Source organism: Rattus norvegicus, chromosome 6 (genome assembly GCF_036323735.1).
Source record: "Rattus norvegicus strain BN/NHsdMcwi chromosome 6, GRCr8, whole genome shotgun sequence".
Classification (NCBI taxonomy): Eukaryota; Metazoa; Chordata; class Mammalia; order Rodentia; family Muridae; genus Rattus; species Rattus norvegicus.
Window position 1 is genome coordinate 14770290 of NC_086024.1, and position 143392 is coordinate 14913681.

Here is a 143392-nt window from a genome sequence, read left to right on the forward strand (position 1 = left end):
TGTTTGAGTGACCTTGACTTCCTGGTCTAATGTTTGTCCCCTGTTCTAACTACAAAGGCTCTCTAAAGAGAAGGCATTCATCTCTAAAGGCTGGGGCAATGGTTCTCCTCCAGCTGGCCAGGGATGTGATGGCCCTGCCTGCAAGTGAGGGGCAGATGAACTCAGTGTGCCCTCTGCCTTCACAGCCCCATCTCCTTATCCTACCTCATTCTCTCACTACAAGCTGGTACTCCAGTTCCCATGATGGAAATGCCCTCATCAGAGGGCAAGGTGCCACCAGCCTGGCTGCCAGCATCAGGACCAACATCAAGACAAGCATCAGGACCAGCATCAGGACCAACATCAGGACCAGCATCAGGACCAACATCAAGACAAGCATCAGGACCAACATCAAGACCAGCATCAGGACCAGCATCAGGACCAACATCAAGACCAGCATCAGGACCAACATCAAGACCAGCATCAGGACCAGCATCAGGACCAGCATCAGGACCAGCATCAGGAGTGTCCTCAGTTATTCTTCCGTTTGGTGCCAGAAATAGACTCAAGGCTTAAGAATCACCCACAGTGCCTCTGATCAGCGATTCGAGAATCCTGGGGCTTGAAGGCCCTGGAATCCCCTCTCCACATCCTTACCCTGGACATGAATCAAATTAAATCAAACAACTTCAAAGGGAGAAGTTGGAGTCTGCAGGGGACATTAGAGGATGCATTCACCATTCCGAGTTAGGGACACAGACAGAAGGGAAGGGGATTTCTGTGGTCCTGCAGTGCTCTGGCTTTTGGGACTCCACTCATGGAGTCTGTACTCAGAGGTCCCTAAGTCTTGAAAACAACCTGTTCCAGGACTCACACCCTTCTTCCCATAGTATAAATTCTCTCAGATCCTTAGAGACTGGGCCAAGATTCCTCGGGATCCATCAACCTTGCTTTGTTCCAGGAGAAACAAAAGTATGGCAAGCACATTTTTTTTCCCTTAACAGTCTTTACCTCGAGGTTTAACTCTTGGATATGGTCTGTTTTCTTCTAATGTTTGGGACTTGAATGCAAGGCCTCACACAAAGCCAGGCAAGCTCGTAATGGCGCATTCTACATCCGTGGACCCTTTGTAGTTTTATGACAGGGTCTTCCTTGAACTCTACAGCTCAGGCAGGCCTTGTATTGCTCACCGTCCCTTAACCCTGGGAAGAGCTGGAATGAGAAGCCTGAGCCATCATGCCTGGCTGCATCCCAGAGTCTCCTGCAGAGGGGAGAGTCAGTCTATAGGCACCAAGTCAGGCCGGTGCAGAGGGAACGGTCGAAGTGCCCCAACCCCAGAGAGGCAGCTCACACTGGGCGCTACTCCTTCAGTCTATGGCAAAGGCACACGTTAACACCGCCCACATCCAGAATCTTCGAGGGGCTACCACCTTCTGTCGTTCTACAGACAGGCCATCACCCGTGCGACATTCAAGTCCTTGGACTTTGCCCACAGGGTATGAATGCTAGGATCAAGTGAGAAGCAAGATGGAGGAGAAAGAAGGCTGGAGCTGAGGCCAAGCCAGTGGGTATCGCTGCCTCAGAGGCAGCTGGGGAGGAGGTATTCCATTTCCTGAGCTGCGCTTGTCCCATTTCAGTTTGAACAGATGGAAATATAGTTCAATGTTTCAACATCATTTGCCTTTCTCGTGCTAAAATATTGATAAGTGCTGCCCGCACTGATGCCCCCGCGGTTGCGAGCAGTAACTGGAGCATGATGTGTACTGAAGTGAGACACGGCAAAGCCTTTAACGAGTGTTTAAAATTCCTGGAATAATGCGCAACACTGGCTCCTGAAAACCTCCCTCCTGGGCGGCCTCCTAATCGGCAGGAGGAGGGTGAGCGCGGCACGGCCCCCCTGCTGGTGGCAATTAGCGCGGCAGCTGCTCGTCTTCAGGACGGAGCTATGCGGGAGGTGCTGCATCTGCCCTGGCGGAGGCCGCAGCACTCGCGGGGGTAGGACACCCAGTGCTGCCTTCTGCTCCCGCCAGGGGTCTGTCACTCTGTACTCAGGCCCTTGAAAAGGGGAACGCTGCGCCCGGACTCTTTAGAAAGGCCATCGGCAGACGGAAAGAAAGGGGAAAGGAGGAAAATTAAGAGGGTTGGGCGCAGAAGGAAAAGGGGGAAGAGAGGGAAGGGAAGGAGACAGGAAGTACTCAGAGCTTCCTGGAAAGAGCTTACCTCCGCCCCCACCCCACCCCCACCTCCTCATCAAGAAGAATTTAACTTGGGTTAAATTCGTCACTCTTTTGCAGGTGGCATCCCAGTCCTAAACCACTGTCCCTAGAATTGCAGCTGGGACAAAGGCTCCCGGACTTAGCTGTACGAAAACCTACAGTGTGGACCTGAATGTCACTGCGAAGATTTACAGCATCCCAGCTTGTCAAGGCAAGGCTGCATCCCCACATGGCTCGCAGGTGGAGAGTCCCCACCACAGTTCATTTCTCTCATACTTTACGCTTCTGGTTTTAGAGTCTTGATTTCTGAAGCGTCTTTTTATATCGTTGTGGAAGCATCCCTTGTTAGATCTTTGTGGAATCATTCCCAGGTCTATTCCCCAAGAGGCCCGTTCACATCAGATTACAGAAGACAAAGCCCGCCTTTTCCAGAGGTGACCTGGAAAAGTACTCGTGTAAGAAGAAACAGGGCGGCCTCCCAGAGAGCTGTGGGGTACCAATCTGGAAGGAATCCTGGACTGTGGTGTGTGAAACACATGCATACAATAGTTTAAGAATCAGGAACCAGAGACTAAGATTGGTTCAATGGACTGAAACAAGTTCTGGGCTGCTGCTCTTACAGAGGACCTGGGCTCAGTTCCCAGCCAGCACCCACAGGGCACTCACAACCGCTGTAACTTCAGTTCTAGGAAATACCATGCCTTCTGGGCTTGGAGAAAACTGTTCATGCATGGTATACATACATACATACATACATACATACATACATACATACATACAGGCAATACACACATACACACAAACTAAAAAGGAATAAACTGTTAGGACAGTCCTGGTGACACACACCTTTAATCCTAGCACTCAGGAGGCAGTCAGATCTGATCTCTCTGAGTTCAAGGTCAGCCTGGTCTACCTAGAGTTCTAGGCAAGCTAGGGATGTATGGGGAGATCCTGCCATCTGCATACTCCCTAATTATTTTTTTAAATCAAGAGGCTGGAGGTGTAGTTCTGTTAATAAAGTGTTCACCTGGCACGGAAAAGACCCACACCTGTAAGCCAAGCATCTGAGCGATGGGAGCAGGAACGTTTGAGCTTTCCCTTGGCGGTTTAGGAAGCTCAGGGTAGGTTGGACTACAGAATACTCTGTCTCAGAGAGAGAGAAGAGTGACCGAGAGCCCTTGCTGGCCATTGCTGCAGAGTGGATTGTAATTGGGAAGACAAGAGGAGGAATCTACGTCGTGCTGAGAAGAAAGGGCTGACCATCCTGCTCTTCTTGTGGCTCCCATAAATAAAACCCAGCCATTACACAAACACAATTGCTAGTGACGGGAGGGTGGAGGTGCCAGGTGAGTGTGCACACACAGCACCGGAGGGTAACTTGGGAGTAAATGGTGTGCAGTATAGAATTGGTGGGGCAAGCCAGCCTAGTCCGGAATGAGCGGCTGTCATAAGTCAGTGGCAGGGCAGTCCAAGAGGCTCCTGAGACTCCTGTGCAGAGTTCTTAGATGAGAAAGTGTATGAACCAAGAGATGCTGCTGCTTCTGGGAGGTTGTCAGGAACCCCATAGTATTCTCCATCCACAGTGAGGATGTCTCAGGGAATACCTTGTCTGATGGTACAACAATGCTCCCATTCACAAGAACCTCTCTCACCCCTGGGGTGCTCCTAGTGTGGCTCCAGTCATACTCAGCAGAGGGTCTGCCCCTCTGTCTGCCATTGCCCTCCGTATTTCCCAAAGAATCTGTCCACTAAGGGTTGCTCAGCCTAGTTTCCTTGACCAGAGGTGGAGGTGGAAAGAAAGAGCTGTGAGCATGACGAGGGTAAAGGCCTTCCTGATGTTAACCATCTCTGCCACCTTTGGAGCACAACCTGAGGAAGCCCATCTCAGGCCCTGAGGAGCCAACATGGGCACTGAGATACTCACAAGCAGAGTAGACAGACTGAGGCATCCTCAAGAAGTCAGAGAGAAAGAACAGCAGCGAAGGACAAAGACAAGCTTTTGAGCAGGGTCCCCCTCCAGCCTACTTTTAGGGATCACTGGGAGCCCCTGGAGATTTTTGACCACTAACTACTCTATAATGTAACTCAAAAGAGCTTCATGGGCCTCTCATGGTCAAGTGAGTTTGGGGGATGACAGCCTGGAAGTGTGAGGGAGACGTGGCCAGAACTGAGCTCCGTTCATCAAGGTCCCCTGTTTCCAGAAGGAAAAAACCAGCTCTGACCTTGCTTAGACATTTATTCTGCAGCAGGCTTCCCACCCCACCCTGCTGGGACACTCTCATTGGTCACCAGGGACCTGATATCTAAAGATCAGGGAAAGCAGCAGAGCTGATGAAGGGGGAACCTAGAAGAAGTGACTGTCGGTGCTGCCAGGGTCACCAAGGTAGTACCAGTCCCATAAGCACCAGGCAGACTAAACGGAATGGAAACCGACCTGGGAGGAGCTGGGGAGCTGCCATACCTATGCGGGAGCACGGAGTCAGAATTGAGAAGAGTGCCACAGAGTGCCACTTAACACCTTGTCCTCGCCCCTTGCCATTTAACAATGCAACCGAACAAAAGATGAAATCGGCCAAGGGAGTGGTCGGCTCGAAGGAACAGTGGTAAGAGGCCATTTCAAAGCGAGACCCAGATAGTGTCCGCGACAAGTCAGTCAGTTTCCAGAGCTAATCGGGGTGGAGAAACGAGGTTGGAGGGCGTGGCCAGAGCCAATCAGAGGGGAGAAAGGTGGCTGGAGGGCGTGGCCTAGTGGCTGGCCCTGGAATCAGGGCTCTGCTGACCCCAATGTCTAATACACTGCCGGGCAGGAGGAGCTGTAGGGTGGGGCCATGTTCCCCTAGCTCTACTCCAGTCCCAGACAACATCACATCACTTTAGAGCAGACACCGCCACATCTGGAGCCTCATTGCAGGCAGTTATTGTGCATTTACTGGAAGCTCACCTTTCCACATGAATGCTCTACCGGCTCTGGAAAGGTAAGTGCAGGAAACGGACTTCTAGCGCTGGGAACTGCAAAGCTCTAACTCTAAGCTCTGTGGGTCTACCTCTTTCTGGAAAGGGTGTTCACACATGCAGGGCAACCTCAAGTGAATCAAACACATACACCCTCTTCTCCTAAAACCAAATCGGAAGTATACTAGGGTTGAGCTTTCCGATTCATACCTGTAATCCAAGCCTTAGGAGACTGAGGCAGAAGGATGTCTGAGAGTTCGATGCCAGCCTAGGCCAACTGGAGCTGTGGACTGAGACTCTATCTCAAAAAACAAACAAACAAACAAACAAAACAAAACAAAACAAAAAGCAAAATATTTCTATGAGAATGATCATCATAGCAGAGTGCTGGGAACACTGTAAAGGAACATGTTGACTTAGAAAAAATGATTAGCTTGTGTGCTGGCACAATGGCACTTTAGGTAAAAGCACTTGCCACCAAGGCTGATATCATGAATTCAGTCTCTGGGGTCCACATGGTGGAAGGAGAGAATAGACTCCTCTGAGAGTTGTCCTCTGACTTCCACAAAGGCACTGTGGCTTGTCACACACACAAATTTAAATTTGAATCCACACCTTTAATACCAGCACTCTGGAGGTAGAGACAGGTAGGTCTCCATGAGGTCAAGTCTAGCAAGGACCCTGTCTCAAAACAAACAAACAAATGAAATTATTACTTCCAGTTCTCGGTGGATTTTCTGGAAATGGCGCTGCCCTCTACTGAAGTGGCTGAGCAAATGCTTTTGCCTTAATGCATACCGAGGCATTGTGAATTCTGTTTCCCTTTTCTCTTCATGGAGATCAACATCACTGCTATTCTAGGGCACAATCACTCATCAGAAACTACGCTACAAAACCAGCTCAGCCCACATGTCTGTGTGAGAAAATAGGAATGCAAGTTTAATCATACATCTTTTATAAAAAAAGATTTATTTATTTATTCATTTACTTATTTATAAATACACTGTAGCTGTCTTCAGACACACCAGAAGAGGGCATCAGAGCTCATTATCGACAGTTGTGAGCCACCATGTGGTTGCTGGGAATTGAACCCAGGACCTCTGGAGTAGCAGTTGATGCTCTTAACCGCTGAGCCACCTCTCCAGCCTGATTGTATACATCTTACCACATTCACAGAACACCAGTGGACCTGAACGCTTGCACGCAGCTGACTGACATTTATGCTCAACCACTTTTTGTGGTTCTGGGTTTGAAGCCAAAGCCTCCCACCTTCTGAGCAAGCGCTCTACCACTGAGTGACACGCCTTTCCATGCTGTGTATTCAAGTGCTTGTGCGTGTTTCAAATGGCCGGACTGTTTTAAAGCATTTATTTGTTTGTTTTTATTTATTGTTTGTTTTGAAGCGGGGAGCCCGGGGTGTCCTAGAACTCACACTGTAGACCAGGCTGGCTTCAGAGCTTCTCCTGCCTCTGCCTGGAGGCTGCTGGAATTGAAGGTGTGTGTCAGCCCAACTTATTCATTTACATGTATTTAATTTGTGTTTTGCCTGCGTGTATGTCCAGGCACCACATGTATGCAGTGCCTGTGGAGATCAGAAGAAGGCTTTAGATCCTCTGGAAAGGATCATGAGCTGCCCTGTGGGTGCTGGGAATCTAACCAGGGTCCTGTGCAAGAACAGCCAGCGCTCTCAACCTCTGAGCCACCTCCCCAGCCTCAGCGGCTGGATTTTAAATTCAGTAACCAGAGAGACCCATGACAGTTAAGTTAAAGATTGTCAAAATATGAAGGTTGGAGCTGGTATCAAAGAAGAACCTTTTACACTACAAATGGACCCCAAGAAAGAGAGCCTTCGATTCCAAGCTCTTTGGTCTGCCCCCTCCCCGAGACTGCTCTTCCCCCAGGGGGGGCCTCTATCACATTCACCAGAACTCCCGTAGCTTGCTTTCAAGGACGCCCATCCCTACAAAGTGTCTCCCAAAGGTCCGGGTGGCAAAGGCTTGGTCTCCAGAGACGCACTTCTGGAAGTTAGTGAGGCTCTACCAGAACTGGGTAGGGGCGTGGTCTCCAGGTCATGGAGTGTGTGCCTTGGAAGGGGATTGTGATGCTCCCCACTCCCCTGTCCCTCAGGTTCAATTCCTTGGCTGTGAGGTAGGTGGCTTTGCCCTGCCTTGAGACCCAGCCATAGTGGGTGAACTCACAACAGGCGTAAAGACTGCAACCCCCTATCATAGACCGTGCGCCCTAGCACTGGGATCCAAATACACTACTTCTCTTTACAAACTGACCATTTGTTGTGTCGAAGGAGAGTGAATGAGTCACGTTTACGCCCTGACCTGGCAGGGAGGTCCTTTCGCCTTGCAAGTCCACTGCTTCAGTCACATCTGATCCAGAGTCCTGTGGGTTCTGGATGGTCCCAATCATTCATGCCACCTCACCTGGTCTCCTTCTCGTGGTCCCCATGGCCCAAGTCCTGTTCCCTCTGGGTTCCAGACTGTGGGTATCTGCTGTAGCACGCTAGAGACACCTGGCTTCCTCACCATGGCTCTGGAACATTCGTTTACTCACTCATTAATCCAACAATGTGCACCCGGATTTGTAGTAGGTGCGGGGGGGGGGAGGGGCGAGGGGACGGAAGTGCATCCAATATGGCTCCACCTCCAACCCAGCAGGAGAAATAAGCCATGCACCCATATCCTATCTGGCCAAGCCAAAGTGGTCTGGATGAGGAGACCATGCTAGTCCAGTACCTTCACCCCTACACTGTGGCCTCTCTATAGTTGACACTGAGACCTTATTTCTGTTTGTTTGTTTGTTTGTTTGTTTGTTTGTTTGAAGATCCCAGCTCCTCCATGCCCGCCTGTGGGTTACCTGCTTCCTCTACTCTGGGTAGCCGGACTCAGGTAGTTCCTTGTTACCCTCCTCAGCTCCGGTTTCCCTCCCGACCCTGCCTCTAAGTGCGTTTGAAGTGACTCATGGGTCCAGATGTTCCAGGGCCGCGCACGTCCAGGCTCCCGACACACAGGTTTCTAGCGTTGTGATACTTTAAAGAAGCAGCAAAGACAGTACAGCTAAAGTTCTCCCAGAGGGGTGAGGGAGGATTTTACCCAGAAGGAAGAGGTGAACAGTTGTAGATGGCCCCTGATGGGCAGCCTTACTGAGGGACCAGGGGATGTTCCGTCGACATTCTAGTCTGTGTAGAGCCTCATAACAAGGAGTTTCCACAGGGTAATCCTTAGAGCAGGCCTGTCCAGCCCCTTCCGAAGCCACAGAGCCCCCAGCTACTCATCTATAACAGACTTCTGCCTTCCTCTCTGTCTCTGTCTCTGTCTCTGTCTCTGTCTCTGTCTCTGTCTCTCTGTCTCTCTCTGTGTCTCTCTCTGTTTTTCTGTCTCTCTCTGTCTGTCTCTCTCTCTCTCTCACACACACAGAGAGAGGGGGGAGAGAGAGAGAGAGAGAGAGAGAGAGAGAGAGAGAGAGAGAGAGATATCCAGCTTATTACCCCCTTTCTAAAAGATGGCAGAGAGGACATTCTGTGCTGGAAACCTTTCCTCTCGGTGATTCCAAGACAACAGAGATGGTGGGCAAGCACCTTCCCAGGCCATCACTTTTCCTCATTTGAAAAATGAGACAAAAATACCGTCCACCCAGGACAGCGTGAGGGATAAGATGGGCAGAGAAGCCGAAACCCAGCCGGATGCCTAGGAAGTGTCATAGCTGTCCAGTTTCTTCTCCCTTTGGGGACTGTATCTTCATGTCAGGTTTAAAGTCTTACACACTTACCTGAGGCTTCCTTATAGAGGATTCTCCAAGACATCTAGGGAGGTGGAGCATCCCTCGGCTGGACCCACAAGGCAAACTTGGAGAATGCATGGAGTCAAGTGATCTGGAGAAGGGGTGAGTTTTTGCCACAGAGGAAGAAAACCCATCCTAGGAAGAAGCAACCATGATGAATGGAAGCTGCCTCCAGCTAAGATTTGGCGGTGGGAGGTCTGGAAGCTGAGGGAAGCCCACTTTGTTTTGCCAACTCTGAAGTTTTTTGCACGAAACCCCTTCTTTCCATTGATAACCAAAGATGCATTCATTCATGAGTTCTGCAAAAAAGGGGAGAGGGGGCATCAGCCTGGGCAGAGGGTGACACCGAGAGAAGAGGACACTCTCTCCTGAATCATCTGGAGTCCTTCTCCCAGGCTTCTCTGGGCGTCCTCCTGTGCCTCCAGGTAGGTCTCTGTCGCCATCTCTGCCCCTGGCTCCAAGTGTCTTTTGGCTGCTTTGACATCTTGTCTCTTCCATCTGGGATCAAATATGCTATATGAGTATTTGTTGGGCATAACAGGGATGTGTCAGGAGAGCTGACAAAAGACTCCAACTGCCAACGGCCCTACATGTGTGGTCCAGCATGTTCTCCTCCACCTCCAGTCAACTCTTCGAGATGATGATGATGGTGGTGGTGGTGGTGATGATGGTGATGATGATGGTGGTGGTGATGATGATGGTGATGATGGTGGTGATGATGGTGGTGGTGATGATGGTGATGATGATATAATTTCATCAAGAAGTAAGTTAAGGGCTGGAGAGATGGCTCAGTGGTTAAGAGCACTGTCTGCTCTTCCAGAGGTCCTGAGTTCAATTCCCAGCAACCACATGGTGGCTCATAACCATCTGTAAAGAGATCTGATGCCCTTGTCTGTACCTCGTGTGTATCTGAAGACAGTTACAGTGGACTTATATATAATAAATGAATAAATAAAAAAAAGATAAGTTAATAGGGGGACTGGAGAGATGGCTCAGCCATTAAGAGCACTTTCTGCTCTTGCAGAGGTTTGGTTGTCACAGGACAAAACAGTCTGTACCTCCAGTTTCAGAGGGCCCAGTGCCCTCCTCTGACCTCAGCAGGCACTGCTTCACGCGGTGCACAGACATCCTTGAAAGAAAACACCGTTACACATGAAACAAAGATAGATAAATCCCTTTTTTAAACGATAAGCGATTAGTATGATCTGGAAGTATACATCCACGAGTCTGGGTGTTAAAGGGTTGGCTCCCAGGGAGGTGCTACTGAGAAATGCTTTGGGTCTTTAGGAGGTAACCTAGGGAGAGGTTCTTAGGCTTAGAGGGTAAATCCTTGAAGAGGATTATGGGACCCTACCTATTTACCCGTCCATCTTGTCCTCTGCATCGTAGTTTGCTCTGTGAGTACTTATTCTAACACAAATTCTTACTATGATTTTTTTAAAAAAGATTTTATTTATTTATTTATTATATACACTGTAGCTGTCTTCAGACACACCAGAAGAGGGCATCAGATCCCATTACAGATGGTTGTGAGCCACCGTGTAGTTGCTGGGAATTGAACTCAGGACCTCTGGAAGAATGGGCAGCGTTCTTAACCACTGAGCCATCTCCCCAGCACGGAGCCATTATTCTTTAGGAAGATGTATTGCTAAATCTTCTCCCTTGGAGAAATTCTGGGATCTGGGACTTCACCTGAAATGACACTGCACTGGTGGTGACAACACTTGGCACCTGAACTCACCATGAAATATCCAGTAGAAAGTGATTCTGGACTCCAGTCACGGTGGCACACACCTTTAATCTCAGCACTTGGGAGACAGAGGCAGGCAGACAGATCTCTGTGAGTTCAGGACTAGCCTGGGCTTTATAGAGTTCCAAGTCAGCCGGACACAATGAGACCTTGTTTCAAACTAAAACAAAAACAAACACAAGAAAATGACTCTGAGCTGGGAGAGTTAGTGAGAAAAAGGGCCTTTTAGAGACAGGAGTTTTCCTGGACAAATCCTCAGTGCCTGTGAGAGCAAAATTGATCGAAGAATGTGATTTAATGCTGAAAGCCAGGCTCTCTCTACCTTCCTTAGGTTGTATAGAAGTCAAACTCCTAACTTGGGGCATCTTCCACAGTGCCACCGGCTTTCCACAGCCTCTGTCACCCTGTCCCACAGCCAACCCGGCTTCTCTTCCTTGTGGACTTTACCCTTTGTGATTTAGCATCATGACTTAAATCCCAGATCCTTCGATTTTGGGTCCCACCACCAATCTCTCCATCCGTAGACAGCATAAGCTCAGTTCAGTAGCACACAGTCCCTTTGCTCAAAGCTCTGCAAATCCAAAAGCGTGATGGTTTCATAGAGGTTCCACTGTGGGTGGGGATAAAGCTCTGTTTTAGAGTGCTTAGCACGGGTGAGACCCTGGATTTGCTCTCAAGAGGGGAATGATGGAGAAAAAAAGAGGAAATGGCCTATACATTGCATATCATATTGGCGGCTCTGGGGCAGTAGCTGTCAGAGTACACTGATCCTTCTGCAGGGAAATATCTCATACCCATGCCGGGTGGTTAAATAGACTACGTAGCTTCACACAGTGTAGGTTCAACTCTGCTGCCAAATCAGACACACAATGGAAACCAAAGCCTCTGGAATTTTAGACGTGTAGAGAAGAGACGGGGGATCCGGATGTGTGTGGCATAAGAGGGAACCCAGCAAGCCAAGAACAAGAACAAGCAGAAGAGGAGGAGGGAGAAGAAGAAGAAGAAGAAGAAGAAGAAGAAGAAGAAGAAGAAGAAGAAGAAGAAGAAGAAGAAGAAGAAGAAGAAGAAGAAGAAGAAGAGGAGGAGAAGGAGGAGGAGGAGGAGGAGGAGGAGGAGGAGGAGGAGGAGGAGGAGGAGGAGGGGGAAGAAAGAAGGAGAAAGAGAAGAGTCCCGCCCTCCATGATACTCCCACTGCAAACCACCTTGGAGGCCTTCCCCTTGCAATGTTTTCTACTCTGTAGAGTTAAGGAACACCGAAGGCTGTGTCCTTAAGGACAGAGACTTCACCAATGGCACACGTAGTTCCCTTACCCGTTTAGACGGAGACCAGAGGGCTTCCAAAGGCCCCTTTGTCTCTAACATTTAATGAACCCACTCGGTTCACTAGCCAAAGGCTGGCTGTGTTTTGAGAGTGGGGCACTGACTTCACCATCAGACCATGTGGCATCCCTAAGAAGCAAGATTCCCACACAATACACAGTGCTCTTTACTTCAGAATCAGCTCTTCCCAACCCCCATGCTGCCTGAGTCTTCTCTCTAGCCTTGAAAACTCCCAGTCACAATCTACGCCCAACGCCCTCTTCTGGGCTCCCTCTTCCTTTACTGTTTGCTTCGGATAACTCCTGTGTTGCTTTTCTCTGCTTCCATGAAACTGTGACTGCAGGGCTAGGGTCTAAGTTGCCATCAACTGTCCCCTTGTGTACCATACAGTCCGGCACTCAGCAAGCAGTGATGGCTTCCCACCAGACAATCACTGAGGAAGAGAGCCACCTGCCGTATATATATGGAGTCCTGGAGACATGGACAGAAGTTAACAGTGTGGGAGAAGGAAGCCTCAGCATGAGGCTAGAAAGCGCTAGAAAGGGGGACCCAAGTTGCACACGCCAGGGTAGAAAGCCTTTTTAAAGCAAAGCTTAGTGTTTCACGGGGTTTTTACTCGCATTTAAAAAAAAACTGTCGGAAAATAAAACAGTCTACAAGATTCTGGGTGAGGAGAGATGCAGCAAAGTGCATCCCCCTCACCTCGGCAACCAGCTCAGATGCTGCGCGCCACGGCCGCGAGGTGGCAGCAAAAACCCGCTAATGTTCCCTGCACTCTGCTGTCTGCCTGGACTGTGTGTTTGGCCCGCAGAAAGCCAAATACCAACTCAGAAAGGCAAGCGTCCAGAACCGGAGAGGGACTGCGTGCACCGAGAACGTTTTTGGACGTTCCTTGAGATGTAGGGAAGACCAGTTTCTTCGGGTCTCCAAAAAATAAAAAATCAATTATTATCTCGAAACTTCTCGAGATAGAGTCTATCTTTCCTGACCTGCACCTTTCTGTGCTCTCCCTGCCTTCCCACCTCCAAGGAAAGTCATCCAGTCTCCTGTCTCCTCTGTTCCTTTTTTGGTGTCAAGCATTGGATTCTGGCGGCATCCAGGCCTGCCTCCACCCTGGAGCCTGGGCCTTCTATATAATTGCTCCTAAGATATCTCTCCCTCTTCCCCCCTCTCTCCCTCTCTCCCTCTCCTCTTTCTCTGGTCTTTCTCTCCCCTCTCCCTCTGCCCCCCAGCCCCCGCCACACACAGTGACTGTGTGACACTGGCGCTGGACAATTACAAGGAGTTAAGCTTTGGAAGATGCCAACTGAGTGTGGGGCCAGGAGATCCTGGAGTGCAGTGGAAATCTCAGTGTAAAAAACCCAGAAACTTGGGTTCGGTCCCCAGCTCCGAAAAAAAAAAAAAAAAAAGAACCAAAAAAAAAAAAAAAAAAAAAAAACCCAGAAACTTGGGTTCAACTTCTGTCCACTCTAGGATTCAAAGCCCACCCTTACTTCACAATATGTTCTCCAAGCCTACACTTCCAGTGAAGGGCTTCTGCCTTCTAGAAAGTCTTTCTGAAATTCTAGTGGTGACAAACCAGAAAGACTGGGCACTGGGCTGACTCCATCCAGTGTGCAGAAAGCTGCGTGCACAGAAGCTGGGCAGAGCTCAGACCCAGTCTGATAAGTTCTGAGCTTCCTGCCCCATCTCTGCCCCACCTCTGCCCCTCCAGCCCTTGGCAGGAGCCATACTTCCAATTACTTAGTGCACTAGCCTACCCAACCACTCCAGTGACTGAGGACGTCCCTCAGGGGTCCGCATCCTAGCACGCTCCTCCTGGATGCTTTTGCACAGTGGAATTAAGGCAGAATGAGTGTGCATGGAAATAGATCAATGAAGAGTGTTACTCTGAGTAGGGGGTGGCTTGTCCAACAACACTCAGAGTTTGACAGGTTGACAAAACTCCTGTAAGGCCGACCGACTTAGGAATGGGAAGCTGTCGTTCTCCATTTCTTGAAGTCACAGGGAGTAGAGATCCAAGACTATTAAGTCGTAAGTCCACAAACCGGTGACAACCTCTGAGGATGGTCCTTTGAGCTGTGTTGGCTGCCCTGTGGGTATGGAGTAAAGCCTATATAGCTTGCTGGAACCTTGAATCTAACCTCATATGTTCTTTCCCAATGACTCAACTGTCAGCTTCTCCACACCCCATGGGCAACACCCTACAGTCACCAGGAACCAGTCCTACCACCCTGCTCCTCCTGGAGCCATGAGTCCCTCCACACCCTGGGTCTGCTCTGCCTGCCTGGAATCCCCTTCACTGAATGCAATCTGTTCCTCTGATCAATGGGATCCTCTCCCCTCTCCATCCCCATGCAGCCTGTGAGCACCTATTTCCAGTTCATGGTCTCAACTGTCCCTTCCAATTGACCGTAAGCAACTTGAAGGTGAGCCTGAATCACTTGACCCTCTTCTCTCAGTTCTTATAGGATGTGGGTGATATTTCTAGACTGAGCCGGATGCCCAGCCTACATGCCATTGAATAACATCCTAGGCACGTCCGTACGTGGGTGTAACCCCTGACTAAAGTGCATGCTTGCCTTATTCACCCAACATGGATTGGGACCACCGATCGCTTCACACTAGAACCCAGCCCACTGGGACACTCTGACACATCAAGCCAAGACACACACACACACACACACACACACACACACACACACACACACACGAGTAAAGTGCCTGGGGCAAGCCACGCCCGACCATGCTTTCAAAAGTTGCTTGGGCTATTGGTAACCCTAGGAAGGAAGACTGGTGTTAGGACATTAAGTGTGTAAGGGTAGCTGTGTGACAGTAGCCAAGTCATTGTCCTTTCTGGGTTTCACTATGTCTTCTCGTCTAATCAAAGCCTCTTAGGTTCAGATGTATCCAGAAAGAGGTAGTTGTGGCTGTAACCTGCAGTTGCGATTTTTCATACCCTTGATCTCTCTCAGCTGGACCTGGCCAGGGTGCAGAGGAGATGAGGGCAGGCAGGGGGCAACGGCACTCTGTGTCTGCAGAGGCTAAGCATACACTCTGCCCATAATTAGCCGCGCTCACTCATTAAAAGGCCTCACGCAAATTATGATGGTAAGTACTCATCTCAGAATTCAACAAACTAAAACCTGTTCCGGCATGGAAATCTACCCTCAGGCACAGGCTGGACCATCGCCTGAGGCTTCAAGGGGCAAGACCACCGCATTCCCAGAAGTTGGGCCTGGAGTGGCCAGGGCTGGGCTACAGCGCCCCCAGCAGTCTGAAAGAAGAAAGGCAGTCTGAGCCAGAGATTGGGGACTGGGGGTGGGAGTGGGGTGGAACTAGAGAGAGCTCTGTGAAGACACCCCCCCACCCCACCCCCCGACTGACAACACATCAGATCCCAGGGGACTGATTGCCTCCCACACACCAGTTCTCACATACAGACCTCACCTCCTGCCTTATTTGTAGATTCCTGGACCTCCTCATCCTCCCCACCCCCCACCCCCCACCCCACCTCGCCAACCGGCCAGCAGTCCCCTTCACATCCAGGGATTTGAAAAGCCTCAGGGCACTGTCCCTGGCCCCAAGCCCCACTTTATCTTTAGATACCAATGCTCTCGATAGAACGAGCTTTCTCAGCCAGTGCCAGCGTGGGCCTGGCTCTTCTGCTCAGATAAGCCCATCTACCTACCTCTCCTCCCTGACCAGTCTTCTGGGGGTTGCGGGATGAACACAGATAGAGGAGATGTAAACACATGCGTACAGGCCAGGTCTGTAATTCAGGTCTGAATTAGCTTCCTTTGGGTTTAAGCTCCACCCCCTTTTCCTTAAAGACCATGTTTGTATAAATGCAATATGAAGGAGGGACAGGCTTATTTGCAAAATGTGGTTAGGTCAAACATGCTTCTGTGTGGTGCTGTTGGGCCGTTCATCCCTGAACAGAAGAGTGTGGAGCTCAACTGCCCATTATCGGAAACTCCTGTCTACTCACCGCTTGCAGGAGACAGTGGGTATGGTGAGCTCCGTGGTGAGGCTGCTACCAAGTGCAGGAAGGGGTTCCCAGGCTTCCCTGGGGGAGGCTTTCCGGGGCAGAGGAAGGTGTCTGAACTCCAACCAGCCCCAGGGGAATGGGCGCTTTGGGAGTCCAGGCTGTCTGGCACGCATGCAGCCAATATTCAGTTTAGTGTATCCCAAGTCAAGCTGGCCCTGAGTCAGGCTCTCCTTCAAACTCTCTGGGGAATACTAAACTGTTTTGTATCACAGCAACGCATTTCCTTTAACCCGGCTTGGTCCAGCTGGTTTTTCTAGAGTTTTCTACGCCTTTTCTTTCTTTCCTTTAGTAGCCTTACTTTTTTTTTTTTTTTTTTTTTTTTTTTTGGACAGTGCCACTATAACCAGGCTAGCCTTGAACTTGTGGCAATCCTCCTGCCTCTGCACGGAATATAGACATGTGTCCAGCTACTCTTTGTTGTTGTTGTTGTTGTTGTTTCAGTTCACCTCTCTTCTCTCTTCATTCAACCTTCTCACTGTAATATGTGATGTCTCTCCATCCTGCTGTCCCTTCTTGCTCTGCAGAATAGCATACTTAGGCACCTGGGGGGAGGGGAGTTTCTGCTCTACTCTCAAGAGGAGTCCTGTTCAGCTGATGGTGTTTATAGTGTGACCTGTCTTCACTAAATCTCTAGCTGCCTGCTGTGGTTTGCAGGGACCCCCGCTGGAAGTGGATAAGGCTAAGAGAAGCTGACTCCTCTGGGTGCCCAGACAGGCTGTATAGTAGGGGGCAAGTGACTGCACGGTGGAGTCTTTGGGTTGGCTCCTATGTCATTGGGTGTCTGAAGGTTCCTTCAGTAACCTCTGTCCTCATGACTGTGCCATGGCTGTGTTCTTCCAATAAATGGATCATGCTTCTGCAGCTTCTCTCTTGTATAAATGTTTGATGAGTCACAGAGCAGCCTGTGGACTGCCAGGGTGCAGTGCACGGGTGCTAATGATGTTTAACACAAGTGTGCAATTCTCTTATGGTCTGAGTCTGGAAAGCTCTGTGGAAGGAAGATTTTAAGATTGTACAGGTTTGTGTGCGCATCCATGTGGGTTTGGAGTAGGGTGATCCTGGAGAGAGTACGCGCAGGGAGGAGAGATGCTTGCATTTGTGTTGGAGAACTGGTGTACTCTATACGGAGTAGAGGAGAAAGACTGGCTGTGTGGTAGGTAGGAAAGATCTATGAGTGTTGGGAAATTGTTCTGGTGGCAGGTGCGTGTGTGTGTGAGTGTGTGAGTGTGTGTGTGTGTGTGTGTGCGTGCGCGCTGTATTTATACAGAAACGGCTGGGAGCAAGGTGTGCATACAACATGTGGCTAAGGTATATTTGTATCAGTGTGTGTGTGTGTGTGTGTGTGTGTGTAAGTGCGTGCGTGTGCCTGTGTGTGTGTGTGTGTGTGTGTGTGTGTGTAAGTGCGTGCGTGTGCCTGTGTGTGTGCGCGCTGTATTTATACAGAAACGGCTGGGAGCAAGGTGTGCATACAACATGTGGCTAAGGTGTATTTGTATCAGTGTGTGTGTGTGTGTGTCTGCGTGTCTGTCTGTGTGTGTGGTATGTGATGTAGCTTCTGTCAGCCTGGCTCTGCCTACCCCCTCCTGCCGAGTCCTGCCTGACACTGTGGAGCTCAATCAGCCGCTGCATGAATACACTCGAATGGAAAGTTGTGCTCAGCTGACCGGAGAAATTGGAGCGGGGCTAGTACTGCCACCCTCCTCCCAGACTCTCTCACACCCCACCCCCACCCCCACCCCTCAGGCCAGACAGCCATCCCAGCCCACTGGCTGGGACCAGGAAGGCTCAGTGCAGCTCAGCTGGGGCCCCTGAAAGAGACCAGGCAGTGGGAGGCAAGGGGCTCATGGCTTGAGGACCTGCAGCCCAACAGTTCTGTAAGGTACAGAGACTCAGTCTCAGCGTCCAGGGAGGATTTTGAAAAGCCTCAGAGGTGGCAGCCAGTACTCTGGGTGACGGCCACACAATGGTCTGGACAGTACAGAAAGGGCAGTAAGCAAAGGAAGACAAGGAGTAGAAGATGACTCTGAGCCACCCCTCGCCCTGGAGGAACCAGAGCATGCCTGATGGCCCACAGGTCTGATACTAGGCTACAGGTGTACTGATCCTTGCAAGACACTCGGTTCAAAATGTGCCAGGCGGTTCCAGTCCACTTTCGAAGAGGTGCATAGGTGTCCATGACAAACTAGTAGTGGGCTGGCAGAGGCTGGAGCCACTACTCTGCCTCCACAGTCCCTCCCACTTGACCTGCCTAGGCCCTGTGCTGGTCTTCCTGGCACTGCACTAGAACTTAGAACGAGCTGTAGAGCCGAAGTTGGGCCATTGGTCCCACTAGGCTCAATTCCAGTCTTACCCAACCAGGCACCCTTCCCCTCAGCTCCAACATCCATCAGCATCCCTGCCTGGAAGCCGGACAGCTTCTGGGCCATTTCTTTGAAATCAGTTGTGTATCTCACCAGGGATAATCTTCTGGGCACTGGGCAGCCAATTCAGCAGGATTCAGAGGGTGGGATGAAGGACTGAATGGGGGCTCTGGGATGGGGCTGGGAAGGGAGGTGGGTTGAGAGGTGAAGAGGCCAGAAGGAATGTGTTGGCCTGTCTTTCCTCTGGCAGGAGGGTTTTTAGGAGTGAGGTCTCGGATACAGGTTTTCACAGCTTCACAATCCAATCTTCTGTTTGGATTGCCGCCTTAAATTCTACACAACCATTGTTTGCCTCTGAGGGATGCAGAGAGGAAGAGAATTGGATGTTACTCCTGGAGCTGTACGTATACTTAGGTATATAAAAGCCTGGCACTGGGAAGGCTCCCAGCCAAATGCATTAGAAGGGGAGACCAGAAGCGCAGTCCACAGAGAGGTGGTCTCAACCCTCTGATGCTAAGAGGGGCCAGCCCATTAGTTGCTGTGCGGCCCAGAAACAGGGCCCTGTGACTAAAACAGTCCCAAAGAGGCCCTCACTCCCCCTCCCCCAGGAGCAGTTTGGTTTGCTTCCAGGAAGTTGTAGAGTTTCAACACAGCCTTCTCATCCAGCTCTGCCCAGCGGTCCCATGAGACCTTGACTGCTTTGGCCATAGTTTGGGGGGCTAGAAAGAAAGAGAATGGAGAGGCACTAGGTAAAAGAGAGATCTGGCCAAAAAAAATTGAAAGGATCCCCTTCCCTTCTGTTCTCTGTTTAAAAGGATGAGGGCCAAATCTCCTGTAATAACCCCAGTGTATCAAGGGAATAGGTAAATGGAGAAACCCAAAAGCCTGGCCAACTCATTCCAGCCAGTGAGTATCTGCTGTGAGTGTGCACATCATGTGTGCACATGCACAAGAGTGCATGTGTGCGCGCACACACACACACATACACCACTTCTTAGAAGGGCAAGAAGAGTCTTAGGGATGGGGACTGTGGCCATGACGATGTTTGTGGGTTGATTAGAATGACGGAGCATAGATGTCTCCAGGCAGACTGACCCTCACGAGACACATATTCCCTGCACACCCCAGCCTGCAGGTGTATTGGAGCCTCTGAAAGACACCCAGGGGACCCTCTCATGCTGTTCGTAGGAGCTGTACCTAAACTATGCAGCATAAAGGGAAGCCCACACCAGGCACATACCAATGACGTAGTCATGCGTTCCTATCAAACATGTGTGCATGTGTCCTTTTGTATGCAGAACTTGATGAAATCGTGACCGCCTAACTTTCAGAACTGTACACACACATACATATGCCAATCACAGCAAGCATACAGGAGGCCTTAGATAAAGTCAGAGAATGCAAAGAGGATCCCAGTCAGCATTGGTATTGGTGGCAGACCTGTGTAGAAATATAGGAGTGACTGACAGGGACCACAGGCTGTCAACAACCCCAAAAGGACCCCCAGCCCTCTCAGGCGAAGGTTGTTGAAGGGCTCCAGTGACTGTTTTCTTCAGTGAAGGAAGAGGCAATGGGTAGACCAAACTTGTTTTTGTTTTGTTTTGTTTTTTTTGTTTTTGTTTTTTTTTTTTTTTTGCAGGCCATAATGACAGAAAGACGTGTGACTCATGTTTTCCCCTTTGTTCTTACACAAAAAGGCCCCTGCTCCTGATGTCACTGGTCTAGTAAGCTCCAGAAGTCACCGCAGCAGCGATAACCCCTACCTTCCAAAACACCCCCCTCCCACAGTTTTCGGTTGTTCACTGCTCTGGGTCCATCACATTGTCTATCTCAAGGCAGCCATCTCTTTGGGTTGAAAGGACCAAGTTCTGGGTCAAGTATGTGAAGAACAGGTGACAGAACGGAGGTCCAAGCCTGGTGCCTTTAGATGGCCTCTTTCCATACTCCTGGCGTTCTCAGAAATGTCGCTGCACTGGGCTGTTCTACAGCAGTGGGCACACACAGAGATTCTGACACTGTGTGCCAGGCCAGCTGGGGAGGTCGGCTGGATGCCCTGATTCTAAGAAGAGACCCCCTAAGGAACCCTCTGCCTCACGTAAGCGCATGCGCTCTTGTGCACCTAGGGCACCTCCAAGCCAGACTGACCCACTGCCCAGGCCCGCCCGCGTAAACCTCCCTGGTGCTGTTGGGAATAAAGACAAAAGGAAAACGGAAGTCAAAATTAGTTTGGAAGCGGGCGCTAAATTTCAGACTGGTTTCTTTTTAATCCTCCTAGCTTTGAAATTGGACTTTTCAAGTGAAGGCAAGTTTTCTGAAATTACCTCTTTAGCCCCTCCTCGAGCGCTGGCCGCCCTGACTCAGAGCAGCAGAACCGTTTCCTCCCAGCCTGTTATCCTTGGGAATTGTGAGGCCACAGCCGGCCAGGGAAGCTTGGGGCCAGCAGAGGAACGTGGTCAGTTAGGGGTTTTGTTTTGTCTCTGGTTTTCTTTTAACCATGTGAACCAACCAAAATCCTTCAGAAACTAAGACTCCAGGTGATCTCTAAAGACAAGGACTTTTTTTTTTCAAACAGATAGACCCAGATTCTTTAGACAAGTGACTCAGTCGGACAAGGGTGGTAATGAAGGTGGGAGGGGAGAGGATCCGAATTTTAGGCCCTGAAGTCAGAAAACTGCGTCCTCCTACCCCAGCCAGGCCCTGTCTTCTCCGTCTGGGCCACTTGCACCTCCTCCAAAAGAAGGAGGGAGTTGTTTGTTTGTTTGTTTGTTTGTTTGTTTGTTTAATACAAGGAAGACAAACTTGCAGCTGTGCTCAGGCCGGTCACTTGGATTAGGGAGACTTAGTGTTTCTCCTTTTTAAAAAGCAGGACATCTAGAAGGCTCAAACCAAGGGCTCACAGGGGCCGCGAGACGCAGCAGTCCCAGGATAAAGAGCTGCAGGGAGGATACAGGCCTGGCATCTTGTCTTGGAAGAAACTAGTTGTAGCCCCCTTCTCTGGTGCCCTCTTCGCCTTTTCCCTCGGGATCCCGCTTGGGCTTTCTTTCTCCAAGCAAACGTTGTGTTCTCAGTTTTCCACTCAACTTCCAGAAAAATCTAGGACCCAGATTTGGCATCCTTCCCCCTCCCCGGCTCTGGCGGCTGCCGAGCTAGAGAGAGCAAGCGGGAGGCTGGGCTGCTGCACTCGGGAGCTGTAAACCAGGGCGGACACAAACAACAGTCTCTGGGAGTCATAAGAAAATGGAGAATACTGTATTTGCTTTAGAAAGTTTTTACATATAGATAAACACGCAGTTAAGATAACAGTAAAAGCGCCCTACGGGAGTGAAGGGGGCCTCCAAAGCGGCTAGGAAAACTTGAATAGCTTTTGCATAAGAATACTACGGTCTCACTCTCTGCTTTTGCTAGCGACAGGGTCCCTCTCTCGCTCTAACCCTGGCCACCTCGTCAAGCCTCGACTGCCAAGTCGACGCCGAGAATCCCCAAAGGAAAGAGGTGAGTGGGCAGGGAAGGAGGGAGGAGAGAGAGAGAGAAGGGAGAGGAGAAAAGCAGGTATCATATACAAGCAATTTCTACACATATATTACAAACTGGGAAAATGACCGATCATTAAGATATACATAATTCATATAAAATTTTGAAATAAAAATAAAAATCTGTTACAGTCATAACTATTCTTTTTCCACATTTATAACCAGTACCCACACAGGCAGTGACAGAGTGGAGAGAAAAAGGTGCTTACGAAGAAAATGATTGTCGGCTGAACAAAAACAGAGGATTGCATCTTGTTTGACCAATACTTGGACTTAAAAAACAGAGATAGATAGATAGATAGATAGATAGATAGATAGATAGATAGATAGATAGATGGATGGATAGGGCTAAAGGAGAAAAGAGCAACAGAAGGAAGAAACATTTGCTATTTCTCTCGAGGAGTTTTTTTTTTCCTTTCTTTCTTTCCTTTAAAAAAAAAAAACAAATTCAGAACGGAGATGTCAGATTTTTTTTCTTTTTGTCTGTTTGCTTTTGTCGTCTTGTCGCGGCGGCGATGGTGGCGTTTTTTTGTATAGTCGACTCTTTAAATCATTTTAAACTAGAGAGAATATTTTCCCAGATACAAATAAATCGTCATGCAGGTGGGGTGCCGGGTCCGTGGGAACCAAAAGGAGAAGCCGTGCTTGTCCTAGAAAGTATACAATTGTCACCTCTTTTATGCTTTCTGCCCGCAACATCAGCGTTTGTGACTGTCTGTTGGCGTCGCGGTCCTTTGGGGTGGCCGTGGTGGTGGTAGGTGGTGGGGGGTTGTTGATGATTTGAGGTTAATTTATTTTTCTTGTTTTTTTTAAATATATTTTTGGCTGGGGTGGGAGTGTGTATGGACTTGTGTGTGTGTGTGTGTGTGTGTGTGTGTGGCTGTGTATCCTGATTTCGGTTTGTTCTAGGGATGGAGTAGAAGAGGAGGAAGAGGAGCAGGGCTAGGAGGAGGAGGGGAAGGTGGAGGGGGAGGAGGGGAAGGAGGAGGAGGGCGGCCTTGGCTATCATACATCACATTCCGAGTCGCTGGAGGTTACCGAGAGGATAGAAGTGCCAGTGTCCGCGCGCTCCGTCAGGCTGGACACACTGGTGGTCGGACTGGCTGCCGTGGACGGTGACTCTGCTGAGCCGTGCGTGGGGCAGCCGGGCTCGGCCAGCGAGCGCATCCCGCTCGGCCCGATGGCCTGGTGCTGGAGCCTGCGGGGAACAAGAGAGCCATGCCCGCCCTCACTCGGTGGTCCGCCGCCGTGCTCCCCTCGCTGGCACCGCGGGGAACCTGGCCAGGCTGGGCCCACACTCCCCTACAACCGCGGCCTCCCGCGTAGCGTGCCCCTAGCCACCTCGATTGCACTTCGCGTTCTTCCAGGCACCCAGCTGTCCCCTGAGTCCCGCAGAGACTTCCCAACCCAATTCCGAGCTCCCGGTTCTCTAGCCCAGGGAAGCGTTCCAGATAGGGACGGCCTCAGAGGAAGAGTAGACTCCCAAGCCAGCCTCCTGCAGAGACCTGAGCAGGCAGCAAAGGACGCTGAGACCCGAGCCAGCAGACAGTGAGGAAGAGCTTCGCTTTTCCTTCGCAGCCTCCGAGGCTCATGTAACTGGACCCGCTGCCCAGAGAACCAGGGATTCCACAGAGCCTCCTGCCAGGGCCTTCCCAAACACACACCCAGAGCTGTAGGGGTTCTCCTTAGAGCACCCATTGCTTTCCTTTCTGAATCCCTATGTAGAAAGCGCAGGACACGGGGAAGGGAAAATAGAGTAGCTGGAAGTTAAAGATGGGAATGGGGGTGGGGGGAGGAAAAGAAAGAAGAGAGAAGAAAGAGAAGACACGAGAGAAGGACAGACGGTCTCTTTTCTGGGTGAAGAAGCAGTTGCCTGAACCTAGGAGCCTTTCACTGGCCGTGGGCTCTCCCCCTATCTGGCGAAAAGTGGCCGCCACAGGCAGAGATAAGATGAAAGTGAATTCAGGCCTGGGTCACCTAAACCCACACACACTCTAAGCCTCCAGCCACCAGCAGCTGTCAGCAGCCAGGGCCCCTGCTCCTTGCCCAGGCCTAGTGCCTTTCAAACTGAGCAAACCGAACTGTTGCCGGATTCCCCTACTTTTTCCTCCCTTCCCTTTGCACTAATTTTCTCTCTGCCCTCTCCTTTTTCTCTTTACGTTCTCTCGGTGGAGCTTTAAAGATCCACCAGAACCAAAACAATTTTGTGACTTTGTAACCAACTTGCCTGGGACAACTGCACCTGCGGCGGACCAAAGGAATAGATGCTCCATAACGGAGGATGTAGGGAGAACACACTAAACTCACCAGGCCTCTTCACTCCGGGCCTGCCTCTCCTGTTCAGGGTCAGGGAGGGAAGCTCGAGGGATAGTGGCCACTCGCCTTCTCTTCGTGGCAGGAACCTGGCCCACTTTCCCCTCTTTGATGCTTATGGACGCCTCTAAGCCACCCACCCCGTCCCTTTTGCGGTGCACGAAATAATCAGATAGCAAGTCCTGTTTTTCTTTCCTTCCAACCTTCTAACTGGGGACAGGCCTGAAGAGACCCGTGAGGGGCTAAGGCTCCCAGGGACAGGCACGGTGGGTTGAGGACACCAGAGGCATGCTCACACAGCGCTGGCCTGGATATAAAGCCCTTCCTGGGCAAAGCAATCTATAAACCCAGAGCTGGTTGATCCCTGTTCTAGAGCAATCCGAAACTTTCTCTAACTGTCCAGAGAGCACCGGCGTCTCCAGCGCTGGGTCAGCCGCCCCCTACCGTGTCCCGATCGCCTGCGTTCCAACCGGTTTCCCCTTCCCTAGTCCCGAAGGCTGTGGCCCAGCCGCGGACCCCGCCACTGACCTGTTCTTGGCCGCCGCTGCGCGGTCGCGCTGTCGCCGGTTCTTAAACCAGTTGCCTACTTGTGTGGGGGTGAGGCCGGTGGCCTGCGCCAGTTCTCGTTTCTTGCTGGGGTTGGGGTAGGGATCCTGCAGGTACCATTCCCGCAGCAGGCTCCGAGTCCGCTCCTTGAAGCAATGGGTCTTCTGCTCCCCATCCCAGATGGTGCGCGGCAGAGGGAACTTCTTGCGCACGCGGTACTTGTCCACCGGGCCGAGAGGGCGGCCGCGCAGCTTCTCGGCCTCCTGGTAGTGCGCCTCGAGCCACATGGCCTGCAGCTTGCCGTGAGACTCCTTGGTGAACTTGTGATTCTCCAGGATGTGGTACAGGTCTCGGAAGTTGCCGGTGTGGAAGGCGACGACGGCGCGCGCGCGCAGGATCGACTCGTGTTTGTTGATGGCCTCGCACGCCCCAGGGGCCACGGGCAGCGACCAGAGGAAGCGGCCCAGCCGCTCGATGTCGCCCGTCTCCTCCAGCGTCTCGCAGACGCTGGCCACCTGCTCCGGCGAGAAGTTGAGGGTGGGCAGCTGGAACATGGACAACTCTTCCGGGGGGGCCCTGGAGCCGCCGCCGCCGCCGCCGCCGCCGCCGCCTGCTCCGCCAGCACCGCCGCCTCCCGCACGGTTCCCGCCGCCGCCGCCGCCGCCTCCTCCCGCGCCGCCGCCGCCGCCCGCACCGCTCCCGCCGCCGCTACTCGCCAGAAGTAGGGAGCAGTGGTGAGAATCGGCGAAGTTTGGCAACAAGAAGTGGGAGGAATAGAGGTCTAGGGGGGAGCGGAATACCATGGACTGACCTGAGAGGAGAGGAGAAAATTCAGGGAGAGGAAGAGAGAGGGGAGGAAGAGGAGGAGAGGGGCGATGAGGACCAGGAGGAGGGAGAGAAGAGGGGGGAGGAGGAGATGGAAAGGAGGGGGGAGCAGAAGGAGAAGGAGGGGGAGGAGGAAGGACGTAAGGGACACCCACACCCCACACACATCCACATACACACACACCCGCGCAGCCACATAGAGAGGGAGGAAGGAGAGCGGCCCGGTGCGCGCGCGCAGAGAGAGAACCCGAGGCAGAGAGAGGGAGAGGGAGAGGGAGAGGGAGAGAGAGGAGAGCGAGAGCCAACCACCGCCGAGTCAAGATTCAGCGATTCCACAGCAATCGCCCTAATGACAACAGCCTCATAATATCTCCCCTAAATCCACAGTGAGTGCAGCATTGAAACATTTTGTTTCGCTTTTCTATTGGTCTGTGGCGTGTCGTTGTGGCGTTGCCACGGCAACCACTGCCAATCACTGTCAGCCCTGCCAATCAATACTGAGTACGTAAGGAAGGTTTTACCACTTAGCCGGAGGGGGGGGGGGTGGAGGGAGAAGAGGACGAAACAGAATTTTTTAAAAAAAATCTTTGCAACTCTTAATATCCCTCTCTCTCTCTCTCTCTCTCTCTCTCTCTCTCTCTCTCTCTCTCTCTCTCTCTCTCTCCCCTCTCCCTCTTCCTCCTCCTGCTCAAAGAAGTTTTGATCTAAAAATTTGAAAAGGAATAGGCATAGAGTAGTTGAATGCGATAAGCAATTAGTTAGCAGGAGTGTTTTGGGGGCAGGAAGAGGTTCCCAGCCTCGGGAGCACCAGGCAGCCTTAGAAGAGGCCAGGTGGCCCAGCAAGGTTTGCACATGGTGTCCCAGCCACCTCCTTCTGTCCATGTGACCACTGATAGTGGTCAGGAAGAAAGAGGAGAGGTGACAAGGCTCATTGCATAGTCACCGTGGCAAGCCGCTGGGGGAGCCTAGATTGGGGAGATGGGAGTAGATGGGAGCTGTTACCTAGGAGGGCCAAGACAACACAGACTATGAGGACTTTCCTGGCCAGTGCCCTTGGACTCCATTCCCAAGCCATCGCACAGTTCTGCTCCCAGCCAAGCATTGGTTGAATTCTCCATCACCGTGTATTTTAAAACAGTGGAAACACTACACTTTCTCTGTCTTCTAAAGCAACTCCACTCTTTGTTCCCCCACCCCACCCCCAGACTTCAACTGCCTCCCACAGTGGTAGACTAGCAACAGGAGGCCAGAAACCTAGGGACTCTGGACCATGGGCAGTCTGGAAGATGCCCACTTTTCCTACATCCATGAGGACACCCCTTGGCGTGCTCAACATTCCCCCAAAAGATACAGAAACTTCGGGGCTACCCTGAGTAAGACCCAAGGCCTGAAAGTTCAGTGTTTGCTCATAATGTAAACAACTATAATACACACTCCAAGCCGAAATTCTCCATTCAAACAGCAATACCATAACCCTGAAACAGACACCCCTCTTGTTCAAAGAACACAGAGGGTCTTTCCTGCCTGCAGCTACCACAGCCCTCAGGCCAGGCATGGGCATTTATTTATTCTTAGGTATGTTGCTTGTGAGAAGTTGTAATCTGCATCTTGAGGCCGGCCTCCCTTTGTGCGGCTTCTGTAACTATGGAAGTGTGATTTACGCAGATTTGTCCGGGTCAGAGACATCTTTCCCTACGCACTGTGTATATTTAGACAGGATTCGGTTTGGTGTTAAAAAGTGTATATGTTGAATGGATTCACACACAGTAGCCAACAATGCCCACATTGTCGGCCCATGTACAACGCGTATTGAAACGCAGCGCCCAGACTTCAACTAATCTGCCCTCAATAAAGCTGAAATAATTATCTTAAGCTGCCTTTCCAGAAGAAAAATCATTGAGGAATTCAAAACTTTTTTTTCTAAAAGATCTTTTCTACATTCCGATGCAGATCTGGGGGCGCGGCGCCGGGTACACACCACTCTGGAGATCTCAATGAGGGAGGAGTGGAAAAAAAAGAAGTTGTGGGAGAATTTAAACGTGAACCCAACTGGAGGCTGGAGCCAAAATGGTCGCAGGCCTTAAATCTCAAGCTCGGGTCTTTCTTAGGCCTTGATCCGGCAGTGCCAGGTTTTAAAGGGCCGAGGAGTGCAAACCCGATTTGAGGGTGACACCGAATGTTTGGGTTGGGCTAGGGAACTATACTGGCTTTTTACCAGGAGACAGGTGGGGGAACTTAAAGTCGCTGACCAGGGCAGAAGAATGTTTCCCCTAAAAGGTGGACCCGTCGAGCCCCACTTTGGCGGTCTCTCTCTCTCTCTCTCCAAACATCTTCATCTGGACCAGGAGTACTTTTCCGCTCAACTGCGAAGCACTGGGCGGTCGCTCATTGCGGGCCCAGAAAGAGCCCAAAGGTTGGGACACAAAAACAGACACTTCATCATTTCTTCCGGACCCCTTTCTCTTGTAGGGGGGAAGGATTATAGGCTGAAAGGTGGGAGGGAGAAGGGGCAGGAGGAGGAAGCGGGGGAGGGAGGAATGAAAAAGGGGAGGGGAGTGGGTATTGTGCCGTGTGTGGAGGGGGAGAATTCCTACGGGTGGGTTTCCGAATATTGTGTTCAACTTTTTGAAAGCAGCTCGTGACCCCGAAACTGCATCCCCCCCGGAGCCGGGGACCCAGGCGCCAGGCGGGCGGGTGAACCCGGCCAGTCCCTCCCAATCCCCGCAACCCCCCGCCTCCGTGTGTGGGGGGGGGACCCAGGCCTGGAGGAAGGCTGGGCAGGTGCCGAGGGCTGTGCCGAAAGCGCTGAAATCGAAAACCCTCGCCACTCAGGAAGAATTGAGGCACAAGGATTACAGATGCAGCTCGGGAACAGCCCTGTACTCCAGCCAGTGCCTGGTCGCCCGTGGGCCCACCGGGCTCCGCGGTTCGCTGGCGGCGCCGCCTTGTGAGCGCTAAAGCCGGGAGGAGGGCTCAGGCAAGGCGCGCAGCTCTGAGCGCGCCCCTACCCGCTTCGGCCCGCAGCAGCCGGGACTTGCCTCTCCGCAAGTAAGGCTCTGCGCCGCCCTCTGAGTCCACCTCCAGGCCACAACACTGCCAGCGCTTCTGCAGCTTAGACTGGAAACACTATGCTGCCTCCCGAAGCCGGTAAGTTGAGAGACCTAAGAGCTAAGCTGGGAGGCGGGGCGGGTGGTCCCTGATGCTTATTGTAGGACTGGATCCCACAGAGGCTCCGCAGGGTCTTGATCTAAAAGGTTTGCGTGTGTGCGTTTTTGGAGAGGGTGGCTGTGGACCTCTGAGTTTCCCCAAATTCCCATTGGCTGAGCATTGGGGAGAGGAGCTGGTGCAAAGGACCGGGCTGCTTTCCTCCCTGAACTAGAGTGGGTAACGCGAGGGCTCGGAATTGAGCCCGGGGCACTTCCAGAGTAGGTGGGACGCGGGAGATCGCCTGCACTCGGATAGTTTCAGAGCCACAAAACCCGAGGGGATTAGTTTGTAGGGCCTCTAGATCTCTCTTTCTCTCTGGCCTCTCAGACTCGAGGGCCGGGACTTGGTGGCATTGGTACCTACAGAGGTCATCTGCACAGACAAATTTGCCGCCACCCTTCAACCCTGGCCTACCGGGATCAGAGGACTGGAGTGCAGTTGCTACGGGGAGAAATGGATCATTTGAATTGGGGAGTGTTGTAGCCTGCTCTGCCGGGCATTTGCTTAGAAATATCAGCTCCAGCCCAGCAATGGGAAAGTCTCAATACAATCAGAGGAGTTTGCAGGAAGCACACTCCCTCCTTGTTTTGGATTACGGGGAAAGCTAAGGAGAGCAAGCCCCAAAAGGCGGGGGACAGCTACACCCAGGTCGCCTTGCTCAACCCGGAACAGCCGATCCAAATGGTCAGGAAGGTTGGTCCTGGGGACAACGCCTCTTCCGGGCTCTATCTAGGACGTCGGAAGACTGGGATTGCTGGGTAGCGGGTGGTCTGGGCCTCCCCGCAAGCTGCACATTCTACGGAGCTTGGCGCAGACCGCCAGGGAGGGCGCAGGGGAGCGCAGTTCTCTGGCGGGGAGGCCTCGAAACCCTTCAAGGACCCCGATTATTTTCCTTTGAACAACAACAACAACAACAACAACAACAACAACAACAACAACAACAACTGCTTCCTTCCCTTAGCTCCCCTCCCTTCCTTAGCCTCCGGGGACCAGGACTTCAAGCGATTGTCGTTCGGGACAGTAAACACAGCTCAGTTGCCTCAACTTTCCCGGTGCATAAAAGTTCCCGGCGAGAGGGGAAATTTGAATATTTGATCAGCCCCTTTGAGTGACCCTCATTAGCCTGGCGCCCTGCTAAGGCCCCACCATTGCAAGAAAGCTGCTGGGCCCGGCATTTGTACGCCTTGTTAGCGCTGCTTAATGAAGCCGCCCCGACGGCTCAAAGGCGGCCTCTGGGGCCGGCAGCGCGCACCTCTCGGCACCCCGCTCTGCCTAATGAGCCCCGCCGCCGCTAAAGGCCCTTCCACCCCCCACATCCTCAAACAAGAGGAGTTTGGCTCTGTCTAGGACCTGAACACCTCCCACCACCAGGCCCAGGAGGGTGGGCACAAACCCAGTCTAGCAGGCTACACAGTGATCTAGCCCCTAGAGAAAGGAGCCAGATACTTGAGGGATGCAAGCTAAAAACTAGTTGTGTGTATGGGGAAGTAGGGAGGTAGATTTTACAGGCCAGTAGGTCCAGCTCACCCGTGTGTACCATGGACTTTTCCCCACAGGGCCAGCTGTAAATCAGTGAAGCAGCCCAGCTCCTCAAAGGTGCGTCTGGACTACCGTTAGAGCGTCTGAAGGGCTGGTACACAGGGGAGGGTATTTCCCTTCCTCAAATTCCTTTGCTCTCATCTCCCCAGGAGGCCTCGCACTTCTTTCCGCCAACCTCCCGGACCACTGGAACTCTAGGCCTGTATTTGAGAAAGGGTGGGCAGGTTCAGCTCCCCAAACCACTCCTGCTCACACCCCCTAAGAGCCTGACTTTCAGGTTCACACTTGCCTTCACACAATCTAACCCCCTCCCCCTTCCATCTTGCCTTGGAGAGGTCTGCAGAAGTTACCCCAGGAAAGTCCAATCTCCTTGGGCGAGGCTGGGGCCCAAAACAAACCTGGAGGAGAGGCTAGGGAAAATGCTAGAAGAAAAGGAGTGGAGACAGCCACTCACTAGAACAAACATCTACTCCTCTCTTCTGGGGCCAAGGTACATAGTTAACTAGTTAATATAAGGAACCATTAGAAATTGCACTGCGCTCCTCAGAAAGCCTTGACATCTCCCATTGCCCTCTCGCCTCCATTGTCCTTTCTCCTGGACAATTGGAACTCAAGGTCCCTTCTTACTCCCTTCTTGTACACCCCTAGCACTTGCTGGTTTTGGGAGCAGGGAACTCTTGGTTCTCCGTTCAGGGCTTTCTGGAAACCTAACTCCACATGCTCACCACTCCACCCTCCTACGCTGGTCAGGGTAAGATTTCTAACTTCAAGACCCCATTCAATGCCAGTTTTCAACTACTGCTGAAGACCAACGTAGGTCCTGGGATAGAAGAGCTTCAGCGGCTAAGTCTATTTGACCGGCCCCTCCTCCCTTCCCTCCTTCCATTCTGCTCCACTCCCGTGCCCAGCCCCCTTTCCATTCCACGACCCCCTAAACCAAGTCCAGGTATAAACTCTAGGATCATCTCTGAGCTGGGCAACAGTAATGCCCAGGTCATGGTCCGTTCTAAAGGGCAAAGGCAGCGGCAGAAAAGTCAGGGGCGGGTGCCCTTGGAGAGAAAGGAGACCTGAAACGGAGGGTAGAATTCAGTTCGGGGCCCACAGGCTGCTCAGGGGAGGAGGCGAAAGGAGGGGGCTGGGAATCCACGGGCATTGGGTCGGGGCAGCAGGGACTTGAGGCGTCGGCGTGGGGGGCTAGATCCGGAGGAGAGGGGAGGGGTGGCGGGGGTCGGAGGAGCACGCAGGGCGGAGGGGTGTGGGGCTCTTTAAGAGCCACACGGCTAGCAGGAGAGGCGTGCGGCCCTGTGCTGGTAGCGCACTGACCCCGAAGGGGATTTAGCGGGAAGGGAGCGACCGGGTTCTGGGGGCTTTGTCCGGGGGCGCCCAGAAAGGCCGAGACACAAGAATAAGAAGCGACTGCAGCGTGAAAGGCTGCGAGGAGCGGCGGCGCTGCTGCTCTTGACTTCTGAGCAGGGCTTAGAAGGCCTGCCCCGGCTTAAGCTGAACTGAGGGTGCTGAGCCCTGAGTGCCGAGTTCACGAGCTCCGGAGTCCCTGGCCTTTAAGCTGAGGAGGCGTGGGATAGGGGCGGACCCTGGAGTAGTGGGTCTTCTGCAACAACCCCCTCTTGGATCTTACAGTCTTGCTACCCTAGCACAGAGTTGTTAGGCTAACCGGCCGCGTCTGGCATAGCCAAAGAAATTTATTTTCCCAGCTTGGCTTTTGTTTTTGTGTGTCCACCTCGAGCAGATCCGGAGCTGGCCGACCCCAGACTGATTCTCAACAGGTGGCTGGGTAAGTCTGTTTAAAGAATTCTGTGTAAATCATCAGCTCCTCCCCGACCCCTTCCATTTCCCCTCCCTCTTTCCCCCTAGGCGGGTCCGAGTTCGCTGGGCTCCTCCCGCCAGCGGTGGCTCGTGTTTGGGGGTGGGGTGGGGCGGGGTGGCAGGGTACTAGCGCCCTACTATGGGGGTTTTCTGGCCCTCGGTTCCAGGTTAGTAAACCCCTTGTGAAGCTCCACCCGGTACCCCGGAGTTCCAATCACCAGTGATTACTCTCAGCTCCTTGCACTGAGCCTCTGCGCCCCAAGAGGGGGAAGGAGGCAGAGCGCGCAGCAGAACCTCAAGATTTGAACCTGCCGGAAAAGGGTCGAGGGATCCCTGAACCAGCGATCTTGGTGTAGGGGTCACAGAGGAAAAAAAGCTCTCCATCCTCTTTGTGAGAGACACGAGAGCCTGCTTGGTGGGATGCGCGCCAGCGGCACAAAGCGGGGAAGAGGAGTGGTTCTGCAACCGAGGGTAGTGGTGGGGTGGGGGAGGAGGTAAAAGAGGCCAAAAGAGGGGGAGGAGAACCAAAGAAAGGCAAAGACAAGAGATCCAGGGCGTCCGAGAGAAAAGTCCAAAAATGTCCCTAATGTGCGCATAGAGCAGACGCGCGCTCGGGGGCGCACAATCTCTCTCCTCTCTCCTCTCTCTCTCTCTCTCTCTCTCTCTCTCTCTCTCTCTCTCTCTCTCTCTTTCTCGTTCTACATAGGTAGCCCCCCCCCAACACACACACACTCTGCGTTGGTCGTCCGGGGCCCAACGCGTACAGAGAAGCCACCTTACCCCACACCCCACACCTCACCCTGCCCGCCCAAAGACTGACCACCCGCGCCTGAGTCGGGGAGGGGGAAACCGGGATCACACACACACACACACACACACACACACACACACACACACACACACACACACACACACCAGGGTAGGAGGGCAGGGAGGATCTTACCTGCGGAAAGGTAAGAGAAGCCGGGAGCGTGTAGCAGCGGCGGATAAATATTCATTAGGAAGTGAAAGTCCTTTCAAAGGGCTCCGCGCGCGCGCTCTAGCTCCTATCTCTCTTTCTCTCCCTCCCTCTGTCCTCCAGGAAGGCTCTCCCCTCCTTTAGCTATCTCAACGCCGCTCCCCCCCCACCCCCTCCTGCGAAATACCGGGTGGATCCTAGGCTAGCTAACCTGTTGGGAAGCCTGAACTGCCGCAAGCCTCGACAGCTAGCAGTTTGCTTTCACTCCTGGAGCGCGCGTCCCCCCCACCCCCATCCTCTCCCCTCCTTCCTTTCGCCCAGCCCCTCACCCCTCCTAAATTACTACATTATTAGCTTGGGGGGGGGGCGAGTAACGGAGCAACCAGACGCACCTCTCCATAGAAGGGTGAATAGTTGGTGCCCTGCGATGCAACCCCAAGTCCATCTCCACCTCATTCTCAGCCATCTGCCCATCATCACCCAATCTTGCTTCTTTTTCTTCCCTCTTTCCACCTCCACCTCCATCCTGTGTCAACCTAACTCCCTCAGTAGCCCTCCCACCCCGCGCCGCCAATCCGGATCACAGATTGGGTTGGGAGTGAGATGGCAAGGCAGTTAGGTCCGAAGGTCCTGTGTGTGGAGGTTAGAACTCCTCCCTGTTGTGAGTATGGGATGGTTATCAAGATCTCCTTCTCCTTCCTGACCCCGCAAGGTTACCAAACAGCTTGGACCTTTGAATCAGATCTCTGGAGTGAGCACTAAGAACTTGAGCCATACAGATCTCAGGGCCTGGCCTTTTCACTCCGCCACGAAGGCTGCTTGAGGGAGGGGAAGAGGTGGCTTCACTCAGCGCCAAAGCACAGAAAAAGGCTGACAGTTAGACTAATATTCATCCTTTAAGAATATACTACCTGAAGTTAGTCGCAAGTCATCTTCAATCACGGAAAGGAAAAAAAAAACAAAAAAACAAAAAAACCAAACACCTCACATCTGGAAGATTCTCTGAAGCCACTTCCAACAGCACCAGAACGAGTGCACTCAGGCCCTGCTCTGTGCACGCCCCAGTGTCTGCTGTCTCGCGGGCAGGTGAAAATACTGGCTGCCAAGGCCAGAGGAGAGAAGACAGTGGAGGATTACTTACCGCTAGAGTTGTTTGGAAACTTGTGATAACTGTTTTCAATACTCTGCCTCTGCTATCCAGGTCCTAGGTCCCTCTAGGGACCCTGAAAAGTGGCTTTGCCCCAGGGTGCCTAGAGGGAGACAGTGATTCGAACTCTGGCTCTCTCCTACTGGGAGCTTAAAGTTGGGGTGAAGGCTTAAGGAGGAGACGAGGGGGCGGGCCCTGCTAGTTTGCAGTGGTAAGCGCATCTGTGCCTAGGTCGCCAAAAGGTTCCCTGAGGTTAACTATGGAGCCTCGGCTCTCTCCTGAGACCCAGGGCAACACAGATGATGGTGGTCGGTATGTCAGTCTAAATGTCACAAGACTTCACTGGTCTCTTATTTTGGCTGTTTGTAGCTACTCTCTGCCAGGGAGGTTCTAGAAGCTATTCACACCCGTCCTGAATCTATCCTGTGAGGTGGCAGAGGGTAGCTTGTTTTTGTAAAGGTTAGCATAATACTTAGTAGGAAGAATACACTAGAGGAAGGTGTGAAAAAAGCCTAGGACTCTCAAACTTACCAACCTTACAGCCCACCCAAAGCCCAGAACCTCCCCTTGCACACCTCCTCTCCCCAAGACAGATCCATCTGGTGTTCACGGAAGGTATTCACACTGCAAGTGTCTGGGAACACACTTAGGAAAATTATAGGAACTGGAGGAATAAAGTACTTTATTCCTCAGTACTGGAGGAATAAAGATATGTCCAAGGAATGGATCGAATGCATGGACACTCACCCTGTCGTCCAGGATGCAGACAAAAACTACTTTGTCCACATGGGTACTTTCTACAAGATATCCAGTGACCCTGGAGAAAGAAACTTCGTTGAATCTTCTGTATGGAATGTTTCAGGCCACGTTCTGAAGAAAGGGCCAAGGAATCCTCTATCCCAGAGGCTCCCTTTGGGTTCTCCTACCTGCTCTGTTGGAGACACCCAGAAGAGGGCAATACAGGAAGGTTCCTTTTTGCTTCAGTTATTTCTGTTGGTTGTCTTTTTCACCCTTTGCCTGGGAAATTGTGCTCTGGAATAGGGCTTGAGTAAACAGCACAGATGGCCTCCACTACATGACAAGAGATTCTCAATTTCCAGATAAGGGAAAGCCCTGTTTTGTCCCCTTTTCTCCTCTGTGGTCTGAAAAAACAAAAAACAAAAAACAACCCTATAGCCCAACCCCGTGTACATCAAACAAACCCACAAGGAATATGCTAGACCAAGATAGTTATATATTTTACTAATTTTCTTTTGTGAGATAGTGAGAAGTCTTCAACTTCCTCTATTCCAGGCAGGGATTGAGGCCCTAGCCTGAAAGAGACCTCACCAACCGGGTTTCCACAGTGATTCTGGGGCTCGGCTTAAGGTGTGTACTGACTTATTTTCTCTGTCTCCTCCTTTGGCGTTGAGACCTGGGGAACAGTCCCAAACAATGGCTGCCCTAGTTCCCTCTAGAAGAAGCAGGGGCTGCTCAGAGCACTGCTGCCCCTCCCAACCTCACCTCGTTTTCCAGTGAGCTCTCTTGAGCTCATTCTCCGAGCCTCTCCCTTTAAAAGTAGTAGGCGTGAGTCTTGGGACCATTTCTTTAAAAGAACGACTAGGAAAAGGGAGGGAGGGAGGGAGGGAGGGAGGGAGGAATGCTACTTCCTGGGCCAACAAGTCCAATAACCACTCTCCAAGGAGCAAAAGAGAGCATGTGTATTAAAGAAATGACCCTCGGAACACTGCTGCAGGGTACCTTGCAACAGATGTCACTGTCCACTGAAGAAGAGGCAGAGGGTGTGAATAGGGAGGAATTTTCCTCCCTTTTGTGAACAGCTCTTACTTTCCCAAGACACATTTAGTTCCTGGACATTTTAGTGAATTTGTTCTTGATTGTGTTTTGAACAATAAACTGTGAAAATCAACTTAGAGTCCATGCAGTCTTAATCTTCCTTGGGAGGGCAGTTTCTTTCAAAGCTATTTTTCTCCAGGTTGCTTTTCTCTCACCCCCGAATGGGGAGTCACCTGCTGATGCACGTCAGGAGAGCCTGAAGAAGTGAGGTGAACACAGACACAGCACCCTCAGAGCCAACTGTGACTTCGGTTGCTTCTAGCTAGGATTCGGAACAGGAAGGAACCGGTTGTCTTTGAACACCCTCTACTTCTGTAAGAAGTTTAGAGCCTTTCGCACAGCAAACCACAGCATCTTAGAACTGGAAACGTTTCCTCTGTCTTTCCAGTCTTAAGACAATTTTCAACCTCTAACTTGTCTTAAAAAATTGTTTGTGAGGATTTAGCTGGACCACTTGGAGCGTGCGCCTTTGACATTCACCTCTTAAGGAAAGATCGACTCACTGCTTTCTCGAAACCCCAACTCTACACACTTGAAAGTGTATTTTCTTTCTTACCCTTGTGCCTTCTGCCCAGCACACAGAACTGGGGGCAAAACTGTGACCTTTTGATAGCACCTATAATTCATCGATCGGCTTTTGTTCTTGTGCCTTGATATATCTATGCACACATATATGTGCATTGTATGTTATCCTTTCAGGGATTGTCCACTCTTTCTCAACAACTCTTGATGCTTACATGAGGCAAACCATTTCCATGGCCCAGGGCAAAGGGCGAATGGCCTTGCAGGTCTAGAGTTGTCATAGTGTGTGTGTGTGTGTGTGTGTGTGTGTGTGTGTGTGTGTGTGTGTATGTGTGTGTGTGACAGTCATTACTTTCAAGAATAAATTAAAATAACAGATACCCCTTTAATCCTTTCCTCAACAGCATCAACGCTCCAGAGATGGGTCCTCACCTCCCAAGGTGCCTTCACTCCCAGAGGGCCCGGGCTCTCTGCCACAGCCCAACACTGGGCTTGCGCTCAGAGAGAAGGTATTCCGACGGAAAAAAAATCCCATACATTTTTAACTACAGTGATTACTAAATTAATAGCAGGCACCAAGACAGATGTCAAAACGTCTTGAAAATGTTTATCTGTGAATAATTGAGAAGGTAGTGGGACGCATTATCTGATTGTGTAATGAAATATGTATGAGGAACAGCTGTTTGTAGCAGCCCCTTCCCGTTGCCGCCTTAGCCAGGGCCCATCTCTCCCAAGCTTTCTTTTACTTTCTTCCACCTGGGAGTTCATCCCCTCTTCCCTGACTGCACACACTGCTGTGGCTGTAGTGATTCCAGAGTCGCCTGGTTCTCTGATGAAGGTTAGCCACGCGGCTTTCTCTAAGCCTTGGTGGGTTGATGTTCAGTAGTGGGGTGAGGTTTCGTTGTCTGCTGTTCTGGCCCTCGCGCCTTCGGGCCAGGCTGCCCGCTGGGTCTCCATGGACGCGGGAGAGCAGACGTTGGAGCGGCGGCGGCGACAGCGGTGGCTCGGAGCCCTCGGAGCACCTGGTGTGCGCTGGGCGAGCTGCGCGGCCGAACCAGAGTAGAGGCCCGGGAGCCCGGCGACTCAGCGGGGTGGGTCTGGGGTCACTGCGGGGTGACCGGGCTGGGGATCGGCCTTTGTTTCCCACTCTGGCCACATTGCACACTTCCTTCCAGCCCCCAGCCAGCCTCCAAGTCCCTGCGCCGTGGTCCTGTTTGTTTTTCCAGCCCGAGCCCTCCACCCAGACTCACAAATAGCCCTCGAGGCTGCGTCAGCCGCCCCAGGCCGCGGCCCAGCTCGGGCACAGTCTAGCCTCCGCCTCGCCGCCAGTTCTGGTTCTGCAGGAAGCAGAGGGGACAGGAGGGCTCCGGGGTCTTCCTGGAGCCAGAGGGCACAAAGATCATCGGTCAGGGGAGGTGGCCGGGAATGGTTCAGGACCTCAGTGGGCTGTGAAGGCCCAAGGTCTGGGCTCAGACGGGCGCACGTGGCTTGAGTGGCGGCTCCTGTGTTTCGGACGCGGCCAAAGAGTGGGGACAACGGAAAGGATGGACAGAAGGACTCCGTCTGAGACACCTTCAAGCTTGGACCTTGAATGCCATGTCAGTCATACATACAAACCCAGTGACCCCCACCCCCGTAGGTATGCTGTCCTCCCTCTCTGCTTGCAGGGCTCTTTGCAAGGCAATGGGACCGTGTCCCTGGCGCCGCGCTGTCTGTCACCCCCAGTCGGACCGCAGGCCAGCCTGCGGTGTCCACTTGTATAGTTCCCTGGCCCTTGGCCTTTCCGATCCTCGGGAGCCCAGTGTCTCTTTCCCGACGCCCCAGTAGGCTCACCTCCAAGCCTCTGGTCCTTCCAGAACCACCGGCCCTGACCGCTTGCAGAACGAGGGTCCAGCTTTGTGCTCCGCGACACCACAACGCCCCGCGTCTTCGCGGGTTCCCTCTGCAGCAGAGATGCGCTTGGCCATTATTTCTCAAGCATCGCCCATTTTACCTAATCCCTTATGTTTTTATTTGAATCCTACACATTACAGTTAATCTGTAATGATACCGCTTCGGATGAACCTGTTGCACACGAGGCACTGCAATTTGTAACCTTGGAAACTGTTTTAAATAAAGATTATAACAGTGGTGTCAATTGTGTTTATTCCCTGCGCAGGGGGGCGCGTAGAGGATTCGGCAGCTCCTCGGCCACCAGGACCGAGTTTCCTAAGAGGGGAACGTGCGGGCAGAGTGGAGAGGTCCGCAGGGCAAAAGGGATGCCTGAGGACATTCTAGCGGCTCCAGTCCCACGCCTTGGTATCTTTGGAATTCTGGGGAGAGTGGAATGGCTTACAAACTGCACAAAACTCTGTGAACTTGAGCCGCTGTGTATCCCGATTTTGCATTCAGCCGGGCCCTGCACAGCCGGAATGCTGCAGCGGCCATGGGCAGAGAAAGGGTGTATTGCAACTCGTGGTTTCTTCTGTTAAACAAACCCGTAGCCGCAGCGACAACAACAAAAACTGCAAGTACGGGGAAGCAAAACTAAACATAATTCCTTTTATTTATCTATTGCATTTATAGCATTAAAATATTTTTGGTTACGTTGTATAGAATAGCATCCACTCTGATTATCACCTGCCACATCGGCCGTATTCAGCAGAGCAAAATTAACAATTAAGGGGAAAAAAGCACATCTTATATATTGTATCTGTCAAGATATGTTACAATTTCCATTAACAAAAAAACCCTTTTCTTGTTGAAGAAGCTCTGAAGTATATCTTTCATGAGCTCTTTATTAATAATCACGGTTGTCAAAAAGAATTAGATATGCACAGATTGTAGCAGCAAAAGAAATATTAGATGCACAGAATAAAATGTACAGTGGGATTGAGGCATAACTATTTTTCTTTTTAAAATAATTTTTTTTACTGAGATGAAAAAAAAACCTGAGCTATTAAGCTTACTTAAAAGATGGCTTTGTTGGTTTAATTATACTGTAGTTATTTTATAAATATGTTTCAAAGGGAGCTTGCCATATTGCATGTCAATGAGGGCTGTGAAGAAAAGCTCACAAAAGCTAATGCATACCAAATACCAAATTTTAGTCATTAGCATTCCTATTTATTACAAACTAAAAGAACCTATTAACAGATGAGAATTTGTATTTAGCTAGCATTACAATGTTTGGCCATTAAAATAAAAAGGGCAGAGTATATACATTACTTTTCCCCCTTGGGACTATACATTATGTTTGTGTAGAAGCTCCCAGGGAGACTGGGAGATGCTTCTGACTGGGAACAGGATTCTACAGTGGGAACAGGCCAGAGGGCTCCCAACCCCTATTTTTGGTTATGGAGCTTAATGCTACTCATTTGGAACCTAGAGCAGTTCAGGGCTGAAACCTTGCATCACGCTGAGAGCTGCGTAGTAACCACAGCCCTTGAGGGGTCTTTTGTCTTTAATTTGTGTCATGAGCATATGCAAATTATTAATTGTTTCTCCTCTGGGTGAGAGAATGCCTAGAGACAGTAATTCTGCTTTTGTTTGGATGTTAAAATTCCCTTCAGTGCTCCCTAGACTTTGTACCTCTCTCTCTCTCTCTCTCTCTCTCTCTCTCTCTCTCTCTCTCTCTCTCCCTCATATATATATATATATATTTGTGCCATTTCAAAAAACAGTTTTTGAGCATACATGGCTGCTCTCCTCTCTGAAGTAAGCGGAGGATATCTGTGTTTTTAAACAGCTGTCTGAAATAGGAAAATCTTTCAACCATTCTTTAATTTTAAAAACTTTAAAGATCATTTTCTTTAAATTGAGGCAAAAAAAATTTAAATCTGATTGGGCAGAAAAATATGTGCATTTTACAAAACTGAAATGAAACATTCAAAATAATAAGGAAGGCTATTTTGAATTCTATTAGGTGAAGATTTTTTTTTTTTTTTTTAGTAAACACAATAATAGTTGTCCAAGCTTTTCAAATTCTATGGTTTTCAAGCGAGGGAAATTAAATTGTGGTTTCTTCTGGATGATAATTTCTCTTGGGCACAAAGTCTTCTGTCTGCTTGTTCTATTAAAGAGACTGACAATTTGCATTAAGACACTTCTCTGAAAGGTCTATGTGAGAAAACAACAGGTACCAGAAGGAAGGAAGGGGATTCTCAACAGAAAGAAGGAGAGAAAGGAACTTTATCAAAGGCCATTGTTAGTGTTTGTAAGCCTCCTGTAACACTTTGTTTTCAATAGAGAAACCAGTGCTGTGTGCTTGTGGATGTGGGCATCTGTCCCCTGTGACCACCTGTGCAGAGATAAAAGAAACTGGTGCTAATTCTTACCCAAACTTTGCCTACAGAAACAGTGAAAGTTACTCACTGTATTGAGGAGACCTGGCTGCTTTGATGTGGGAGACCCCAAACCAAATGGGAACTCTTTCATCGCTACCCCATTCTATCTGCACGAGAGGTCAGCCCCCACGTTTCTAAGGCTGGAGGACATGGCTTCTAATACCTATAAGTAACATGGAGGCTGGCTGACACTTGACAGCAAAGGCCAGAACCACACAATTGTTTGACTCACTCAGCCTCCCAGCCCACCCAACATTTCCTGATTTCTCCCCTACTACAGGGTATACCCAAATAATCCAGATGGCTGCCCATATGCCTTTCCTCAACTGAATTTTCCTATTATACACTGGATTTAAATACCACCCACAGCCAAGAAGACTGTTTTCCATATATTTAAACCCAAATGGCTTACATCTCAGTGTGTTGGGGAGATAACCCACTTTACAGTAGCCTTAAATCCTGTTTCAAAGAGCTGATTAGCAGAGACCCACTGAGTGATGACTAGATAGACCAGATTCTTTTCTCAGGGCGCTGACATGTGTTGGGGAAAAGACATGTCCAGTGGAAGGCAGCGGTGTCCTGCTGAGAACAAACAGGAGACCAGCCTAGGAGAAATCTCAGATGGCTTCCTGGAAGAGGCAGGGTTTGAACTGGACACTAAAGGTCTAGCGTGAGTCTAAATGGTGAGTAGTACAGTTAGGCCATAATAATCACATCTGAGATGAGCAAATAAATGTTTATTCAGACAACTGAGTAAACAAGCCAATGGCATTTTTCAAAACAGAAACAAACAAACAAACAGAAAACTAATATGCTCGTCTGATCATTTTGCCTTGGGATGGCCTGCCTACTGTTAGCCACACTACTGTTAATGTTCTAGCCCCCTCTTGGAGGCCGAGCAGGGAAGTCAGGGTGAGGCTGGTGCTGATGTCTGCTGGTATCACATGGTGAGCCCATACTCTCCCGCCATGGCTGCCGTGCTACCATCCTGGCGAGAATAAGGAGGTGCTGCAGTTTTTAGGAGTTTTGCATTTCGAACACCCCTCCTCATTTAATGTTTTGTTGGATATGTCTCAGAATGCAAAGCAGACAAGAGGGATGGGTCAGGTTTGTATGAAAGGAACCCAGTCTGCTGGGAATGGCCTCTGGATCAGAGTAAAGAAAAGCTGGTTTGGCTACTGAGCCCGATAAAGGTGTGAACCCAAAGCAGCTTCTCACTTGACAGACGTACATCTCTGTTTGGGTTCTTTGAACACACACACACACACGCATGCGCACACACACCATGAAGTTACTTGTTTGTTTATTTACTTCCTAACTCTTTGTCTCTAGAAATGCTAGGATTTGGGTGATCTTGACCAATTATGACCATTTTTTTTTCTTCTAGGAATAAGTGCTCTGAGGTTTGAACTCTGAAGTATAAACTTACTCTGGCTGTGGTGGCATAGACTTGTGGTACGTCAGCAGTCCACGGTCAGCCTTGTCTACATAGCAAGTTTAAGGCCAGTCTGGACTACATGAGACCATGTCTGAAAAAAAGAAAAGCCCCAAGTGGAAAACGGAAAGCAGAAAAGAGAATATTCCTAGTGCGACAAGAAATGTTCACCTCTCTCGATGATTTCTCTGCAGAATGTGTTTATATGCTACGGTGAGTCTTTGATCCTGAGACAGAAACCTCACTGGAACTCCGCAGGTACTTGCTGTTCAGAAAGCCTTTAACTTGAGTAAAGCAAGTCCCAGACTGTACTATGAGCCTGCCCTGAGCAGGACATTCTCTCTTGGCCATGTCTTTTTGACTTGTCTCTCACCTTCACCTCTGCCCTCACCTCCAGAGACCTCTCTTCCCCTTCCTTCCTCTCCTTTCCCCTCCTCCCCCACCCTTCCCTTTTCCCTAAACAAGCCAAGATTCTTCTCAAACTAGTCACGAAAGTCAACAAGTTGAGAGCAATTCAATTTCAATAATAAACAGATGTCTTTTGAGTGTCTAGGACGGAAGCAAAGGCCCTTCCACGGGAAATACCTAATTCAAAGGGAGGAGATCCGGGGTTATGAAAGGATCTGCAATGAGTGTGAAGCAGGAACCCGCCCAGCCTCTCCTACACGTGCCAGCCCTGGGTTCATCCGAGGGAAGCGCGCGTTCCCAAGGGCCCATCTCTTCCTGGTTGTAAAATGTGTTCAGTGCTAGAGCACATGGTTGGAGCATAGAGCATTGTAGTGTGAGGATGGAGCCCATCCAGTACCACATTCAGGGGCAGAGTCCAGGAAGGGCTGGGTTCCACAGCACTGTTCTGATGTTCGAATCACTGGTCTCACTTTGTGTGGGCACTGAGCGTGCAAGTATGTGTGTGCGGCATTTTTGCAAAGTCAGCCAATTCAGGCTACTCTGGGAGTCTTGGTCCAAAGGAGGAGGTCGGTATGGGATGACTTTGTGTGTAGGTATTGAGAGGAGGAAGAAGTCTATGGAGATTAGGAAATGAAGGGGGGCTACAATTCCATTTTAATGAATCTCCTATTTCCCTGGGAACATCTTTCTTCCCCATTCATTTCTTTGCAGTGATCTGTGGAGAATCACCAAGCTGTGGAGGAAGAGAGGAATATGTAGACCCAAGCAGAATTCTCAAAGAATTTCTAGACGCTCCGAACCCAAGTCACACAGGCTTTAAGTATTGGTCAATCTCCAGGAATGAAACAGAAACTTACTCCACCACTCAAGTCCTGTTTCTGATCGAGGGACTAAAGGGCTAGGCCAACCAGTGGTTGCCATGGAAGCTGCATTATGGAGTCCTGTCCTGCAAGGAGAGTTAGATTAGAAGGAGCTGGGATTCTTGGAATCTGCAGAAGCAGCATGCTGGGTAGGAAGAACCCAGAAAGCGTGCCTCTGAGACAGTCAGTCTGTCCACATACAAAAGGCAGGCACCCACAGGGCTGGGGGGGCTATTAAGTCAAACCTGGAGTCACAACCCCAGTGCCGTCAGACGGTCCCCAACCCTTTGCAGCAAGGTAGACATGTGTCAGTGTGGCTGAAAAGCTTCTTCTGTGAGGTTTAACAACTTTCTGGTGTAACTTCTGAGAGGACTGATTGCTTATTCATGTGGAAGCAAGACGCCCAGTTCACTTCGCCTGTTTCTGCTCCTCTTTGTTGGTTCGGGGGGGGGGGGGAGTGTTATGGTAGCTGCAAATGGCTTCTCGGGTGACATTTGCTGACATTCAGTGAAGTACATTTATCAGCATTCACTAGCTCACCTCCGCGCATGCAATCCATTTTGTTTTGTTCTTCGTAGCAACCTCCTTCCCAACACCCATGCCCTGAAAACGATGAAGGGCACGGCGGTGTATTTCTCAAGCTGCACTCAAATGTCACTGTGAAAAATCTTTAATGGACTAAGTGTAGCTTTTCACGTTACAACTTGTCAGGTACTGAGAAATTCTAGAGTTTCTCCTTAATCCACAAGTCATTGGAACCACACATCTGCAGGTAGAGACTAATTACAAGCTGTACGCGTCAGAACCTGGGCAAGCAGAGACCAAGGAGAAAACATTCGGTATCAGTTAATTCTTTATTACCATCATCATTATTATTATTATTCCCATTCAACTTTTGCTGCCTCCTTTCCTACTTGGAGGGTACGCTGGGTATGAGCAATGTGTTACTCTAATTAATCCAGTGACAGCCTTCAACTAGCTCTCCAGGCAGGCTTAGTCGCTACACACTCAGCTTTCCCCATCGCCCTTCTCATCTTCCCCTCCAAGCTATCTGACTCTGAACCAGAAGCCTGGTCCCTTAGGGTTGGCCAGAAGGGCGTCATTGGGGGCGTCATTGGGAGGTGCCTGATACCACCTAGTCATTGCTCATCAGAGAGCGTGGCCATTGGAGCCTCACCAATGAATAAGCCTGCATCTTCCTCCCCTAGCCCACACCTGGTGGGAGCCATGCCACATTCACAATGGTGGCCTGCAGACTCCCACTGAGCCTTGCATAGGGCTTGCTGGGTCTCATTTTACCCCCTTTGAATGGGCTCAGTGGCTTTTCTCAGTAAGCAAATTTGCCCACACTCCCCTGCCCTGCTTCTCAGTTCACCCCCCACCCCCCACCCCCCCCCCAGTGTCACTGTGATGGGTGGGTCTTCTGGGATGCTATTGGCTGACTCAGGTGCAATTATCACCATCATTATTATCATTATTATTGTATTTTATTTATATGAGTTTGGCTCATATAAATTTTATTTATACACTGTGGCTGTCTTCAGACACAGCAGAAGAGGGCATCGGATCCCATTACAGATGGTTGTGAGTCACCATGTGGTTGCTGGGATTTGAACTCAGGACCTCTGGAAGAGCAGTCGGTGTTCTTAACCGCTGAGCCACCTCTCCAGCCCCACAGATGGAATCTTATGAGTGAACTTCAGAGAGACATCTTGCCCCTTCCACAATGTAAACTAGGAAGTAGGATCTCACAAGCACTGACTCTGCCAGTCCCATGACCTTCAAACTCCCAGCTTCTAGAACTGTTCAGAATAAAATTCTGTTCCTTATAAGGTTTCATTTTAATTAATTTTAATTTATTTTATTCTTTGAGAAAGGGGCTCTTGAAGACTAGACTGGCTCCAAACTTTCAGTGTAGCCAAGAATAACCTTGGGTTTCTGGTTCTTCTACCTTCTACCTCTCCATCATGGGAATTTCAAATGCATGCCACCGTGCCCAGGTTAGGGAGTGCTGGGGATTGAACCCGTGGCACTGAGCATACTAGGTAAGCATTCTATACCATCTGAACCACATCCTAACCCTTAGTTTCTGACATTTTGTTATAGCAGCCCGAATGGACTAAGACATCCCTGTAGTTGGAAGAGTTGATTGATCTGTGCATGTCTATATTGTATCCTAATGAATGCACCATAATCAATTAATATTGATTGTGTAGTCAATGTTTAAAGGTCAAAGAGTAGGGGAGAGAGAACTTGAAATACAAGAATAAGAATGGTATTACTAAAAACTATATCGTCATGGCTGCCATGGGCCAGATGCTGAAGTCGGGAAGGGCTGTACTGCTGAAGCTATTCCCTGCCCCCACTGTCACCTGCAACTTCACCCTTGACCTTCTCCCTTTGTCCCCTACCCCACCCCCACCTCTCCACATGAGTTACTATTGCCTTTATTTTTAACCCTTTGGAACCCCTCTAATAAGTACAGAGCTTCGGTCATGTAGAACCTTAGCTTTTAACTGTTTTGTCTAAAGTCCACAGACCTGATCACTTGTGCTGTTGCTAAAAATAAAGAAGAAGAAGGAGGAGGAAGAGGAGGAGGAGGAGGAGGAGGAGGAGGAGGAGGAGGAGGAGGAGGAGGAGGAGGAGGAGGAAGAGGAAGAAGAAGAGACGAAAAACAAACAGGAAAAGCCTTGTTTCTTCTGCTTCTTGTAACTGTTTTCAGTTCTTTCTGAAGTGCAGTTCTCTGGAACTGGACTAAACCTGTGGCCCCCTGCTCACATTCCAGTTAGAGCAAAGGAAGTGCGTCAGGCATACCCTCAATGGCCAGGCACTGTAGGGCAGAGTAAATCTTCACTCGTTTTATTTTATTTTAGTCTACTCATTTTAAACATCTGTCCCCCAAGTGCAGAATGCAGAGAGCCGAGGTTAGTCCCCTGAGGACGGGCTGTATGCCAGACTTCATCACGACCAGAAATGTCTGCACCCCTAGCTCTTAGAAGACGAGGGCTCACAGAAGAAGAAACACTTCAGTTGTCTGTATAGTTTTGACAGTCAACCAAATAGCTGGAAGGGTGAGGTCCTGTATCAATTTGGAATCCACTAAAACATGAAGTTCAGACTCAGGTGACTTTCTTATCTAAAGCACTGGGGAATGAACTCCAGGTTTCACACATGCTAGGCAAACCTCGTCTTCAGGGGTGACTTTCTTTCTTTTTTTGGGGGGAAGTAGTGCGAGCAAGATCTACCATGTAGCCTGGCTGGCCTGAATTCACTATGTAGATCAGGCTGGCCCAGAGACCCACCTGCCTCTGCTTTCTGAGTGCTGCTATTAAAGGCACGTGGGGCGGAGGAGCCATGTGGCAGGGGAGCTGTGTGGAACAAGAGTAAGATCTAAGCTTGTCCAAACTCCAAAAGCCCCGTCTTAATACTGGAAGGATGAAGATTGTTCTCTCATGCCTGGCCCTCATGTCCCGGCCCATCCAACCTTATGACCCCATTACCTCTGCCACCCTTGAGGTGGTCACAAGCACCTGGAATTCCTCTTTATGCAAACAAAGTAGGATCTCAGCCCCAGCCAATGACATACACTTACCCTGAAAGCCTCTACCTAGTTCCCAAAGGTTTAAATGGTTCTTGTTCCACACCCCCTCCCCCAGTTAAATGATGTGCTCAGTGAAGCCTGCTTCCTGAGAAGTCTGTTTCTCACAGCGCTCACCCATTGCCTAAGGTCTCCATCACCTCTTCTTCCTCCCCCAAGCCTGGCCACCCTTGCCCAGCTTCCCCTCTCTGGCCACTGGTCTGATCCCCTTTGATCAAGGTGTTAAGGGAGGGGGAGTGGGGCGGGAATTACCATCAAATCTGGGCCCCAGGAGTAACTTTTAAAGGCATCAGTTATACACGTACCTGTCTGCTTTATTACATGACCTAGAAGGTGTTTAAGATATACTGGTCAAAAGATAAGCTCCAAGAGTGACAGCACCCTACTTTAACCCCTTTAATCTCTTTTCCTTTTAACACAGAGAGAAACCCCATTTCAACAAACAAACAAACATAACAACACTCAAACAAGCCAACAGAAAGGTAAGGGGTAGGCAAACAAAACTTTCATTATTGGTTTCTTGACCCCCGCCCCTACGATTTCTGCAAAGCTAGTTTAAACAAGCAAGTTCCACCACCATTCCCAGATGGACGGAGGATCTGTTGCCCCTCTGCGGATGGACATGAAGGTTAAGCTGTGTTCAGGGTAGGACCCCGGATGAGATCTCTGACACGATGTCTCCTGGGTGTGCGTGTGTATCTGTGGTGTTTGTGTGAGAGTGTGAAGTGTGTGTACACTCCGCTGTGCTTGAGAAAGGACTGGGAGCAGAGGTGTGAGAAGCATTTTCAGAAAACAGAAAATGTAAGGACACGCAGCGTTCAGTATTCCTGCCTGACAAGTATGCCTTCATCTGTAATTACACTGCACGCATAAGAATCAATGTAAGGTCGCTTCTCAGACGTTCGCAGATAGTCTAGAAGTCTCCCTTTGATTTAACTGTTTCAAAGCACAAGCAAGGAAGAAGTCTGCTGAGGTGACTCTGTGGGGATGTGTGCTCCTCTGTGGAGCTGTAGTCTACATGATGCTAGGATGGGTATTGTTGCCTCTAGACATCTTCCAGGACTAAACCCGTCCCTAGAGAGGAACTGGGCCACTCCTCTTCAGTCATGGGCACACATCCTAGCCTCTGTTTTCTTTTCCCCTCCCTTCCTCCCTCCCTTCCTTTTTCTTCTTCTTCTTCTTCTTCTTCTTCTTCTTCTTCTTCTTCTTCTTCTTCTTCTTCTTCTTCTTCCTCTTCTTCTTCTTCTTCTTCTCCTCCTCCTCCTCCTCCTCCTTCTTCTTCTTCTCCTTCTCCTTCTTCTTCTTCTCTCTCTCTCTCCCTTCCCCCTCTCTCCCTCCCTTCTGTCTGTCTTTCTCTCTTTCTTTTTGTTGTTGTTTCTGGCTTGTTGTTGTTGACAGAACAATTTTTTCTGTATGTAGCTCTGACTGACCTGGAACTCGCTCTGTAGACCAAGCTAGCTTCCAGCTCACAGAGATCCCCCTGCCTCTGCCTCCCTGGTGCTTCCCTAGCTTCTCCTGTGCTGGTCTCTTGGCCAACACTTTCCAAACCTTCCTGTCTGGCCCTCACCCACACCTAGGCACCCAGCTCCTTTGTCAGGCTCCAAGAAGCATCCACTCCTCCAAGAAGCCCTTTATCCACAGCTGGAAACATCATTTCTCTCCACCCAGTACTTACCCCGGGCTCTGCAGCCTCTGTGCTACCAAGTAGCAAGTTCCGTGTGGTCAGGGCCCTGGCTCAGCTACAGCTCTACAGCAAGTTCACCACCCTGTTTCCGGGCAGGGTAGGGACAACAGCAGCCAGGCCAGGAGAGGGAAGCAGGCAACAGAACCTTGAGCACATATAAAGGAATTCTTTGTTAGTAGGCTTCTGCCCCAAGTCCTGGGAATAGCATCCAGCTGTGTGCCACACATCTTAAGGGCAAGATTGAAGAAAGACACAGAGAGCTGCTTGGGAACAATGGGGACAAGAAGACACCCTGAGCTCAGGCATATGTGTGTGACAAGTGGCCCAGAGCTCACGCATGTGGGGGTGACAAGCAGTGTAGCCTGAATCCATTTCCCCAAATGTCAAGCCCTTTCTGGTCATCTTCTGGTCTTCTTTACTCCACAAAACCTTTTTCTTCCTCTGCCCCCCAATTTCTTCCCTGGATATCTGGCCTCAAGTCTGTTGTTGATCAAATAGTATCTCACATACTTTTTAGCTTAACTCTCTGCCGAGGCTCTCAGAACTCACACTCAGTCTGCCATCCCCTTTGGCTTCATGTTCTGTTCTCTGCCTTCAGCCTCTCTGTCATGCTTCTCTGCGTCATATCTGTAGTCCCACTATCGTGGTGTTGCGGTAACACACCATGTTTAGACCACTGAGAGGTTATGCAAACTCTGGTTCATGGCCAGCTGTGAAGGCACCCCGAGATATGAACTCTCTTTCTGGGATACAGCCCTGACACCCATTTCCTTAGGCTTGGGGCTGCTTTCTGGCTACTACTACAGACTGAGTAAGGTCTAAAATATTTACCGTGTGACCCTGTCCTGAGAGAGCGTAATCCTGTTTTAGATTATAGAGGATACATGTGCTGTGGCTGTGATGGAATGTAGATGACAGCTAACCAGTGGGACTAGGGCGGGTACTACAAGAGCAAACACCATGAGAAGGGAACGGCAAAACGTTTCAGAGGCCAAGTCGGATGAGTTTTATTGCTTATTCTTTCAAGTCACTGGATAAAACCCAGGGCTGTGAACACGCAAACGAGAGTGCTTTAACACCATTTCCAGGAATGGGCTTTGAGAAGAGGCAGAAGCCTTATCCTTCCTAGCAGGCAGCAAGGCAGAGCGCGGTTACAGGCTGCGAGCAGAGGGCCAAGTCAGCAGAAGCAGAAGTGCCACACAGATCCTCCTGTGCTGATTGGCTCATCCCGAGAGTAGGCGGGCTCATTCCTCGGGCTAGCACTGCTCATTCCTATCCACATCCAATGTGCATTCATTAACAACCTAAGCAACCAGGACAACAGAGAGCTCCTACCTCTACGGATCTGACGGATCTGACGGACTGGACAGGTGCCCTCTACGGAATGGAATGTCTCACCTACTAGCTTCCCCTGACCATAAACAGACCCAAAGAGCTTACTTAGGATGCTGTCCACACCATAGTGGGATCACCCCAACTCCTTCAGTAAGGTTTTGATCTCAAGGACAGGTGAGCCGGCCTGTGTGGTCTTTGGTCTATCTCTGAACACACAGATCCACTCTGCCCTCAGACCTCCGAGCAGATCAGTCTGCCTTAGATGCTTTTTTCCTCACATCTCCATAGCTGGCTCCTGCTCAACAAGGGCACCTTCCTCTGAACTTCCAGCCAGGAGCCTGTTTAACTTGGCCTCTGGAGTCACTTGTGTTACTCTGACGTCACACTGTCTCCACAGATCGTTTCGCCCTTTGAAGCGCAGCCCGCTGACACGCTTTCACTTCTGTGGGCTAACTTGTAACTCCACAGGAGCAGGGACACCATTGCAACAGTCTTCTCCTAGGACACCGCCTTGGAGAAGGTCACAGAAGGTCAGACTGTCTGCTGGGCTGAGGGAAACCTTTGTAAAAAGCACTGATGTACAGGCCTAACTGTTTAAGTCAACATCCGCAGGTTTGGGTGGGTCTGGACAGTGCTGTACAGGCAGGCAGGTGGTTTGCGAGAGAGAAAAACTAGGCCAACAGCATCATTAGAAACCGGACTCTACGTCGGCAAGGTGTCATATGCTAGCACTCAGGAGGCAGACACAGGATTGCACAGTAAGTTTAAGACCAGCCTGAGCTCTGTAGTGAGACTCTGTCTCAAAAATCTGAGGACTGGGGACGTAGCTCGGGGTACTAGTCTAGCATGTACAAATCCTTGGGTTGATTCAGCTACATCTCAGAAAAGAATTTTAAAAGTGAGACTCTAAATACAAGAAACCCACCAGGGAGTACGTGGCAAAAGGAACAGTTGCTCTAAGAAGGGCTGAGCTGGGCTGGAGAGGTGGCTCAGCAGTTAGGAGTACTGACTTCCCTTCCAAAGGACCCAGGTTCAATTCTCAGCACCCACCGGACAGCTCTCGACTGTCTGTAGCTTCAATCCCATGGATTCCCTGACCTCCAGAGCACCAGGCACACATACAGCGCACATACATACATGCAGACAAAACAGATAAGATAAATAAATACATTTAAAATTTAAGAAGACTTGGGACCACGAACAAAGGTGCCCCTCCCCACTTGCTCACCTTTTTCTCTTCCCCTATCTCCTTATGCACATGGAAGAAATACATACAAAGTATTTCCCCACATCAGGAAGCCAGAAGACACCCATTCACTTTCCTATAGGCTCCTCTGGGCAGATATTTTTGTTTGTAAAATGGGAGACCTGCTCCAAATTCCTTGGCCTAGTGGGTCACAGCTTGGCCCAGCGGGACTGATGTCTTCATGTGGTGGCTTCTTGTGGGTTAATTTACTGCAAATCATGAATTACAAGCCAGCACTACAGTATGAAATCTCCAGCCAAAATCCTCCATGGGTCTCAGTGGAACTAGCCTCCCACCCACCCACACATACTGACCCATTGTCTTCATTAGGGTTTTACTGCTGTGAACACATACCATGACCTAGGCAACTCTTCTAAAGAAAAACATTTAAATGGGGCTGGCTTACAGGTTCAAGTCCATTATCATTAAGGTGGGAAGCATGGCGGTGTCCAGGCAGGCGTGGCATGGGAGGAGCTGAGAGTTCTATATCTTGATCTGAAGGAGAACACTGTCTCATAGGGAGCTGGAGACGCCCCCACAGGGATACACTTCCAACAAGGCCACACCTCCTCAAAGTGCCACTCCCTGGGCCAAGCATATTCAAACCACCACACCCACCTTTCAGGCAATTTCTCCTCAAATTTCTCTCTTACTCATAGATCAGAGTTTAGCCCCCTTCTCCCCATCTACTCCCTGAGCTAAGGTTGCTGGTCAAGTAAGAGCTTGACCTCAGACAGTGTCAGGACCTGAGACCAACAGATACAATACTTAGCGGGGTTGGGACCTGGTCAAGCAACTGGGCTAGGAACAGGGAAGGGGCTGCCATCTTCCTAAGGGCCAGGCATTAGCACTGAGTATATTTGAGTTGCAATTGTGTTCTTACTCACAAGCCAGAAATCCCCATGTCCATCTGTCTGTCTGTCTGTCCATCCACCCAACCACCCAACCATCCATCTATCTATCTATCTGTCTGTCTGTCTGTCTATCTATCTATCTATCTATCTATCTATCTATCTATCTATCTATCTATGTAGATTCTTAGAGACAGGGTTTCTCTGCCTAGCCCTGGTTGTTCTATAATTACCTCTGTAGATCAGGCTGGCCTCAAACTCAGAGATTTGCCTGCCTCTACCTCCCTAGTGCTGGGATTAAAGGCATGCACCACCATTCCTGGGAAGAAACCCCTTATTTTACACCCATATCCACGACAAAAGAACATTCTCAGGGGGTAAAGTAGAATTCCAAGACATCCATTCATCCCAACACGCACTCAGTCACCCCTGATTGGTGAGCTCACCAGGAGGCGTCACTGTGCTGAACTCACACACGTGAATGCTTTGGCCTGAAGTACAAACTTCTTCCAGGTCTCATTCCTCACATCTGCAAACTGGGATGATTGAAGCACGCCAATGCTAACTACTCCAGGTTTAACATGAATGAAAATCCCTTGCAAAGTTTTAAGAAAAAACCAAACTTGCTGTTGACAACCCATAGGTCCTGATTCAGGAAACCTAAAGATGCCATCTTTCTAGACATGGCTGAAGTTGCTGGTCCAGGGATCTGAACTGAGAGCTGCCACACCAGGTGGTCCCTCAGGTCCTTGCTAGAAGGGACCATCCATGATGCAGAATGCATGGTGGTCGCTGGAAGAGCTGAAATGGAAAGATGGTGGGGAGCTGGCCTAAAATGGAAATCCTACGAGGTTCCCAAGCTTAGGGGTAAATGGATCGGATAAACCCCAACGGAGGCACTAAAGCCTTTGCCTCATTACTTTTTTAAAAAATGATTAAAAAATAATTCTCTGACATGAAAGTTCAATCAGATGGTGAAGAAATTATTTCAACTTTCATAGGGGGGAAAGGCGCCACTAAAAAGCTACAAGGGTATTGATGTCTATTAAATATTTGCTTTTCTCTCTAGCCCACACCAGACCGAGTAATTTGTGTTTGGCAGAAACCAGCTGCAATTACATTAGTCAATCCAAAAGCCCAACTTGCTCATACAAAATGCAAACAAATTAGTTAAAATGGCCTAATTAGTGGACTGTAAAATACCAACTGAGGCTGGCAGCCCTGACGTGTGTTAGGCAAGAGCACTGTCCTCCTGCACAGGAGGCCCCTGGCTTAGCAGTCATCAGTCAGCTCCCACCAGACGGAGGCCTTCTCTGGGGATCTTCGCAGCCTGTGATCCAACCGTGGGTTTGCCTTGGGTAACCTTATCTTTGCCTTCCAGGAGACCCGGCCGTCCTTGGGCCAAGTGGCTGTGATGGATACACAACTTGAGGTTGACTCTCAACCCCATAACTCTCCCACGACCACTTTTGCCAGACTGTTTAACCTTCTCTTCTCTTCTAGTTATTCTCCTTTTGTAGTGCTGAGAATTTAACCAGGGCCTTGCGCATGCTAAATGAGTATCCTACCACGGAACTATACTCCAGGACCTGTCTTGTTTCTTTTTTGAAATGGAAATAGGGGCTGGAGAGATGGCTCAGAGGTTGGCTTCACTGGCTGCTCTTCCAGAGGACCCAGGTTCAATGCCACAGCACCCACATGGCAGCTCACAACTATCTGTGACTCCAGTTCCAAGGAATCTGGAACCCTCACATAGACATACATGCAGGCCAAACTACTAACACACATTGAAAAATCTTGAAAAAATTAAAAAACAAAATAAAAATAAAAATGGAAGTGAAGTGAAAATTTCTGGGTTCTTTGGAGACTCTATTGTGCCATGTCATATTTTTCCGGAAGCTGCCTTATGGGAGAATGACTTGCTGAGGCAGACACGTGGTGCTTTTCTGGAAGCTGCCTTGATGAAGGGCATGTTATGTTTTGCTGGAGGTGATGGCTGAGAGGGCAGGTGGTGTTTAGGAAGATGTAAATTTAACCCCACAAAGACTGAGAGGACGCTCTTGCATTGGTTCACCTTGCAACGCTTCACTGGTCTTTGCTGATCTTTGCTTGTCTCGACTTCACAGGGAGAAACACACCTGTGGTATTCTGGCTGCTCCTTGTGGCATCCATGAACTTGTGCTGGTTCAGCAGAGCCTCAGGGTTCCTTCTGGATCAAGCCCCTGACACTGCTGATATCCTGACATTGAAGATAGGAATTACCCTGAAGAACGACTTTTAAACAGGCTCACATCCCTGTTTCCTATTAACCTTTCCTTCCCTCTACCTTTGACAGGTGAGCTAGTAGGGAGGTTGAAGAGTTTAAGAACCCTTGTTAACGTAGGTTTTGAAAAGTCTAAGCTTACCGGAAGTAATACATCCTGAGGATTAGAATTATGTATCTAAGTGTATACATGGGCTCATCAATTTGGGTCTAATTTCCCCTTAAAATACCAAAAAGCTTTTGTAGACCCACATCCTGCCTCTGATACCACAAGGGAGTTTTGTGGTGACTGGAGCAGTATGGGTAATGACCATCACAGGGCTTTGACCAAGGTCAATATGCTGCATTCTGGGTATTTGTGGTACAACTCACAAAATGCATTTGTGCTGCATCCTGAGGCCAGGGGTGCAGTCTTTCAGATCTGGGAACACGGCCTTGCAGACCCAGAAGAGGCCCAGAGTTCAAGCCCTCACTGCATCAAGGTCTCTTTTGGAGCCTGGGAACAGGCAGCAGACAGGACCTCATGGTGGACATCCTGACCCCATCAGCCTCGGCAAGACCCACTCAACAGGGCATTTTTGTTTCTTCCAGGTGGTTCTAAAGGAAGCCAGAGTTAAGAATCATACCTCAAGGAGGGAGGGGAAGTTGCCATAGGGATTTAAATTTAAAAATTAATTAAAAGTGAATAAAATAAAAGAATTTTACCTCCAATCAAAACCCCTAAGTGTACAGAGTAACAGAGGGAAAGAAATAGATTCACACACACACACACACACACACACACACACACAAATTAACAGATTAACAGGCATCTTGGGAGACCCGGAGATCACCGTGACCTGAGATCCACTCAAGTATGTCTCATTAAGTTCACCCTTCCAAGATGGCTGGCTCAGGGCTACTGGCAATGACAGCAATGTTTGCAGGAGCTAATGGGCAATGGCCTCTTTCCACCATGCCCTCAAAGGACGGTGGCCTTTGATGCCAGTCGGCCAGCATTCTGTATTTCACAAGCCCTTCCCACCAAAGCACGTTCCCAGCTCATTAAGTCACACCATCAGCCAGGCCAAGAACGAAAGGTCCAAGGGAGTAGTGCAGTTTTGTTTTAAGCACCGCACAGTCGATTAGCATCGAGACTGAAGTGCCCAGGCAGTGGCGTGGGAGGAATGGAGTCTCTGTTGACTTGGTGAATCATGTCCGAAGTTGGGTTCCTTCCAAAGGCAGAATAAGGGAATGATAACCCTGGCCTTGTTACTTCTCTTTTTTTAAAAGATTCATTTATTTATGTATATGAGTACACTGTTGCTGCCCTCAGACACACCAGAGGAGGGCATCAGATCCCATTACAGATGGTTGTGAGCCACCATGTGGTTGTTTGATTTGAACTCAGGACCTCTGGAAGAACAGTCAGTACTCTTAACCACTGAGCCGTCTCTCCAGCCTCACCCTTTGTTACCTTCTTAGGTCAGATGCTTAGCTTTGTTAATTGTTGACTTTATCTGAATAGAAGCCTGGATAGCTACTCTACTCTCTGAGAACGTTCATTTGTCATGGGGCCAGGTATAAAAAATAGGGGTTTCTGCTTAGCATAGGGGGTGACACATGCTTTTAGTCCCAGCACTCAGAGTCAGAGACAGGTTGATCCATGAGTTCTAGGCCAGTCTTGTCTACAGAGCCAGGACAGCAGGGCTATCAGAAAACTAGTCTCAAAAGACAAAGAAACAGCAGCAGCAGCAGCAGCAGCAGCAGCAGCAACAACAACAACAACAAAAACAAAAACAAATCCAGTCATGTGGCACCTGCCTATAATCCCAGCTCTGGGATATATTTCAGGCCAATAAGAGTCAACTGTCGCAAAAAAAAAAAAAAAAAAAAAAGTAGCTAGTACTTGAGGAACAACCTCTTCAGCTTCCATAGGTGTCCTCCACACAGGCGCTTGCTCCCCTGTGAACTGGGCCAGCCACATGGTGCCACCTGCCTGCGATGCCAACATTCAGGAGATGTAAGCACGGAACTGAGAGGCAATGCCATCCTTTCTTGATTGTGTAGGGAGTTTAGTCCGGCTATGTGACACCCTGTCTCCAAACACACTTCCACCCTAATCCCTTTTTTAAAATACAAAAGGTGAAAAGAAAGGAAACTCAGAGCCTTATATAGAGGGGCAAAACTGGTGATCCTCCTGCCTCTGCTATGACCAACTGAAACTTGTTTTTCTAAATCTAGGCTTTAAGGAAGCACGCCAAGTGTGTTTCTTCAGTTCACTGAAGTTATTCTTAATTTCTGTTGTTGCTGGGAGGAGTGGTGGAAAGCCATTGCTACGAAGAATCATTCCTTTAAAAATAACTTTTTCTCTCTCTATCTGATTTTAAGATTTTCTCTTTATCATGTCCTGACATAGGAGGTCATACACATACAAGAGTAAACACGACCACCGTAACATTAAACCTCAGAGAGAGGTTCAGAGACATGAAGAACTCCAATAGATCCTAAGTCTCTGTGGTGGCTTGTCAATGTTTAGCCTGGGAGTGGCGCTATTTGGAGGTGTGGCCTTGTTGGAGTAGGTGTGGCCTTGTTGAAGTAGGTGTGGCCTTGTTGGAGTAGATGAGTCACTGTGGGCTTTAATACCCTAGTCCTAGATGCCTGGAAGTGAGTCTTCCACTTCCTTCAGATGAAGAGTTAGAATTCTCATGCTTAGATGCTGCCATGCTCCTGCCTTGATGATAATGGACTGAACCTCTGAACTTCTAAGTCAGCCCCAATTAAATGTTGTCCTTTATACGACTTGTCTTGGATACGGTGTCTGTTCACAGCAATAAAACCCTAACTAAGACACTCTCTGTGGTTTCTCCCTCCCTCATTTCTTCCCTCCCTCCTTCTTTTCTCTTCTTTCCCTCCAGTGCTGGAAATTGAAGTCAGGCCTTTCACATGCTACACAAACTCTCTACCACTGAGCTACATCCCAGTCCCTGGCTTATTTATCTAGTCAAAAAAGGAGGGAGATCATTACAGGAAGAATAGACAGCAGAAAATGCTATTTCCACCAGGAAATAGTGGCCAGTATACCTTAATTCCAGCACTCGGGAGGCAGAGGCGGGCAGATCTCTGGGTTCATGGCCAGCCTGGTCTATAGAGTTAGTTCCAGGATAGCCAGGGCTACACAGAGAAACCCTGATGACTCAGAACACTGTCCCCTGCTCCCACCCCAAAAGAAAGGAAATGCTATTTCACTCAGGTTCTCTGACCGTTGGCTCTTGTGACATTTCTGTCCCTTTTTCTGCCATGGTCTCTGAGCTTTGGGGAGGAAGGGCAGATCTGCACATCATATTTGTGGATGAATGGCCTGACAACACTCTTTCTTACCCTTTGGCAGGTGGCAAGCTTCTGTGTTAACCACCTTCTAGTGCACACTAATCTATGGCTATAGAGATACAGACATGAATTTAGAGAGCAGTGTGATTTTATAGCCACTCAGTAGATTAGCAGGAGTTGATGAACTTCTAGGCCCTGTAAGTTCCCCAACCCTGGCTTCTTGGCCACATCTATAGGTTTGGACATATGCATCCTCCTGTGGAGAGAGCCTTAGATCCAATCAAAACCCAAGCTTTACCCCGAACGGTTATTGTACTTACCTTGCCATGCTGGTCATTGTCATTTGTGAGGTTTACAGCCAGGTAAGACTGTTGGTGTCTTCACCCCTGGGGTGCCCAGCCCGCCAAGAGCTCATACCAAACTTTCTAGAACTATGAAAGCTAGGCAGCAAGGAGGACGCTTCCTGATCAGCATCAACTCCAGCTCGGTCTATGTCCCATGACTGAAGTGTGCAGGATTTTCAGAAATGGGATCTGACCATCTTGTGCTGCTAGACAGCCAAGATCAATAGCCTATATTGTTCTGGGGACATCCAGGACCTCCCTGACCATAAAATTGAGCGGGTGTCCCACACCTGTCACTGGGATTTTTATTTGTCAAGCTATGGTTTCTGGGAGGAGCACTGTCTCTTATGTAGGTTCGCCCTAATTAAACTCTTTTTTTTTTTTTTTTTTTTCCCGGAGCTGGGGACCGAACCCAGGGCCTTGCGCTTCCTAGGCAAGCGCTCTGCCACTGAGCCAAATCCCCAACCCCTAATTAAACTCTTCTATGTAAGATATATATCTCTTATAAAAACAATACGCTTTGGAGAAGCCAAGTTTATCTGATTTGGCAAATGCCCTCAAGGCCAAAGCAACTGTTGACTCTCCAGTTACTTCCCTTCCCCTAGTTGTTTGATTTGGATCATTCCTCAGTTTCTTTCTAATTCATTAGTACCTTTAAACAAGTTCTCTCAGAGCCAGGCATGATGCTGGGCACGTGGCCGAACCTACCATTTAAGTGCTTTAGGGGTAGAAGTGGAAGGAACAGAAGTTCAAAGTGAGGCTATGCTACAAAGTGAGTTCTGGGTTACATCATGAAAATAGTGTTATATGAGATCCTGTCTCAAACAAACAAATGACACCCACTCCATCACCCTAAATCCCCAACCCAACACACACACACAGACATACAGACACACAGACACACACACAGACACACACACACAGAGAGAGAGAGAGAGAGAGAGAGAGAGAGAGAGAGAGAGAGAGAGAGAGCAACAGCAACAGAGAGACAGGGACAGAGAGACAGAGAAAGAAGGAGAGAGAGAGAGACAGAGAGACAGAGAGACAGAGAGTCTGATAATACCTGTAAAACTACTTAAGACAGGAAGATTATCTTTAGTCTGTTTTAAATCCAGCCTATTGGCAAGGTAATGAAGCCACCTTTCAAAAACAAAACCAGAAATGTCATCAACTACTGCACTACGTCTCTAAGATTCTACTCTCCTGGACAGAAACCCATGTCTATGAAACCCTGGCCTCCCCAGTCACCAAATTAGCCATTTCCTAGATTTATTGGAGAGGCACGTGAAGATGTTACACAAGAAGAATCTTTTTAAAGGAAAGAGTAACGTACTATAACAATACTAGAGCACGTTGTGAGTCTGTGGCTGACGACAAGTTGCGGCAGAGAGATGCCTCAGGTCGTTTGCTAGCCCTGGTTAGGACTCATCTGGTCACTCAACAAGCCCAGGCCAGGCCCCTAAATGTGTAATAGCCGGCCTGAGTTTCACCTGATTTGTTTATTTCCTAAGGGGTCAAGACAAAAATCACAGATATACACCTGATACACATTCTCTAGCATACCCTCATTTTCTTAATTAAAATCCTATTTATTTATTTACTTTGCTGACAGAGGTTTTCATTTACTCATTTTAATTCATTTAATTCTTTAAGACAACTGTTTTTCCAATACTTGGATCAATCCAAGGGACTACTAGTACTAGACAAGCGTCCTGCTTCCCATGACCATATCTCTAACCCTAACAGTGGTTTCAGGGTCTGAGAGGGCCCCGCCTGTAGTGGTTCGAATAGAATGGCACAAGTAGGTGTGGCCTAGTTGGAGGAGGTGTGGCCTGGTTGGAGGAGGTGTGGCCTGGTTGGAGGAGGTGTGGCCTAGTTTGAGGAGGTGTGGCCTAGTTTGAGGGGGTGTGGCCTAGTTGAAGGAGGTGTGGCCCAGTTGGAGGAGGTGTGGCCCAGTTGGAGGAGTGTCACTGTGTTACACAGTATCTCCTTCTGCTGCTTGCAGATCAACATGTAGAACTCTCAGCTCCTTCTCCAGAACCCTGTCTACCTACACAGTACCATGCTTCCCACCATGAGCTTCCTGTCATGATGATAATGGACTGAACCTCTAATACTGTAACCCAGCCCTAATTAAATATTGTCCTTTACAGAGTTGCTGTGGGCATGGTGTCTCTTCATAGCAAAAAAAAGGAAAAAACCTCTCACTAAGACAATTGGTAAAGTGATTGCCTTGAAAGCCTGAGGATCTGAGTTCCAATTTTCAGAGCCCACATAAAAGCAGAACACTGGGGAGCAAGCTTTTCACCCAACAACAAACCCCTGGAAGTCTAGCTTAGCCCGCCAAGTTCCAGACCAAAGAGAAACCTGGTTTCAGACAAACAGTGGTCTGGGGAACAATACCTACAAGGTGGCCCTTTGACCTCTATGTGTACATACTTAGAACTGTCTGTCTCTGTCTCTCATACAAGTGTGCATGTGTGCGTGTGTACACACCGACGAGTAGACACACACACACACACACACACACACACACACACACACACACACACCTAAAGCCTTTGGGGTTACTTTAAAGTCAATAGCCAGGGCTTTTGAGCTCATGGTGGGAAGCATGGTGCTGTGTAGGTAGACATAGTACTGGAGACGGAGCAGAGAGTTCTATAGGGCTCTGTGAGGGATGTGGATATCAGTGTGGTCCAAGAGCTGTGGGGAGTGGCTGTAGTTCCTCTCTCTGCCATTTCAACATTTGAACGTAGATCAATCATGCCCCTCAGCTAGTAATTATGGTCGTTTCCCAGTACAGGAAATTGTTCTCATTCCTTACATCCAGGCCAGAGGAAGTTCGTGAGGGATATTCTATTGGTGGCCGGGGTTCAAGATGCCTATTTACTGAGTCTTCATGGGATACCCCCCTGCTTGCTGCAGGCCCTGCCTCCGGAGTTGGTGGCATTTTCTGGGCCTTTGTCTGCTTCAGCAAGCACTGGAGCTCTGGCTTTCCCTACCCAGTCAATCTACCTAGCAGGGACTTAGCTCACTGCCAAAAGCAGAGCAACCTCTCAGATCCCAGGAGAGCTGCCCCTCTGTGCTGAGTGGAGAGTGCTGGGTCTGCTGCATGCAGGGCCTGTGGCATCAGGGGTCAGTGTCAGGATGTGCTGACTGTAGAGGACACGGTGACAGGCTGAGCTGGGCAGTAATTAGACAGTGAGAGTTTCCTTCAGCAAGCCACAATCAATAGGTCCTCTCACCGAGGGAAAAGATTAGAGTCAGGCAGATGGCAGAAGATAATAACATTCCCCACTTAACTCGCATTGTCACTTGTCAAAGCACCTCCACCACGTTTCTCCCTCACGCCCCAGCATCCTTCTCCTCAGGTCCTTTTGTGGCCGTAGCTCTGAGTTCACAGAGGAGAAACTGAGGTCGGGAGCCTCGGCGTGAGCACTGAAATTTGCACTCCTTTCCCCTTCGAACCTCTCTCACTGTTGTCAGGTATCAGAGAGGGCAACTTTATTCGTTATTCAGCTCAGTTTTAACTGAGCACTTACTATGTGCCTGTCGCCATTCCAAGCACAGCAGGCAGGGCCGTGAATGCGGCCCAGACATATTTTTCTACAGGTCCCACTTATATAGAGGACAGTACATAAAGAAATGAGATGAGGGCATCAGACGGGTTTGCCCTATGGAGGCCCTAACTCAGAAACATTGAGTAGAGAGGAGCAGGGGAAGGTGCGAGAACCTAGAAACTTTCTGAGCAGGTGACTGCTGAGCTGAGACCAGAATATCAAGAAGCTGCCTGAAGGCCCAGAGCAGGCAGGCAGCGTGAAGAAGACAGGAGGATGTAAAGTAGCATCTAATTCATGACTCTAGTCTCTGGGGATTGAAACGGAAAAGAGAGGGGAAGGATGCCCTCTGGTGAGGCCCGGGAACGCCAGCCAGAGATGATTCAGACACCGCAGTATCCTTCCGGAGCTTTCTTCCTAGGCTTCTGCTCCTCCTTTATTCCTTGACTCAGAGATAACCTGTCTGTGAAATGGACGCAATTGTGTCATTCATTGATGTGGAAACTTTCAAAGGCATGCTTCATGAAGATCTGTGATGAGGCAAAGGCATACCACCCGGTTATATTGGCAAAGCCTCAGTGGCATAATTCACTAATTAATTAATGTTCGAGACAGGGCCTCACTACGCAGCCCTGGCTGGCCTGTAACTCCCTAGGTAGAGCGGTTGACTCGAGAACTCCCAGTGATCTGTCTGCCTCTGCCTCCCAAGTGTTAAGATTAAAGGTGTGCACCACAATTTAACGGCTGCAGAACTTTTAGAAACAGTAAATCATGTTTCCTGTTTAAAAAAGAGACTCATGTGTCATGTGTGCAGGGGTGTGCATACATCACGGTGCACACATCACGGTGCACATGTGGAAGTCAGAGGGCCACCTCAGGTACTGGCCCTCACCCTCCTCTTTGATTCGATTCATGATGTTCGCCTGTGTGTTCCAGGCTAGCTAGTCCGTGATCTTGCAAGGATTCTCCTGTCTATGCCACCCATCTCACTGTAGAGGGCTGGAATGACAGATGTGTGCTTCTACGCTACTGTCCAGATTTATCTAGGGATTCACACCCAGGTCTTCAGGCTTGCATACCGAGTGATTTACCTGCTTACAGAGCTATCTCCCCAGGCTCCTTTCCTGTCAGGGACGGTGTTACCAAAATAGTCACGTGCCAGCTGCTTTGACCTAGTCTCCCGCGTTAAATTTAAATAGTCTAGCTGCCCCAGGATGCCATCTTCATAAAACTCCTTTCAATGATATCAGCAGACCTCAGCTTAAACGAAGTTTTCTGTAATGTGACGGGTGTGGTCTGCATATATGACCACCTGAGCACCTGGAGGCCAGAAGAGGGGCTGGATCCCCTAGAATGGAGTTACAGACAGTTGTGTGCTGATGTGGGGGTGCCGGGAATCCAGCTCTGGCCTAGAGTAGCTGGGGCCCTAAACCTCTCATCCGTCTCTTCAGCCATTGGCTCTCAATTTTATACAGCACCCTCCACTTTACAGTGCGCTCCAATAGCTCTTCCTGGACACCTATAGACTGTACGCCCCTTGAAGGCTCAAACCACTTCTCTCTCGTGTTGGTCTGTGAAATCTATGTAGAGAGTATAATATATCTGTTTGGAACTGATAGGTACAAGATGAAGCTTTGTCTCCTGGTACCTCTTCTCCACATTCTTCCTGTCCATGTAGGCACCTAACACATCGGTGAGGAAACACAAAGAGACTAAACAGCTTGCAGTCGCTGTGCAGACTCACAGGACTTGATCGGAAACTCCTGTTCCCACCACCATGGCAGAAGCGTCCATCAGGGACAGGTATGGAGGTAGGCATGCCCCTGCTTTAAAGGGTGAAGTCAGGTTCCCACGTCCTAGTCTTCCTGTGGGCTTTCCCAACAGAGCAGGTAAACCAGACATCCTGGCCAGGAAGGGCTTGGCTAAGCCATTTATTTAGCTGTGGCAGAGGCTTTGCAGCTAGGTGACCAGGTCAGAGGGTTGTCTAAGCTGGTCAAGTTCCTCCAGGGCATTAATTCAGCGCAGCCACAGCCGCCTTCCCTTATCAGAGTTCCCCAGTGGCAGGGCCTTAGGATTGCCGTCCTTTGTATTTGGGTTGTTAAGATGTCAGTTCGTTCTAACCACCTGCCAAGAAAATTAAAATTCTCTTCTGCCCAACTCTCCCTGCCCCCGCTCCCCACCTCCTTCCCCTCGAAGGAGAAGGGAGCAACAACAACATGTTTGTTATTTTAACAAGGCTGGAAAACCCAGCCAGCAGATTCGAATAGACCAGAGGTTAGCCATGCAGCTCAGTTGGAAGAGAGCTTGCCTCGTATGCATGAAACGCTGTGTGCAATCCCAGTACCACAGACACCAGCTATGGTGGGGTATGCTGGCATTCCCGGTGCTGGAAATATAAAAGCAGCAGGAGAGCTAGATATAAAAAGTCATCCTTGGCTGCCCGGGGAACTTGATGCCAGCCTGGGTATGTGAAATCCTGCTTCAAAGCAAGAAAACACACACATACACACTCACATACACATACATATGCACAAACACTCATACACAACACTCACATGCACTCACACACAACACTCACACATTCACATACAACACACACACTCATACGCAACATTCACATGTACTCACACACAACACACACACACTCACACTCATGTACAACACACACACGCGCACACACTCAGACACATACATACATACACATGCACACACATGTGCATACACACATGCACATACACACATTCACATACACACATGCACACACATGTGTGTACACACATGCACATGCACACAGGCTTTGATATCATTTATTTCACTAAAACATAGGTTCAGTTGGAGGTTTCTAAGACAGCCCAGCTGCTGCATGGCTGCTTAAGGACTTCTTGTAACCCGAGTTCTCCTACCATGGTCGTCTAGCCTGCAGCCTGCAGCCTGCACTACTTGGGAGGTTTCTGAGCTCTGTTGCCCAAGTCCTACCCTATAGCTTCTGAGTCAGTTACCATGAATTAAGACCTGGTCATGAAGAGGTCCAAAATGGCTGCAATAGCTTCGCAGGGACAGCCTGCATTGAGGACAGTGCTCTGGAAGGAGACTTCTAGATGAGCAAGTCCCTGCTAGGAGGCAGTGCTCTCCTCTACAGTGGGGACCAGTTCCCTCAGGTGATCTGCCTCCCATTTCTCTGCCTCAGTTTAACGCTGGAGCTGGACACACTCTGGAAAGCCCTCTCTCCAGGCCAGAAGGGAGGACCTGTCAGTGTTTGTTCCCTCAGAGAGTTGACCCAGGTCTTCAGCACAGTGTGGGGAGAGGAGCTGGGAGCATCCCACATTCTGGACCAGGGAGGAGAGAACCGAGCTGAGCAGGGCTGGCTGGCCCAGGCATCCCCTCAATGGACACGTTTCATTTCCCAGCCCTCAGATTTCCTGAATTTAAAATGACTGCACGTGAGAGCTGGGGACATGGTTCAGCGGATAAAACAAGCTCTTACCGAACGAGCTGGAGGAGCCAAGTTTGAAATCTCAAGGACCCACTTAAAAGCTGGCATTGTAGCACACGAATGTAATCTCAGGAGAAGATCTCAAAGAAAAGACCCTGTCTCAAATGAGGCAAAAGGCAAGCTTTGATATCTGACTTTGTTCTTTGACTTCCACACATAACATACTGAACACACATATCTATCAATTATGTACCACACATGCACTTGCACACGTACGCGTGCACACGTACGCGCGTGCGCGCGCGCGCACACACACACACACACACACACACACACAAAACTTCATAGGAATGGCTTTTCTTTGAAAAACTGAGAGGGTGGTTGAATTTCATGCCAAGGCTGAAAAAAGATGTCATCAATCCCCTGAGGCTCATGGCCTTGGGATGGTGAGCTCACTAATACTCTTCAGACACTCTATAGAGCACTTGGGCTGGGCAGAACTGGTATGGTTTGATACCTCTTTTATCTAGATCTTGGAGCATGGCAGCTCCCAAGTGAAATCTGAGTGAGGCTGGCATCTATCCTACACCCAGCCAATCACTGGATACCATGTGTACACACACGCCACGGACAAATGACTGGGGTTTCAGTGGGAGACAAGGAGCCTGCAGTGCAACTCAGGGTACCCAGGGTGGGGCATCAAGACTGGTCTAGACCCGACATCTAGAGGAAGGGAGCAGGAACGGCCAGTTTTACAGAGGGCAGTGCTCTGGTTTGTATCATAATATAAATTTTCATCACACCAGCTGGAGAAGTGGCCATGGGCCAGAAACCTGACACAATTAAATACCCAGAAATCGTTTCCAGAAATGACCTCAAAGACCCCACACTGGCCCTAGGCGCCTACCTGGAGGTGCTGTCGTTGGATGGTTTCACGGCTTTTCTCCGTCTTTCCGGCCCTCATTGCATGTTACCCCTGCAATCACGGAAGGACCCGTTTTGAAAAGTTTCCGAGTGGCCTTCGGTGCACCGATGGTTCCCAGAGAAGGAAAACACCTATTAAAAATGTTCGTTCCAGGCGGATGGCTGCTTCCAGCCGTCTCCAGTGCCAGAGTAATGAGTCTAGAATTCCCAGCTCTTGCCCAAATCTCAATGGCTAGTAATTAAATTTCCACTAACAGTTTGTTTTATCACCTCAGTTAGCTTGTTGACATATAATAGGAGCCGCTGAGAGGTGCATCTAGTTAATGGCTTTCTTTTACATATTGATATTAGTACCTGGAGTGGGGACATGTCCTCTTCAGAACGTGATTACTATTTTGAAATCTTAAGCACAGGAGGGAAATCCGTGGCTGTAAATTAAACAAGAAGTTCGGAGAACTTTTATCTTCTGCGCCATCCAGACGCTATGCATCTCATTTACGTGGTGCCGTTGCCGAGTTATCTGTGTCACACAGATGACTCTCGCACGCCATGTTGACTAGCTATTGAGATGAGCTCGGAGTGCGGTGGTAGCCGTGCCCCGAGCCAGGAGGCGAGGCAGGGCGCAGAACATGAAAAATTCATTACTCGTCCATTTCAAGTTGCTTGGATATTTTAATTCGAAGAGGAAAGAACCGTGTCAGCTGAAGATGGAGCCATAATTAAACTGATAGGCATTCATTATGGCCTCCAAACCTGCTCAAGGTGTCGTTTGTTTCTTTCACCCATCCTTCAACTACACAGACTCAATTCTCTCTACAAACCAGTGGGTAAGGGTCGAATGGCAGCCACTTGCTTCTGAGGGGACCTGCCACTGTCCTTATCTGGGTGCCAACTCTGACCCTGTCTTTGATGCCCATGGTAAGAACTTCCTGCTAAAATCCTGTGAGGAGAGCATACAACACAGCTTCACCTCTGGAGGGATCTCCCCTTACTGTGTGTGACTCACACATCATGACGGTGCTCCCAGCATACCCCAGAGTGACGGCTCCAGGGTCAAGGGGGGGCAGACATCCTGGTTTGACAAACCTCTTGTGTGTCGAGGGTGCAGCCACCTAGAGCAGTGATAGGCACCAGTGTGGACAGGATCTGAAACGGAATTGATGTGATGTCATTTTGACTCTGCTATTCCGTGGTTATCTCTCGCCAAGACTTCACGTCTGATTAGTCCACTTGGAGGGGACAGGGGACTTTATCAGTCTCCCTTCCCGACACTCCGTCAACTTCAGGAATGCAGAGAAGGAATTTAAAATGAGGTGTCACATCTTCCTATCAAATTCTTTTGTGAGGCACCCCTGAGTTGGACGCCTGGTCTGAAACGTTAACGAGGGGCGGGGGAGTGGGAGTTGAGTCTGCCTTCAACCCCTATGACGAGCAGGTACATCTTTCTGGGTTTGCTTGTCCTTGCCGGTACAGGGGCTAGCCCTGTGAATTGTCACCCATGCTGCTTGTTCACAGCAAAATGCTGGCAACAGCGAGGCCACGCCTGTGGATGTCCCTGTGTGAGGATAAGAAGTCACCTGGGGAACTGTTGACAAGAAATTCTCCCTGGCTGTCACCTCGTTACCCATGCTGGATGTTCTGTTGCTCCAGTCCCAGAGTCCCTGGCAAACCCCAGGTCACTGGGGGCTTTCTAGGACCAATGCAGCCATGTTTCCTGGCATAGACTACCTGGCAGGCTACCCACCTGCCCACCTCCACCTCCCTGCTGCAGTGGCTAATCCCTAGAACAGACCTACCATCTTCTTCCACACAGAGCAAAACCAGATAACAGCAGGGTTTGTCCTTTGGGAAAGTTAGGCTGCTGGGCAAATAACTTCTTTTTTTTTTTCTTTTCTTTTCTTTTTTTTTTTTTCGGAGCTGGGGACCAAACCCAGGGCCTTGCACTTGCTAGGCAAGCGCTCTACCACTGAGCTAAATCCCCAACCCCGCAAATAATTTCTTTAACTCATCTGATTCCATGTTTTTGTGAGAAGGCGTGTTGCCTCTACACTGCTGCATGCTGAAGGTGTATGTGCATGTGCATGTATACAGGCATGTGTACTTGAAAATATGTACATGTGTGTACTTGTATGTATGTGTGCATGTATGTGCATCTGTGTATGTGTGTACATGTATTTGTGTGTGCACATGTGTATATATGCTGTGTGAAAGGGTGTCTGTGTGTATATGTGTCTGTGTGTCTGTGTGTCTATGTGTGTGTGTCTGTGTGTATGTCTGTGTGTTTGTGTGTGTGTGTATGTCTATGTGTTTGTGTATGTTTGTGTGTCTGTGTGTTTGTGTTTGTGTGTGTGTGTGTCTGTGTGTTTGTGTTTGTGTGTGTGTCTATGTGTTTGTGTTTGTTTGTGTGTGTGTCTGTGTGTTTCTGTGTGTGTTTGTGTTTGTATGTGTGTGTTTGTATGTCTGTGTGTTTGTGTATGTTTGTGTGTGTTTGTGTGTGTGTATATGTCTGTGTGTTTGTGTGTGTGTGTTTGTGTGTGTGTGTGTATGTCTGTGTGTGTTTGTGTGTGTGTTTGTGTGTGTGTTTGTATATGTGTGTGTGTCTGTGTGTGTTTGTGTTTGTGTGTATGTGTCTGTGTGTGTCTGTGTGTGTTTGTGTTTGTGTGTGTGTCTGTGTGTTTGTGTGTGTGTCTGTCTATGTGTTTGTGTGTGTCTGTGTGTATGTCTGTGTGTATGTCTGTGTGTTTGTGTGTGTGTATGTCTGTGTGTGTGTGTGTGTGTGTGTGTATGTGTGTGCGTGTGTAGGCCAGAGAACCACATTAGGTATCTTCACCAATTGTTTCAATTGTTCTCTATCTTATATTTTTGAGCTTCTCACATACCCCAGAACTCACAGAATAGCTAGAATAGTGGATGGCACCTGAAGAATGACACCAGACCTTGTCCTACCTGTATACAAACAAACACACATGTGCCAGTGTGGACAACTTGAGCACACACACACATACACAGAAACACACATATACACATGAACCCTCACCCACTAAATAGCCACATATCCTGCTTCTTACCAATATAAATAATCCAAACTATAGCCAGGCAATGTGGCCCACGCCTTTAACCCCAGCACTTGGGAGACAGAGGTAGGCAGATCTCTGTGAGTTCAAAGCCAGCCAGAGCTGTTACACAGAAAAACCCTGACTCAAGAAAAAACCCAAACCAACCAAATCAAAAATGTTTACGTCTTGCTTGTTCATTGGATTACCTATGCCAGTTCCGGTCGGCTATTTTTACAAAGTAGGCAACACTGACACCCTTAGGGGTCAGAGTAGGAAAAATCTTATGTGGTGATAGACAGTATAACTGTGTCACCCTGACTAAAAACGACCTTGGATTCTCAGAGAATCGGTAGGGAGGTCTGCTAGTGTGGCTTAGGTACAGGCAGCACCTGAGATCCTACTCAGAACACTGCCACTGGGACAGCTATAGCAGTCCTCCAGGGAGCAGCCACTGTGTAAGCGGCAGTCTGGTGGGACAGAGTTCTGAAGAGCTCACACTCAGAGAGAGCCGCACAATAGCATCTGCTCACTTATCAGTTGGTTTTATTTGTATGTCCGTATGAATTTACTTATTCATTTGAGACATCATCTCACTCTTTAGCCCAGGCTGGTCTAGGACTTGGGATCATCTTCTCCGAGTGCTGGGTAGGATTCCAGGCACGCACTACCATGCTCCTGGGTCATCCTCCTCTTTGCCTTCTTCGCCTCTCTTTGAGGCAGAATCTCACTATGTAGCCCAGCTGACCTGGAATTCCCTGTGTAGATCAAGCTGGACTTGAACTCACAGAGAGCTGATTGCCTCCGGTGCTGGGATTCCAGGTGGGTGCTGTTATGCCTAGTTCCTGGGTGATTCTTCTTATATCAGATGTGGACCCTTCCCGTGTTCTGCCTTCCCTGCAAGATTCTAGAAAGGTGTGGGTGCTAGCAGAGTGTGAGCGTTGCCCAAGGCTGCTGAGAGGCCTGAATGTGGAAGTCTATCCAGTTTGCACGTCCCTCCTCAAAGCTGATCTACCTAGACTCGCCTTTCTACATAGACATTTACAAACACTCAACTTCCAGTGCAGATCACCAGTCAGTCCTCTTTCCCACACGAAGGCATTATCCTGGGAGCTTCTCTTTGCTATTTTTAGGACGATTGATTTCTTTTTGAATCATTCTGCCTGCGTTATTCCTGATGTCTTCAGACAATACTCTGGTCGGACCTGACTATCGACACCTCACTGAGGCGCCCCACGGATCAGTTAGCAGACGCCACAGGAGGGATGGGGCTAGAGGAGGAACTTCAGCTTCTCTGGCCCCTCCTTTTCTTTCCCTGCAGAAGTAATCATGATAACGAGGACATCGCCCTGCATTTATACAGAACACTGTACTTTTCAAAGAGCACGCTCTTCTCAATGAGCAACACATAATATCTTGCAAAGGACAGGAACAGAACAGTACGCCAGGGGAACGAGTTTTGATTGGGGAAGGAGGAGGTGTAGCAGTGAGCATGTCATAGCGTTTGTTTGCTTTTTGTTTTTTGTTTTTGTTGTTGTTGTTTTTTTTCTGTTTCATACCTCCGCAGAGAAAGGGAAGTCTATTTATTCTGTTGATCACCTCATTAATTCCAGGCCTAGACCTTTTGATTATTCCCCAAAGATACATTTCAACCTGGTGAAATTAAGATTGAGGTGTGTGTGTGTGTGTGTGTGTGTGTGTGTGTGTGTGTGTGTGTGTGACATGAATGAGTGAGCACATGACCAAGAAGAGGCATGCGACTTTATTCAGAATACTCTCAAAGCTGAAACTGACTTCAGTGTCCCCCCGGAGCTGAGTGGGGAAAGAGATCCTGCCATAGTTACTCCAGAGTAAGAAGGAACTGTAGGACACTAGGAGACTTGCTGAGGAGATGAGCAGACGTCACAGAACATCCAAGGAGTGCTGTTTAGGCGAAGTGTGTGGGTGGGGAACATGAGTCCTGGGTGACAGAAGTCACCCTGGGGGAAGGGGACTGTACTAACTGGAAGGAAGGCTGAGGGAATCTTTCTGATGCTCAACATTATTAGCTTATTGAATAGGGTCTCTTAATGGTTGCTTTGGCTGATTTGGAGCTTACTATGTAGACCAGGCTGGCCTCAAATTCATAAAGATCCACCTGGCTCTGCCTACCCCTACCGAGTGCTAGAATGAAGGGCATACAACCACCACAGAGCTGGGAGTGCTGTCTTTGGTGCAGTATAAATTTCAAGTCCCTCTAATTCTTTGTCTTCAGACTTCCAAGCAATATTTTTATGTCACATGAGCAAAGACTAGGAGAAGGTCAGCGTTCTTTGTTACTGCCCACTCAGTCATGAGCCTCTCGGAGTCAATAGCAGGGCAGAAAGGTTAATGGAGAGTTTCTGGATGAACAAACGGATCCCTGCCCACTCCTCAGACCCCTTACTTGGTTCTGCTCTTTCTGATTTGATTGACACCTGAGCCAGCCAAAATATTCCTGTTCCAGAGTCAGCAGGTGAGAGGCAGTAAAAGCCTTGTCAGGATGAAGGCTTCTCAGGGGACCTGATGGCCCAGGGTTAGGCTCCCAGGCTTCTCAAGGCCCAGACCCCCACCCCCAACCCCACTCTCTAGCTGAACTCATGCTGTTCTTTGCACTTGAACCCTTTGAACTAAGCCATACCCTGGCAGCACTTCCTGGCTTCCTTGTTTGGACTGAAGAGGGACAGAAACACCAGTCTGTGTTTCTGGAGGGTATTTCAGGATCTTGTCTTCCTGTCCAGTTCCTGGAGGAGGAAGTTCAGAGAGAGGGAAAGGGTCAGTTGCATCTCACGGTTTGCAGACCATCTGGCCACCCCTGTCCCCAGCCCCTCTCTCTGTGCCGTTGTTTTCCCTCCACTGACCTGACCCTTGTTCATATCGCTTCTTCACCTCTCTGTGGGTGGAGGACTCTGCAAACTATTTTCTATTACAACTTGAAAGTTTACCATCCTTTTGAGAACCGAGCACCCTGGGCGCTGGAGTGGACCCTCTCTTTTCAAAGCCTTTCTTGGGAACCCTGAGTTCCCTGACAACGACCAAGGCCCAGGTTCCTCCATTGAAAGGTTGTGAACCTGGGACATGGAGGGACGAGGGACTCTTTCCAAGTCTTAGTGCTTCCGTGTGCGAGCGCAGGGACACAGGAATGAATCTGGGTCTCTCACCACCAACCTCTCTACCCTTCACCTCCAAAGGGGAAGCCCTACCTCAGCAGTGAGAAAGCCAGTGTCAGCACAAAGTGGGTCTGGGGCCACACAAATCTTGACAAGGAAACTCTGGGACCTTTTCTGTTGGGGTCATCGGTGCCAAGAGGACCAGACTCCTGGGGACAGCAAGCTCACTCAGTGCTCCCCAGCAGCCTACCTGTAGCACGCAGAGAATGGGTAAGAGACCCAGGAGCCTGTCCGGCACTTCCCAATAACAATTATTGTCGGCCTGAGTCAGTGACCATTTACTGTGTGCTTCAAACGTAACTTTTTTCATTGTTTATCCCAATAATACAGTGATTTTATGCAAAGTCCTTTTTCTCTCTTGCTTCTCAAATCACAGATTTATAGGTGAGAAAAGCTGAGGCTTGGGTTAGTGGCTTGCTCAAGGTTAGTGGGGAAGTAGGGAGGCAAGCTCAAGTCTAGGCAGACCAAGTTCAGATGGTGGCTCTTAGAGAAGCAGATTGCAGGCACCTGCCTCATCAAGGACTAAGGGCATTCTAGGCAGTCCAGGAAAGATGCTCCCCTCCATCCAGGTCCATCTATCTGCCTGGGTCTTTCTACCTCTTCCTCATCTAATGTTTTAAAAATGCATGTACGCATGTGTGTGTGCATGTGTATGTGTACATGTGTGTGCATGAATGCCCGTGTGTGTACAGGTAAACATGAAGGCCAGAGGACCCAATATCATTGTGCAGGCTCTGAAGTTGGACCTTAGGTTCTCATTCTTGCCAAGCAAGAGGTTCACCAGCTAAGCTAACTCTCTAGTCCTCCTCCAGCTAATCTCAATTTTCAGATCTTGATTTGGTGTCTGTGAGCTGCATGCTGCTGGGCCAGGTTTCCCAACATGGCAGAGGAGTGGAAAGGAAGCAGCTGCTGCAGAAAGGCAGGCTGGTGAGCAAGGAGGCAAAGAGAGCAGGCCAGGCTTGCTCGTTTTATACAAACCCCCTTTTAGGAGAACTACAGTAATCCTGCCCAAGGAAGGTGGTCATGAACCAATTGACTAGTTATCTTCCTCTAGTCCCTCCCACCTCTTAAAGGTTCCACCATCTCAGTGCCTTCACTCTGGGGACCAGACTTCCAGAACACAAGGCTGGGTGCGTCTGAGGATGGGGAGCAGGGCTCCTGCTCACAAACCACAGGTCTAAGTAAAAGTTCAAAGTCAAACTTGACCGTAGGTCCTAGAGCCTGAGCTCTCAACCTGGAAGCGAGGTGGCTGAGAAGTTTAGTGTGTGTGTGTGTGTGTGTGTGTGTGTGTGTGTGTGTGTGTGTGTGTGAGAGAGAGAGAGAGAGAGAGAGAGAGAGAGAGAGAGAGAGAGAGAGAGAGAGAGAGAGAGACTCTCAGCCAAATAGAAATCATGCCAGGAGAGGCAGTCATGCCTGGCCCTCCACATCTGAGCTGAGCGGAATTCAGAACATCTGCCCAAGTGCTGACCTTCCCACAGCATCCCTCCTCACAATACCCGCCCTGCCCAGCTGTTCCTGGGCAGCAGGGTCCAGCTCCCTAGGAAACCCAGAGCATGGTGACAAGCAATGGACGGCAGTGTTCAGAACAAGGCTCTAAAAACAGTTCACACCTTTGACAGGTCCTCAGCGTCTCTTAAGCCCTGCACTCCCATGACACGATGTCCTTAAACATACATATATTCAACCTGGCAACGCCTGTGTGAATAGATCCGTATGATCTGAGGGATATTTAGTAACCGATAATTGCTACATGTTAGCCATCTGCTATACCCTAGGGTTTCACCAAACCCTTTCATAAAAGCAAAATGATACTCCACAGCCAAATTATATAACATTAACAGAATATTTTATATGCGAAATGTTGTATTTCTTTACTTTCCATTCAGCTAAAAATGTACACAGTCAGTAACAAGCCATTTCAGCTGCATATTTATCCAAAACATTTCACAGGCTAAAAAAAAAAAAAAAAAGTCAAGGGAGAAAAATAACAGCTCAACCACATGAGGGCTAGGAAAACACATTAGAAAAAGGAATCCTCATTACAATAATAAACAAGGGTCCAATTAAGGATGCCACGTGCAGGGTGGGGCCGTGCTTGGCAGGGAAAGCAGTGGTGCTCCTGAAGTTTTACCCTCAACTGTGAGAGCATCTTCCTCGCAAGCACCGTCAGGCTGGGGTTGCTGCAGCTGCTACGGGCATAGTAACAGCTCTAGGCGACTTTCAATGTCCGTTTGGGGCTGTGCTTCTTGGCTGTAAGCAATCATCACTTCCCAGCACACCCCAACCTGGCTGCCCAGGGCCAACCAGCCCTGAACACATGTGATTCCAGCTCGAAAGGAAGGATGGGGCAAGAGGGTGCTGCAGCTTCCGCACTGGCCAGGTAGACACAGGAGACCCATCTGTGAAGCTGAGCTCAGATCCTCCAGGACTCCAGCAGCAGGTGAGGGACACAGGCCACCACTGAGAAGCCATAGGAGGCAGGGAGAAACTCAGACACCTCTTGTGGGGGTTGTCAAAGAGTACACTGAGAGGGGATGTCATGAACATGTGTGATGTGCCTGTGATCACTTGGGGAGTTAAGGTACGAGGGTCAGGAGTTCGAGGTCATCCTTGGCTATCTAGTGCCTTTGAAGATAGCCTGGAGTATGTGAGACTTTGTCTCCAAACAACAACAATAACAACAACAAAACCTTAAGGCAGGAGTTTGGGGGTATAGATCAGCTGGTAGAATGCTTGCCTAGCACAGTCAGAGCCTGGAGTTTGGTTCTCAGTACTGTATCAACCAGCCAAGGTGGCATATCTATAATATCATACCTATACATACATATATCTATAATAACAGCACTTAGTACTTGGAGGCGGGAGGATCAGAAGTTCAAGGTCAGCCTTGTCCTTATTGAAAGGAGTTTGAGGAAAGAAAGGAACAAAGAAACAAAGAAAGAAACAAAAAAAGGAAGAAGAAAAGAGAGGGAGGGGAAAGAAAGGCAGGTAGATAGATAGATGATAGATAGATAGATAGATAGATAGATAGATAGATAGATAGATAGACAGACAGACAGACAGACAAATATATAGTGTGCTCAGATAGTCATTCTCTCTCTCTCTAAGCCTCAGTTTTTCTTCTATAAAATGGGGATGCCATACTCCTTTTTAAAAATAGTTTGGGTATCACTGGGATTTGTATGCTTGTGGGTCAGCAGAGCACCTGACCCACAAGAGCTACGTATTGTTAGGAAGCTTGTGAAACCACATGAAACAGTAGGGTCTACTCATGGGTTAACAGTGCGGGGAGTCCCAAGTCACATGACATCCACGTGATGCACAGTGAGCAGAGGAAGGGGAGGGAAGGCAGCGCTAAGCACGGAAGGCTACCCCGAGGAGGTGATTGCACACAGTGCCTCACAAATGCATGTCGTAAGCGCTCATGTACAGTCCCTGGCAAGGTCAGGAGGTCTCTGAGGTGACAATCCCCCAGACCATGAACTCATCCTGTGGCTCTAAGAATCAGATCAACAGTGGTATCAGTGGTACCAGTGTGGGCCTGTTGGGATAGTGGTGACTGCTGAGAAGGCAAGGGAAGAGGCTACCCCTAATAAACATCCCGGAATTATTCTTGCTTGTGAGAATGTCTGCTATTCCTGCTTGACTTCCTAGGGAGGCCAGAACATTATATGTGGACACTCAATAATGTCTCAAGGAAATCCGTGCTCATACAGACAAGGGTGGGGAATGGGATAGGAAGGCAGACGTAAGGAAGAAAAGGAATATGGCATCAGAGAGACTGGATGATGCAGTGCAGGTGGGGGAGGCAGTGGGTAGCACCAGGGCCTTAGGCTGTCTTGAAATGCTAGCCTATCAGTTTGCTGCAAATGTGAGCCAGTGGCTGTGTGGCAGGGCTGTCCCTGCATGGGACCCCATTCTCACTCGACTGCCCCAACCTTTTCACAGGGACTCCCACAGCCTATTCCTTTCTGCCTTTTCATCCTGACAGGCCAGGGTAGGAGCTGCCCATCAAACAGGTCCAGTTTTAGGTCAGTCCACTCCTCGGAGAGGCTGATCTGGGTGGGCTCAGCATGGAAACCTTGAGTGTGCCTGGAAACACAGGGACAATATGGAAGACAGTGTGCTGTGAGGAAGACAGGTTTCTTCCCGACTGATGACGTCACTAAGGGGCCCTACAGTGCTTGCACTGCCTGACTGATCTGGAGAAATTTTCCTTTAATTAATCCAAGGACACTTTCAATTTCTTGGAGACAGGGTTCTGATATAGGATCCTGTTGAGAGTACACAATGTTATTGCGTTTAGAGTTTTCTATTTGTTTAATTTCTTTCCCCTTTACTGACCATTTAAGTTAATGCTACGTCTTGGATTCACATGACCAACTAACGACTAATATCTCAGCCTTTGCCAAGTTACTTAGCCTTTCCCAGTCAGAGTCTGTAGAATGGCGCAGTAGCAGTACCTACCAAACTTAGGGCAACTAAGTTAGGCAACATATAAACTTGACATTTAGCACAGTGTCTAGTACAGGCTGAACACCCCCTACATGGCCAGAGACAGCTGCTGAATGGTGATTGGATGATCTCCAGCTTCTCCTGTGTGAGGGATCTCAGAGACAGTGCTGGGAGAGGACCTGGGGGAGGAGGTGTGGCACCGAGGTCTAGCTCCATCTAACTGACTTTACAAGAGAATTGTCCTCATGTCCTCAATGTCCCCATCAACAGCAGTCCAAAGACTGGAAGAGCTTCACTGACAGGCCTCTGGTGAGTGGGCCTCTGGCTTTGGTTGAGAAGAAGTTCATGTAACACCACACATAGTGTTTTGCCTGTATTGTCACTGACCAAGGCACAGGTCCAGTGTTCACAGAGTTTCTAAAGCTGTCCCCAAACCATGAGGTTAAGAAGCCAGAAGCATTTGCCTAGAGGGGTGGAGGGATGGATCAGTGGTTGATGCTCTTTCTGTCCCTGAGGACACCCAGCACCCATGTTGGGCAATGCACAACGGCCTATGATTGCATCGCCAGGGAGTCTTCTTGGGTCTGCTGCCACCAGCACTCACTCACACGGACACACACATACACACATGGTTAAAAATGGCTTAAAAACATACAAACTTGCCTAGAGCATGATAATGGTTCAGCAGATACAGGGACTTGCTGCCAATGCTGAAGAAGACACAAGTTTGATCCCTGGGAGCCACATGGGAGGAGAGAGCCGACTCCCAAAAGCTGCCCTCTAACTGAAGTGGAAATTTAAGGGTTCTTTGGAAAGTTGGTTATATCCATGGATGGTGTTTTGCTGGGGCAAACGCAGGAAGGAGTGTTTTCCTGAAGCAGACACAGTGAAAGGATGAGCTTCTAAAGCAGACACAGGAAGGGATGATTCGCTGAAGCAGACACAGATGAAAGGATGTTTGCTAAAGCAAGCCCGGGGAAGGACAGGCGATGAAGGATTCTTCACTAATGACACGCATGTATTGGTTCGCCTTACACACATTGTTGCGCTCCATTTGTGGAGACTCCATAGAGAGAAAGCATCAAAAACCTTTCAAGAGATTCCTCGGCTTCTTGTCACTTCCAAAGATTCAGGCTGATTGGCAGAGCGATGTCAGCTGATACAAATTCACTCGGAGTTTTGCTAAGACAGACTCATGTGCTGAGGCAAGACACATGGAAGACACCAGACGTTTGGCTGGAGTATAGCTGGGACTCTGTGGACTGTGAGAAGGGCTTGCATGTAGAGCTAGCGATATAACGCATCTTGGTCTCACGTCTTGGCTGAGATTCACTTTGCTGAGAGAGGTATTTCTCCTGATGTTCCTGATGGCCCTAATCCTCCTGATGACTCATGCTGATTCAGCTGAGGCCTGCCTGCTCCTGCTAGGTCGTGCCACCGCTGCTACTATCCCAACACTGTTAACTAAACTGCTGGGATAGCCATGAACTGTTTGTGAGTGGATCAAGCTGCCCTATGAACTGAACTGCTGATTTCCTGACAACACAGATGGGATTTGCTCCAAAGAACCATTTCTTAACTGGTCCATTTCCCCTGTGTCATAGTGACCTTTCCTTTCCACCGCCTCTGGTGGGTGTGGGCTAGAAGGGAGGTTAAAGTGTTTAAGAACTATCACTAAAATAGGTTTAGAAAAATCAAAGCTACATCTGACCCACACACACACACACACACACACACACACACACACACACACACATATGAATGCACATACACTCAGAGAAACAAATAAGTAAATATAATAAAACTTGGTTGGTCTAACGCCATCCACTTTTACAAGTATTCCAGGTTTTCAGCTAAGGAGAGACACAGGGACACAGTGTTCCACAAAAGCAGTAACGTCAGATTACCATGGCTTCACTTGCAAGACCCTCATTATAACCTCGGTGCATGGATGATTGGTAAATCCTACCACAACATATCATGAAAGGGTCTATTGTTTTTCTTTCCTTTTCTTCTTTTCTCTTTTCTCTCTTCTCTTCTCTTTTTTCTTTTCTTGTACCTGAGGGGTGGAGAAACACCGTGGAGGTGCATGCAATGCCATCTGAAAGCATCCGAACTCTTTGGGGTCTTGTGCTGGGCTGAGGAACACTGACTCAAGGAAAGTCGGGTTGTAGTGAGAAAAGGCAGCTGCCAGTGCCTGGTGGGGACAGAACAGAAAGCACAGGACACATCGCAGGCCCCGTGGGCAGCATCCACCGCAAAGCAAAGCAAATGTACAAACATATTATGGAAGCCAGGGGAAAGGGAAGGCACAGAAGGTTCCAGTGAACACGGTAATTGGAAGTGGGAATCAAAGCCCCCAGTCCAGTGCAGTTCATTCATTTGCACAATAGAGAACGTTAGTGTCTCTTGCCTTCTCTTTCTCTCTGATTTATTTCACTGATCATGCAAATGTTCGAAAGGCTCCCAGGGGCCCCTTCTCACTCTATGCTCCAATCTTATTTATACTGGTACATCTTAAATTCCTTAAACCCTAGTCTTTCTGTCAGAAGTCATAACCTAAGGGTACTTACTGTGTAGACGGTGGGTCACAACTGCACTTTTCCAGCTCTGAAACTCCACTCAGGCGAAGCCTGGACCACATAAAAACCTGCTGTCATGGCGCCGGCTCTGACTTCCGGTCCAGGGAGTACGTGCGACCCCTGGAAAGATGCAGGACAGGGCAGTTAGTTCCGGGTTCTGCCAAATTCTGGGTCTCTGAGTGGGAACTGGTTCCCATGTTGTGGATGGAGATTGTCATGAGAAGAGTCCACGGGGAAGTCTGAAGCCTGGGTGACTCCTGTTGGAGGCAGACAGAGATGAGGGCAGGGAAGCCAACCTCTGCAGCCCGGATGACGGAAAGAAAGTGCGGAGCATGTATTTGGACCACCCAGATGCCCTGTGAGATACAAAGATTGCCTGGGGCCTGCTTGGGAACAAGGGCAGACCCCAAACACGGAGGAAAATTGAAGATCGGGATAACTTCCCTTCGTGAGGGAACCGAGGAGGCCGAGTGTCTTTTCAATGAGTCGACTGTAGGCAGAGGGATTTATTTATAATATTATTATTTGGTAGAAAAGAACTTACTATGGCCAGATGTAAAAAGTCTTTTTATTTTTTCTTGATAAGTTAAAGAGATTAAGAAAAATCAGGCCGATTTTGACAGAGAATAGTGTGTAAACGAGAGGTGTTATCAGGGAGATCTGGCACCAGCTCCATTTTGTTATGGTGGAAAATATCAGTATTATTTACTAAGAAGATTAGGGTGGATTGGAAGAGAGGCCGGTTGTTGTGTGCAGATGGAGATAAGATACGGATTTTACCTTCTCTGCTGAGCCCAACGCAGTGCACACAGCGCTGTTATCTCAGGCTTGGCAAGCAGGGGATATTAAGATGTACGCTGTAATTACCAGTGGCAGGAACAAATTTCATAGCGACTATTTTAAACCCTAATAAAATGCCGGCCTTTAATTATACAGCTTTGAAATATTTTTCTCAGTTAATTGCAACGGAGGAAAATAAAATCAACCTCATATTTGAAACTGACTCTCCCAGGGAAAAAGCCCTCCGCCCAGGCGCTCCAGCTGCCTCTGAGTGCTACACGGCCAAACCTGGGGCTGCCTAGGTTCTGTGTTTTCTAGGCTCTATGGACACCCCTCCCTCAACCCCCATCATAGCCTTGTATGGAGAGGAAAGAAGTGTGATACCTCTCTGTGTAAAATCAGATTCTCTCCAAGAAGCTGCATGTTCCGGTGAGCAAAGGCTGTATGGGGGAGTTAGGGGGAGGGGCTTCTGTTCTGCAGAGGCACCCCAAAAACTCCAGGCCATAGAACATGCATCGCACCTCACCACTTCATCTGCCTCCAGGCACATGGAGACTGTCTGCATATATATATGTATGTGTGAGTGTGTGTGTATGTGTGTATAATCCTACCCCTTGAGCTCACAGACTCTCAGGATATTTCCCAACCAAAAATTCACAGATCAATTTTTTTATTTTTAAATGCTGGAGTATCTGCACACATATAGTGAGATGTCTTGTTGAGGGATCACAAGTCATTTTGAAATTCGTGTGTCTCCTATACTCCATGTCCATATAGCCTAGAAGTCGTGTACGATATTTAGCGCACTGCATCTCCACTGCAGCTTGGGACAGGAGGCCAACTGTGGGATTTCTCACTTTGGGGTTCATGTTCAAAAGGTTTTAGAACTGGGCCTCTTTGGACACTGAATTTCCAAGTGAGGGACGTTCAACCTGTTCTTATGAGAACAGGTAGTAGGTGTTCTAATAATAGGTCTTCTGTGCCAGGCATGGCTTGTAAAAGTTATGGTCTGGTTCTTCCTCCTGGCCCAATACTCCCAGAATAAGACTCGGACTCAAAATATATTTGCAAATACCTTGGCCAAGTAGCTAGACTCTTCTCTGACTAGATCATAACTTAGAATAACCAATTTATTTTAACCTACATTCTGCCACATGGCTGGTTACCTGTGCTTGGGTACCATGGGTCTGTCTCCTCATATCCTCTGACCAGATCTTCCCATGCCTGGCTCTATCACAGAATCCTCTCTCTCCCGGATGTCCCACCTCCCATTTCCTGCCTAAGCCATAGGCCATAGGCGTTTTAAATGACAGGTGATGCATCCATACAATACACAAGATATCCTCTCAATACTATCTACCTTAGTGCTTTAGGCCATGTAAACTCCCGAGTTGCTAACTGAGTCAAACACCTGGTTTAGACAGCATGAATAACTTGTCACACTCGGGGCTGCCGTTCCTCTCCTCATCACTGTACTGGCTGGTTTGTGTTGACACAGGCAGGGATCACTAGAGAGGAAGGAACCTTGGTTGAGGAAACACCTCCATAAGCTCCAGCTGTAAGGCATTTCCTCAATTAGTGATTGATGGCGAATGGCCCAGCCCATTGTGGACCGTGCTGTCCTTGGGCTGGTGGTCCTGGGTTCTATAAGAAAGCAGGCTAAGCAAGGCATGTGAGCAAGCAAGTAAGCGGTATCCCTCCATGGCCTCTGTTCCTGCCTCCAGGTTCCTGACCTGTTTGAGTTCCTGTCCTGACTTCTTTTAATGATGAACAGCAACGTGGGGTGTGTATGCTAAATACATCCAATCCTTCCCAACATGCTTTTCGGTCAGTGTTTTGTTGCGGTAATAGAAACCCTAAACTGAGACGAACGCCAAGGGTCACCTAAGCTCTCCTGTGTCTTGCCTTTCCCACAGCTCTTGACCAAGTCCCTATCAACTTCTGCTCAGAGAGATGAGCTCGCAGCCGGTCTTGCAGTACCTCTTGTGCTCCTTCCTTGGTCAGAAGATGGTAAGGCTTCTCTTCACCTCCACTGACTGGCTCTGGTAGCTTGTCCTTACGTGTCATCCATCTTATCCCCACAGGAACTTGCTAGTCCTGGATGCCGAACATAGGCTCGCCAGCCTCTGAAGGGAACTGCACTGTCATCCCTAAGCCAGGAGCCCCCAGAAGCATCTGGTACTGACATTCACACCTGAGTGCCTCCCGCAGCTGAATTCCCCCAGCCCTGGCACACTCCGCTGTGCCCCATGCACCCATGGAGGACCTTTTACCAGCTCGCGCTTGTGGCGACTCTGCTGGATAATATGGAGTGGGAGCTCCCGATGATGGAGCGCTGTCCCCGGAAACACAGCACTCGGCTGAGGCTTCGCTGCTATTCTGAGTGATAATTGGCTTAACATCCTTCAGTGTCTATATGCTCTGTTCTGCCCGGAGGAAGAGAAGCTGCTTCTGACGGTGAACCATCCAATAGCAACTCATTGCATAGCTATGGCCAAGATCTGCCAGACTTGCCTGGGATCGGAAGGGGGCTCCTTCGGTACCCTGTTCCTGGACTTGAGAGAACCATTGGATAAAATGCAGGGGCTCTGGGTCATAAGGTACCAGGCGTTGGTGAATACCTCTTCTCACCGGCCTCCAGATTCTAAAGCCTACCTTCACGGCCACCAAAAGGACCACTTCTCACCCTACACTCTGGCCGCTGAGCTCTGGCCATGTATCAAGCGTAGGCCAAGCAGAGACGCTACTCCCCTGACATCCAAGCAACATGGATTAGTTTTAGATTCCGGGCTTCGGGGCTCCATCTATTCCTCATAAGATTTTCTGGGGTAACCACTATTACTGTTCCTCTATTCTCTGATGAGCTAACTGGCTCAGAAAAATTACTTAACTAGAGTTTGACAACAATCTTAAAGTCCTCTATATATCTATCTGTGTATCTATATATCTATGTCTGTACCTATGTTTCTCTGTATCTATGTATATACCTACGTTACATATGTATCTATGTATCTACATATGAATGCATGCATGTATGCATGTATGTATGTATGTATCTATCTATCTGTCTGTCTGTCTGTCTGTCTATCTGTCTATGTATCTCTGTGTCTTTCTGCCTGTCTGTCTTTCTGACTCAGTCCCCCCCCCCTTATACCTACCAATGAGTGTTCTACCATAGAGTTTAAAGCTTCACACAGCACTAGATGTGCGTTTATCATTAAAGTTGCCCCCTAAAGGGGCGTATGGCTGTGTACTTTCCTGCATATTAGTACGCTGGCTGGTATTCGCTACAACTCCACGTGGCTGTTCCCAGCTCCCCAGGTCAGCAATGGCCAGAGGTTTGTGCATCTCTGGTTTGGGGTAGTATTGATTCTTACAGTCTCCATGCCTGGTCTCCGTCCTTCGTCCAAGCAGGCAGGAGCCAGGGGGCGCGTGGTGCTCTTGGTCACAGAGTTGTGACCTCAGCTGCTGCTGCAGCTCTGTGGTTGCAGTCTTTGTGGGTGCTGGCTGGTGTTGGGACTCTCGCTGTTGTAGAAATGATTAATACTCTGACACTATCTCGAGGGCTTTGGGAGGCACATCCGGGCAGACTGGGTCGATGTGAGATGATACTTCTCCAATCTGGTCCAGGGAGGCAATCACTCAGAGAAGGGAATATCTGTTCCACTAGAGATTTGTGGTCCTTAGGAAGAAAAAAGTTGACAGAAGCCACAGAGAGAAGTTTGCTCCCTAGAGAATTTAATACAATAGTAGAATTGGAAAACCTTCTAAATGTATGCTATTGAACAAATGGTTTTTACTACCTCTCGAACGAAAAGGCAGAAGGGCAGGAAGTTCAGCGGAGGTCACGTAGAACCCAGCCGGGAGAAGGTTTGAAACTCTAGCTGCTGTTCAGCCCTCCCCAGTAGAACCAGCACGTTTATTGATTTCCTTGAGCAAGCACACTGCTTGGAAGGACAGATCTGGAACTTGGGGTCAGAGAGCCACACTGATTTTTTTTTTTTAGATAGCTTCAGATCTTTCTTCCTTTCCCATTTAGAATGTTCTTTAATTGTCTTGTCATTGGCTAGAACTCACTTTGTCCAGGAAGGTTCTCCAGGAGAAAAGCTCTGCTGTTGCCCTGGGATCCCTCCAAGCCATCTGGCCATTCCTTTCTTGCTCATGACAAGCGTAGGCCATTGGCAGAGGACATTTCTGAAGCTTCTAATTTTGCAGCCAACATGGAATTCAACAAGCCCCAAGTTGCCCCCTTCAGTGAGAGGCTATGAGTTCTTATAAATGGTAGTTAGTAGACCGAGAGATTTGGGGACAGAAAATCTTCAACCAGAATTCAGTTCGAGTGCACCCGACCAATGAACAGAAGCTGCTGACCCCTGTGGTTGAATTAGGGAAAAGCTGGAGGAGGCTGAGGAGGAGGGCGACCCTGAAGGAGGACCGGCAGTCTCAATTAACCTGGACCCCTGAGATCTCTCAGACATTGGATCACCAAAAAGGCAGCATACACTAGCTGAGGTGAGGTCCCCCCAACACATGTACAGCAGAGGACTGCGGGGTCTGAGCTCAGTCAGAGAAGATGCACCTAACCCTCAAGAGACTGGAGGCCCCAGGGGGTGGGGAGGTCAGGTGGGGAGGAGACATCCTTGTGGAGATGGGGGACGGTGGGGAGGAGGTATGGGATGTGGAACAGTTGGAGGGTGGACTGAGAGGGGAATAAAATATGGAATGTAAAAATTTAAAAAAAAATTCAGTTTGAGTATTTACTACAAGCCAGTAGTTCTCAGCTTTCCCAATGCCGTGACCCCTTAATACAGTTCCTTGTGTTGTGATGGCCCCCAGCCAAAAAATTATTTTCATTGCTACTCCATAATTTTTCTATGTATTTTTTCTATGATATGAATTGTAATGTAAATTTTTGGAGATAGAGGTTTGCCAAAGGGGTCTTGACCCACAGGTTGAGAACCACTGTTGTCAACCTTCGCAAAGCAGCGCTCCTGTTAGGCACACAGCCACAGAGTTGAAACATAATTCTATGAGGCTCATTCCAGACTTCCCTTCCACAGTCTCCAGAGGCTTCTGTTGTTCTCACACATCTAAATGTTCTTTCTAGATTCCCCCTCCCCCCGAGGTTTAGACACTGTCTAAAAACTTCCTGCCAAAGATGTAGATTGGATTTTATTTTTTAATTAGGAGAGACGGTTTTATAGCAGACTTCCTAGTACCTGGCACTGACTACTGGGAGGAGGAGAATTAACATCTCCCAGGTACGAGCTCCTTATTGGCTGTCCGGTGTAAAATGACCAGGTTTGAAGCCATGTACACTCCAACAGCAAAATGGAGTCAGCAGGTTGTGTGTGTGTGTGTGCGTACACATACATAGATAAACATACACATGTATATAACATAATTGTAGAAATGAGCCTATCAATTTGAGAGTGGTGAGTGCATGGAAAGCCTTTGAGGGAGGGTCTCAGGGGTGCTAGTTCAAGGACAGGAAGAGAGAAGTGATATGATTCTGTTCTAATTAAAACATTAAAAAGTACATTTTAAAAATATTTGGTTTTATTATTTTTAATTATATGTAGGTGTGGTGTCTGCAAACGGGTATGATCATGTGATGCCTGAAAAGGCCAGAGACTTGGACCCCATGGAATCGTTATCACAAATGGTTGTCTACCCCCTGCCATGGCTGCTGGAAACAGCTCAGCTCTTCTATAAGAGCAGCAGATGCTCTTAACTGCCGAGCCATCTCTCCAGGCCCTAAATTACAGGTCCAGGGGACAACTCCTGGGAGTCACTTCTCCCCTTCCTCATCCTAGGAACCAAACTCATCAGGCTTCCAGACATGCACCTTTACCCACTGACTCAAACTGACCGCCTGGATTTAGTGTTCCTGTCTCCCTACCACTGGCCCCACTCATGCTGTCCCGCCAATCTCACGCTCACAATATAGATGGAGCATAATTTTCAATATGCCAATATTTGGTGCATCCGTGACTGTGGTTGTGAACACATTATTTGCTGTGGTCCCACAGGTTCTTTCTTGTAGTCCCTTTCTCTGTTGTCATTTTTTCCCCACAGTTTTAGTGTGCTTGTCAATGATTCCTAAATGCTGCAGTCATGCCTCCATATGCTCAAAATAGTAAAAATTTGATACATTTTACTTTTCTTAGAGAATGCAGCTACCTATCCCCCTTTTCAATTTGGACCAGTCATTCCTTAGGCTATGCACAGTTGCCATTCTGGGATCTTTCCTAAGATGATTTTGGTGATCTTGTCAGCTTTTCTCTTACATTGGATTCCTTTTTTCTAGAATCCAAGACCTTCCCATCTCATGGAAGAAGCTTTATTGTAGAAATATGTATAAGATAGGGTAGAAATGATTTTTTTCAAAGTTTATTAAGAAGTAAAAACAGTTTTCTGCAGCTTGGGGTGGGGTTGGAGGTCAGACTCAAAAGTGAGTTGCCCAAAGAACAGACTAGAAGTAAATTTTTGAGCTCTGGTATAAATGAAGATGTCATTATTTTACATAGCTATTTAATTGATAGTTTAGCTAGGTATAGAATTCAAGGGCAGAAATTATTTTCCTCTAGCCTTTAAAATCTATTTCTCAGGATAGCATACTAAGTTCAAAAACAACAATTCAGTAATATTATATTGGTGCTTACTATAGTGACCAACAAGTAGATTTTAACTGGAGGAAAGTTGGAGTGTAGACCAACACTTCGTAGGTGTATACTGATTACGACAATGGAAACAAGAGCTTTTCCTTATCTTCTTTAAAATGTGTGTTTACATTAATCATTTCCTTCTCTCACCTGCCTATATGACAAAGTTTGGATTCCTCTAAATATCACTCTAATGACTACTTGCCCCATTCCATTGTAGCATGCCCCTTCTATACTAGTTCAAAGAAGCCATCCTTCTTTGAACTAGTTTTGAAGTTTTCATCTTCACCAACCAGGAATTCTCTCCCCTGGAAGATTCCTCTTAAAACAAGCCCTACACATCTTTAAAACCTGTTTCAGAACCCAACTCTGTATTGGCTCGCTCCATGTTTCATGAATCCTCTCTGTAACTGGAGACATTAGAAAGCTAAAAAGCAAATTGCTCCATTTTTCTTGCACCTAGGACTCTGAACTTGAGTTTAGTCCTTCCTAACTAGATATACCTACAACAGATTTAGAGTCAAATTGATTCAGAATTTAGAAGTCAGTTACCCACCATAGCTTTGGGAGAAAAAAATGAATGAGGCCAGAAACAGAAGAAAAAAATCTTTCCAAGCTCACAAGGACTTCTTGGATGAAGCAGGATCTGCCTCTCTATTAATTGGCATCTCAATACATGTTTGCTGATTGAAGAATTAATAATTTCTAGAAAACCACCAGTGATTTCAAGGTTAGAGAGCCTCATTAATCCCACCACAAATAAATGAGAAAAAAAGGAAAGAGTGAAAAGGGAGAAGAAATGGAAAGAAGAAAAAAGTCACAGTAAGCCAGCCAAGCTTGTGGGGCAGTTCAGAGTACTCTACATTGGTGGCCAGGTGGAAAGAGGACAGAAGTAGACAGTAAGGCTTAATCAACCTCATGTAGCACAGCTGAGTCATCTTCCTAGATCTGCCTGGCTGTGTCTCTTCTGTTTTGCTTAGTTTTGAAAACAAAGGTGGCACACACCTTTTATCCCAGCACTCCAGAGGCAGGCAGATATCTGAGTTCAAGGCCAACATCATCTACAGAGTGAGTTCCGGGTCAGCCACGGCTACACAGAGAAACCCTATTTTGAGAAATAAACAAGAGAGAGAGAGAGAGAGAGAGAGAGAGAGAGAGAGAGAGAGAGAGAGAGATTGAGAGAGAGAGATTGATTCTGTTCCTCGTCTCTCCTCTCCTTGATACACCTGATATCCAGTTCACTGACCACTCCCAAGTGTCATGGTTGTCTCACTCCTTAGTACATTATCCCAAACCGAGCTCCAGAGAACTAAGACACATCTGGCCTTGTGACAGATGTCACCAGGTGACATCTTCTAGTATAAAGAGAAATCGACAGGTCAAAAGAATTGTTCTTCAGTCAGAAAAAATTAATCTTACAGTTTATTTGCCAGGTGGTCTTCAGAAAATAGCATAAATCTGAACACCACATCAAATCCTAGCCTATGTTTGATGCTAAATATTAAAGCAAGTTTGGATTCTCCTAAACAGCCCTCCAAACCTCCAGCTTTTACCTCCGCTAGCATGCTTTCTTCATTAGGGTTTCTATGCTGTGATGAAATGCCATGACCCAAAGCAAGTTGGGGAGGAAAGGGTTTTGGCTTATATTCCCCATTGTTGTCCATCACCAAAGGAAGTCAGGATGGGAACTCACACAGGGCAGGGACCTGGAGTCAGGAGCTGATGCAGAGGCCATGGAGTATGCTGCTTACTGGCTTACTTACATGGCTTGCTCAGCCTGCTGTCTTAAAGAACCCAGGGCAACCAGCCTAGGCCCTCCCCCACCAATCACTAATTGAGAAAATGCCTTACAGCTGGATCTCATGGAGGCATTCTCTCAGCCAGGTTCTTTCCTCTCTGATGACTCTAGCTCATGTCGTGTTGAGACACAGAACCAGCCAGCAGACAGGGCCACTGCATCTCAGTTCCAATGAGCCATTCTTTGACGAGTGATAAAATAGAAAGCTCATTGGTTCAAAACAACATTCTTGAAATGATTGCTGACTAACAATGCTCTCGGCAAGACTCACAAGGAGGCGAAGGCCAAAACAGAGCCGGAGCAGCAGCAGCAGCAACAAAGTAACATCAAGACATCCCCGCACAACTTGTTTCCCAGTAAACCACTTTGCTGAAGCCTTCCATGAGAGGCATGTACCATTCATTGACTGAGTTTTGCAAAGGACACCGTAAGGAAAGAAAAGCAATGGGTCCAAGGCAGTTATCACTGGTGACTGAGCTGGGTTGAAGCTAAAGCACTTAATTCCAAGTCATGGTCTCAATTTCTATTATTCTGTGAGTTTATACAGGTCTCAGAGTACAAACAGAGAGAAAGAACCGGGAGAAATAATATCCATTAATGGTTTGATTGCTTTTGTTCTAATTTCTTTTTGCTTCAGGTTTCTCAGCCAGGGTCTCAAGTAACTCAGAATGGCCTTAACTTTGTAACCAAGGCCAGCCTTGAACTCTTGATCGTCCTTCTGTCTTCCAAGTGTTGGTATTACAGGTGTGAGGCACCACACCTTCTTAGTGGTTTTAGGATGAGTATGGTGGTGGAGGTAGCTAGGTGGAAATTGTTTGTCTTTAGAAAATAGCTCATGATGTATGATTAACTGATTGCTACAGGGACAGAGATAGAAACTAGACAAGCAGAAACATTATACAGCTAAAGTCGGTCATGTGTATTAGGGTGACTTTGGGAACTAGAAAACATTTCACTGGAGTGGTTTATGAAAGCTCATATTTCTCCATTGCCTCTCATTCTGCACTTCTACCCTAACCATTAGGTGCATTGTCACACACACACACACACACACACACACACACACACACACACACCCGCCCTCCACAAAAGAGTTTGAAAACAAGTGTGGTCCTATTGCATAGCTTTGAACCGAGTATCTCACAAAGACTCTGTCTTTTCCTAATCAGTTCATTCACCCAGGAAATCCATTTTGAGGTCTCATAAAGTACTCAGCTCTGTTTTAAACCTTATACCTCATGAGAGAAAATAAACTACTTGCTATGCTTTACAAAGCTTGCTATCTTGAGATAAAAGCTAGACAGGCTCAAGTCACTTACAGATCCACTCAAAGCAAATAATCCAGAGCCTTAAAAATGATACAGATTAAAAGAATAGGGCCAAACATAATATTTTGTGTTTAAAGAAAATAAATAGAAGAATAAACATTACATCTTGTGTGTGTGTATGTGTGTGTGAGTGTGTGTGTGTGTATGTGTGTGTGAGTGTGTGTGTGTATGTGTGTGTGACTGTGTGTATGTGTGTGTGACTGTGTGTATGTGTGTGTATGTGAGTGTGTGAGTGTGTGTGTATGTGTGTGAGTGTGTGTGACTGCATGTATGTGTATGTGTGTGAGTGTGTGTATGTATGTGTATGTGAGGGTGTATGTGTGTATGTGTATGTGTGTGTGAGTGTGTGTGTATGTGTATGAGTGTGTGTATGTGTGTGAGTGTGTGTGTGACTGTGTGTTTATGTGTGTGTATGTGTGTGAGTGTGCATGACTGTGTGTATGTGTGTGTATGTGTGTGAGTGTGCATGACTGTGTGTATGTGTGTATGTGTATGTGAGTGTGTGTGTGACTGTGTGTTTATGTGTGTGTATGTGTGTATGTGTGTGTGAGTGTGTGCACGCACTCATCTGCACATGCAGTGTAGAAACAGAAGTTTGACTTCAAGTATCTTTCTCTACCATGCTCTATCTTATGTTTTTTGTTTGATTTCTTTCTTTCTTTCTTTCTCTCTTTTTTTCTTTCTTTCTTTCTTTCTTTCCTTCTTTCTTTCTTTTTCTTTCTTCCTTTCCTTTTTGAGGCAGGATTTTCTTGGCTATTCTGGAACTCACTCTTTAGACCAAACTGGCCTTGAATTTACAGAGATACACCTGTCTCTGCCTCCTGGGTGCTAAAATTAAAGTTATATGCTACCACCAACGGGCTAAAATTGTTTCTTAAAATTATTTGTGTAAGAGTAATTAATTTAATTTATGTTTAATTATCATTTACTGGCAAAGGTACTGTGTTGGTTAGTTTTTTTATCAACTGGACATAAGCTAAAGTCATTTAAAAAGACAGAATTGAAAAAAAAATGCCTCCATAAGATTGGCCTGTAGCAAGCCTGAGGGGCATTTTTTTATTAATGGTTCAGGTGGAAGGGTTCAGCCCACTGTGGGCGGCATCACCCCTAGGCAGGTGGTCCTGGATAAAACTGGACCAACCAGGAGAGAAAATGAGTAAGCAGTGTTCCTCCATTGCTTCTGCCTCAGTTCCTGCCTCCAGGTTCCTGCCTAGAGTTCCTGCCATGTTTTTCTTCAGTGATGGGCTGAGACATAAAAACATGACAAATAAACCCTTTCTTCCCAAAGTTGCTCTGGTATTAGTGTTTTATCTCAGCAGTAGAAATCTAAGATAGAAGTTAGTACCAGGAGTAGGGCCTCTGGAACTCACTGTGTAGACTAGGCTGACATCAAGTGTTGGGACTGAAGGTGTTCACCACCATGACTTGCATTAATAGTAAACATAATAATGCCAAGAATACAGCATATTGATATATAATCTAGGAAATTTGAATTCAGATTTATGATTTTATTCTATAAATAAAAGTCAATAAATATTTTGCATTTGTTTGATGAAAATATGGCAAGATTGTATCCAGGTACCTATAGATAAAAAAAAATTATCATGATGGCCATGGTGACACATGACTTTAATCTCTGCTCTTGGGAGGCAGAGGCAGGCAGATCTCTGAGTGCCAGGTCAGCCTGGTCTACAGAGCGAGTTCCAGAACAGCCAGGGCTACACAGAGAAACCCTGTCTCAAACAAACAAAAAAACAAACAAACAAAATGGTGTGGGTTTGAAATAAAGAACAAAAATAGGGGGAATGCACACACACACACACACACACACACACACACACACACACACACACATTAATGGCTTCCACCAGACTCACTCTCTTACTCACATTCTTGAGGTAATTTATGTTGATACTCAGAGGCAGAAGGATGGATCTGATGTCCTCTCTGGGGAGTCCTGTCAAGATCGAGGAGTATCCATCAAAGTGAGGATTCTAGAACCAACTATTGTTGGTCCTCACCAGCGAGCTCACAGCCTCCGACCATGTAGGGCCTTCCCTAAGCATGTTCAGTTCTCCACCAATTTCCATCCCTTCTGTGGTCCAGCCTGTGTCTAAGACACAAATCTTAGATATACTTCCATAGCACTTGCTAGCTGAAATATATTTTGTCAAGAGTATCCTGCCTCACTGTCTGGGAATCAAATCCAAAATGAAGGTCTGGCACCTGTCGCCGTGTAGGGACGTGATGGGGCTACTCCCCGCCATGGGTATTTGGAAGCTAGTCTTAAAATTCTCTCATTTATTGGAGGCAGAAACGAAGATGGAAAGGAAAGCTGTGTCCCAAGGCAATTGTGTAGACCAGTCCGCCAGGGTTTGTAGGCGGGAGGTAGGAGGACATAGGGGAGAGCGTATTTTCTCTCTTAAAAAACAAAACAAAAAAAAAAAACACAGTGTTTCAATTGGCCACGAAGGAGGGAGAAGCACAGAGCCAGTCACAGAGGAGAGGTCAGAGACTTCATAAGAGCGATTCCAGCATGCTGGCAGCCCGCAAGGCGGCCGTCCTCTCCGGCCGTCTGTAGGCTGTTTGCCCACCCTGTAGAAACCTTCAGCTTCTCCAAGTTCCCATCCTACAGAGACTCCTTTCCTCTCCTCCCCCTCCCAGGAATATTGGCAAGCCTCTTTAGTCATTTGTGTTCCTTTACATTACCAAGGGCAGAGGTATATCTTCTCTGATAGATAATGGCCCTCAGTTAAGACTAGCAAAAGCTATTCTGCTTGATGTATTAGCGCCCTATTTTAGAATAATCCTATTCCCTTGATTCTTTAGTATTTACAATTTTTCTAAGTACCGATTATATTTTCTAAGTCAAAGTGGGGTAAAATTAGTGCATTGTATCCTGTTGTCGCCGCTTTCTGGAGTAGTCAGTCTTACATATTTGAACAATACCACCCCGGTGTAATTTTAAAAGGTAAGAGCTCAATTCTTTAAAAAACACTTAGATGGGCAGTGTGAGCTCTCTCCGAGGATTCTCACATTAGCAGTGCTTTACATATACCACACAAAAGGAAAATGCATTCTGCGGGGATCGGGCTCATCCGAGCTGAGAGCCGGACCTGATGAATGGTGGAAAATGGGCCCGTGTCTGCCAGCTGCACGCTGTCGGCCCGGTGACGCTTAAGGCTGCCTTCCATTAGTGGACTTATGGTCTGGGAAGCAGTACAGAGTCCTGGGCATCCTTGCTGATGGTGGAATATAAAAAGTAAAGCCTAGTTTTTGTTTGTTTGTTTGTTTGTTTTTTTTTAAGACTTTTTCCAAGGTTCCCGGCTAAGTCTGTGTGTTTGGGATACAGTCCGGCCCCATCTGTAGCGGTTCTCATGGGCTTTGGGCCCCATTGCTTTGAACAAAGACTCACAGGGGCTCGGGTACACGTCAGCCTAGAGCACTTACCTAGCATGTGTAAGGCTCTGAGTTCCATACCCAGCATTGAAGAAAAGGACAAACAAAATGCTTTAAAATAAAAAAAAAAGATTAAAAAGTAATACACTAAAGGGTGGTGGCTTCTGGGGTTCAGAGCGCTGTAAAGAGAGAGAAGACTGTGATCTGGGACCGTCAGAAAACGCTTCCTGGAGGAGTGGGGCTTCAGCAAAGCTTGAAACAGCGACTGAGATTTGGATGGGTAAAGCAGAGGACCAGACAGAATTTAACAGTGAGCTGAACGTGTCCCCATCCCAAGTACAGTCCTCAGCTGGTCCTGGGAGATCATTCCCTTGGGAATGTCTTAGCTGACAGCTCCTTGCTTTGACCAGACTAATCCCTTGGCAGAACTCACTCATGGGTCACAGCTCTGCTTCACTTGAACCTTAGCACCGTGTGTGTGTGTGTGTGTGTGTGTGTGTGTGTGTGTGTGTGTGTGTGTGAGAGAGAGAGAGAGAGAGAGAGACAGAGAGACAGAGAGAGACAGAGACAGAGAGAGACAGAGGCAGAGACAGAGGCAGACAGAGAGGCAGAGACAGAGAGAGTCTTTGTAGCTCTGGCTGTCCTAGAACTGTCTATGTAGACCAGGCTGGCCTCTAAGTGACAGAGATCTGACTAGTCTGCCTCCTGAGATTAAAGGTGTGGGCCAACATGCCTGGCTATCTTTAACATCTTAAAAAATGCCTAAAGGCCCATGCTACCTCAAACAAGAAGAGGTTTTACTGCATTTATTCAGATGTTTATGTAGTAAGATGAATTTGACAGACCATAGATTCCCCACTGACCTTGCCAGTCTATCATCCTCAGAGGCTATATCTCATTATCCTCTCATCCCCACTGCCCCTCCCCCAGCCCTCCCCCACAGTCTCCTGTATCCTAGCCTGACTCCTATGTAACCAAGGATGGACTTGAATTTCACTGCTGATGATATGGTGCATGCTGGGAGGTTCTTTTGTGTGGGGGGGGTTAACATTTTGCTTTAGGTAGTTTTGAAGATGGACGATATATTTTAGCTCCTTGCACTGGACCGGAAGCCCCTGCCATGCTCACGAATGCCTGAGAAATAGACGCTGTGCAGTTATTACCACCTGGGCAAACATCATTCGGTATCCCCCATACGCCTTGCTCTCAGTGCAGAGCAAACGAAGCCTTCCTTGCCAGGAGAAAAGAGCCAAAAATTACATGGAAGACAGACCAACAACACTACCCTCTCACCCTGATGGCAGATGACTGATAGAACTTCCTTCCCCCAGTGCTAGCTGCAAAGGATGCCAGGCAGTTTAGCTTGGCAGGACATGAGCTAACCCCGAAGGAGCTGGGAAAGGATGTGGTGTGTCTGCTAACGAGTCCTTAGAAGAAATGCTGTTTACTGCAGCCATTCGCCCACAACTGAGAATCTCACTCAGTCTGTCCCCCTGGGGAGGTCCAAGGTCTCTAAACAATGCGAATTCCTGGCAATCAAGTCCTGGTGTGCTGGGTCAGCTGTTATTAAGGAAGAATTGAAAGACATCAACAGGGGCTTGGAGAACCATTCAGTGAGTCAAACATTGTCTGGATGAGCATGAGGACCTGCATTTGGACCCCTGGAGCCCATATAAAAGCCAGATAACAGGCGTGTGTGCTTGTAGCTCCAATGCTTCTATGGTGAGACCCCTGGATGCTTTTAGGCCTGCTCAGACCTGAGCTACAGTGGCGAACGGCAAAGAGACCCTGTCTCAAAACTAGGCAGAAGGTGAGAACGGACATCCAAGGTTGTCTTCTGCCCACCCTCACACTCTGGTTGTGTATGTGCCTAGACTCATACACGCATTACAGCATACAAGGGCGTCCATGCAGAGATTTTTCTGTAAAGAGGCATTTGGAAGAAGGTCCTGTTCACTCCGACACCCAGGCATTTAAACTACTTCAGTGACTCCTGGATGTAAGATCTAAGGCTTCTAGAGCACAGATCTATTAGTTCGAATTGATATCTTGGTGACCACCTGACACCTTTCCTTCCCTTTCGTGCCACGGACGGCATTAAGTGGACAATGGCATGTTAGAAGTTATCTTCAGAGCGTCAGCTAGCCTGACAAAGATTTCAAAGGCGCCTGCTTTTCTGGGCTAAGTACCAGTTCCCTGGTTATTGGAAATGCCTATATACATTTCTCCTTTATCTGTGCAGAGCTCCAATTTTGATCTGTCACCCAGCTTCCCCCATGCAAGTCAATAACCTAATCTCCGTGACCCTGTGTCCTTTGTAACTCGAGAAGAACACTTGTACCTTGTTGCATGAGGAGGACAGAAGAGGAGGAGGTAAGAGGAGGATGGAGCAGAAGCACGAGTCCTGAGGGAACGGCAAGTAGCTAGAGATTTCATGGATGGGGAATGTAGCGGTGAAGCGTTATGTCTGCCCAATCTAGGTGCGCAATTGTATTCACATTAATTGAGTTGTGTTTTCCTTGCACAGGCTTGTTGGGGTTGGAGATTTACTGCGCCAGTAACCCCTCTGGACTTTAAAGACTTCTTAGTGGGCGCCTCCCGTGTGGCCAGGCTAATGGACCTCTACTCTGTGGGAAAAGGAGCTAAGAAAGAAATGGTCCTTTCTCTGCCATCAGATGCTTCTGTGTCTGGGTGTGAGCTGGGAATAGTGGGAACCACGTGATGGTCAAGACGAAAGGACACGTTTAAAATCCATGAGTGAAAATATGGAGAGACCTACATCATAGGTAATAAAGTTAAGCCGCTAAACAAAATACCTTGAAATGGCCCTGCTTACTGGATTTTAGAGTGAGGCAATGTCTTAGTCACTGCTTTGTTGCTGCAAAAGACACCAAGACCAAAGTGACCTATAAAGGGAGGCATCTAATTGGCCTCTCGCTTACAGTGTCAAAGACTGCCTTGCAGGCTGGTGTTTGAAGAATGTGGCCACCCACATAGCGTGTCCTGATAGCTTGCAGACCAAACCAGGATGCCCTCGAACTCAGAGATCCTCCTGTCTCTGCCTCCCAAGTATCAGGATTAAAGGTGTCTACCGCCTGACCATACTTATGAATCTTAGAATCAGATCAAGTTTTGTGAAAAATTCCTGTGGGAACCTTGGAATTACATCAAGTCTCCACTAACAGATTTTAGCTCTAGAAGAGCTAATACTTCTGTATATTAGTGCTATACCCAGCAGCACTGAGTTTTACTTGGTTTCAGGGAAAACATTCATGCATGTAGTTCCGTGGATGCTGTGAGAGGCTTTCTTCAGAATAGTTAGGCTAAAGCAGAATTTTTCTATACTGGGGTAAGCGCAGTTTCAAATTCTATTAGACGGGGCAGCATTTCTGTATGCACTGGCAGCATTTCTGTATGCACTGGTAGCATTTCTGTATGCACTTGCAGCATTTCTGTATGCACTTGCAGCATTTCTGTATGCACTTGCAGCATTTCTGTATGTACTGGTAGCACTTCTGTATGTACTTGCAGCATTTCTGTATGCACTTGCAGCATTTCTGTATGCACTTGCAGCATTTCTGTATGCACTTGCAGCATTTCTGTATGCACTGGCAGCATTTCTGTATGCACTTGCAGCATTTCTGTATGCACTGGTAGCATTTCTGTATGCACTGGTAGCATTTCTGTATGCACTGGTAGCATTTCTGTATGCACTGGCAGCATTTCTGTATGCACTGGCAGCATTTCTGTATGCACTGGGAGTGCCAACTTGTATACATTGGATGCGTTTTCAGATTCATTTGCATCAAGATTTCCAGACACAATCCATTCCTTCCAATGAGATGTCTTTGTGTGAAATCTGAGAAGTGGACTGAGACTGGGCTGTGCCTGGAGTGTGTTTGTAAGTTAGCACACTTGTGGAAGGATCTGAATCCTGTGACAAGAATAGAAGCGACCCAGGGATGAGTCCTCTGACTGTGGTACCTGACTTCCCTGGCTATGGTACCTGACTTTCCTGGCTGTGGTACCTGACATCCCTGGCTGTGGTACCTGACATCTATTTTTCGGTACTTGCCATGATTAGCTTCCTGATCATGATGGCTCCGGATCCACATAAGAGGCAGAAGTTCCCTCGGCTGCTTTGGGAGTTCTACTTACTGTCTTTCTTATAGCAATGGTTCTCTGCATAACTTAGTATACTGCAAATAGCTATATGCTGGGAAACATTGTAATGTAGACTCTGTTCCCTACAGAGCCCAAAGTCTCAGGGTGATTGCTTTTAGCTATTTGCACAGACTTGGGTGCATTACACTCTGTGTCCTTTGTAAAAAAAATAAATCCACTTAAAAAAAATTAAACTTAGGGGCTGGAGAGATGGCTCAGTGGTTAAGAGCACTGGCTGCTCCTCCAGAGGTTCTGAGTTCAATTCCCAGCAATCACACAGCGGCTAACACCCATCTGTAAAGGGATCTGATGCCCCCTTTTGGTGTGTCTGAAGACAGCTACAGTGTACTCACATACATAAAATATAAATCATTATTTAAAAAAATTACCGTTACTATGGTCATTTTAGCTTATTCAGTATAACGTTTTTTTAAAGGTAACAGATGCCTAGAAATGGTTCTGTGGATAAAGCAGGCCTCCCTACTTTCTGTAAGGGGATCTCAGTTTGCAAGCAGCCCAGGTCCCCAGCAGTGAGCACTGCATCCAGTATGTGCTAGGCCTTTGAGAGCGACTTGCACACTTGTGTGTCCTTGGTATGTATTTTGGTTGTCAGTCAAACACCATCATCCTACATGTGTGGAGGCAGGTGCATCTGTCTTTTGTGGGGGAAATTAATCAGAGAAAATATCACAGAAATAAAAAAAAAGCCCTATATGCAGAGGTTACAGTTAGGGTTTAAACCTAAAATGGCCTCCCACGAGCTCTTGTCCTGAATGGTTGGTCTCCAGCTTATGGTGCTAGTTTGAAAATGGTAGGGCCTGGTGAATGAGTCTCTAGGTGGAACTTTGAAAGTTACATAGATTTCCTCTGGTCCAGGCCTGAGCACTCCGTGTCCTGCCCCGCCATCATGTGAAGAAGCAGCCACACACTCCTGCTGCCACAGCCTGAGCCACCCCGCCACACTATGCCTTCCACAACACAGAGGACTGAGACCTCCTAAAAGTGTAAGCCAAAACAAACCCTCTTTGTTTTATGTAGCTGCCATCTGGTATTTTGTCACAGTGTGCAAACTCACTTAACCAGTTAATAGTTATGAAGTATACGCCTACGGAGAGGCATCTAACTAGCACCTTGATGAAAGCAGACACTGTCAGCACCCCAAGGCCACCCGTTGTCCACTCCCCATCACTGTGCAGAAGGACGATTTTGTGATTTCTGTTTTCTTGCTTTTCTCCTCAATTTTGTCTCCTCTGAATGTAACTCCAAGCAAAAAAGAAAGAAAGAAAAAAAAGAAAGAAAGAAAGAAGGAAAGAAAGAAAGAAAGAAAGAAAGAAAGAAAGAAAGAAAGAAAGGAAGGAAGGAAGGGAGGAAGGAAGGAAGAAAAGAAGGAAGAAATAAAGAAAAGTGTTTACCTTTGTGCGGTTTGAAGCACATGCTGATGAAGCCATATTGCATGCACCTGTGATGTTGATGTTGGACCCGATGCTTTTTTCACTAAGAAATTGATCTTGAAGATTGTTCCACAGTGCCACATGCAAAGCTCATAATATATGCAGTTGATTCACAGGGGAACCGTCTGGGTGATCTTCTATATTGTTATTCCAAGCATGCTTCCAAAATGTATGCATGCACATACTTGTGCAAACACATTTATTCATGTCCCAGCACCAGACTGTATTATATTTGTGACTTTATCATATCTTTTAATACTTGGCTGGTTTAGTTTGCTATCATATATTATTTTTCTGGCTCTTTTAAAATTGAATTAAAACATAATTACATCATTTACCCCTCTCTCTTCTCTCTCTTACCCTTCCATTTCCTTCCTTCCTCCTTCTGTCTCTCAAATTTGTGTCTTCCTTTTTAAAAAGATTATTCACACACACACACACACACACACACACACACACACAAATAAGCTTATAAAACTAACCTTCCTGGATCCATTCAGTGCTGCTTATATCTGTATATTTTGGGGACAGGCTACTTAGTAATCAATAATTATGTGGCTCATCCCTGAGGCTAATTGTCTCTCTACTTAGCAGTTACTTATTGTTTATATCGCTTCATCTAAGGGTGAAGTCCATGGGGTTACCCCCCCCCCCCGCTATGTTGAAATATCTATGGGTGTTGGAATCATCCAGGTCTTCTTTAGGTAGTCATATTGTTGGGATTTCATAGGTGTATCTTCCCTGTCATAGCAAAAGGGCACCATCTCACAGAAGACTTCCTGTCCTATGACTCTCATAATCTTTCTGCCTCCTTTTCCTGGACGTTCTCTTAGCCTTAGGTGTAGGACTTGTGTTGTAACTATATCACTTGGGGCTGGGCACCCTGCAGTCAATTGCTCTGCATTTTAATCAGTTTTGGCTTTCTGTAACAATTCTTATGCTTCTTTGATTGGGAGCGTGAACTGCCCTTATCTGTGAAATCTGAAGGCAGGTGTCCCCTACTCTTCCCTCTGCCAAAAAGATTTTATTGGGATGCACAGATTTTATAAAGAAATTTTAACATTGCACCCGGGTCCACCTGGGGCACAGCCATCAGAGGTGAGCTGTCCCCAGCTACATCTTCTGCCCCACAGTACTCCCTGCTTTTGGAGGAGACCTGCTGGGGCCCCAGGAATATCCAGCTTAGACTCTCCTCCCCCACCAACCTCCTGCAGGCTGGTTCCACCTCAGACTCATCCAGCAGAGGTGAGCAGCATGCTTCTCCCTGAGAGCCATTGTCAAGCCCATGGCTCTGCCTGTATCCCCCAGGAGTCCTGTTAGCATCAGGAACATCCAGCCAACACCAGGGGCAACCAGATGGCTGAAGACTACCATCGGCAAGAGCACTACCAAAGCCCAGCTTTCCTGGATATCCTAACACAGCTAAGCACAAGAAGATGATTCAATCTTATAAAGACCGTAGAGGCCCTTAAAGAGGAAATGAATGAATCCCTTAAAGATATATTCAAAATACAGTATTTTTATACTGTATACAAAGATGTATTCTTTTGATGCTGAATACAAAGAAATGTATTCAAAAATACAGGAAAATATCAAACAGGTAAAGAAAATGAAAAAACTATTCAAAAACTGAAAATAGAAATAGAAGCAAAAAAAAAACAAAACAAAAACAAAACAAAAACAAACACACACACACACACACACACACACACACACACACACAATCCTGGAGATGGAAAACCTAGGGAAAAGATCAGGAACTACAGATGCAAGCATCACCAAGAGAATACATGAGATGGAAGAGGTATAGAAGATACAATTGAAGAAATCAATACATCCGTCAGAGAAAATGCTAAATCTAAAAAGTTCTCAGCACAAAACATCCAAGAAATCTGGGATACCATGAAAAAGATCAACCTAAGAATAATAGGAATAGAAGAAAGTGAAGAGTCCCAGCTTCAAGGACCAGAAAATATTTTCTACAAAATCATAGAAAATTTCCCCACCCTAAAGAAAGAGATGCATATAAATATACAAGAAGCTTAGAGAATACCAAGTAGACTGGACCAAAAAAGAAATTCCTCTTGTTACATAATAATCAAAACACTAAATGTACAGAACAAAGAAAAAAATTTAAAAGCTGCAAGGGAAAAAGGCCAAGTAAAATAAAGGCTGACCTATACACCCAACTTCTCAATAGAGACTCTAAAAGCCAGAAGGACCTGGATTTATGTCTTGCAGACTCTAAGAGACCACAGATGTCAGCTCAAGCAACTATACCCAGAATAACCAGAGATGGAGAAATCAAAAGATATTGCATTACAAAACCAAATTTAAACACTTTCTTTCCACAAATTCAGCCCTATAGAGGATACTAGAAGGAAAACTCTAACCAAAGGAGGCTAGCTATGGCTAAGAAAACACAGGAAATAAATAACCCCACACCAGCAAATCAAAGGGAGGGAAGCACACATGCATACACAAATACACGCACTCGAACCACCAATACTACCATCAACAACAAAATAAAGGGAATTAACAATAGCTGTTCATTAATATCTCTCAACATTGGTAGACTCAATTCCCTAATGAAAAGACACAGGCTAACAGATTAGATGTGAAAACAGGATCCATCATTCTGCTACACACAAGAAACACACCTCAGCAACAAAGACAGACATTATCTCAGAATAAAGGACTAGAAAAAGGGTTTCCAAGAAAACAGACAAGAGGAGCAAGCTAGAGTAGCTATTCTTATATTTAATAAAATAGGCTTTGAACCAAAAAATTTCAAATAAATGGGTAAGCTTACTTCATACTCACCGAAGGAAAAATCCACCAAGATGATGTCTCAATTCTGAACAGCTATGTCCCAAATGCAAGGGCATCCACATTCATATAAAAATTACTAAACATTGAACCTCATATATTAATAGTGAGAGACTTCACCACAATACTTTTACCAATGGACATGTCATAGAGACAGAGACTAAATAGAGAAATAATGAAACTAATAGAGGTTATGAATCAAATTAACCTAATAGATATCTACAGAATATCTTCTTCTTAGCACCTCATGGATCCTTCTCCAAAATTTACTACATAATTGATCATAACGCAAGCCTCAACAGATACAACAAAATTGAAATAACCCCTGGTATCTTATCAGATCACCATGAATTAAAGCTGGAATTCAACAAGAGAAACAACAGAAAGACTACAAACCCATGGAAACTGAACAATTCTCTACTGAATGGCCAGTGGGTCAGGGACTTATAGACTTTGTAGAATTCAATGAACATAAAGGCACAACATACCCAAACTTTTGGGACACAATGAAAGCAGTGTTAAGAGGAAAGTTCATAGCATTACGTGCCTCATAAAGAAATCAGAGAGATCTCACACCTGAAAGCTCTAGAACAAAAGGAAGCAAACACACCCAAAAGGAGTAGACAGCATGAAATAATCAAACTTGTGGCTGAAATCAATAAATTAGAAACAAAGAGAACAGTACAAAGACTCAGTGAAACCAAGAGCTGGTCAATAAGATCAATAAGATAGACAAACTCTTAGCTAAACTAAGTAAAGGGTCGAAAGACAGTATCCAAATCAACAAAGTCAGGACCAGAAACGGGGGCTTAAAAAGACATGGAAGAAATCCAAAGAATCATTAGATCTTATTTCAAAAGCCTTTTGGAAAGACTAAATGAAAAGGACAATTTTTTTGATAGATACCAACTGCCAGAATTAAGTCAAGATCAGGTAAACAATGTAAATACACCTATAACTCCTAAGGAAACAGAAACATTCATTAAAACTTTCACAACAACAGTAGCAACAACAACAAAAAGCCAGGTGGCTTTAGCTCAGAATTCTACCAGACTTTCAAAAAAGAAAAAAACAAAACAAAATGAAACAAAAACCACTAATATCAACCCCATACTCCTCAAACTATTCCATAAAATAGAACAGAAGGAACATTGCAAAACTCATTCTATGAGGCCACAGTCACCCTGGTACCTAAACCACATACACACACAAAAAAGAAAGAATCCTCTTTCAACAAAGAAAGAGGATTTTAGACCATTTCTCCTTATTAACATTGATGGAAAAATACTCAATAAAATTCTCACAAACTGAATCCAAGAATACATAAAAAACATCATCTACCATGACCAAGTAGGCTTCATCCCAGGGATGCAGGGGTGGTTCAATATACGAAAATCCATCAATGTATTCCACCATATAAACAAACTGAAAGAAAAAACACATAATCATCTCATTAGATTCTGAGAAAGCCTTTGACAAAATCTAACCCCCCTTCGTGTTAAAAGTCTTGGAAAGATCAGGGATATAAGGTACCTAAACAACAAAAGCAATATACAGCAAGCCAATAGCCAGCATCAATTTAAATGCAGAGAAAACTTAAAGCAATTCCACTAAAATCAGGGGAAAGACAAGGCTGCCCATTCTATATCTATTCAACATAACACTTGAAGTTCTAGCTATAGCAGTAAGACATCTAAAGGAGATCAATGGAATACAATAGTAAAAGCATCACTATTTGCAGATGATAGGATAGGATCTATAAATGAACCCCAAAATTCTACCAGAGAACTCCTACAGCTGATAAACACCTTCAGCAAAGTGGCTGGATACAAAATTATTTTTTTAGATAAATCAGTAACCCTTCTTTATACAAAGGATAAATGGGCTGAGAAAGAAATTAGGAAAACAACATCCTTCACAATAGCCATAAATAACATAAAATACCTTGGTGTAGCTCTAATCAAGAGAGTGAAAGATCTGCATGACAAGAAGAATAAAATCTCAGAGGAATAAAATTATCAGATGATGGAAATATCTCCCATGCTTATGGATTGAGCGGTAGGATTAACGTAGTAAAAAGAGCCATCATAGCAAAAGCAATCTACAGATTCAATGCCATTCCCACCAAAATTCTGACACAATTCTTTATAGACCCTAAAAGAGTAATTACCAACTTCATATAGAAAAACAAAACCCCAGGACACCTAAGACAATCCTGTACAATAAAAAGAAGTAGGTATCACTATTCTTGATTTCAAGCTGTACTACAGAGCAATTGAAATAAAAATCACATGGTATTGGTACAAAAACTGGCAGGTTGATCAATGGAATAGAATCAAAGACCAAGAAATAAACCCACACACCTATGGACACTTGATTTTTGACAAAGAAGCCAAAACTATAGAGTGGAAAAAAAGAAACCATCTTCAATAAATAGTGCTGGACTAACTGGATATCTACATGTAGACGAATGAAAATAGATCCATATTTATCACCCTGCACAAAACTCAAGTCCAAGCGTATCAAGCACCTCATTTTAGAACAGGACACACTAAATCTAATAGAAGGAAAGTGGGAACTGCCTTGAACACATTGGCATAAGAGACAACTTCCTGAACAGAACACCAATGTCTCAGGCACTAAGATCAACAATTAATAAGCAGGACCTCATAAAACCTTCAAACAAAATTTTGTCCTGTCTACAAGAAATACAGGGACAAGGAGGGAGCAGAGTCTGAGGGAATGGTCAACCAATGACCAGCCCAACTTGAGTCCCATCCCATGGGAAAGAGCCAACACTGATTATATCATTAGTGACACTCTGCTATGCTTGCAGACAAGAGCCTAACACAACTGTCATCTGAGAGACTTCACCCAGCAGCAGATGGAAACAGATGCAGAGACCCACAGCCAAACATCAGGCAGAGCTCAGGGAGTCTTATGGAAGAGTGGAAGAAGGATAGAGGGAGTCTGAGGGGTCAAGGACACCACAAAAAGACCTACAGAGTCAACTAGCCTGGACCCATAGGGGTTCACAGAGATTGAACCACCAACCAAAGGATATGTGGATCTGGATATAGGCCCCTACACACGTGTAGCAGACGTGCAGCAAGGTCTTTATGTGGGTCCCCTAATAATTAAAGGGGGCTGTCTCTGACTCTGTTGCCTGCCTTTAGATCCCCTTCCCCTAGCTGGACTGCCTTGTCAGGCCTCGGTAAGAGAGGATGTGGTTAGTCCTGTGGAGACTTGATGTGCCAGGGTGGGTTGGTACACATGGTAGAGTTTCCCCTTCTTTGAGGTATAGTTGGGGGAGGGGTTTGTGAGGATGAGAGTCAGGAGAGAGGAGGGGCGAGTCTGCAATAAGGATGTAAAGTGGATAAATAAATTAACGAAGAAAAAAAGAAATATTAATATCTTTTGTATTAAATATTTCCCTATAAAAGTATGATTTCTTCGGTTTTGGGATGCAGCTCAGTGGCAGCGATGGCCTAGCAATTCAAAGCACTAGATTTGAGCCCTGCTGGGCATATATAAAGAATATGGCACATTCTGTCTGCCTCTGCCTCTGCCTCTGCCTCTGCCTCTGCCTCTGCCTCTGCCTCTGCCTCTGCCTCTGCCTCTGCCTCTGCCTCTGCCTCTGCCTCTGCCTCTGCCTCTGCCTCTGCCTCTGCCTCTGCCCCTCTGCCCCTCTGCCCCTCTGCCCCTCTGCCCCTCTGCCCCTCTGCCCCTCTGCCTCTGCCCCTCTGCCCCTCTGCCCCTCTGCCCCTCTGCCTCTGCCTCTCTGCCTCTGCCTCTCTGCCTCTGCCTCTCTGCCTCTCTGCCTCTGCCTCTGCCTCTGCCTCTGCCTCTGCCTCTGCCTCTGCCTCTGCCTCTGCCTCTGCCCCTCTGCCCCTCTGCCCCTCTGCCCCTCTGCCCCTCTGCCCCTCTGCCCCTCTGCCCCTCTGCCCCTCTGCCCCTGCCCTTCTGCCTCTGCCCCTCTGCCTCTGCCCCTCTGCCTCTGCCCCTCTGCCCCTCTGCCCCTCTACCTCTCTGCCTCTGCTTCTATCTATCTATCTATCTATCTGTCTGTCTGTCTGTCTGTCTGTCTGTCTATCTATATCTTTATCTCCTTTCATATGCGTGTTTTCTTTCATGAATACTTTATTGAGGTTTTTTTTTTTTTTTTTCATTTACCTGCCCAGGGATTGAGCCCAGGACCTTCACCGTGCTAGATAAGCACTCTACCACTGAGCTACACAGCTCATTTCTTTACCTTATTTTACTCCACTATGTTCTTCTGCTAGAGTAGTTTTTCAGCTGATCCTCTTTTAGTCCCCAAGCCTAGTGAGAAAAACAACACGGAATGTTCTAGTGCTGCTCGCTTCCCTTCTGCCCTGTTGTATGGAGCAGTCCTTTCGGGCAGTGTTATTAGCGATTTTAAATGGTCAACTGTGATTCGCTCTACTCTAATGAGACAATCTCCACTGTTCTGTCTAGTCACTTAAGGTTCTGATTCAATAACATGGACAATACAGAGGCTATTGGAAAAGGACGGTGGCAAGTCCACGACCTTAGTTAAGAATCCATGGTGTCTCTCTTGGCTAGGCCGGCTTGTAGCTACATCCCTGCTTTGTTCAGCAATCCACTTCTCCCTTCTCCTCAGTCAGGGTCTTAGGGAATCCCGTGGAAGATGGAGACCAGAGCCAGGATTTATAGCATTGCCTCCAAACTCAGGTTGAAATTTAATTGCTACTGTGCTGGGGTAGCGGGGTGGGATTACTGCCGTTATCTTGGGAGTGGGCTTAGTTATCACAGGAATGGCTTCAGCGAAGCTCTCTGCCCTGAGTGTCTTCCCTGTGCTGCATTTCACCGCATCGTTACCCACACACAAGAGGCCATTCGCCGGCTGCAGCATCTCCATGTTGGAGGGCTCAGCCTCCAGGACCACTAGCTAAGAGAACTACTGCTGGCTGGCCACCTTCTGGCATCGGGTCTGAAAACGCAAGGCCCTAAGGGAGAGAGCATTTGGAGAGTGGTGCTGGGTGGGCAGTCCCAGCTCTGGAAGGAGGCACTAGCTGGCCTTCCTTCCTCCTCTTTCCACACACAGGGTTGACTGGGCTTGACTGACAATGACAGGGAGGAGGAGGAGGAGCGAGAGGGACAAGGACGGACTTGCGTCTTCGCCATTAATAACATCTTCACCTATTCACTATTTATATTTCCTGCTACTTCTCCTCCATTACACAGCACCCCCTCCTCTTGCTCCCCACCACAGGAACACTCAAGTAATACTCTTCCCTTGGCTAACCTTCCCTTCCAGGATAGTTTATTTTCAAGAGGAGACATTTGATAAAGCTGGGAGTAATTTTAAATACATGATTTGCCGTGCTCACACTTGCCACTTATCATATGCACTTCGCTCCGACCTCGCTGCCTGTCTGTTAACCTTCCGTGGCTCTGCTAAAGCAAGCCATTTGCAGCTACCCTGTGAAAAGTCTGCATTTAAATTGCTTTTCCACCCTTCCCCAAAGTTTCCATAACTATAAATAAATTTAATTACCGTTCCAAGAACTGTAAGCAAATCTTCTATTGCATTTTTAATCTTTAATCTCCCCCTCGTCCCTCCACCAAAATATCCAGTTTATCAGGCAGCTTCCCTGTGTCTTGTGGAACACAACCAGTCCCCCACATACCCGTAAATAAAACCCCGTGTCTATTTTCCCTTCTGTCCAGCCCGGGTATCTGAGGACTTCGGTCTACTCTGGTTCCTACCCTGCAGATAGGAGGGTCTGCAAAGCCAGCACTGGAGAACGGGTTCCCAGGGATCCCTCTCTGTGCTGCTCTTGTCAGCTAAGTGTAGCATTTCCAAGGCAGTGTCTTCACACCCAAGTGTCATTCCCATGTGCTAAGAGGTGGGCCCAAGTACCGCCTTGAAGAAGCAACCCAGCCTCGACCTGAATTGAAGACAGTTATTTGCGTTTGTCGTGCTGTGTTGTGTTTTTTGCTTTGCTTTTTGAGACACATTGCAGCCCAGGCTGGCCTGGGATTCACGGTGATTCTCCTGCCTCAATTTCCCGAGTGTTGGGATTGCAGGCATGAGTCACAGTGTTCTTCCAAGCAGTCTCTAATGTAGTTTTTCTTTTGTTCTTGACAAATCCTCCTGACAGAAGAGGAGCAGATATTTTTCTCTTGATGAAAACAGAGAAATTAAGTCACATTCCTAAAGGGACACACACACACACACACACACACACACACACACACACACAACCCACTCCTTTCCAGCTGTCTCTGGTTCCCACCTCCCACTTTTGCAACCTTCCGTCTGCCCTTCTTTCTCAGTCTTACCCAGATTCACTGTGAGGACAGCAGTGGGCTGAGTAGAGTCTGCTGGACTGCCTTCTATACAGCTTCGGGGGGTGGGGGGAAAGAGCAGGGGTTGGTTGCAAAGTTCTGGGTCTTCCCCCTGACCTTTTAAGTCATCTACCCCTGTTGGTGTCTTCCTCAGTTCATCTGGAAGTCTTGGCTGCACCTCACCTCATATTTCTACAGGGATGTTGGATATGGGCTTGTGTTACCTATTCTGCGGGGTTTATACTCTGTGCCTCAAGGCCCTCCCCTTGAGCTGGTGCATGGAGGACTGGGCTATCTGCTTGCCCGAGCTTCTGGCCCACAACATCACCTGCATGTGGGTCTTGGGGTCCTAAGAACCTAAGGAGTGGCTCCTTCTAGAACTGACCAGGAAATAGAGGAAGACTGGACAAGTCTCTCAGGTGGAAGCAGTAAGACTGAAGCAGAGAAAGCTTGAGAGGGCCCAGAACCTTCTATCTGAGACAGCAACAATGGGGTGCTGGGAACCATTGCAAAGCTCCTATGATGGCTGCTGGTGTTAGGAAAAGTCACGTGTAGCATTTGGGGAAAGCCATAGAAACCACTCGGTCACAGATAATTATAACAATAATAGTTATGATGAAAAATTACTATGTGCCAGGTACCCTCTGCAGCATACGCAGACGCTTGTCTGTAATAACTCACTTTGATCTCTAGCGACTCAACGCAGCTGCCCCTTCTAGTTAGAAAAACTGAGGCAAAGAGAAGCACTCGTCTGATTTCTGTTCACCCAGCTCCGAAGTGGCAGAGCAAGTGCTTATACCTAGGGTTGGTGCACTAAGGTCATGCCCTTGACCATTACTCGAAGTCAGTGACAAGACAGGATTTAAACCCAGCTAGGGCATCATTGGGACACCTTCAATGGCGCGTTTCAGAACGCCTTAGACATGCAGCATGGATAAGCCTTGAAGGTATGTTAAGGGGTAGAATGGTGGCTCAGTGGTTAACAACCCTTACTGCTTTTGCAGAGGACCCAGGTTCCATTCCCAGCGCTCACATCAGGTGGCTCACAATTGTCTACAACTCCAGTTCCAGTGGATCTGAAGTCCTCTGACCACCTCGGATGTCTGCGTGCGTGTGGTGAGCATAAATGCATGCAGGTACACATATGCATGCAAAATAAATAAATAAATCTCTCTTTTTACAAAGATATCATGTTAAATAAAATGGGGCAATCGCGAGGGACAAATTCTGTATAACTCCTTGTTTCTGAGGGACTGGAAATAGTTAATTCATAACCAGAATGGGAGCTGGGGAGATGGCTCAGAAGACCACTGACTCCTCATGCAGGGGACCAGAGTTCAGTTCCCAGCATGCACAGGGTAGCTTACAACCATCTGCAGCTCCAGTTCTAGGGGATCGACGCCCTCTTCTGGCTTCTTCGGCACCAGGAATGCAAGTGGTACACACACACACACACACACACATACACACACGGTAAACACTTATATAAATAAAATAAAATGAATCTTTAAACAGGTGGAATAATGGTTGCCAAGGGCCAGGAGAAAGGAGCTGAGGAGTTCCTGTTTATTGAGAAGAGAGTTACAGTTTTGAAGCATTCAATTCCTGGAGAGGGATGGGGTAATGGTTGTGTAATAATGTTAAATTTATTGAATGCTCTGTAAATGCTAGAATGGTTAAAATGGTAAATTTCTTATTATGTCCATTTTGCCACAATTTTATAAAAACAACTTGCTGAGGAAGTGGTGCATGGTCACATAGCTCACGAGAGACAGAGGAGACCCACAGTTGGCATTCGGTGACCGACATGTTGAGAGTGGGTGTCCAAGATGACAGCATTAGAACATGAGGTAGGCGATGAGGTGGTGGAGGGTGGACCATTACAAGGGGGACAGTGTGCTGGAGGAGACTCCCCTTGCTTTCCTCCCGTTTAACCAACCGACCGGCGGTTCCGAACTTTCCTAATGCTGTGACCCTTTAATACAATTCCTCATGTTGTGGTGACCCCCAACCACACATTTTCCTTGCTACTTCATAACTATAATTTTGCTACCATTACATGAATTGTAATGTTAATATCTGTGTTTTTGAATGGTCCTAGGGGACCCCTATGCAAAGGGTCATCTGACATCCCCCTGTGCTATCCCGTGATATCCCGTGCTATATAAGTACTGTGTAAGAGGCCCAGTGCCTGAAGAGCCAGCACCCTGGTCTGAACTTCCCAGCCTCTAGGCCATGCAAGCAACAGGTATCTAATGTGTATCAATGACCCATTATCAATCTAATGTGTATTAATTACCCATTATCAGGTGAGAACAACGCAAACCGGCACGCAGAAGGATCTCATTAGAGGGGAGCACACATTTCCCAAAAGGCCTCCTCGTGCCTACTCACACCTCACCAACCCTTCATTTGGTGTCTGTGGGGATTATGGTAAGGAGCTTGGACCCTCTCAGGATTTGTCCTTTGGGGCTGAGCTCAGAGCCTCCCTTCCCTGAAACAAAGAGCCACACAAAGTAGGAGACATCCCTAACCAAATTTCCCTCTGTTAGGGTGGTGAGAGTGGTAGATGGGATACTGAAGAGACACCCAGTGTGTCTGCTATGGATTGACAAAGAATACTTAATGCGCTGCTGGCCTGTAAGTCGTGTGCACGGTTGTCATGGTACGCTCACTGTAATGTGAACCATCAACACCAGCCAGCTGACGCGATTCACGGTCCTTCTAACTTATCAATATGATCTGTTTCTGTCGCTCATTTGATACAATTGCCTGCTCATAATGGCTCTAAAGTGTAAAAGTAGATCGGGCTACCACTGAAATTTTGATAATTCAGCACTGAGAGCTTTTCAATGGAGAGAGTCTAGGGAAAGGGCAGGGAGCGGGAGGCACAGAGAAGAGCAGGCAAACAGGAGTTAAAGTGTCTAAGGAGTGTTTCGGTATTTCTTAGCTACGCTCATAGGAACACACACACGTGTGTGCTCACATGCACTCACATGCTTACCAACACACCCCCTCGACCCACAGCCATACAGGAGCAGACGGGTAAGAACCTTGACGGCCAAGCCAGAGACTCAGGTTCAAGCCCACTTGCCGACTTGGACACAGTCTGAGCGTTAGGACTTGGGTGACTTCATCTCATCGTTTTTCTGGGTCTGTTTCTTACACAGTGAGAGAGAGGCGAGCAGGGACCTCGGTAAGATACCCAGGGGACTGTGGAGGACCTCTGTCACCCAGACTTCTTGCCATCACAGCCCTCAGAGGCCTGCCTCTCCTGGCACCTCTTGGAGCCTGGATATTTTTTCTTGACTCTTCACCCCTGACTTTTATCACCATCTGCACCCAACCTTGAAGCGAAACTCTATCTGGCTCTGGTTTCAGAGCTCTTCAGAGACATGGCTGGTCATGCCAACCTCGGTGGCCAACCACTGAGAGCTCTACCCAGCTCTGGGCATACTAGTTATCACATGTCCTACACACTATCCTTATACTTCTGGGGTGTAACGTGCTTTTGTACCCCAGATCCCATTCCTCTTATGCAGGCTAACACATCCTCCTTTTAGCAGAACTTGGTTCTACCAGACCCAGATTCTAATATCTGCATTACTGCCAACTGCCCAGGAAGCACCCTGTAAGCTCCATCCCTATGAACCTGGAGCTCCTGATGGGTCTAATGTTGTTGCGTGAATCGGATAATATCCAAGGCAAGTGCCCAGGACACCGTCTTGACTCTAGTGAGTTCTCGAAAGGATGGTGATGACCAGCAGATGTTTTACAGCTCAAGCATCTTCCTCAGGGAAATGGCCTATGCCACTTTGCTAGCGTAGTCCTTTCTTCATTTCTACCCACCCTACACATGGACCTGTTCCTCTAGCTAGGACATAATTTTAAATCCATTGAGGCTTTCTCCTTCTTTCTCATAGAGGGTGAGCTCCCAGAGAGCAGGACCCCTACTCACTTTTGAGTCTTCAGAGCCTGGTCCCAGTCTTTCACACGGCAGGCATCTTCCCAACTGCATATGCATCCCCAGTTAGCAATCTATCAACAAGCTGCTTCGTCGAATATCTCCCTTTGCCCAGCCTGGTGCCAGCCTCTTCACAGAATCAGGACTGCCCATGGAGACCAATGCCACTGTGTATACAAGAACCCTTCCTTTGAGTTTGTGTCCCCTGGGTAGCCCAGTCAGGTCCCTCTGACTGAGTGACCCAATGTCCTTCGTTTCCACTTCCACTGAGCACTGGCATGGAACTCATTCACCAAACACTCAGCTCACCTTCTCCTCTCTCATCCTCTCCCTCTCGGTGAGCAGGGAATACAATGGCAAGATCCCAATGTGTCTGTGATAGCTCCCAGGTCGTTTGGCTCCCCTCATTCTCTGGGATGGCAGGCGCTTAGGCACATGACAAGGCCCATAGAAAGGTCTCCATCAAGGAGGAATGAGCAAGGGTCACATGGTTGGTCAAGTTCCTAAAAATAGTCTTCATGCCCAGAACTCTCTATTCTCTGAGCCTATGACACAGGGCTAGAGAAAGCCTGGTTTACCTCACTCCCCTCCCCAAGCCCACTCCGTTTTTATATTGCTCCGAGGTTAATAGCCATGTCGTGTGGGGTCATAGAAGACATCTGTGTTTCAGATAATATGCTTACGATGATTACCACACGTAATTGACTGACCTTCCCACATTCTTTCTCCGCTGCAGGCCGAGGCTGATAGGATGAGGCAAGCCATAGAGTTTATTTTCCATCACACGCCATTGTGCGGCTGAGCAAATATTTTAGCAAGCTTTGAATGAACAACCTTTTCAAGCTCAAGGTTTTCAGAGTTAAAATAGGAAGCCATGGCAAACCTAATATTAGATTTTAAATCAACATTGGGCCATCTTACATAGGGTACAACTGTAGACATCATGGAAAACCCGAGTTTTGGGGATGAGAATGTGGGAGCCTTGTTCCATCAACTTCACCCTTCTTTGCTTGGCCTTGTGAGTGAAAACAGTGTTCTTGGAGAATTAAAACAAAACAGGATCTGTTTGTTTAGAAAAAGGGAAACATTAGCCTCTGGATGCCCAGAGTAACCGGCACCCCCGAGCACTTTGAGGTCAGTCTACTCAATCCTAGCACTGGCCAAATGAGACATGGCCATGAGCTCCACATCCATGGCTCTTCCCTGGTCTTCGCCATCCTTGACAAACTCTCGGAAGTGTGCCTCACCTTGGAGACAATGGAAACGCTTGATCCCAGAGAGAATGAACAATCGAGAGACACAAATGAAAGAAATCCCCCCAAAGCTAACTTCAAAATGTTACATTAAGATTTTAAAACTTCTTAATAATGTTTTACCTTAGCTCGATTCCATCTATCTAGCAATTAATCCATCAGCCTTCACATAACACACACCTACAGGAAACAAGAGTACGCGTCTCTGGGCTGGATTCCACTGTGAATCACTAATGTGTTAACACTGGGGAATTCCAAGCCCCCTTGACATTCAGCATCTCCCCTCTCCCACCCCATCCCTTCCAAATTAGCCCCAGATATCACAACAGTTGAGACTGGGGCTTGGCAACTCCCCTGGGAAGAGCCCAAGTCTACAGCTCGCTTGTGTGACCTTGCCCTGGTTTAAACGCCTCGTGTCTACACTCAAAGTCTCCCAGCATCTCATCGAGCCTCTACAGGGCTGCATCTCAAGAGGACGAACCAGAGGTGAGTGTCAACAAGAAGGGTTTTGGTTGAACGCTATCCCAAGGTGCCATTTCACAGTTGACTTAAGGGCAACGGCCTGACTGGAGTTCTAGTTACTCTTTAAAGAGCTCTACCTGGGATTGTTAACTCACCAATATTTCGTAGAAGTTATCCGTGGCCTTCTGTTGGTGAGGGAGAAACCAGGGAAAGGGGGAGGAGGGAGGAGGTTGCCGCTGCTTAACAGAAAAATTATACATATTCTAAAACATATGGGTGATCTTTAGGAAGCTCAGCATCACTTCATAATTATAATCTACAAGTTTTAATTAACTAGAGCTCTGCAAATCATAATGCCTTATTAAAATGCAATTAATCCTTTGATTAAAAAACAAAAAAGCACAAGTATTTACAACGAAAACACAAGTAGAATAATTACAAATATCATGTACCCATTTCTTTTATTCCGGTGTCACTTATGATGTTGCCTGCTCCCTTCATTAATTCAAACACACACATTATCTCGCATCCACAGCAGCGTGAGTGACAGTGGCCACCAAACACACAGCACTATATCCTATTGATTTCGGCAAATCCCGAACAATACCATTTGCATGCTTGTTTCTGTAATAATAAAGATATGTCATTCAGAATTAAAGCCCGGCCAGGCTAGTGGCAACTAATTGTGTTGTATGTAATGAGTGCAATTTCAATTTGATATCACCCTCAGCTTTTCTTGCCACACTCGCTAAGTACTTTCAAGTCTTTGTGGGGAAATAATTGATTTTTTTGTGCTGTGGGCACAAGAAAATTATTATGATCTTTTGAATAACGCCAAAGAAAAGACCATGAATGATTTAAATTGGTATATGAAGAAGGCTTCACCGTGGACTGCAGCTTGACTGACATCCTGCTAATGCCGTATCTAGATTAGCAGTTCTTAAGGAGGTAGCTGATATGAAACTGGTAAAACAGAAAAGGTTGCTACTGATGTTGGGGGGGGGGGTAAGGATTGCTGCTCCGTCGTCTTCGGTGTTATCCAGGGAGGACCGACAATTTGGGGATTTAAGGCATGACACGATTACATAATTGCCTGGCCTTCACCACTCAGGGTATGCTTCCGCTGATAAATGACACATTTGAAATGGGCAGATAGGAGAGCGCTGAACTGAGATTGTTACCGGGCTGCAGTTCACTTGGGTAGACCCACCCGCGGTGGGCAGACCACTAGGTCTGCCACATGAAAGTTAGTTAGCGTCTTTTTCAGACATTCAACTCCAGGCAGACATGGGGAGTCAGGGCTCTACTCTATTCCTTAATCTTCCCATTAGAAACAACTGCTTAGTCCTGCTGTGAGCTTGGCTTGGGTCTGGCAGAAGAGCTAAAGTTGTGTGTGTGTGTGTGTGTGTGTGTGTGTGTGTGTGTGTGTGCGAGAGAGAGAGAGAGAGAGAGAGAGAGAGAGAGAGAGAGAGAGAGTAAGGGATTGAACCCAGGGCCTTTTGCTCCTAACGTCTTTTTTTAACAAGAGAGGGAAGCTAAACCCAGACAAGTTTCCTTTGTGTCCATGAAACCTTGCATCTGTAAATCCAACCAGGACAACTGGTGCCCCTCCCTTGCCACCTCCCTCCCCTCCCCCCAGCCAAGCTTTCTGTCCCCACTGTGGCAGCCTGGCCATTACAGATGGGGGAAATAAACACCTTAGAAGAGATGGATCACCAATTCAAAACACATTTCCACCTTAAAACGCATCCACCTTCCGAATCTCATTCTTTAGAGGGGGGACTGTTGTTAATTTAGTTGGTCATAACTAAATAGTTTCTAATCTGGAGCAGGAGGCTGCTGGGAATATTGGACAGTTTAAAGGTTAATCACCATCGCCTGGTTACACAAGTGAGGCAGAACTAATTCCTCCAAAGGCAAATGGCTTGCAGTTTTATCAGCAGTGCAGATTAGAAGTGTTAATATACAGAACAGAATGGACGCTTAAGGGCCGGTTTTCCTCTTATCGGCAAACTTTGCAACAGAACTCAGTTTCTGCACAACCTCTGCACTTCTATAATAAGGCCCCTTATTTTGCCTCTCGAGCAGAACTATCAAACAATCCTGTCCAAACCACTGCCACCAAAATCAGGGTATTACAGACCACGGCTAATTGGAAGATCACTATAGTGAAGGAAAAGATAAAATACTTTGGCTGTTGGCCTAAAATGTGGATCAGCATAACATAGGAAGCTATCTTGCTATGTCACATTCTGAGAGATTTACATAAACAATAAACTCAATCCAACAGCAACCCCCCCCCACACACACACACCAATACATCTTTGTTTACAGTCAATGCAACCTAAAGGCAGACAGGAGGAGGCGGGAGAGCCTCTTTACATACGGCAATGTGATTAGGCCAGCAGTTTTGCAACCGTGCAGGAGATCGGGAGCTGTGCATATTCCTCTCTTGCAATCAGCAGGGAGAAAATGGTTTTTAATGTTCTCCATGCTTCCTATATCATAGATATTTAAATATTTGGACCACTCAATATGCTAAAACGCTCGCACTAGCGGCACAAATTGACTTCAGTGATTCTGCGAGGGCTGCAGGTGCCTTTCCAGGGGAAGGAGAAAATGGAGTGTATGGAAAGGGGAGGTTAAAAGGCTGCTGGGAGCTGGTATCCAAGTGACTCGGTGGGTACCGGGAGGAGGAGTGCAGACGCAGGTGTCAGCGGCTCCTGTTTCAGGAGAACAAAACTAGAGAGAGTCAACCGGACGGGCAGGGGTCTCTTGGGTGGGGAATACACTTATACCCAAACCAAACCCTGTAAGAGGGAGAGATGTGAGGGGCACCGAGAGCAGGCCCACCCTGTTCTCCTCTGTCCAGAGGCCTGGCTCCATTCCTAAATGTGTGAGGTGACCAGGAAGAAGTCACCTGCAAGCACTGGACAATGTCCCCATTGCTGGCCTCCAGCTCTGTTCTCTGGGTGCCCTACAAACCTGTCTTTCCAGAATCTCTAAGCAGGTAATAAGAGTGGGGCTTCTATGAGGCAAACATGTGTTGTTCCTACCCCCACTCCCTCTTTCTTTCGCACTACAGGATTCTGTAAGGAGCCACGTCTTTCTCCTGTCTGGCCCACAGTCTACAGACGAGAGAGCGTTCCACTCAGGGTCTTTGTAATTTCTACCCGCTGCCTAAGTGTTCAGTGGGTGTTTATTGACGGCTGTGGATGCTATGGAGGGTATGGGCTGCTCCAAAAGACTCAGAGAATTTTATGAGAAGATTAAGACAAAGTCTGAGGCTGTGCTACAAACTGTCACAGGGCAATGGAGAATTGAGGCACGGAAGGACAGCGGACCATTGAGTCCTTAGCCAAGGCAAGACGTGATTCTGTTTCCAGTGCCTACATCTACCACTTTATTAAACTAGTGTAATCCCTAACTACATTCTAAATGGCATTATACCAGCAGTTCTCAACCTGTGGATCACCACCCCTTTCACAAGGGTCACCGTGGGAAAAGAGAGATTTACATTACGACTCATAACAGTAGCAAAGTTCCAGTTATGAAGCGGCAACAAAAATAATTTTATGGTTGAGCGCCACCCCACCATGAGGCAGGGTATATTAAAGGGTTAAAGCGTCGGGGAAGTTGAGAAGTACTTCCCTACACCTACAGATAAGCGTCATCCTCACTCCTCCTCAAGGGAGTCTTTGCTCAGAGGGAGACCACTACAGAAAACCACAACCAATCAAAAAGCAGAGTTGTAGATCCCAGTCCTGAGGACTGCATCCACATAACCAACCCCAGCACCTAAGGCTCAGGACATTTCAGGAGACGGGGAAGGAAAGAAGATGGTGAGATGCCGAAGACCGGGTAATTTGCTATGCAACTCTGTTTCCTAGTAATGTCAGAAGGTCCATGGATAAAGCCGTACCAACATGACTGTCTAAACAGGGGCCAAACAAATACAACAATAATGGGAAAGAAAGAAAGAGCTGGGCAGTGGTGGCACCGACCTTTAATCCCAGCCCTCGGGAGACAGAGGAAGGCAGAGTTCAAGGCTAGCCTGGTCTACAGAGCGAGTTCCAAGGAGGACCAGGAATACACAGAGAGACCCTGTCTCAGAAAGAAAGGGGGGAGGGAGGAACAGAAGGGGAAGGGGGAGGAAGAAAGGGAGGGGGAGAGGGAGATGGGGAATGGAGGGGAAGGAGGGAAGGAAGGGAAGATGGGGAATGGAGGACAAATGGAGAGGGACGGAGAGAGAGAAAAAGAGAGAATTGCTGTGGGAATTGAAGGAAGAGCTAGACATGACGTAGCTAAAGTCGTCAAGAGTGTAGTTCATTCTCACTTAGCTCTCTGCTTGCTCACCAAGCACGCAGTGCATTCCTACCCTGATCCTAGCGTTGTGGAAATCGGACTCGTACACACGAGTGGAGCAAGGCACTTGCTGTCAGAGTGAGACCAACACACACCCGAATGACCTCTGTGCATTGGGCGAGCGCTCACAGGAGCAGGCACCCGGGCACAAGCGAGGAGCTGAGGTTTCAGTGAGTCCTGGCGAATGCCCGGGAGTTGCAGATCTCAGGGAGGTACTTTCATTAGATGCAGAGAGGCCTGGGTGAGAAGGGAGGGCCTCTGCTGGTCATGGGTCTGACAGGCTGTTACCTTAGCTAAAATGTCCAAGAACAGAGCAGCGGCTGAGGGAAGGCAGGCCTAGCAGTATAGTTAGAGATGGGAAAATTTGCTGCAGATTTTTGTTGCTGGTAAGTTTCAGCCGAGAAAGAAAACACTGACAACACAGAGAAGGCATTTTCTGGAAGAGAGTTCCAGAGAACTGATTTAGAAAAAAAAAAAGCAAAATGCCAGCCAAGAGTACTTACTGAGCAAGGGTACGAGGCTGGGGATTAGGGGAGGGGGGATGAGGAGCAAAAGATGAGGCTGGTCTGGAACTGGCGAAAGGAGGGACAGCTAGAAGATTGTGAGGACTTCCAGAGAGTTCTCAGAGGCCACTTGAGACTCCTAGAGAGAAATTGAAAGTGAGACCAATCAGCAGAGCTGCCTGTGTCTCTCCAGCCAGCTCCCAGGACCACATAGAAAGGGGCTACATTTTTCCCACCTAGGAAGAGAGTCTGGAGCCTCAAAGACCAAGGGGACTTCAGAGTGCATGATCATTTATGTAGGAACTGGAGCGATCCTTGGGTTCCTGCTGCCAGGAGTCAGCGCTCAGGCCCCACTAGGCCCTGGGCCAATGTGCTTCTATCCAGCTGGGTAAGCCAACAGGCTGTCCTGGGTAGCAGGAGTGGGGAAGCCTAGGGGCAGAGAAGGCATCCAGGGCATCGGAATATCCAACTGGCAAGTCAGTCCACAGTCAAGAAGCCCTCCAGAACTTCTCCCCACTGAAGGGAACCATGGTCTGTCAAGGGATGCAACTGGCAGAGATGACATCATTGTGAGTAAATTACTCCTCTACATTTCTGTGTAAGCGTGAGGCACATGGGCGTCCTCTCTGTCTTCAGAGGGGATGTCTTCCTCTCAGCTCAGCTTGAGCATCAGAGGTCCTAAACGAGGCTGTCTATATTGTGAGTAGACATGGATGCTCTTTTAGGGTAGGCACTGTTCCCATCATGTCTGTAAGAATGTGTGCTATCTTTTAAGTGCTTCCCTTCCTGTGAACCTAGCCTCTGATAACACCAAGTTTGATCCATGACAGGTAAACTTACTGAGAATCAGATAAAAGTCCCCAGTTGCCATTTAACCCAGTGCTGATTACGGTAACTGAGTGTGCTCTCTTCTTCTGAGTTCCTGCCCTGGATATTTATAGTTTTATTATACTGGGCGCCACTATTTCTACGTTTCTATTACTGTGATAAAAACAACATGATCAAGGCAACTTATGAAAGAAACCATCACTTATGGTCCCCAAGGGTTAGAGTCCATGCTGACAGAGCAGTAGCATGGTGGCAGGGACGGCAGAGAGCTTGCAGCTCAAACCACAAGCAGGAGGCACAGCTAACATTCAAAGTGTCCCAGTCTTCTCAAACCTCAAAGACAACCCTGAAGTACCTCCTGCAACTAGGCCACGCCTCCTCCAACTGGGCCACACCTTCTGCAACTAGGCCACGCCTCCTCCAACTGGGCCACACCTTCTGCAACTAGGCCACACCTCCTGCAACTGGGCCATACCTCCTGCAACTGGGCCACACCTCCTGCAACTAGGCCACACCCCTGCAACTAGGCCACACCTCCTCCAACTGGGCCACACCACCAAATCTTTCACAAACAGTTCCATCAACCTGGGTCCAAGTATCCAAACATGAACCTGTAGGGAACATTCTCATCACACTATGGTTAGAAGAATTAATAATAATGAGCCTTCCCAAAGGCTTTCATTGTTTTGGGGGCAGAGCATGCATGGAGATTCTAGCAGTGGCGCAGAAAGAGTTTGTGAGAGAGTTGAGATCCCCCGCGGTTTCCAGAAGTTTCCCACAGCAGGTAATGCTGGAACCAAGCTTAAACAATATGTAGATGGTCCCTGGGAATCAAGGCCATCAACGGCAGAGAGAGAGTTGAAACAGACATTCGGGGGAGAAGAAATAACAGGAAGACTCAGAAACACAAGCCGGGATGGAAAACTGCGTGTGTTAGTTAAAGGTGAGTATATGCAATGTTCACGAGTCAAAATATATTAAATAAAGCATTAAGCAGAAACACGCACGAAGCAGGGTTATGGCTTGACAATAATCAGAGGCCTACAGAAGATTAACCCTGTGCCTCCATGGTATGGTTCGGGTGAGAATGCCCCCACAGTCTCCTGTGTTTACAGACGTGGTACTGTCCTGGGAGGTTATAGAAGTGTTATGAAGTGGAGCCTGGTTATAGAGGTGCCACTGGGAACCGGCCTCTGAGCATCAGAGCCTAGCCACCTTTCTGGTTTTATTCTCTGCTTCCTGATGCCTTCCTGTTGGTGACAAACTGAAATTTCTCTGAAGCCATGAGCTAAAAGGTTATCATTCCTCCTTGAAGTTGTCTGTGTCTGGCGTTTTGTCACAAAGAAGTGAAAAAATAATTAGTTTACTTTTCTAGAAGTAGTGATTCAGAGTTTACTGGTTCAGTGTTCAAAACATCTCTGCAGAATGGAATCTCTAAGTAATGGAACTGAGGCAAAGGGGAAGCCATTTGTGGGGTTAGAGTTGCTAGGCACTTGGGAGTTGAAGTAGCTCAACACATAGGAAACCCCTTAGCAACAGCTACTCTTGTATATGAAGAATCAAGGTATGTGGGGCATGTCCTATTCATCGTCGTCGTCGTCGTCGTCATTGTCGTTGTCGTCATTGTTGTTGTTGTTGTTGTTGTTGTTGTTGTTTTGTATGTCATTTTCTTAGGTACAAACACCTAAGGAAAAGTCTTCAGATCTTGGCCCCAGATTCCCTGCCAAGTACTACCAGCTCCTCTGGGGCCATCTCCTCTCTCCCTTTCCAACCTTTCTGCTCCTCCAACCCCCAGCTCCCTGCCAACTCCTTTCAGACAATCCTGTCAGACTTCCATAGTGGACTACATACTTCTGAGTTTTAGCCCCTTACCTGGCTGGGTCCCTCAATGCCTGTCTCACGTCATGCAGCTCACTCAATAGCAGACCCCCGCCCTTTCAATCTGTCCATCTTGCACAAGGGCTGGATCACATCTAATGCAGAACTCAGTGGTCAGGAGACAAACACCTCATCAAAGAGATATGGAAGCTGGTCACAGAAATGGAAATGACGACTTGGGAGGAGAGGCAGGCACTTGGGAGCACAAGGTGGAATTGGAAAGTCTGTCTGCCTCTTTCGTCTCCCCTCCACTGCACTCATCTATCCCTCCATATTTCTCCTCCTCTCCTGTCTTCCTCCCTCCCCTGGCCCCAGTTCTCTCAGTCTTTTTCGGTCGACTCCCACATTTGTAAGTTTTCTTGCTTTGCCTCTCTTGGCCAGCCTCTCCCCTGAGGTTTTGCCTGGTGCTGGGCTTAGGGTTCACCCAGCATTTGTTCCTCCTTCCATTCCCCAAGGCCTCTGTCTCATATACCCACTAACAAATGCTATCTGTACAAGAAAGGAACTGGTTGACTCTGTTTTCCTAAACCTGTGCAATCTAGGGCCCTGGTCCTACCAGCCACAGCTAGAGAGGCAAGGAAAAGAAGGTAGATCGTTTCTCCGTTCTCCAAGCCTTCTCCAGGAGAGTGGTAGGCAAAAGATCTAGACCCCAAAATATGTTATTTATGGTTGTTTCACAACCAAGGTCATACTCCAAATCAAGAGAAACCCTCTGGCTTTATTTTAAGGAGCCTTATTCAGTCTTCCATGTTACTTCCTTGTCTATAGGAAGGAATGTCAAAGTCACTTATGATACTTGACCTTGGCTTTAGGACTGTCTCCTAGGGACATGTTAACCCTCTGACCGATTCCTCCTCTTCTGCCTGAGCTGGAGGGAGAGGAAGCTGCTGTTCTTCCCACGCTTCTGCCGGCGTCTAGAGGGAGGACAGACCTCGTCCTCGTGGGTGTCGGGGAGAGGACAGACCTCGTCCTGGTGGGTATCAGGGGGAATTGTCTGGGTTCTCTCTTCACAGGAGGAGAACAGACTCCAGAGGGAATGAGAATGAGCCCATGACTGCTCCTAGGTGTGGTGGAAGAGAAGGGATGTAGTGTAGATATGAGGGAGAGAACAGCCAGAGGCATGTGGAAGGATCCAGACTGAACATGGCCAGCGGAGTGGAGGTAAGAAAGGAAGAAAAGAGAGAAGGAGATAAAGTAAGTGCAAGAGAACAAGGAGAACAAGAGACCAAGAAGTGCATAGCTGAAATGGCTGGATTCTGTAGGAAGAGAAGCTGGGGGAAGGGAAGGGAAGGGAAGGGAAGGAAAGGGAAGGGAAGGGAAGGGAAGGGAAGGGAAGGGAAGGGAAGGGAAGGGAAGGGAAGGGAAGGGAAGGAAAGGGAAGGGAAGGGAAGGGAAGGGAAGGGAAGGGAAAGGAAGCTCAGAGGATGGAGAGGTTTAGGAGAGAGGGTAGGGGTGAGGTGTGCTGAGAGGAGCCAGCACTGTGATACTGAGAGAGCCTGACCAGGAACTGCTCTGATATATTAATAGGCACCCAGTTAGCCATTTGTCCTGAGTTCCTTTGGGACCTAACACAAAGCTTATTGGCCATGACACAGCCATGACCTGTGACCATCGGGCTCATTTCTTTGACCACCTCCTGCTCTGAATATTCCTGGCTAGAGGGTGGGTAGGTTAGGCAGTATATTAGCAAGACATTGAAGGTGTGCTTAGTGCTTTCCCAATTCTTTTTCTCTAGTGCGCATGCTTTAGACTGGCCTTTCCTGGCCTACATCCGTCAACGCTGGGCACAAACTACACATAGATTTGGGGAAAAGAATAACAGCTGCCAGCCGTGTTCTTCGGTCATGCATTTGGAGTTAACTGGTTCTGTTCAAAGGCCTGCCTGTGACGTGAGGATTTGGTATTAGCCTAGAACGTCTTACCGATGGACTTTGACAAGTGACCAGAGACTGGGCTGGAGAAATGGCTCAGCTGTGAAAGGCACACAACCAAACAGACAATTGATGGGCTAAAGAAATGGCTCAGCAGTTAAGAGCACCGACTGCTTTTCCAGAGGACCCAGGTTCAACTCCCAGCACCCACATGGCAGCTCACGACTGCCTGTATCACCAGGTCCAGGAGATCCAACACCCTCACACAGACATGCATGCAGGCAAAACAGCAGTGCACACAAAGGTAAACAAACCGTTTTTAAAAGAAAGACGATTGACTACAGATCTTTGGACTGCTGGCTGTTCAGCACCTCCGAGTCTCAGAAAGGGAGGGAGGCTTTGTTCCATGATACCCCTGAAACCAGGGCTCTAAAACGGGCAACAGCAGCGAAGGGAACTGTTTCTTTCCCCATGGCTTCACTATTCCCCTTCCGAGTGAAGAAATGGGACATGTTAGGGATTTCTGCCTTGGTTGCTCCTTGATGGGGGAAGGAAAGAGCCAAGATTTCTTCTGAGAAGGAAACATTTTTCTTTTCATTTGCAAGAAGTTGGTTTAACACCTGTTAGCTCCCCCTTAACATTATTTCTGCTATGACATCAGAACCACATATACTGTTTGTCTGTCACCCTGAAGGCCAGGATATAGATGGTCTTAGAGGCCCCTGCCTCAGTGAATGTTTTCCCCTCTTTGGGAAAACATGAGATGGGTTTAGACCCTGACTGTACCCTGAGGGCTTTTAGAATTGAAGCAGGCCCCCTGGAAGAACCATGTATCTTCTGTGTTGTGTCTCCCAGTCACCCCTCAGAAAGGTGAGTCAGCCTCGTGCTGTGTTGTGTGTGTCATGAGAATCAGACCCTCTGGACCCATCTTGCAGCAGAACCACTCACTGTGGGCCACTCACAGCTACATCCCTACATGTTCCCAAGGGCATTCATTCCTCAGAAGTAAAAGTCAGCCCAAAGGAAACCCACTCCCACCATGCTGAAGGATCATGGCTAATATTGTTGGTGTATGTCCTTTCAGATGGCTCTCATGCATGTGTCTGATGTCTACTTGCAGAAAAAATAAAGGAATCATAACGCCATTTACAGTCTAAGAACAAGCTGTGTGCGTCTGTGCATTTGTGGTCCATGAGTCCGTCAGTTTCTGATGAGGGCTTTCCCAGAGTTCGGACTCGGGTCTGCGTTCACTTCCAAGCGCCATTTCATTATAACATGTGGTTATTGAGGACTTCATTCTTTTATCGCTACTAACATCATGTCACCGAACTTACTGCTCCGCACCTCCACGGCAGTGTAAAAGAAGCCTGCTTCCCAACCCATGGCAATGTTTGGCTTCACCTCTGCTCCTAAGTAACAAATAACAGTCACTGAAGGCTTCCTCAGGTGCGTGCAGAAGTGGGTGCCGATGGGTAATTGGCTCCATCTCTAACAGTCATGGCTCTACTTGGGCCCCAAACTCCTTGGCAAAAAGAATCATTTGGTTCCAATATGGAGTCTCCTAGCAACATGGTTCTGGTGCAGTGACTTGGTATGGCATGGCCTGGTCTAAGCTCCTATTAATGACCACAACTCAAACCACTGCTCCTACCTAGACTAGATCACACATTCAACTCTACCCTATCTCCTCCCCTGACTCCTTTGACCCACATCCCCACTGTGCTTTGGGGTAAGTTGAGGCCGGTGAGATTTTAATAGGAAACAATAAAAAAAAAAATACTACCACAGTAAGCCCCAAAGCTTCCCTAGAGAACTGGGAATTTACAAACGCCCTTGTGGCTCCTTCCTCGGTCCCCACCTGGCTTTCAGTTGCAGGTCCTTCTGAAGTTTGAAGCTTCCTTGTTGTTAAGTTTAGGGCTGGAAATCTGTTAAATCACCCAGCAAACCACAGAGATAGTCAGAAGCCCCAGAAAAAAACAAAACAAAAACAAGCAAACAAACAAAAACGGAATAAGGTAGAAAAGCAATGACCCCTCCTATTCCTTGACCTGTTTCTCAATTTATGCTTTCTTATCTAGGGCCACAAAAAGAAAAAACAAACAACCGCCCCCCAAAACCCAAAACAAACAAACAACAAAAACCCCATCCAACTCAGTGTCTTCTCCTGTCTGTGAGGAGGATAGTGTCCCCTAGTCTTCACAGCAGTTTCCACTGACTTGAGCCTTGGACAAGAAGAGAGTTGATTGGCAAGCCATGGTTTCCCAGTGGGCTTCCTTCTAGCGGTGAAGGCTCTCCACCACTCTGCTTCCACCTCATTAGGCTTCTCTCACTCCCCTTGCCTGATCTGATTGTTCTTAAATGTATTCTTTTGCTCTTTTGTGTACCCTTGCCACCTTTGCTAACGTTCTTATACTTTGTAGCAGGAGATGCAAAGGGTTCCTGTGGAATCTTCACCGGGGCTTTTTGCCTGACTCTTGAAATGCAGTGACAGAGCGTTGAGTAGAGAAACAGCAGTAGAGAACACTGCACCATCGATTTTTTCTTCACTTTTGAGAAATTTGAATGCTTCTCCTGGTCTCATTTTGGGAGAGCATTTGTTGTTGTTGTTGCTGCTGTTGTTGTTGTTTATTGTTTTGTTTTTGAGCTGGAACAGCTCTGAGATCCTTGTTCTAGAAGTCACTGGAAAATGCAGTGGACAATTCATAGGACATTGCCTGTTCTGTAGAACACACAGCAAACACTTCTGTGAAGATGTACAGGACAGCCAAGGACTTTAGAAAAGCCCACCCCACCCCCCCGGCATTCAGCATTCTGTGCATGAGATTTGCCAACGTATAAATTTAAAGGTTGCTCTTGCCCAGCTGTCCTGTCCACATTCCCTTCCTTCTATCCTTCTATCCTTCTATCCATCTCTCCCTTTCTCTTTCAAAGCCACTGCTGTCAGACTGGTCATTATTATCTTGCCTCAAAAAGCAAAAGCAAAAACAAAAACAAAACAAGCAAACAAAAAAACAGAAGACAAATCCAGATGAGATTTTAGAAGGACAAAAGAAAACCAAAGAATGAGTGCTGAGTCGTGGAAATCCAAGTTTACAAATTCGATCAAAACTGATCAGAAGGCTCTGCTCCCTTTAATCCACATCTTGCACAGTGAGCAGAAACCTTTGCTGCCATCTGATTCTGTGACCTGGGCTGAGAGTAACATCTAGGAAACTGAGTGAGCTTCCCAGGTCCCAGGACAAGACTGGCAGCCCACACCCTTTAAGAGCTGCTTCTGTTAGAGGCTATTTATGGGGCTGGTTCTGGGGCATACAGCCTCCCTCAGTTCACACTGACTAAACTGTGTGTACTCCTGGTAAGATGGGGAGAGGTAGAGCCAGGGAGAGACCCCTGAAGCTCAATTGTCTGGAACCCAGTCAATAGTTAGAGGCATCATGGATAAAGGACTCCAAGACCAATTTTTCCATTATTTGCAAGAACTTGTGCCCTGTGGCCCCATGGCGGCCTGCCTCTCTCTCCTTCCCCTCATGCTTTACTACAGCCTTCTTCCATCACTATCTGTGCAAAGAAGGGCCAAGAAGAATTTGCAAGCTGGTCAGGGGAATGGCCCTGAGGGCATGAATTCAGGGACGGATCACTCAGCCATTCTCAAGTCAGCCATGGGAAAAACATGTGTGTGTGTGTATGTGGTGGGGGATATGTGGTGTGTGTGTGTGTGTGTGTGTGTGTGTGTGTGTGTGTGCGCGGGCACGCGCGCGAACGCGGGTGCTTTTGGTTATTTTTAGAGTCAATTAACAAATGTAACATTTCTCTAGATTCTAATGCAACAAATATCAACACAGGTAGCCCACAGAGCCATAGTTACTTCATGCTCTCAAGAAGTTCTGTTAAAGTTCTTCTGAGACCTAAAAACCCTCGCGGGGATGGGGTTTTTAATCTGCCTGGCTGATAGTCAGGGTCCCACCCCCCTCTCTGCCCCATTTCCATCTCTTTTTATTTCTGGAACCTGTGCTCATGAATTTTGGGATTACCCTTAGCTCCAGATAATCCAAAGTGTGGCTCCCAGAGGCCCTCCTTGCCTGCATGCTAATGAGGGCTGAGCAGCTGTGAGGGGAAGGGAGCTTAACGGTCGGGAAGAGCTCCGCCATGGAGAGCAAAGCTTTCCCTTTCTTCTTTAGAGACCCTCTTATCGCCTCAGGAATGACCTGTCACATCCTACACCGTTTGACCAAGCCAGCAAGAAGCCCAACTCAGCTCCGAGGCCGGTCTTCCAAAGCAAGAACCTGCAAAGAGCCCAGGACCAAGCCCTGCTTCGGCTTCACTATTGGCTGCCCCAAGTGTCACTCACTTTTTTCTTGGAGATGGTAGCCAGTTGAGAGGAAAGGAGGGACATGATTCCTTTATCAGAAAGAGGATGTAGGCTAAGGACCCCAGTTCGAAGAAGACACCCCGGAACCTAGGTGGCGCCTGATCTGAAACACTGCACGTGGGAGGGGCTGGTACCTGGAAAAGTATAGCAAGTCAATTGAGACGCTACCAGGGTGGGAGGGAAAAGTTCCAGAGGAACTGAGGTTTTTGTGTGGGGTGCAAGGCAGGAGAGAGAGCTTCATGGAAGAGATACTAGCACACTCACACAAATAATGATAGCATTGCGTGTTTATGATTGGCACCAGCTGGAAATGCATCTCCTCACAATAACAACAACAGCAACAATAATGATAATGATAATAATAATAATAATAATGTTGTTCCCTCTGCTTCTCAGATAAGCAGGTGAAAGCTAAAGTTATTGACCCCTAAAACATGGTGGGGGTGGACTCCGACTCCGGAAGGTCCTGCCCCCAGTTTAGGGGTGAAGGTGTGTGTTTTGGGAGCAGCATGTGCAGGCAATGGGGTTTTGCTATGAATATGGGAAGTAGAACAAGCCACTGAAATCCACACACGCTGATCATAAAACCTCCGATTCCCATGCCGCCGCGGGTGTACAGTGGTATCTATTTCCCATGCGGTGCATGCAGGGGACACACCAGGAAGTGTGGGCAGTCTGGGCAAACATTCTCCAACCCTTTCTTAGTAAGGTGTGGGCACGCAGATCTGGTTACACGCGCTCTAAATATCTTTTAGGCTAGACAGTCTGGCTTGCCTCCAGCAGGAGAGACCCCCAGGAGTCTCTGTTATAGCACCATGTGCTCAGTCCCAAAGAGTGACGGATCCCCTAGGCTCCTCCGGAGAGGAGGTGGATGGATTTCAGTAGATGATCGCCTGATCGCCTCAGCCTTTGTGGGAGCGGCTCAACCTGGCTCCACTTGGCTGCCTTGGCAATCTCACGAGGGGCAGATGATATCCGTAACCCTCCCCGTTTCCCGACAGGCACCGCGCTCCTCAGCAACTCATTTTTCTTTATTTGTGTCAGGCTCAGCCACAGAAACATTCTGAATGCCCTTTTTCCCTATTGGGGGAGGAAGATCAGAGGACAACCTAGATGTTAGTCCTCTATTCCTATCTTCGTGGAGATGGGGTCTGTCTTCTTTACGGCCGTTTTTGGTGAGCTGGCCCACTGGCTTCGGGAGGTTCTCACCCTCCAGCATCTTGCTATGGAAATGCTGGGATTACAGATACAAACTACGGCAACTGCTTCCTGTGCATTTGGGGGTCTGAACTCAGGTCCTCTAACTCGTACGGCATGAGCTTTATCCACAGAGGGTTCTCCCAGCCCTTGAATTTATTTATTAAGGACGTAGTTCCCTTTTCCTTTCAGACCCTGGAAAATCCACTTGTACCTGGCTAAGCTAGGTCAGCAGAGACTGGAACAGTTGGTCTGTTTTAGGTTCTGGACCTTCTTATAACACACATACATAGAGGGGTCACAGAAGTGTAGCAATGTCGTCACAGGAGGCTGCGTTAGGTGAGACTTGAATGTAGGAGCACTGCCTTTGTGAGCACTGCACGACACAAAGAGCTGAGCCTGAATGGTGTTGGAATAGCACGGACCACAAGCTAGAGGGTTCATGGCATTGAGATGGAGATGGTTGGCGATGGCTTCACACAGCAGGCAGAGAACAGAGGAAGGGGAGAGTGGGGACGAGACAGGAAAGAGACAAAGAGAATGGTAGACTCTCCAAAGGGTGGATGGGAATGAGTGGAAACATCAGAACTAAACTTCAAGAATTATCATAGGAAGCCAGTGACAGTTCAGTGCCCCAAGGACATACTATAAGGATTGTATCAGTCAGGACATGCATAACAAATGTATAACAAACATTCCAAACTTCACAGTAGCTTAATACGAAAATATCGTTCTTCACTCCGGACCCCACTGGCTGCACTTGACCCATCTTGGTTCCAAATTGTGGAATCTGGAAATTTCCCTTTTGCTGTAGTCACAAGCATGTGTCCTGACTCTTCAAGCTTAAGGGACACATATCATATTGGCCAAGACAAGTTCCACCACCACACCAGCTGTCAATGGGCAAGGGTCTCTGCCCAGGAACGGATCACAGATGTTTGTAAATCATAACAGCACTACCCCCAGAGGGATTTAGGATTCTTCCCAAGCTTTCCCAGAAACAGCCCTCCCACCCATTATCACAAAATTGTCTTCAGACTAAGGTGCTTCCGAATTTGCTTTGAAACCACTGTGGCTCTTCCTCCAATGTCGGGGTCTCTCCATTAGCTACTCAGAAGTGAAGGTTCCTCGGAGACTCATTTTTTTTTTGTCCCCAAGCCTCAGAAGAGAAGCCACTGCCCCTGATGTTGAGTTTCCCAGGCCTCTCGGTCGAGGTGAGCCTGCGTGGTTCTCCAAGTTGCCTAGTTTTATAATTTTGTAGCCTGCTGCGATTTCTGGCCTATTGATTAATGGGTCTCTCTCTCCCTCCACCACCAGCGACCTTAATCTTTTCTTAATTGCTTTAATGGCTGCTCAGCGTCCCTCACACACCTTCCCCCACGAAGTTGTTGTTGCAAAGCTTTTGTGTCCTAACTTCACTCTCCACCCAGGACCGTGCAAACCAATGAAAGGCGAATTCTGTCTTTGTTGACCCCTTTCCCCTCATTTTTCCCTTTTGATTTATTTCTTCTTCTTTGGCTGTTTTCACATTTCATAGCTGCTGTAGGGGTATTGTCTGAGATAATTGAGCAAAACCAGAAAAATAAACAAGATGTAATGGAGTGAGGTCAAGGCCAAGGTCGGTGCTCCCCCAACCCCCACCCAACCTGACCCAGCATATTCCATTCACGTTAAGTCCAAGTGCTGGGCTGCCCTCTCTGTTTCTTGACCTTCAGATCCAACAGCCTAGTAAGCAGTTCTCCTCCATGCTGAGAACGGGAGTGGACCTTCTGGAAGCGAGGCTCAAGTTGACTGGTTCTGCCCCTTCTTGGGAATGTCACTCTTTCAGTGCTTTGTTCATAGATTATTCACCAGTGCTCACTGAGTACCTACTGTGTGCCCTAGCCTGGTGTCAGATATCACAAGATGAAGTCGATTACTAATCACACTGACTGAGGCCTCAGAACGCACAGCAAAGCCACGCGCTGGGAATCCATGAGAGCTCCATATAAGCGAACGCTGTGGTTCCTGTGGTGACAGGCAGTAGAGGGAAGATGGGACAGATAATGACAACTAAAGAGAAGGGCTGGTTTAGGTGACCAGAGTGTGGGAGTGAGGGCACCGCTTCCCAGATGCCCTGTGTGACTTTGCCCTGTATACAAAGCCTAAGGTCGGCCTTCAGCAATGGGACCCCCTTTCCGTTTGGTTCCCCGAGACTCTGAGATGGTCTAGAGGACAGGGATGGCTGGTGAGGGCTGCATGCAGGTGGAAGCTCGTCTATAAACTGCAGCAGGAGGCACAAAGAGAAAGGAAGCACTTGTGCCAGTACATAAGGGATACAGAGTATGAATGAATCCAGATTTTACATCTTGGGGTTGGAGAGGTGGCTCAGTGGTTAGCGGCACTGGCTTCTTTCCCAGAGGTCCTGATTTCAATTCCCAGCACACACACGGTAGCTCACAACCATCTGTGATGGGATTCGATGCCCACCAGATGTGTCAGCGACTGTATGCTCATATACATAAAAAATAATTTAAAAAATGTATACCTAGCCAGGCAGTGGTGGCACAGGCCTTTCATCCCAGCACTCAAGAGGCACAGTTGAGCAGATCTCTGATTTCAAGACCAGCCTGGTCTACACAGTGAGTTCCAGGACAGCCAGGACTACACATAGAAACCTTATCTCAAAAAAACAAACAAACAAAAAATTATTTTATGGGCACCATATTTCTGGAGGAGAGATCAGAAGCCTTTCTCTGTCAAGGTTCAGATGATAACAGTTTAGGATGTAAACGCTTTGCAATAATTTCTCTCTACCTACCGCTGCCCTGCACTCCTCTAGACTGCACGTGTACAGCTAGTGCACATTGGTACATAAACCAGTGCGGCAAGGCTGTGCGCCTGCAAAAAAAAAAAAAAAAAAAAAAAAAAAAAAAAAAAACCTGCGGTCACGTACCACCAAATATTCTTTAGATTTCCCCTGAGCCTGTCTTAACTCACACACTGTGCAACTGGCCAGAAACTGTGGTTTTCACCATCACAAGTGGCACTGTGCTGGGAGTCTGTGAGCTCCTCGTGTGTCACCTACACCTTTGTTTCTCGTTGTTTGTGGCCCAGCAGTATCATAGGGTGTACATCAACTGGGATGAGGGGATTGGGATGATCGCTAAATTCTCTCCAGTGGTCTACGCTCTGGGACATTCCTATTGGACCACGTTTCTGTCACTCTTGTCAGTTCTCAGCATTCAGCCCAACAGTGAAGTGTGGTAAGTGATGTCTGGTTTGTTTCTATCTACTTCCCTAAGAGGCAGGAGTTTTATAAATGTTGCTTGTCCAGGTTTCTTTCATGAGGAATTTCCTGGTTTTATCTACTGCCCATTTTTTCCTATGGGATTGCCACTTATTAGTTTGTAAGCGTTCTTTAGATAATAAACCTTCTGTTTATTTAATGTGTGTATGAGTGTGAGTGTGTTTATGTGTGAATGCATTATGTAAGTGTGTGAGTGGGTGTGAGTGTAAGTGTGTGAGTGAATGTGTGTATGTGAGTATGAATGTGAGATGTGTGAGAGTGAGAGTATGCGTTGAGTGTGTGTGTGTGAGTGTGTATGAGTATATGTGTGACTGTGTGTGTGAGTTGTGAGTGTGTCTGAGTGTGAGTATGTGTGAGTGTGACTGTGTATGAGAGTGTATGTGTGTGAATGTGTGTGTGTGCGTGCATGTGAGTGTGCATGTGTGATTGTATGTATGAATGAGTGTGTGAGTAAGTGTGTGAATGTGTGAATATATTGAGTATGTATGTGACTGTATGAGTGTGTGTGAGTGTGTGTGAGTATATGTGTGACTGTGTGTGTGAGTTGTGAGTGTGTCTGAGTGTGAGTATGTGTGAGTGTGACTGTGTATGAGAGTGTATGTGTGTGAATGTGTGTGTGTGCGTGCATGTGAGTGTGCATGTGTGATTGTATGTATGAATGAGTGTGTGAGTAAGTGTGTGAATGTGTGAATATATTGAGTATGTATGTGACTGTATGAGTGTGTATGTGTGTGTGAGTATATGAGTGACTGTGTGAGTGTGACTGTGAGTGTGACCGTGTGAGAGTATGTGTGAATGTGTGTCTGTATGTGTGTGGGTAGGAGTGAGTGTGCATGAGTATGCGTGTATGAGTGTATGTATGAGTGTGTGAGTGTGTTAATGTATGTGTGTGAGTGTATGAGTGTATGGGATTGTGTGTGAGTGTGAGTGTGTGTGAGTGTGTGTGTGTGAGTGTGTGTGTGTGTGTGTGTGTGTGTGTGACGTGTAGAGGTTAGAGGATGACTTGGTTGATTCAGTTCTCTCCTTTCACCATGTGGGTCCTGGGGATTAAATTCAGTTCATCAAGTTTGGAATCAAGTTCAACTCTGTAACCATGGGATGGCCTTGCCAGCTCCCAGGAAGACCTTTCTCAGCTTCAGTGTCCTCATCTGCAAACTGAAACACTAATGGTTCCGCCATGACCCGGTGGCTATGATGGTAGATGAAACTCAGACAGAGGGACCTCGTTCCCAGCATTCCTCTCCAGAGGCTCATTGTGTCTGCTGGGAAGAAAGGATGTTCCAGACAAGATAGAGAGGGGCTTCAAAGTGAGTATGCGCAACAGGAGCTGACACCGCAAAGGACGCGCCACAAACCTAACCAGGAAATGACAGAAACCTCCAGAAGTGCCAGAAGAAAGCCGGGCGAGGTATGGCTGAATCATACCACACATACAACCACTTCCCCCAAAGACTCACAAAGGTATGGGATTCTTTCTGTGAGGTCCTGGCTGGGCTGTGGTGCCCATGCCTTTGACCCCAGCACACCAGAGGCAGGGCAGGCAGATCTGTGAGTCTGAGGCCAGCCTTGGCACACAGAGAAGAAGATGCTCCTTTATTTCAGTCTTGTGGCCTCCAGAGGCTTCGACAGAATCTCCATGGGACTTGAAAGATTTTCCAGGAACACACAGCCAGAGGCAAAGATTGTAGATAGATGTCTCTGACCAAAACAGTATTTTGTTTTTAAAAGAAGGAGAGGTCAAGGCACACAAAGCAGCAAGAGATATGCGGTCTCTCCTGAAGCCCTGTGTTTAAAGAAGGGAAGGCAGAGTCCTGGAGTCCCCAGCTGCTTCCAGCTGCTACTGCCAAATCCAGCAAATAATTATATAGGACAGCCCAGCTAAATTTGAATTTTTGATAAACAATGAATAATAATAATTATTATTATTACGCCCCATGCAATACACGGGACATACTTTCCACTAGAGAAAATCACTGGTGTTGATCTGAAATTAAAGTTTAACTGGTTTTCCATATTTAATCAGACCCCCTTACACACTTGCAGGGTGTCTGGGGTCCAGCGTGGGGAGAGAGACAAGCAACAATCTCTGGAGACAGGAGAGCTTCTTCTGTTCGTTCTGTGTGCTTGGTAGTCTTAAAGACAATATGCATTCCTTTGAGCGAATGTAGCCCTCAGCCTCGGGAGGGGACAAGCTGCACATGACAGGAATGAAGGGCAGGAAAACCTCTGTAAGTGCCCGGTGCCAGTTGCCCGGCAGGGAGGTCTGGATGGCACAGGGAGGGTGGCAAAGTTTACTCCTGCATTCTTCAATTCTCCCCTTTCTTTCCCACCCCAGTTCCCAGTGGCTCTGGGGCTTCATGGTGCTGGGAGCGTTTGATAAACTTGTCCTCACCAAGTGACTTAATGTGGGATTTCCCCAGGGGCACTTTCAAGGGACAGGGAGAGCCTGAAGGCATAGCAATTGAATGGTGGAGTTCTAGACCTGGTAGCAAGGGTTAGAGGCATATCTAGCAATGGGAGCTCTTTTGGAACTCCTTGGAAAGGTACTTCTTATGCCTCCCCCCTAGGCCACTGACCCCATAAAGCCTGAAGGAATCAGAAACTCAGTGCGAATTAGCATCACACTGAACCTCCCCACCTGCCGCCTGCCGCAAACCTCTCTGGGGTTGTCCTGCTTCAGGCTGCTTCCTCCAGTCTTGGGAAGCCCTTGAAGGTCTGACAAGCTTCTATTGTTCAGACATCACAGGACTGAAGAACTCAGAGAGTCTCGGCCCTCCCGATTCCAGCCTCCCCTTGAGTGGTTTCCCACCTAGAGCTGACGGGTCTGAGGAATGCTCAGAGGCCAGCATCCAGAGACCGTGGATCCAAGCCAGGCCCTTCACACACATCCCTGTCCTTGGCTCCTTGTCGCTTTATCCTAGAAGGAATATGAGGCCTTCCACCCGACCCTCCCACATCTGCACAAGCGCCATGCGCTGTTTCCATGACAACTGGAAGCATTGCTGTAGTTTCACACCTTTAACACAATTCTCTTGCCCCCCCCCCCCAAGACATTCTGCCCCCCACGCCCAGGATCCTTAAGGCTCTCTTCCAATCACATCGAGGACACACACGCTGTGCAGAACAGACCTCCTTTCTGTTGGCAGCTAAGAATCTTCCTGCCACCTTAACTCGAGGGCATCAATGAAGGGCCTACTCTTTGATTTTGGATTTTTAAAAAATATCCATATGGTGAGCTTTAATGCAACAGAGTGTGGCAATTACAGAAGTCTTTGGTCCAGCAGAAGCTGTGATAGGCACTGGAGTCTGGAGGGGAGAACTTGGCCCAAAGGCCTGTATGTGGAGATGTGATTATTCTTCAAGTAGGACTTAATGAGGAGGCAGATCTCCAAATATTTCATATGCGGATTACAGCCAATTATTGGATTATACCAGAGGCCAGCATGCTGGCTCCCCTCTGGCCATCCCCACATCTTGAACACACAAATGGCAAGAAATAAGGGACAGAAGAGGGAGGCCCAACTGAGGGGAACCAGGAGTAGAGGCTTGGAGAACAGAGGGACCACTCCTCCTGCTCCGCTCCTCAGCTGCCTTAGCTCGTTTCTGCTTGCTGATAGCATTAGTCTGGGGTCCACTCTGCGCCTCATCCAGGTGGCTGGCCAGACATAGATGTGGCTGTTTCACTGTCCCCTTCATGCCGATCCAGCTCTGTTTGTCACTACTAGAGCAGCCCTACAGTCACAACGTGAAAGGAATATAACTTCCTCCATAGTTGGGAGTGGGCAGACATAGGATTATAAAAACCTAACACTAGATATTTTAGATCTTGGCAAAATAATCTTGTTTATTGACCTAGAAAGAGAAAGGCCTAGCCTGCGTCACAGTGATGCTGCGCGAAGGGCACGGATCTTGGAGCTCAGAGGACATTCAGCCTCTGTGGGCCACAACCTTGCTCAGCGAGCGGTTGGGTGTTCGCCATCATAGGAGGTTGTTTTCGGCCCTAGCGCACCTGGCGCGGGCAAACCCCTTCAACGCGCCACATCTGCAGCTCATGCACGGTGTGTCGGGTCCCCGAAGTGCCCGCCCCGGGTCTGGCCGCCGCCGTGGAAGAGTACAGTTGTGAATTTGACTCCATGAAGTATTATGCACTGGGTGGCTTTGGTGGCATCTTAAGTTGTGGGCTGACACACGCTGCTGTTGTTCTCCTGGATTTAGTAAAATGCTGCATGCAGGTGGACCCTCAGAAGTACAAGGTCCTATTTAATAGTTTCTCCATTACATTGAAAGAAAATGGCGTTCGCAGTTTGGCTAAAGAATGGGCCCCAACTTTGATTGGCTATTCCATGCAAGGGCTCTGCAAATTCGGCTTTTATGAAGTCTTCAAAGCCTTATAAAGAACATACTTGGTGAGGAGTACACCTATCTGTGGTGCACATCACTGTCTCTAGCTGCTTCTGCCAGGGCTGAGTTCTTTGCTGACATTGCCCTGACTCCTATGGAAGCTGCTAAAGTTCAATTCAAACCCAGCCTGGTTATGCCAACACACTGAGGGAAGCTGTCCCCAAAACGTATTTTAAAAAAGGCTTTCAGAAGCTGGAAAGAACCTAGATGCCCTTCAACAGAGGAATGGATACAGAAAATGTGGGACATCTACACAATTGAATATTACTCAGCTATCAAAAACAATGACCTTATGAAATTCATAGGCAAATGGATGGAACTGGAAAATATCATGCTGAGTGAGGTAACCCAATCACAGAAAAACACATGGTATGCACTCATTGATAAGTGGATATTAGCCCAAATGCTCGAATTACCCTAGATGCACAGAACACATGTAACTCAAGAAGGATGACCAAAATGCGAATGCTTCACTCCTTCTTTAAAAGGGGAACAAGAATACCCTTGGCAGGGAATAGAGAGGCAAAGTTTAGAACAGAGGCAGAAGGAACACCCATTCAGAGCCTGCCCCACATCTGGCCCATACATATACAGCCACCAAACTAGATAAGATGGATGAAGCAAAGAAGTGCAGGCTGACAGGAACCGGATGTAGATCTCTCCTGAGAGACACAGCCAGATTATGGCAAATACATAGACGAATGCCAGCAGCAAACCACTGAACTGAGAATAGGACCCCCCATTGAAGGAATCTAGAAAGGACTGAAAGAGCTTGAAGGGGCTCGAGACCCCATATGTACAACAATGCCAAGCAACCAGAGCTTCCAGGGACTAAGCCACTACCCAAAGACTATACATGGACTGACCCTGGGCTCCAACCTCATAGGTAGCAATGAACAGCCTAGTAAGAGCACCAGTGGAAGGGGAAGCCCTGGGTCCTGCCAAGACTGAACCCCCAGTGAACGTGATTGTTGGGGGGAGGGTGGCAATGGGGGAGGATGGGGAGGGGAACACCCATATAGAAGGGGAGGGGGAGGGGCTAGGGGGTGTTGGCCTGGAAACCAGGAAAGGAAATAACAATCGAAATGTAAATAAGAAATACCCAAGTTAATAAAAATTAAAAAAAAACATTAAAAAAAAAAAAGAAGGCTTTAACTGCGTTCTACAAGGGTGTTGCTCCTCTGTGGATGAGACAGATCCCATACACTATGATGAAGTTTGCCTGCTTTGAACACACTGCTGAAGCTTTGCACCCATTTGTGGTTCCTAAGTCCTGAAGTGAGTGTACAAAGGCCAAAGAGCTGGTTGTGACGTTTGTGGCAGGTCACATAGCTGGAGTCTTTTGTGCGACTGTCTCTCACCCTGCTGACTCTGGTCTCTGTGCTGAATAAAGAGAAAGGCAGGACTGCCTCTCAGGTCCCGCAGAGGCTTGGCTTTAGAGGTGTGCGGAAGGTTCTCTTCCCCCAATCATCATGGCTGGCACTCTGACTGCCTACAGTGGTTCATCTCTGTCTGTGTGAAGGTCTACCTCAGGCTCTGTCGCCCTCCTCCACCTGAGATGACCGGGTCTCTGAAGAAGAAGCTTGGGTTAACTGAGCAGACACATCAAAGTAGCACGGACTGAATCTGCTTGCTGATCAGTGTGGAAAGTGCGAAGGAACTTTTATATATTTGACAGTGTAGGAAATGTCTGGTCCTGGTATAATTACTGTAGTCCCCCTGCTTGAAGAAAGAGTTTCAAATGTACTGCTAAATAAACCCATCTATTCACGGAAAAATAAAAAAAGGAAAAAGGAAAAGAAAGAGAAAGGCCTGCTGGAGTTGGGTTCTAAGCCCAAGAACAGGATAGGTGATAGTTTCTGGACTTAGGCTCCTGGATGTTTGAGATTTGGTCTGTTCTTTGACTTTCCTGGATGTTCAGAAACTGCTAGATAATTCCCTGTGCACACCCAGAGGCCTTGCATGATGGGCGAAGGGCTGGAGGGCTGAGGGAACATCTCCACCATTCCTCACCTGTACTTTCTCCTCTTCATTGTCTCTGCTCTTCCTTGACTGCGAGGCCAGAGGGCAGCTCACATGTCAAGTCGCCCTTACATAATCCTGTAAGTACTTGTGATCAGAGAGGAAAATCTCCAGTGGTCTTCACTCAGTGTCTTTGGATTGAAAAAGAAATATTTGTTTTAGTCGTAGATTCTAAAATGCAACCTAGGGCTACTATTCCCTGTAAGGTGTCCCATGTAGAGGCAGGATAGGGTGCTAAGGCATTGGGTGCTAGTGCGGTTGTGGGCGTTCTGTTTGGAGTGACAAACCCCCCAGGGCAGGATTATTTCCCCTGATCTACTTAGCTCAGCATCAGTCAGTTTCCACCAAATCCCCTCGAACAACTTGTGTAGAAATGAGCTGAGGCTTTCAGGTTGTGAGGCAAAGCCCAACTCCTCCTTCGAAGAAGAGTAGAGCTTTCAAAGAAAGACTGAACCCAAACCTTCATGGATCTGCCTTGCATTCCAACTCCCTTGAAACCACACACACACACACACACACACACATACACCATACACACCACACACACACCATACACACCACACACACACCATACACACCACACACACACACACCATACACACCACACACACACACACCATACACACCACACACACCACACACACACACACCATACACACCACACATACACATACACCATACACACCACACACACGCATACCATACACAATACACACCACACACACACGCACACCATACACAATACACACCACACACACACATACACCATACACCACACACACACGTACACCATACACACCATACATACACACATACACACCACACACACACACTATACACACCATTCACACCACACACACACACCATACACCACACACACACACATACACCATACACACCATACATACACACATACACACACCACACACACACATACCATACATACCCCCAAACCCACAAATATACCATACACACATACCACAACACACATCACACACACACATCACATACCACACATACACTACACATACCATACACATACATATATACATCACTCACAACCCCCAAAACAACAACCTTTCTTTTCTTTTTTTTTATTAACTATTTTATTTACTTACATTTCAAATGTTGTCCCCCTTCCCTGTCTTCCCTCTGCAAACCCTCATCCCATCCCCCTGCCCCTTTGCCTCTAAGATGGTGCTCCCACACCTACCCACCCCCTCATGCCTCTAGCGTTCTCTATGCTGGACAACAAGCCTCCACAGGACCAAGGATGCCAGACAAGGCAGTCCTGGGCTACATATGTAGCTGGAGCCATGGACCCACCCACGTATAACCTTTGGTTGATGGTTTCATCCCTGGGAGCTCTGTGGAGTCCAGTTAGTTGATATTGAGCAACAACCTTTTATTATCAGAGTGGCATGCACTCAAGTATCTGCTCTGTGCCTGTATCATGTTTGACATTAATGATTAGGCTCAGCTGCCAAGGACCAGCCTCGGCTAGGTCTGGGCTCCTGAGATGGGTGTCTGGGAGCAGTGAAAACAAATGACTCAAAGTCAAATCGTGGGCCAAGCTGATCTCTTGCATTCTCTCTCTGTGTCTGTCTGTCTTGCATTCTCTCTGTGTGTCTGTCTGTCTGTCTCTCTCTTCTCTCTCTCTCTCTCTGTCTGTCTGTCTGTCTGTCTCTGTGTGTGTGTGTGTGTGTGTGTGTGTGTTCTTTTTCTCTGTATGTGGTGTGGTGTCTGTATTTTCTCTCTTTCTCTGTGTGTGTTCTTTTTCTGTGTGCATGTTCTCTCTCTCTCCCTCTCCCTCTCTCCCTCCATTCTCTCTCTCTCTCTCTCTCTCTCCCTCTCTCTCTCTCTCATTGTGTGTGTGTGTGTGTGTGTGTGTGTGTGTGTTCTTTTTCTCTGTATGTGGTGTGGTGTCTGTATTTTCTCTCTTTCTCTGTATGTGTTCTTTTTCTGTGTGCATGTTCTCTCTCTCTCTCTCTCTCTCTCTCTCTCTCTCATTGTGTGTGTGTGTGTGTGTGTGTACGTATTCTGCTCTGCTCTAGGCAGAGCTTTCTTGCTTGCTATTCTGAAAACTCTCTGGTTGAGACAATTCTCTCTGCTGGTAAAAATCCTAAAAGCTCTCTGGAGAGCTCAGGGGTTTTCCTGCTAAAGTCAGAAAGGCTGCTATGAAAAAGTTCTTGGGTCTCCTGATAGCATCTGGTAACCCCAGCTCCTTCATTCTTAAGCAACAGCAAGCACACATTTTCTTTTAACATTGCAAAAAACTTCAGAGATTTGCCTGCCTCTGTTGAGCACAAACAATAAGCTAGCTGGGTGAGCCCCATGTCCTGAAATTACCGTTTTTACTACACCTGGACCTAAATTCAGATGACCTTGAACTCAGGAATCAGTCTGAATTTGTCTTTGTATCTTTCTGACAAGCTGGCTCATAGGGCAGCTACCTCTGTTCCTTTAAATTTGTGAAGCCACTCATATAATTTATATTGCATTCTAATTTCTTGAGAAATTATGTGCTTTTGAATCTATGTTTTTAGAGTTCTTTCCCACAGTCTTAAGGGCTGTCCTGTAGGTCCTAACGCTCACCACTTTGCTGAGACATAGCTATACTTCGTTTCCTGACTCATGCTGTCTCTGATTGTCACGGAGTCATTAACATTAACAGTGAGGACATTACTCAGAGGAATGAGAAATATGTACATTAATATACAGAAAAGCCTAAGGCCACAGCAGCCCTCGACACTCATAGAGGCCCATGTCTACTGGCCCTGTCCCAGAGGCAGGAACCATGTCATTCTGTCCGCACCAAAGTCATGCTGTACCTGGCACTCAGTGAACATACAGTCACATAAGGGAGGCAGAGGCTCAAATCTGACATCAAAATAGAAGGTGGGGGGCTGGAGAGATGGCTCAGTGGTTAAGAGCACTGACTGTTCTTCCAGAGGTCCTGAGTTCAATTCCCAGCAACCACATGGTGGCTCACAACCATCTGTAATGGGATCTGATGCCCTCTTCTGGTGTGTGTGTGAAGACAGCAACCATGTTCTCACATACATAAAATAAATAAATCTTTAAAACAAAAGACCAAAACAGAAGGTGATACGGGCATGAGAAATAATGAGTGAGACCAGATCCGGGAAATCACAACAAGGAATCCTATTTCACAGAGGGGAGCAGGCAGAGGTCACCAGCAACGTAAAAAATGCCATCTTTCTGTGTCTGGATCAGAGGACTCCATGAGGACCTCTCAGCCCGTTCTCTGCCATGGTACCTTCTGTCCATCAACAGGTCACCCAAGCTACTGACATCTCAGTACCAGCCACTCAGGATGGGAAGACAAAGATCATCTGTCCTTGCAGTTGATGTAGTCCTAGTCATGGTGACCAGTCACTCTAACGCAGGAGATGCTGCCTGGAGGGATCATGCTACATCAGAGTCTAGGATGAAAACTGATTGCTACACAGGGCTCTATTTTAGGGCCAAAGTCTCCATTAGAGCATTGAGAGACTCTGATCAAGTCACCACACCTCCGAGTTTCACATTCTTCACCTGAAGTGACATTAATAACAGCGCTTGTCTCGCAGGCTTGTTCTGAGAAGCTAATGGAGCAGCCAGGCCTTGGTAACCCATGAAGTGTCATGTAAATGTGAATTATCATTCACTATAAAGTGATTATTGTTTGGCAGTTTCTCAAAAGTTAAACATAGAATTACCATATGATCGAGTAATTTCACTCCTGGTACACTCAAAAGAATTGAAAATGTATTTTCGACAGATACTTGTGTATCAGTGTTCATAGCAGTATGGCTCATAATAGGTAAAAGCAAAAATAACCCCGTGTCAAGTGAATGAGCCCGTGGTATGTACATACCATGGGATGCCGTTCAGTTTTAAGCAAGAATAAAAATTTGATATATGGCGCACACGGCTGAACCTTGAAATGCTAGGTGAAATACTCCAGACATCCAGGCGCACGCAGAAGGGAAACTGTGTTCAGATTCCACACAGGGAAGCCACGGAGAGCAGACACATTCTTAGCGAAAGAGCACAGTCAGATGGAGATTGCTAGGAGGAGTTAGTGTCTAACAGGCACTGGGCTACGAAGCTCTAGGCTAGGAGAAAGTAAGTGGAGCAGGTCCATCATGAACTCTCACCTGGACAAGCTCTGGGCTATGAAGGAAGGTGGAGTCACTGTTGAAAACAAATCCAGATGAAGGAGTTGGAGGAACAGTAGATGGAGAAGAACCAGAACTGTCAACAAAGGTGTAGAGGAAATGGTCAAGGTCAATGGAACGAGGGTATAGGTTAGGAAAGTATAAAGAAAATATTCTTCAGACCCTGGATAAGTCATACAGAGAGGTTAAATATGGAGAGGGACCTACACATGTTAGGCTGAATCCAATCCAAGATGGCTGCCACACCAAGCAGAGGCAATCGTGGTGATTCCAGGTTCTTTCTAAAAACCCGAAATGCAATGCCTTGCGTCTATTCTTCTACCTCACAATACTCTTCTTGTACTCAGTCATCTTTGGCTACTTTATTCAGCTTTCTACTGCTGTGACAACGTACTAGAAAAAATAATTTTTTTTTTTGGTTCTTTTTTTCGGAGCTGGGGACCGAACCCAGGGCCTTGCGCTTCCTAGGTAAGTGCTCTACCACTGAGCTAAATCCCCAGCCCCAAGAGTTCTACAACTTCATCTGAAAGCTGCAAGTT

At 47.9% G+C, this 143392-nt stretch overlaps 1 protein-coding gene, 3 long non-coding RNA genes and 1 pseudogene across 12 annotated transcripts; 3 read left to right on the forward strand and 2 right to left on the reverse strand.

Moving 5' to 3' along the window:
• Window positions 1-21647: 21647 nt before the first annotated feature.
• Six3 (SIX homeobox 3) lies at window positions 21648-26076 on the reverse strand. Of its 2 annotated transcripts, XM_063262531.1 has the most exons (3): window positions 24792-26076; window positions 22989-23148; window positions 21648-22600 (listed from the first exon to the last, which is right to left on the reverse strand). In XM_063262531.1, exons 1-3 carry the CDS (start codon window positions 25610-25612, stop codon window positions 22511-22513), a joined length of 1071 nt encoding a protein of 356 aa, XP_063118601.1. In that variant the 5' UTR covers window positions 25613-26076; the 3' UTR covers window positions 21648-22510. The 2 variants fall into 2 exon arrangements, with proteins under 2 accessions (XP_063118601.1, NP_076480.1); NM_023990.2 differs by having other exon boundaries at window positions 21648-23148; window positions 24792-25967.
• Window positions 26077-28235: 2159 nt separating this feature from the next.
• On the forward strand, window positions 28236-57453 carry LOC108351167 (uncharacterized). 3 transcript variants are annotated; one of them, XR_005505660.2, is made up of 6 exons: window positions 28236-28781; window positions 30398-30437; window positions 32128-32172; window positions 42380-42640; window positions 43547-47775; window positions 54536-57453. It is a non-coding gene; the product is annotated as an uncharacterized LOC108351167 (long non-coding RNA). The 3 variants fall into 3 exon arrangements; XR_005505661.2 differs by lacking the exon at window positions 30398-30437; XR_005505662.2 differs by lacking the exons at window positions 30398-30437; window positions 32128-32172.
• Window positions 57454-63789: 6336 nt separating this feature from the next.
• On the reverse strand, window positions 63790-92077 carry LOC120103471 (uncharacterized). 6 transcript variants are annotated; one of them, XR_005505665.2, is made up of 5 exons: window positions 84104-84321; window positions 79512-79640; window positions 71955-72057; window positions 65370-67388; window positions 63790-64009 (listed from the first exon to the last, which is right to left on the reverse strand). It is a non-coding gene; the product is annotated as an uncharacterized LOC120103471 (long non-coding RNA). The 6 variants fall into 6 exon arrangements; XR_005505664.2 differs by having other exon boundaries at window positions 66226-71218; XR_010052465.1 differs by having other exon boundaries at window positions 65370-71218.
• Window positions 79586-85043, forward strand: LOC134479311 (uncharacterized). Its single transcript, XR_010052467.1, has 2 exons — window positions 79586-82310; window positions 82385-85043. It is a non-coding gene; the product is annotated as an uncharacterized LOC134479311 (long non-coding RNA).
• A 44055-nt stretch (window positions 92078-136132) lies between the features above and the next one.
• Slc25a3-ps2 (solute carrier family 25 member 3, pseudogene 2) lies at window positions 136133-138271 on the forward strand (annotated as a pseudogene).
• The last annotated feature ends 5121 nt before the right edge of the window (window positions 138272-143392 follow it).

What these genes read in the sequence shown, in the direction of transcription:
- Six3 (XM_063262531.1), bottom strand. Translation starts at nt 25,612, where the DNA reads ATGGTATTCCGCTCCCCCCTAGACCTCTATTCCTCCCACTTCTTGTTG. An exon ending in GCAGCGGCGGCCAAGAACAG is followed by an intron (nt 23,149 to 24,791) that starts GTCAGTGGCGGG and finishes TGTTCCCCGCAG; the next exon opens with GCTCCAGCACCAGGCCATCG. An exon ending in CTGGCACTTCTATCCTCTCG is followed by an intron (nt 22,601 to 22,988) that starts GTAACCTCCAGC and finishes TATACTTTCTAG; the next exon opens with GACAAGCACGGCTTCTCCTT.